The sequence below is a fragment of the Lissotriton vulgaris genome, chromosome 2_1 (assembly GCF_964263255.1).
Source record: "Lissotriton vulgaris chromosome 2_1, aLisVul1.2, whole genome shotgun sequence".
Taxonomy (NCBI): Eukaryota; Metazoa; Chordata; class Amphibia; order Caudata; family Salamandridae; genus Lissotriton; species Lissotriton vulgaris.
Window position 1 is genome coordinate 1,242,626,966 of NC_141687.1, and position 144,179 is coordinate 1,242,771,144.

Sequence of the window (144,179 nt, forward strand, 5' to 3'; positions counted from 1 at the left end):
TTAGGGAATCCGGGACTAGAGCTGGTTTGTTGAGTAGAGTCTGCTAGATCCTGATCTAGATCTTGATCTATTATAGTCATCACGGAGCAGATGCCAGAGAAACACTGAATGCTGTCACTATTTTCGAGTGTGGTCCTAGCCAGGAAACAACACAGGAACAATTGAGTTGAAAATACTGCTCTGGGCAAGAATGCTATCTAAACCCAAGTAAGATTGTTCTTTAATCTCGAAGCAGAACTAAAGCAGAACTAAATTTAGGAGAGAAAAGGCTGTTATGTTATCTCCTCTTCTATAAAAAACGGACTTTGAAGGGTTTAAAAGGATTTAAGAGGCTTTCAAGCTTAAAGAGACTTTATAAACGGCATAATCGGCAGAGCCTACTATCTGAAAGGCGATCTTTTACGATTACTTATATAAACTGTATACTATAAGGAATCTTTTGCAATATGGTCCCAAAAACTGCGCGTGGTGGTAAAACTAGACCTAGCTGTGATAATCAGATTGGAACTCGAGCTGCACTTGCAGCTCTGATAATGGCCAACTGGGCACTCCAAAAATTCCACAAATGTTTAACTCCAAAGTAAAAGCAACAACAATAACAATCACCAAGCCTCAGAATGATGGAGGTGGAACTGAAAAGGTTACGGCTAATAATGACTTGGGCGGTTTACCTCTGGACAACGATCAAGATGAGACTGGTAGTGGCACTCTTCAACTACTCCATCCACATCTGCCTCTCCATTTGATCCCCTCGCACTGCCTGAAACACAAAATGCTGCTGCTCTCAATTTCAACGATGAGAGGGAGGATGAAGGTGATGCTGAACTGGATCCATCCCGAGCTGAAGGGGTAGAATGTGATGGTGACCCCATTGGTAGCAAAGATAGTGAATTTTATTCACTCTCAGAACACTCCGAGGGGTCTGACTTGGAAGAGGATTTAGAGGAGGGGCTTGAAAATACGAGTAAGGAAAATACAAGCAAGGAAACACTTGTCAGTGCTACAGGCGATCTGCGGGCAACTAGATCCTAGAGCGAGGAAACTTCAGAAGGTGACCCAACTATGATAGATCAAGATCTAGATCAGGATCTAGCAGACTCTACTCTACCAATTACATTCAAAAACATTATTCACAACGTTAGCATAATTAATTACCAATTAAATAATTTATATTAATTAACAATTGAAATTTGTTATCACACAATTAACAAAATGTATTAAATTATTAATTAAATCCAAAATATTTATAAAAATTAAACATTTATTTAATATAAATAAATTACTTCCCACACTGTATCCCTATAAACCCACAACCCCCTACGGTATCAAAAATAATAAAAGTACTTCATTAAATTTAATAACTACTAACATTTTTACAAATGCATTAAAAAACATAAAAAATATTTAAACATAAAAACTACATCATACATATAAAATATATAACAAAATAAATAACAAAAAATAAAAATCAATATTACTTACCTTAAAAAATTGATATTCTTGACAACGGCAGTCTCACACTCAATATTTCCTTTCCACAACATTTTTCATTTGATAATAATGAAGTGCATACTGAAGGTTTCTGGTGGGCTAGTTGGCCCCCATGGACCCCCAGTATGCAAGGGGACTTAATCCCCCAACTTAGAACGCCATACAGGGCGTGTTTGCACTGTGGTGAAGGTAGGGGGCAGGGCTAGAGGTGATATGTGTGCAAACATGCCCTGTGGCGCGTTTTAAGTTTGGGAATTAATTCTTCAATCCAGAGGTCCCCTAGGGGCTAACTAGTCCATCAGGTAACTCCTGTAAGCACCATGGTCCTGCGTTACAGAGTGTTGTAAAAAGGGGCGTGCACTCTGAACACCTGTCTGCAATGCAGCTCCCTGGCGCATACTGGAGGTACCTGGTGCGCTAGTTGGCTCACAGGGGACCTCAGGATTGAAGAGGAATTAATTCCGCAACCTAAAACGCGCCACAGGGCGTGTTTGCACACATCAGGCCCTTTCTTCACTATTGAGCAAAATATTCCTGTAAAATCAGCCGAACTACCAATTCCGATTTACTCACCTGTTATCACAAGAGATGTCAGTGCTGCATCTTTGAGCGCACTACTGATCCTGAAAAGTAATTCTAACCGTACTTACAGTAACTTGAATTTCCTTCCATAAGCTAATATTGACTGGTTTCACGTGGAAATTTTTCAAAGTGTGGAGTTTTGGAACTTTAAAAAATTCCTCTAAAATCAGCCGAACTACGAATTCCAATTTACTCACCTGTTATCAGGAGAGACCTCAGTGCTGCATCTTTCAGCCCACTATTGTTCCTGAAAAGTAATTCTAATTGTAGTTACAGTAACTTGAATTTCCTTCCATAGGCTAACATTGACATGTTTTACTTGAAAATTCTTTTAAGTGTGGAGTTTTGGAACTTTAAAAAATTCCTCAAAAATCAGTCGAACTACGAATTCTGATTTACTCACCTGTTATCAGGAGAGACCTTAGTGCTGCATCTTTCAGCCCACTACTGATCCAGAAAAGTAATTCTAACCGTAGTTACAGTAACTTGAATTTCCTTCCATAGGCTAACATTGACTGGTTTCACTTGGAAATTCTTTTAAGTGTGGAATTTTGGAAGTTTAAAACATTTCTCAAAAATCAGCCAAACAACGAATTCCGATTTACTCACCTGTTATCAGGAGAGACCTCAGTGCTGCATCTTTCAGCCTACTACTGATCCTGATTTTTCTAAGTGTGGAGTTTTGGAACTTTTTCTCTAAAATCAGCCAAACTACCAATTCCGATTTACTCACCTGTTATCAGGAGAGACCTCAGTGCTGCATCTTTCAACACACTACTCCACTACGATCCTGAGAAGTAATTCTAGGCATACTAACAGTAACTTGAATTTCCTTCCTTAGGCTAACATTGACTGGTTTCACTTGAAATTTTTCAGTGTGGAGTTTTGGAACTTAAAAAAATTCCTCAAAAATCAGCCGAACTACGAATTCCGATTTACTCGCCTGTTATCAGGAGAGACCGCAGTGCTGCATCTTTCAGCCCACTACTGATCCTGAAAAGTAATTCTAACCATACTTACAGTAACTTGAATTTCCTTCCATAGGATATCATTGCCTGCTATATAAAATATATATAAATTAAAAAAATATTTTAAAAAATATTACAATTTCAATATTTTTAAAACTTTTATTTTTCAATTTATATAAAAAAATATGTAATGTAATTTAAAAAATAAAATATATAAAGATAAATAATTTAAAATAATGTAGTAAATAAGTATAAAAAAATAACAATTAATACATTTAAAAATTATCATTTACAAAACCTTTGAAATTCACTGAAAAAACCATAGGTTTCAGCCACGTTATAGTTAGGAATTAGCATTTAAAAAACCTTGGAAATTCACTGAAAAAACCATAGGTTTCAGCCACGTTATAGTTAGGAATTAGCATTTAAAAAAACCTTAGAAAGTCACTAAAAAACCATTGGTTGTACACATGTTATAGTGAGCTGGACATTTCACGCATACAAAACCATTGAAATTCCCCCGTTATAGTTAGTTCAGCTAACTATAACTTGCGGGCCCGCAATGCACTGCTGATGACGTCACATATTACATCACTCAAGACATGGTCAGTGACATCACTCATGACATCACTGATGACATATCAAATGACATCACTGATGACATCATCCTTGTGAAAGAGTGGCAGACCTCCTCTCAGCGTAATACAATCCTTGATACACACATTCAAAAATAGAAACTACAATTTTCAAAAAAATGGAGATACCAATATCAGTTAGAACAACCTACTCAGTAATTCCAAAATCTACATACACATCCACTCATTCACCAACAGTTCTATATAGTCACTCTTACATGTACTCACTTATCCTATGTACTCATACAACTATACATCCTGTTACAGACACTCACCCATAGAGTTACTCACACACATACTCACATATGCAAATAAACAAACATCCATTTATTTGCATATACGGCTATACACACACCACTACACTTACTTTTACAGAAATGTACACATACTTATTCTCTTAAACAACCACTTATAGAAACACATACTTATGTATACAGGAACTCGTCCAATCTCTCACTCTCACACATAAACACTTATATACATCAATACTCACATATACTAGATTAAAACATCTGTAGTTACTCATAAAGATACTATTGAGACAGTCATTCACTCACTAACACACCCATACACACACTCATCCACCCATACAGTCCTGCACACATGCTGTCTTCAAAACACATACAAACAGTGAGTCACTCATTCATGCATCAATACGCTAAGTAATATCCCCCACCGAACCATACCGACACTCATACTGATACTCAAAAAACAAACTAATAACCCATATACACACTCATTTAGCTACTCACCAACCCATGCAGATACTTATAGACAAAGTGAGACACTGATACAGATATTTACATATTTAAACATTACTCGCTAATACATGTATTCACTAGGATACACTTAATAAGTCAGTCATAGAATCAATTTTACAAAAAAATACCCATTTAGACACTTATTTACCCATTTATTCTTCCATCGACCTTTAGATATACATATAAAAAATATTTATTTTTCAGAAAGACACACATTCACTGGATGATGTCATCGGTGATGTCATTTGATATTTCATCAGTAATGTCATGAGTGATGTCACTGACCATGTCTTGAGTGATGTACTATGTGATGTCATCAGCAGTGCATTATGGGCATGCGAGTTATAGCTAGCTGAACTAACTATAACGGGGAATTTCAATGGTTTTGTATGAGTGAAATATCGAGTGATGTGCTAGTATTGTTAAGAAATAATTTAAACAGTACGTGTAACAAACAGCCAAACTTTAAAATCTACAAGCATTCATGCCTGTTTAGTATTTCTTTCATGTTTATTGGTGACGGAGCTTGGTACGCTAACGGTATGGGAGTGCAGTTTTCTAAAAAAAAATGATACATATTTTTGGGAGAAGATAGAAAGCATTACATAATTTTTAAAGTTAAAAAAAAGAAGTATAATAGAGTTCCAAAATATTTGAAATATAATAGAAAAAATATAGGTTTTATAAAGATTAAAATATGAAATAAACATTTACAATACCTTTGAAGTTCACTGAAAAAAAACATTGGTTTTACAGATGTTATAGTTAGGAATTAGCATTTAAAAAACCTTAGAAATTCACAAAAAAAACATAGATTTCAGGGACATTATAGTTAGTTGAAAATTTGACTTATATAAAACCAGAGAAATTCGCCTGTTATAGTTGGTTGAGCTAACTATAACTCGCGCACCCGCAATGCACTGCTGATGACATCACATATTACATCACTCATGACATGGTCAGTGACATCACTGATGACATCACTGATGACATCTCAAATGACATGACTGATGACATCACTCATGACATCATCCATGTGAAAATCTGATGCATATACTGATGCCCTAATATAAAGTTTGATACACGCACTCTAAAATACAGCAATGCCAGCTAGTACAAACCAACCGCTATTTCCTAGGTCTACACCAGGGGTCTCCAACCGGTCGATCGCGAGCTACCGGTAGCTCGCTGGTGCCCTGTCAGTAGCTCACGGCCTGACATCCACTTTAGTAGCCTATCATTGTCGTTTTTTGTTTTTTAGGCCTTTTGCAGTTGCTGGACTCCCGCCGTAGGAAGCAGCTCTATTTGAGACTATCTGGGACGGGGTGAAGTGGTTGATGTTGGCCAGCGCATGGGCCGTGTTTGGTGGCCTCTGAGAACCACTATGCGCACCTTTTGCTGCATGTCTCCATTCTATGATCCTGTGCATTTTTGCGGCCGGAGCGGCAGCCTTGAAGGATCTCCATGCTGAAATGCAGGATATGTAGTATCAGCCAATTTAAGCCAGACAGACACGAGGTATGAGGCAAGAGCAGCTTTTTTAAATAGATGCCTGTGCTTTCCGTTATTTGAGGCTTCTAAATCAAACATGAGCAGTCCTTCAAACAAGTTGGACCAAATTCCTTCCGAATGGCTTTGGATGTTAAAATTATGTAGCTCTTGGCGAACAAATTTTTTTTTTCATTTTTAGCTCTGCTTTGCCGCCTTATTGTTCGGGTGATAAATAGAGGTTATTAGTTGTGCATTGTTGCGTTTGGTTTTTGTTGCATGAAAACAGATTGTGCTGTTATATTTTGAGTGAGACAACGGCAGGCTGCCACCTCGTCATTTATGCCTTGCATTATTGTGCTCGTGTTGCGGCGTTGTCACGGTTTTCTTTTAACATTGTGTAGTTTTCAGTGCATTCCAACACATCACAATTCATTGCAGGGCCGAGGTCACTCACTGTGGGGTAATGCACCCTCCGTGATCTGCGTTTGACCCAGTCACGGTTTTCAAACCTGTCTCGTTCACTCAGCTATAACCCCACCCGATTCCTCAAGGTCTATAAAATAAGTACCATGGGTTTGTAAGAAAACAATCTGTTCATTACCAAGATATCCATGGGTGAAGCTGTGTTTTACAGATGCACGTTATAGGACATGTCTTTTCTAACATTTTAATGAAATAATGGGGGAAATGTAATGTAAAATTAAGTTACTGGCTCTGGTTTGTGGACAGGGAGAACACCTCAGAGGTGCTTTTAAAAAAAACAAAATACATGTTAAATTATGCTTTTAATTTCATTATATTATAATTATAATTATATCACGTGAGAAGTGTTGATTTTAAGCACGAGGAAAATAAGGCTTCACATTTCACTTCAAATGTATCCCGTTTAAAAAAGTTCCTCACCCTTGCAGTGGCCATATGTTTCTGTTGTTAACGAGGCTAATAAAGCAACAAGGAGAGCTCTGCAAGGGCCAAGCTAAGGTCTGTAGCCCCTTCTTTGCGTGAGCAAAGAGTTGAAAATAATGCAATCAGTGGCACAAAAGTAATTCAAAAATATGATAGAATGTTAGAAAATAATATTTATTTTTCCTACATGCCTAAGCATTTCTTATGAACAGCATATTAGTACTGGAGATTAAGAGGCATTTTTAGAAGTAATAGCTCTTAATCATGAAATAATCATGGACTCCCACCATCCTTGATGACAATTCTATGATAATGAACTAAGTGGCAAGTCATGTGAATCATACTTGTGGAATAGGTTATTATTACATGTAATACATTTATGGTCTGTTAGGAGATAATTTGTACAGTGCAAATCCTGAACTCAGGCATTTCAAGGTCTAGTCATGTGATAATGTAGAAAAAGGAGGTATGATGTAGTAAAATAATTGTATTGCAGCATTTGTTTATACTGCTTACTACCCTACCAGCTAATCCATGTAGTAGGGGTTGTGGTGGGAAAGGTGTTGTCTTTATTTTGTGAGCCTATGTGGGAAGTATTGCATGCTGTGCATGATGAGCACCGGGGTTCGGGTAAGGAACGTACTAGTTTGGTGGATGAAAAGGTGTGGGAGACAGATGTGCAGGATATGGTTTTTGGTATGAATGCAGCTTTGAACAGCACTGCACGTCCTAATGATTTCATATGGTTGTAGTCTTCTTAGCTGGTTATAGCAGAGGGTAGGAGTATGCAGTTTGTTGAAGTGGAGAGCCATTACTTATACCAGGCTCTCTGGTTTCATATTGTGCATTGGAGACATTAAATGGGTATCTGTTTATCCGTCGTCAATGAAGCTGCGTTGTGGAAGGACTTTGGGAAGGATTCAAAAGTTGCTTGGCCTTTAGTAGCTCACAATCATTTTCAAGGATCAGAAGTAGCTTTCACTGCCGAAAAGGTTGGAGACCCCTGGTCTACACACACATCCAGTCACTTATACATGCAGCTACTCATCAATACAGTACTATAATATGCATTCATACACCTATACATACAGTAACACTCGGCTACTCATCAATAGAGTTACTCATAAACCTAGTTAGTCATGCAAAGAATAAATCACATATCAATTTACTCATGTATATAGTTATACACACCAACTCCGTTATTTATACACACACTACATCACTTATTTATGCAGATACTAACACATACTTACTGTCTTATACAATCACTGATAGAAGCAGGCACTCATTTATACACACACACTTCAAATAACTTACTCTCACGTATAGTCATTTATATATTCCAACACTCACATATTCTGCCTTAAAACATATGTAGTTACCCACACATACACCACTGAGACATTCATTCACTCACCAACACACCCATACACACACTAGCTCACCCATACAGCCCTTCCCAGATGCACTTTTGAATCCATACAGCCAGTGAATCACCCACACAGATATCTATGCACAGAGTCACACACCCTCCCACTTACCCACACAGACACTCAGGCACCCATACAGATACTCATAGAACAAATCAATAACCCATATAGACATACATGTAGCTACTCACCAACCCATGCAGCTGCTTACACACCAACTGAGAGTCTAATACAGACTTTCACACAGTTTAGTCACTAACCCATGCATTCAGTAAGACACGTTCACTCACTTATACAGTTAGTCATGCACCTACTAAATAATCTATTCAGGCACTTGTAAATCCACTCATTCTTCAATACACCTTGGCATAGATATATATGCAAAATATTTAAACTTTACATAAATACACATTTACTGGACAATGTCATAAGTGATGTCATTTGAGATGCCAGTAAATCAAATGCGCAAAAGACAATAAGGGGGCAGGGTAGAAATACCCTGACCCCCTAGGCCTGCTAAGTGGGTCCCATAAGGACCCACAGGGCCCCCAATTATTATAATTTTTTTCAAATCGGCAAAATCCGCACAGGGTGCACATATCCTGCCGACAAAACAAAAAATTGAAGAGCGGGCTCGTGTGCTTTGTTAATATTCATCCCCCGGGTGGGCCAAATCCCTGGGGCAATGTAAGACATAGAGGCCCCCAGTCCCTGGGACCGCCACCCCTGGGGCTTTATAAAGAAATGTGCGGGGACTCCTAGCCACCCCAGCCCCGGGGACCACCGCCCCCCGGGGCTTTGAAAATAACAGATTGGTGGGCTCAAAGGCCCCCAAGCTCCAGGGACCACCGCCCCCCGGGGCTTTGAAAATAACAGATCGGTGGGCTCAAAGGCCCCCCCCGCAGCCCCGGGGACTGCCACCCCCAGGGTTGGTATTTTGTGCAATTTAAAAACAAACATGTGTGGGGGGCTCAAGCCCCCCCCACACACCCCGGGGACTGCCACCTCCCCAGCGCTCTAGATATTAAAAATAAGGGGGTCCGTGACAGAACCCCCAGCCCCGGGGACCACCACCTCCGCAGGGCTTTGGAAATGGTGGGAAGGGGGTCTCGTGGCACCCCTCCTGGACCCTTTGATGGCCGTGGGGACCGCCACCCCCCAGGGCCAGCTCCTGCAGTGTTCCGGGGTGCCCACCCCCGGGACACTGTAGTTTGCTATGGCTATAGCAAACTATCAGGTTTGTCCGTATCTAGTAAAAGAAAGATGTCAATTTGGTGCTTAACCAGTGAACGGGTGTTAAGGTAGAAAATGACTAGTGGGGGGACGCTAGATTGAGCCTGCCTTTGGAGGGGCTGTGTGGCTAAGTTAGGTTGTTTTCGTATTTCCAGGAAGGAGCTACATTCTGAGTAAATTTCCATCTTAGTGTTCAGGCTACCTATTTCACAGGGGAGGCTAAGGTGGGGCATCTTAAGGGACTCAGGGGAATAGGTGAGGGGACAGACATAATGGCTGACCCCTGGTCCCAGAGGGGCGCGGACGGGCGCAGATGGCCTTGCCTTTGGTGAGCCTTTGGCGCGCCCGCTGCGCCTCCGCACTGAGTGCTGCATAAATCTCCTGGCCCCACCACAAGTTCCGCCCCTAACCAGCGTGATTGGCTCTGACGCGGGGGCTGAGGGGGATCAGCTGGGGTGTAGAGTAGCCACCCTGTGCGCTTTGTGCAATTTTTTAAAAAGATAGGTAAATTCATAATCAATTCACACACAATTTTAAAAGTTCACCAGGTTTCAATTTTTGCGGAGAGCGTGCCTAATCGCCATTCTACCAGTTACGAGAAATGCTTAGGGAAAGATTCCCGCGCTGCAGTAGCTTAAGTCTCCTGTCTCCGCCCCAAGTTACGCCCCTAACCAGCGTGAGTGGCTCTGATGCGGGGGTGAGGGGATCAGCTGGGGTGTCGGAGTAGCCGCCCTGTGCGCTACGTGCAATTTTTTTAAAAGACAGGTAAATTCTTAATCAATTCACACACTATTTTAAAAGTTCACCAGGTTTCAATTTTTGCGGCGAGAGCGCCTAATCGCCGTTCTACCAGTTAAGAGAAATGCTTAGGGTGAACCTAAGCGGGTCGGTATCAAAAGGAGCATCAGACTTGCATTTCCATTTCTTCCTGACAATGACTTGGGGCCCGATTACGATCGGGAATTAGGACCGACCGAAATGCTGTTGGCGGTCTTGCAGTAGGCATTTTGAGGCGGCTGCCACCACGGCAGTCGCAATGCCTATATTTTGCATTGTGGAGGGTGCTGCTGGCTGCAGCACCCGCTGCAATGCAAAAAAGGGACACTGCACATATCCCTCCGCTAGGTGGCAGGCACCATGTGGTGTATGGATATGTAGGGTCCCATATCTGGGGGCCAGGGGTAAGGGGGGCTCTCTAGGGGTGCTGAATGTCTTTTTCCGCCAGCCTTTTTATGGCGGGTTCATCGCCATGAAAGGACTGGTGGAAAGGAACATCGATATGCCTATGGCAGTGCCTGGTAGACACGGCCACCCTTGTAGGTATTACTCCGCCTCTGATGGATCGACAGCCTGCTTGAACCTGTCGGATCCGTGGCGGTCAGTCTTTCCGCCATGGGCTTGCCGCCTGCTATCCAAATGTGGCCGGCGATAAACTTGGTTACGATGGTGGGGAGATGGCCACCAACAGCCTGTTGTGTCATTCTCCCCTCCATCATAATCAGGCCCATAGTATCCTCTTTTAACCCCTTCCTTGCTCCCATCAGCCGTTGGCTGACGGGAGCACTCCCTCCCCAGTGCTGCCGTTGGCCAATGGCTGACACAGCCCCACCCACCCTTTAGAACGCCCGCCCCGCTGCGGAAAAACCGCTGCGGTTAAGGTGTTAAACACAGTGCTCTGAGCACAGTGTTTTCCAGCCTCATAGGTCTTCATTTTGCATTTGTGAGACGAATCTGTAGTGTAAAGTGTATGAATGTCAATTGAACTCTTAATGGTCCATTGTGGCAATTTGGTTCCTATGGATCTCCCAAACATTAAGGTAGCAGGGCTTTCACAAGTGGTAGAATGGGAAGTTGACATGTATGCACGAAGCCTAGACTGAAAAACTGATTTGAGTTCAAGCTTTTCCAGCACAGCAGCTGAATCGTTTTCTTGCGGGTGCTCATAAATCTCTTGCCCACACCATTTGCCTGTGGCCAGAGAGGTATTTTCCTGATGTTTGACATTTAGATGAGTGAAAAAATATTTGAATCTTCAATTTTTGAAAGGCAGGCCATTGTCAGATTTCAAAATCGAAGAAACACCCCAATCTCTCAATGGCTCTGTCATGAGAAGTTGACAACAGATCTTGCACAAGGGGAAAATAGGAAAATATTCATCAACAATTTCAGCTAGGTGATGCAAATTGTCAAGGGGTCCAAAGAAATCAATGGCAGCCTTCTCCCATGCATGCTTTGGAAGATCAGACATGTTTACTGGATGCAGGTTTGTCTTGGATGATAAGCAGTTGCACAAATGCATGCCTTTAACTCTTTTTCAACTCTTCCATCAAGACGAGTGAAGCACACTCCGTGTGGAAGTTTGGCTATTTTTGGTGACCACTTATTCAGGTCATCCACGGTATCGGTGAGATGAAAAAGGGAGGGGCGCTATTTATTTAATGCTGGTCCCATTGTGACTTTATCAACTATGTTAGCGACACAAGTATTTTGCATGATTGGGCAAAAGGTGTCTCTCCCATATAGGTCTCAAGCCAGGGCATGATATGGTCACTGTGTAACATTTATGGACGGGATAAATATAACCCCATGATATGGTGATTGCCTTATGATGGTACAACAACTAATACTCTAAAGTACTGTGAACACAATATACCATACTTTAAGATTAGATCCGTTAGCAAATTACAACATATATGAGAAATGGAGTGGCTGTATTGCTACACTGGTGGTCTGGAGTTCATTTAATGATGGACAATCAGTAGAGTCGAATTATCCTTCCTAACACGCAATATGAAACCTAATGCACCACATAGATCTGTTTGTGTAACCAGAGAGCCACAGAACAGAATCTTGGTTGGACCACGGGGTGACGCGACGTGAGTGTTGACGGCGGAGGCGTGGTCAGCTGCAGGCGAGCGAGCTGAGCGAGCGGACGGGCGAGGAGTGAGACGCGGAGGCTCAGCCTTGCGTCCAGGCTTTAGAGCCTCAGACCAGGGCGGTGTGGACTAGGCGACTGGTGACCGGAGGGGTCCACGGGCGAGGCCATGGCAAACGAGGCAGCAGTAGCAGCGGCGGCAAGTAAGTTGAGGGGGGGAGAGGCGGGAGCGGGAGTGTTGGCATTTACAGCTCACAGTGGTCGCCATTCAGCCGTGGGTAGGTAGTCACAAGCCCCAGCCGAGCACTCTCCGACTGCGCCCCGCGCTCCTCCCTGGTCCGCATGGTGCGTCTCCTTGCTCAGCTTAGCTGCTATAAACACTGCCAAATATCGCCAATTGCCAACTCGGCCCGTGCCCTCCCCCGAGAGTCACTGACGCCGGGGTGTCCCCCAAAGCAGCTCACAAGACCGGGGTGGACCAAAAGGCGGCAGTTCCACCCCCAGCCTTGTCAAGCTCGGTCGGGCTCGCTCCGCTTGCAGAGGGCTACCCCCTGCCAGGTGAACCACTCTGGGCACCACCCCACGCTCTCCCTGCACCCTATTTCACTGACCCCCTTTTCCTGTGTTGCCTGTAGACACTCGGTGGGCGCCCTCCCTTCACCGGAGACCGGACCAAGAGAGGGGCACACACACCCCCTCCCTTCGCGTGGCTGGAGACTTGCATCGGGGGAGGGTGTGCCTCTGTGCCCACCACGGCTCCTGGCCCCTGGTGTGGTTGGTCTTGCTACCGGGTGGTCTCAGGCTGCAGCAGGGGGGGTGGGGGGGAGTAGGGTGAGCAGGGGGAAGCCATACGCACGTCTCCCACAACAACAGGAGCAAAAGCAGATACGTGGGCACCTTGGCACCTGGCAACCTGACCTCCTTGACACGAGACAGACAAGCAATACCTTGAAAAAACCTGCCAGAGAGGAAAAAGGGGACCCAGCATCCCAACACTCCCCACGTCCTTACGCTCAACCTAGGTGCCAGCAGCCAACAGCCAGCAGCCAGCAGTACCCCCAGGGGAAGATTGGAGGCTCCGGAAGAAGTTCCGGAAGAAGTCCCTACCCTATCGTTCTCATCACCACCGGTCCCGTGCGGTCCCTTGCGCTCTGGCCCCCAACAGAAGCAATGAGATCGGGGAGAGTAAGAACAACCACTACTACCGCAACAAAAAGGAAAAGGGCTAAACCGGAGGTAGTCCAAGAAGACCCCCTCCAGACCACTCTTACGAGTACCCAGGATTCACCGAAGCACCAAAATTTGCCCGCACTTGGGAAGCAACACCCCAGTAAGAAAAGTAAGCACTCTGCCAAGGCACTACCCACGAGCGGGCTAAAACCCCGATCTCTACTGGACTATTTTAAAAAAGCGCCGGTCTCACCAATGGCCACTTCTCACCCTCAACCCGCGGAGGCAGCGAACCCTCGCACTATAGGTCACATAGGTCAACCGGTAAATCCAGTAAAGTTAAACACGCATTCACCGCAAATGCTGTTTTTAACAACCACCAAAAGGTCGGCCTCCGGCACAGAAGTCTTCATCTTCGGGTCTGCATCTAATGATCAGAGACCAGCCCTAGAGGGTTGCGGGAGGACGGCGGAAGATTCGTTATCAAGCAATTAGCCTCCACAGAGACAGCTTCTCCGATCACTTGCCTCCAACAAACAAGAAGCAGACTGCACCCAACCTCCCTCTGAGTTGCCAATAAGGGACGCACCCCCCCCAGCAAGTCAGTTAGTCTCCTCACCTCCTCTGTCATTTCAATATTCTAATACCCCAAAGGAGGTCATTCCAGCATCCCACCGTCAACTAATCTTCCCACAAATTCACAAGCAACCCAACCAGGTCTCTAATAACAACATAGTCCACTCCCCTCAACTGGATCCCAATAGTCCTCCAAAGGGAAGCCCGGTCCTGCTTAATCAACAACAATGCCTGCTCTCACCACTAACAGCAATAACAACCTCATCTAAATCATTCTATAACTCTGACTCAAACGATCACCTCCTAGCAAACCTGTCTCTTTTTTTTAAAAATCCACAAATTTCCCCTAACCCAACCCCGAAAGTTACCAATCAGCAAGAAGCTTCTACAACACAGAGCCTTTGGCCTCAACTGCTTCAAACATTCCAACAGATAGTCACAGCATTAAACTACCAATCAGATTAATTGGACATGCAGGTTGACTTACTGAACACGCTAGCAGTATGTACAGCAGGGATCGACAATAAACTAGATAAACTAAGTAACTTAATCATAAATGCACAATCCAGCCACAAAACTAGTACAGTCGGTTTGCTGCTGCTCACCCATTATTGACTCACTCTCTTCTCTGCCAGCTGTTCTTTCCTCCGTTATAGACGAGGTTAAGCAGCTCAAGGAAGGCGGCCCACAAAAAAACCCACACAAAAAACCGCAAACCTTCACAAACCTGTGCTCAGAATCTGATAGTTTCCAGACATCCCCTGTATATGCGCCCCAGTCAAGTGGGGATCAAGATCCCCAAATATGCCACAGCAACACCCAAACAAAACCTCCCCAATATCGAACGCCCTCAAGGACGCCACCCCCGGTCCCAAATGGGCAAGCAAACCACACCAGTCCTAATGTGGGAGATCAGCACGTAAGCCTGGCGGATTCTGAACCTCCCAGCTCAGAAATGCAGTCTGCCCCTATGCCACCCCTTTCTAAGAGAGAGCGCAAACGCCAGCGCAAACAAAGAAATAAACTTAAAGCCAAACAAACATCTGCCCCCCAGAAGTTATTTCCTCTCTTCTTAACAAAAGCAAAAAAGGCAGGTGCAAGCATCCCATCACCACCCTCAACCCATAGAAATGTCATTCATAGTGACTCAAAAGGGGGCTTACTCAAAAGTCCCTTTCAAAAACCCTCCACATTCGGCTGGGACCCAAGTATCCCATCCGGTCTAGCAGGGCATGTGCCCAAACAGCGGGACCAGAGCCGCAGCCTGATACAGAAAATCCACGGCCCCCACTCAATGATCCCCCCACCCTGAGGTTCATAGGCACGGAATCACATTCTCATTCAGCACTTTAACCCCCCCTGGCAGAGCAGGAAAAACCCAACACTGATACTATTCCATCAAAAACAATCTTCATTCACAAACCAACATTTCCACTAAGCAGGCAGGCCATGAGGTCAGGATCCCAACACCAGGCCCCCCCATCGAGGAGTAGACCTAGGGGCCCCATCCGACAAAGCCCCCGCGCAATCCAAACCCATTGCCCCTCAGGGATTAAAAGTGATTTAAAATATTCTTCTATCCTATTAGTCCCTGATTACAAATCAAGGGGGAGGCACAACACCCTGAATAGATCAAATATATTAAAACTTGTAAATGACATCCCGGGGTTTGAAGCATTACTATCGGATGACATAGATTTGAATGTCATTTAGATCGCCAGCTTGGGCACGAGTGTTCATGGACCACAAAGGTACCTTTCGGGACTGGGGTATTAGAATCCATCCCCACTCCACCCCAGGCTACCCTACAGTGTTACTAAACCAGCCAGGAGTAGGAACAAAAGCAGATAGTCTCCCAGCCGACAGCAAATCTAAAGCCCTATTCAATCCTAAAAAACGCGCTAGGGACCACAGAAACACAGACACCCTTCTTAACTGGGGAACACGCCCCTGATAACACCCAAGGATGGCGATGGCTTTCGGCGGTCTTGTCATGCGGGAAAACAGTCTGACCACAGGACGTTCTCTCAGTGGACCAAAACCACAAAGCACTGGCACAACCACACCTCCAAAAAACTAGTCCCCCAACCGTGATAAGGTCAAAGACAAACCCCATTTTCTTATTGTGTTCATGTTACATCAGTGGCCTCCAACACAAAATAACCAATCCAGAGACACACTCCTTCATATACGGGCATGCACTAATAGCCCTGCAAGAAACGTGGGCCACCGAAAACTCCCCTGTCACAGGGTTTATTGAAATATGGAAACCCGGAATTAGAGACTTCCGCTTCGGCCACCCAAAAGGGGGATTGTCAATCTATGTTTCAAATAATTTAAAGGGCCCGATTGTTCCGCTAAACTTTGAGGAAGACTGGCTACTTGGGGTTAAAATTAAATCATGGTCCAAGCAACGCTCGCTCCTTCTCCTCAATGTATACATCAACCCAAGCACACTGACAAAAAAGGGTCCTCTGGCACGCCTATCCACAATCATGAGCGATCTGGCCGGGGGCCCACCCCGAGTCGGACTGCATAGTGACGGGGGACTTCAACACCAATCTCTTCCAGGGCATACCTGCAGACTACGACGGACTTTCGTCATTAACATCATTGGAGGTGCCAGACCAATGTAAGCCCCCAAATCAAGCACACTCGGCCCTGGGTGAGCTCTGTGTGTTATAATTCTATAGCGCCGGGTACCTGGTAATGAACGGAAGGACACCAGATGACACCCCCCCAAATGGACCTGGACACACGGCCATAAGAAAACTTTTCTGGACTTCACCATCTGCAATGCAGACCTGTTCTATCATCTGGCCAGCTTCAGCATCCAACCACAACGGGAAAGTGATCACCGTCCACAGGTCATCACCCTCAACATTAACCCAGAGTAACATACCCCTGCTTCAACCACTTGCACCGGGATCCACACTGAGAATTTGAAACGCCTAAGATGGAGCGATGTTATAAGCCCCAACATCATGAAGGCAAGCTTGGCTCTTATCAATAGGGATACATATCGGATGGCTACCCCGATTGCTGTATGGACGACTTTTTGTTCCCAACTGGTCACGCTTTTTCCTGATAAACAACATCAACACAGTGCTAGCTCCATCCGGCAGTTCTCACTCTCAATTCAATCGAGGGCGTTGAAGAAATCCAGGAACAACGCCTTGCGGGCACTTAAAAAATCCCCAGGAAATAATGATCTCAGACACGTGTACAAATCAGCGCAAAAATCATTCAGGATGGGCTCAAACAGACAAACGGCTACACCAAAATCAATTATGCGCCAAGCTTCTCTGGGAAAGCAAAAACCGCAATGCGAGAAAATTTTGGGCCTTGATCAACCGTTCCAACTCGGGCCATCAAAAGTTGGGTCAGCAAACATACAGGAATCAGACTGGGCCGCCTTTCTGACTGACCACTTTAGGTCCCCGGAGAGCACGGCGCCAACAGGAAGCAGCCCTTCCAAAGAGGCAGAAGCGCCACCAAGCATCTTTAGGCGCAAGAGCACAATCTGTGCAGACTATCGCTCAGACGATATCAAGATCATTGAAGAAATGGTTGCTAACGCTGTGTCAAAAGCAAGATCGGACGGGGCCCCAGGCCCAAATGGCTTACCCCAGAGACTGTTTAAATCCAACATAGCCCTTTGGTCGGGACACATTACCAACTTGTTCAAATTTGTGCTTAGAACTTCAACTGTTCCGGACTCCTGGTGTGGAGCAATAATCCATCCAATCCACAAATCAGGCTCCCGTGCATCCCAAGCAATTACAGACTAATTGCCCTCCTGGACATCGAGGCAAAGCACTACGCAGGCATACTTCTGAAGGAGCTAAAGGCATGGGCAGAACGGTGTGAACTGCTACCAATGAACCAAACAGGCTTTACTGCCAATTCAGGGACCACAACCGATTTGTTTACACTATCTATAATCATCGACAAAACGCTTTTAACATCTAGGTCAGTGCACTGCTGTTAGGTTGATTTCAAAGCGGCGTTTGATCGGGTCCCAAGGGCAGCTCTATGGGGTAAACTGAAAAAATGGGGGATTCCTGAAAAACTTCAGAATGCAATAATCCAACTATATTCACACACTTGGGTCCAGGTGAAGCTGGGTTCCGGCACGCACCTCTCACGGACAATTATGACAACCAGAGGAGTCAAACAGGGGTGCGTGCTGGCCCCCCTCCTTTTTAACCTGTTCATAGCAGATTTGTCGGTCTTACTCGACGAGGTAAATAGTCACCCCCTAGGGTCGGAGGCATAGCAATAAGCAATCTTCTTTACGCCGACGATCTGGTTCTTTTCAGTCTCACGCGGGTCGGGCTTCAAAGGCTTTTGGATAGGTTACACAGCTACACAATTAAGAACCAACTCGAGGTAAACTTAAAGAAAACTCAAGTTGTGTTCTTTGGAAGGAAACGTAATGGCTGTGGTGTGTGGTCATATAATAATAAAAATCTAACAACTGGACGCACATACAAATACCTAGGGGTCCACTTTGATGCTAGGGGTAACTTCTCTAAACAACACGATGAAATCGTAGTAAAAGCCACAACTCCACAAGTTACTTTATCTAAGCTCGCTAAAGAGCTGTCCGGTCCAACACTCTCATTCCTATTGGAAATTCTGAGAGCTAAAAGTGGACCCACCCTAACGTATGGAATCGAAATATTCAGGGGTAAACTAAATACAACCCTGAATCAACTTGTGACCAAGATATATAAAAAAGTTCTCCATCTCCCCAAATCTGCCTCGGCTGCCCAGATCAGGCTAGAACTAGGCTTATTAAATTATGAGGCTTCTAACCCTGGCACCTATCTAAACTTCTGTCATAAACTCAGAAAAGCAGCTACAGGCACTTTAGAGTCTTTAGTTTGGTTGGAGATCAGTCAGAAAAACCCTGGGGGTTTGTATGGCCGCCTCTTTACTGACTCTATTCGCGAAATGGCGGCGGGGGACCTATGGGCCCTTAACCCTAGCATGACCGCATTGAAAACTTGCATTAAAAAAAGCGTCAGAATGTGCTCACTCATCATGGATAAAGGGCATCTCTGTAAACGCAGCCACGCATGGGCAGTCATAAATTCCTATGGGCGCTGTAAAGAGCGGAGGAAGCAGTAAAGTTTAAAAGTTGATTTATTTTAAGTTTAGTAAAAGGACCTACTGGTGCACAAACCAAAGCATCTAGATCAGACCAGCTCCAACCGCTTCTCTGATCTAGAACACACGTTCACAACCACATTCTACATTACATGTGTAACATTCCACTTTGCATATACAATGTTCTGCATGACATCAACTACCACATGTATCTTTTCCAAAATGAAACAAAAATAAAAATAAGAATAACAAACAAAACAAAGATTAATCTAAAATATAATCATCAAACCTCTTTGTTAACCTGACACATCTTTTATGAGAGTCATGAGAACCAGAAACAGATGAACTGGTACCAACATCACCATCAGAAACAGAAGAATCCAGAGCAGGATTAGTCTCTGAAAGAAGGGTAGTACCAAGACCATCCCTAGAACCAGCAAGCTGCTCCTTCTGTAATGAGCCAGATGAGGAATCATCAAGCCAAACATCAGCATTCTCCATTTTACCAAAAAATAATTCTTGGCCAGGTTTAAGTACAACCACTGAACTTTTGCTCCACCACCCTTTTCCCTTGAGCAACACAGTAGAACCTGTAACTTTTTCAACCTCAAATGGCAGACTGAACTTAGATATGCCTTTAGGTGTATGAGAAGGATTTACAACTCTTACCCAATCTCCAACTTTCACATTTTTACTCTTACAATGATGAAAATCATCATGATAAAACTTCCCAGACATACGTGTAGAAGCTATATTGTCTCTAGCTTTTGCAACCGAAGTTTCAAAACTTTCAGTAAAATTGTTCTTCTTTTTTAATTGAGGCATAAACAAAGCTCTCGCCTGTCTGCCTCTCATCAGACTGTAAGGAGAAACTCCAGTAGAAGAATTAGGAGTTAGATGATAACTCCAAATCTTCTCCTTTAATAAAATAAAAACGTCACAACTACTTTCCAAAGCAGCTTGAATACCTTCTTTAAAAAATTTGTTAGCCCTTTCAATCTGACCATTCGAACGAGGACTATAAAGGGGAGCCCTTTTTCAGACACCCAAACTTTTTTAAAAACATTTGCATTTTACTTGAAATGAACTGAACACCATTGTCAGACTTGATGGAAATGGGTACCCCCTCAACCCTGAAAATGTCGTCCAGAAAACTTATAACAATATCAGTAGTAAGATGCTCCACAAATGAATAATATAACCATTTCGAAATATCATCAATGAGGACAATTAGAAACCTCTTCTCTCTTCCAAGACATTCATAAGGCCCCGAAAAATCAATAGACAGTCTTTCCCACGGGCCTGTAGGACCTTCTCCAATGGACAACGGTTCAGTGGACACCTTCCAATGCTTGTCCGACTTAACACACACCGAACAGTTATCAATGAACCTTTCAACAGAGGCATCTAAACCAGGCCACCAATAGTGACACTTAAGTAACTTCTTCGTACCAGAAACACCAGGATGCCCTGAATGCGCTAACCTGATCATTTTTTCTCTAAGACTCCCTGGTGGGATCAAACAAATCATTTCCTAATAAGATTCCATTTTCAATAGACAATTAATTTGCAACCTGTGCAAAACTCCTCAATGGCAATTCAAGATTTTTGACAGAGGGCCATCCATTAATAACATTAGATTTGACTTTGATCAACTAACTGTCTTTACTAACATGATCATTCCACTCTTTCTCATCAATTCCAAGATTGCTAGACTCTACAGCATCTACAGTCGCTACAACACACTTATGTTGATCCAAAACCTCATCACCAGAATCAATAAGTGGAGGTAACCTAGATAAGCAGTCTGCAGTAAAATTCTTACCACCAGGAATATGCTGAATCTCAAAGTTAAACTCCTGCAGTCTTGCTATTAACCAAACCAATCTAGATGACGCCTTTCCACTTCTCACACCATCCATCATATAAACCAGAGGTTTATGGTCCGTTACCAAAACAAAAGGTCTACCCCACAAAAAATTCTTCAACTTTTCCACAGCCCACATGCAGGCTAAGGCCTCCTTCTCAATGGTACTATAATGAACTTCAGCTCCTCTAATTCCTCTCGAGATAAATGAAATAACCCTTTCCTTGCCATCAACAATTTATGTGAATACAGCCCCTAGTCCAACGGTGCTGGCATCCACAGTTACAAAAGATCTCCCTTCTGGATCAAAAGTTTTAAGACAAGGAGCTCTAGCAATAAGTTTGATCATATCCTGAAAGGCTAAATCATGAACATCTGTCCAAACAAATCTTGAACCTTTTCTAAGTAGTTGTCTGAGTGGCTCAAAAACCAACGCATAGCCCCTCACAAACTTTTCATAGTATTCACTTAACCCAAGAAATGAGCGTAAAGCATCTTTATCTTGTGCTTTGCTAGCGTTTTCAAGATTGCTAATGATGTCTTGTTTTGGAAAAATCCCTTCAGGTGTTATTTTGTGGCCTAAATAGTCAATCTCGTTGACTAAGAATTCACACTTTCCTTGGCTCACAGTCATGCCTTTGTTGCTTAGAATGTTCAAAACTCTTGCCAAAGTAAAATTATGTTCATCACTGGTTTTGGCATAGATCAAAATGCTGTCCTGAAAAGACTGGACTCCTTTAACACCCTTAAATAAATTTTCAATCAACTTCTGAAAAATACTGGCAGCCGATGCCAAGCCAAAAGGCATCCTCAAAAATCTAAACAAACCAAACGGAGTTATAAATGCCGTAAGATCTTTTGAGTCCTCATCTAAAGTGGCCTGATGGTATGCCGCTTTCAAATCAATAATGGAAAAAAATGTTGCTCCATTGACAGCTGCTAACATTTCTTGTATTCTAGGCAACGGATAAGTTTCCACTACAATGTTCTTATTGAGAGATCGAAGATCTACACACAATCTGATCTCTTGATTCTTTTTAAGGGCAATAACAATAGCCGAATCCCATTCAGAGCTATCAGTCGGTTCTTTGATTCCTTGAGAACACAGATCATCCAAATGTGACTTGAGTTTGTCCCTCACCCCCAAAGGTACCATGCAAACTTTATGTTGTACAGGTAAAGCCTCTTTTTTTAATTTGATTCTATGTGAAAATCCTTTGACTTCCCCCACAACATCTTTAAAAACATTTTTATATTTCATAAGAATGGAAGACAAAGGACTCTCCAAAGAAACATTGTTAACAGGCATTTCTCTCAACTGAATGGGACGATCTGATCCTGGACAAAGATTAATACCAAGTCTCCCTAGATCGTACCGTCCTACAATATTTTTTTCTTCAATCGCAACATAAATTGTAGTAAATATCTCACGAGTTTCAAATTTCAATGAATCTTTAAAAAAAACTAACATTTTAATGTCAAAATTGCCAAAAGCTTTGGGATTGATATCCGTTTTAGCAAGTTTGACATCTTTACAGTTTTCATAAAAGAAAATGTCAGATAAAATAGTCACTGGCGAACCAGAGTCAGCCATAGCCTCAAAGGCAACCTTACCAACATGAACAATCCCTAAAGGAGCTTTAAAAGGAAGAGAAACACTATTTATATAACTATCAAATGAGTCATCATAAATAGTGATGATTAAGTTTTCCAAATCATCATTAACATAAGAAACACTACTTACAGTGGGTTTAGTCTTACCACCTTTCTTTTGAATTCTACACGAAGATGTAAGATGACCAATTCTACCACAATTAGTACACTTTTTTTTAAATGCAGGACATTCAGGATAGTTCGCTAAATGTGTTTTTGACCCACATCTAAAACAACTTAACTCTCTACTAGTTTGAAAATTACCCCTATTAAGCATTTGAACAGCACAAACAGATGTATTACTAGCATTTCTGTTTTCATTAGCAGCAATGACTTTAGATGACTCAATCGATCTCTCAATCCCTATGGCTAAATCAATTAATTCTGCCAAAGTAGGATTACGACAAGCTAAGAGTCGTTCTTGCACCTTTTTTTGCTGCCAAATTAAAAACGAATTGGTCCCTAATAGCTGTATCAACATAGGCACCAAAGTCACAGTTTGCAGCTAAGACTCTTAAAGCTGCCACATAATCCTCGACAGATTCATCAATGGACTGTTTCCTTTTATGAAAGGCATGCCTTTTAATCATGACATTAGGTTCCTCTTCAAACTGTTTTTCAAGTCTTGCTACAGCTTCAATAAAAACATTCCAACCATCACCACCTTCAATTGGTGGCGCAATAGGAATAAGATTTTTATAAATTTCTATCGCAGCAGTGCCTAAATAACTGAAAAGAATAGCTTTTTTCCTTGCTGCAGAAAACTCAGTACCATCAATGGCAACAATATAGTTTTCAAATGTCTCAAACCATTTTTTCCACCTCAGTTTTAGTTTACCTGGAATTTCCAAAAATATAGCGGCCTGGTTACAAATTTGTGAAGTAGCCATTTAAACAAAAAGCTTCCAATAAAGTAATATATATTGTGTTTGCAAATCACACTAGAGAAAAACTGTCATATGCACTTCAAAAACAAATAAGTGTGCACATCACAGTAGACTGAACAAATAAAGACTTCCAGTTTCAAACCTCAACAGGTGCCGATATCCTTATCTTGAAAACAAGTGTGCGAATCACTGACTTTGCGGCAAAGAAATGACGATTAAATCAGTCAATCTCTTGAAATCGCTTCACAATTGCTTCACACGGCTGAGTAACCTCCAATACACACTTCTTAGAAGAGAATACACACTCGTAAAATGGCCGCGACGCTACACTGTGAAGGCGTCGCGTTTCAAACCAATGTTGCGTTTCAGCGCTGTTTCCAATTAAATCTTTTCAAAATGGCAACAACGTTGCACGCTGTAAAACGCTGCGTTTCAACGATGCGTTCCAAGCCGCAGCTGACGTCAATGGTAGAGCAAGTGCACGAGCAAGTAAACTGCCGTTGAGACGCTCTCTTCCTTTGCGGTCTGAAATCCTCAAAAATAATAAATTAACAGTACCTTGGATTTCACCGGAAGATAGATTGAACATCTGTGATCACTTCCAAGATAAAAGATCACGCAGTAAGTTCGATTATCCTTTTAAATTCCAAAGTCAAGTAAAATTTTTAAAGACGCTCAGCAACACAGTGGGTCCAAAAATGTTTAAATAATCCTCGTCGCCAATGCAAAGAGCGGAGGAAGCAGTAAAGTTTAAAAGTTGATTTATTTTAAGTTTAGTAAAAGGACCCACTGGTGCACAAACCAAAGCGTCTAGATCAGACCAGCTCTAACAGCTTCTCTGATCTAGAACACGGGTTCACAGCCACATTCTACATTACATGTGTAACATTCCACATTGCATATACAATGTTCTGCATGACATCAACTACCACAGGCGCATATCCCCCGCTACTTACCTCTCCTGTATCTACTCACTGCACTTAAAGTGAAGTTTTCTGGCAATTAGACTGGGGGTTTGGCGATTTTTAAAAGATCTGCCCTCATGGCTGTGATCCACGGAAGATCTAACATGCAGAGGGTGCGGGAAGACAACCAAACGCTAGAGCACGTGGTCTGCTTATGTCCTGCACTTATTCCCCAACGCAGACGAAAACTCAAAGCAGAGTGGAACAGGTTGGGAGTGTGGACCTGTAGACAGGCAATAATCACCTCTCTGTGCCCAGAAAACACAGCTCTAAATATAGCCTTTACAACATATATTAGGGATGCATACCGCATCTTTACAGTAAAGGCGGCAGGAGCAGTAACCCCCCGCTCTCTCTCCTGTCCAATGGTCTAACTCAAGCTGCATTTTAGCCCTAAGTTTTAAGATAAAAAAACAAAAAGTCGCATTTTAATATATCAGTGTCACCGAGCAGCGATCAATCTTCATGGACTGCGCTTTGGCTCTAGTGGCCAATTTCTTAAAATTGTTGGGTATTATAAGTTTTAGTTGTTAAATGTTAGTATATCAAACCCCCTGGCTCCTTTATCAAGTGTTATGGTTGTCTATTACATAAATGTTTTAATTTTTAAGGTGCAATATAAATCGAGAATAGGTGTCGGTTGATTTTTCCAATTAACTGTGGTAAAATAAGTTTTTAAATTTTTTAACCTTAATGTACAGATTTGAGGATTTACTGTGAAATGCTTTTAAGGATATTCTTCTTTTATCCAAATAAAGATTTTCTTTTCTTTAAAAAAAAAACATGCACATAGTCTAATTAGTTTCCTTTTGTGTTCTCCCTTCTTTATGATTTGACTGCTGACCCATTTAAATTTACGTTCTCACAGTACATTCACGTGAGGTGGGGTAAGATGATGTATATACTTGTATATAATTAATTTTTTTACGTAGGTGTGTGTTAGGTATGAGTTTTTACAATGTTGGGGTCTTTATGGGATTAGTGATGACCTTTAATATATGTACATGTGGGCTGCTGAGTGGTAAACTACTTCTAGTTTGACCTTTGTGTGGTGTGTTACGTGCCTAAAACGTGTACGTGGACAGCCGCTGGAAACACACACCGGGAACCCCAAGCAACACATGTATAGAAAGGAATGGATGGAGAAAAGACCCCTCTGACCCGGAGACACACATCCGGTGTGTGGATCCGGCCGATGTGGCATGCAGCCAGCAGTGTGGCGGTGGGCCGAACGTTGGCCGAGGATGACGAACATTAAGATATTCAGTGGCAGTTCTCACCAGGACCCGCGACACCAGGTCAGACACCGGCTTCTGGTAGGTGGTGGGAACGCAGCACCGCTCACCAGATCTTAAGGAGGCGCTGACATCGCGCCGAGAGCTCCGCGGGGGGGCCAAGTGATTTGCGTTCTGTCTGTGTGTGGTGCCCCTCGGCGGTTCGGGGGAAGCGTGGTCGTTGCGCTGTGGTCCCCGTGAGGATCGAGGGACTGGGGGCCTGCCTGTGAGCGAAGGCTCAGAGGAACAAGATGCTGCCCAGCCCCGCCTGCGACATTGTTTTCGTTTGTCTTTACCGATTGCACAGCGATTTGACCCCCTCTGGGAATCCCTTTTGAAGTGGTTGTTTAGGCTTTCCTCCACAGCTCCAATGGAGCCATCGATCATTTCAGGGAGGTCCTGATGTTCTCTGCATCTCTACTAAGACATTGTACAACGCCCATATCGGCGACTTCGAGAAAACCCTATTGCCTCTCTTTGTAATTTTTCTTTTTATTTTCTGATCTTTATTTTTAGCTTTTATTTGTATTTATTTTACTGGGCTAGCTTGCTGGGTTCTTCGAGCTTATATTTAGTATATCAAGAGTTTCTAGTTCTGTGTTGCCAAATGTGGAAGGTTTCCCATTGCACAGATTGAAGTGGACGGCCATCTTAACTTTTATGGCCCATCCATCTAGAAGGCACTGCAGTGCAGAGTGGAGGCTTTCCTCACATGCCCTAATCGCAGAAAGGGAAAGAGGACTGAACTTTTGCCTTCACCAAAACAGAAAGAGGACTGAGCCAGAAGCTCACCACATGCAAAGAAAGAAGTTTTCTATAGCGGCCATCTTGGGTTGGGAATAGAGTTTATAGCCATCTCAATCTATTCCACTACAGATTCCTAGTAAAACTCCCACCCTGGATATTGGCATTTGTTAAACAACCCTTGCTTGTGTTCCCGCTGTCTTAAGACTTGCCGCACAGCGCAGGCCGTCAGGCTGGCCGTGAAGGAGGACTACAAGGCCATCAGGAGGATGCTGTTGACTCATCTACAGCTGTGCAGCAAGTAGTGCCAGCTGCACCGTTTAGGCCTTTTACAGCTGCGCAGCAAGTAGTGCCATTTGCACCGTTTAGGCCTTTCTACAGCTGCGCAGCAAGTAGTGCCAGCTACACCGTGTAGGTCATCAACAGCTGTGCAGCAAGTAGTGCCAGCTGCATTGTTTAAGCCTTTTACAGCTGCGCAGCAAGTAGTGCCAGCTGCACCGTTTAGGCCTTTTACAGCTGCGCAGCAAGTAGTGCCAGCTGCACCGTTCAGACCTTTAACAGCTGTGCAGCAAGTAGTGCCAGCTGCATCGTTTAGACCACTTTATCAGTGGAGTCAGTTCTGATTGAGTTAGGACTCCCGTTGCCTTTGCAGCAGCCTTGACATTATGGATTCAGGGCATCTGTGCCCCCTGCTGAGATAGCCAGTTGGCCTGGGAGACTGCGAGGTATGTATGGCGCCAGGCCCTTATACAGACACGTGGTGCTTGGAAATGTTCTCCTTGTAGTATGAGTTACGCACCCTGTTCTGAGTTCCGCTAAAGGTGGTCTTATGATGACGAGGTTGTCGTGCATATTTAGACCTTGTTAGTCAGATTTTGCATATTTAGACCTTGTTAGTCAGATTTTGTTCCACCCCATGCTCTTTGCCCCTAATGTTAGTTATTCTCAGGAGATTAGGGTGTAATAGTAGTCTGTTGGGATTATGGACGTACAACACGTTTGGTGCCGAATGGGATTCTGTCACAGGCTGATGCTAAGTTCAGTGATCACCAGTGGTCACTGGGTGTTCGTTTATAATCTGTTCTACTTTGACCAAATTTGCTTTGTGATGGTTCTGAAAGTGGTCCAGTTGGTCCTGTCATATGTAAACTATTCCTTTGTTTATCTAGTGCCAGGTGACATCATGCATACCTAGATGAAGGGCCCATCAAATGCCCACCCCACTTTTCAGACGGCACATTAGTTCTGATTTCTTCACCCAACATTTGGAATGTGTGCCCCCTTCTTGTCCTTTAACTTCTCATCACCACCGCTTTCCTAGTAACAACCTTCTCATATCCTCCCATCCTCCCCGTCTCATTTTCCCAACATGGCCACCACTCGAGTTAAGGCTGGAATTATTTGGTACAAAATCATGTATCCTCCCAACCAGATGCAAGCTTCAGTAAAACGATTGAAGCATAACACTATTGAACGCTTTCCCTGATTCCCTTTTTGTTGATAAATTTTACAATGGTCGATTTGGGAGGCTCAAAAATGATTACATCTTCTTCACTCACGACACCCCCTCTTGGTTCACCAGCTTATGAAATTCCCTTAACGTCACCTCCTCCTCCTCTATCCCTCATGGCAAACAACCAAAAATTTCCCCCTCTGCACGTTTCAACGGCTACCTCACTATCTCACTCTATAGCAATGGTACTGTCATGATCCAAGGCAAAGACACCTGTCTCTCGCTCTTTGACCACCTCTTCCCCTCCCTACTCCCCTCCTCTGCGACTGGGTTATCCCCTGACTCTTCATCTAGCTCCACCCACTACTCACTTTCTCCTCCCCTGACCCCCCCTACATACCATCAGGGTGCACCCTCAAGAAACACAGGTAGCCCCTCTTCCCTCCCCCTCCCCTGTGCCCTCCTCACCTATGCCTCCCCCCTCTCAGTTTGCCCCCATTCATCACTTCAGCCTTACCTCTAACTAATACGCTCCTCGTCCAATCTGCACCATCACGGTTCCCCAATCTCTTCACCTCACCCATACTCCTACTTGCCACACCCCTTTTCAGTCCACCTCTCCTCCAACCCTCTCCCCGGTTAACCTTCCCTACGCTCCCCTTATTCCTCCTTTCTACCTCTCCTCTACCCCCTCCTCCCTTCGTTATCACCCCGATTTCTCCACAAACCCATTGCATATCTCTCCTTTCCCCCACTCCTCCAGCTGTGCTGTGCTACCCCCTTTCCCCCATGGTAACCCTTTCCATTTCCCTCCCTCGGGCACAGCAGAACCACTTCCTTTCTTCAGCTTCCCATTCTCCCAACCCCCCTCACTCTGCCAGATGCCCGTTTCCTCACAGCCACCCCTTCTCCATGACAGGACCTCTTCAACCACCTCCCCTCTTTTCCACCCTAACCCCCTACATTCCCATGACGCCACACAGGCCTCCCCTCTCCTTCTACCATACCACCCTGATCCGCACCCATCTCCCCCTAAATTTGTCCTTAATTCCTTTCCTTCTTGCAACTCCAACAAAGACAACTCTCCCTTCGCCTCTGACTCACCAACTCCCGCTCTCAACCTCCTCCTTTCCCCACTTTTGAACGCTATACCCCAACTCCCCTCCTGTACCTCCACCTCTCCCTGCCTTCCACCACCGTTTCCACCCCCTCCTGTTTCCATCCAGCCACCCAACCATCCGTGCACTGCCTTACTCTGTCTGGAAAATAAGCTAGACTCTCTGATCACCTCCATCTCCCAGCTTGTAACTGCCATTTCATTTTTAAGCTCCAAGATTTCCACCTTTCCATATACCTCTACTCCTTTGGAAAACCCCCACCATCCCACGAGATGCACCTCGCCCCCTCACCCCACTATAGCCAAGCTGAACCTCTCATCTACAAACTTCGTCAACTCACACAAGCCTTTGAATGCCTCCCTTCTACAACCTGCACCTCCCAGTAACCCTACTATCTACTCAGAACCAGGCATCCACCTAAACCCTCCCGAGCACCCTCGTATAAACACAATACCCCGATCACCCTTCAGAGCCCAAGTGCCCCCGTCACCAAAACAGTCTTGACAGAGTTGCGCTGTCTGCTCCACAACTGCAGATCTGCAGTAAAACACAATCTTGAAATCTCCAATACCATCACCTTTCACAATATATACATGCGCTTTCTCACAGAGACCTCGTTCAACGATACCTCTCACTATATCTTTGATCTCCTATTACCCACAGGCTATTCTTTACTTAGGAATGACAGAACTGACAGCGTTGGGGAAGGTGTTGCAGTCATCTTTTGGAACTCCCTTCAACTGAAGGCTTCTCCTTTCAGCTCCTTCCGCACTTTTGAATGCCTTTCTCTTGAGCTACAATTGCACCACCGCTCTTTCATCAGATTCCATGTCATTTACCGCCCGCCGGGTAGCGGCCCTTCGTTTATGAAGGAACTCACTGACTTTCATCAGCGACCAATACTCGCAAAGTGACAATCAGACCTTTGTGGGTGACTTCAATCTCCACTGGGGCTCACCGCAAGACTCTTCTGCAAACTCGCTGGCCACCTTCCTCTCTGCTAACGATCTTATCCAACACTGCACAGAGTCAACACAGGCTAAGGGCTCAATCCTGGGCCTTGTCATTTCTAAAGCAGACATGCTTTCTATCACTACCCCTATGCATGTAGACTGGTCTGACCACCTCCTCATCCCATTCTCTCTTCACCTATCACTCTCTATAACTCTTGGCCAACCTAAGAGGGCTACCTCCTGGTTCCGTGATGCTAAAAATATTGGCGTTGTTTCCCTCTGTGAATCAGCTTTGTTATCACTTCCAAGGCTAGACCGGAACCTAGATGTTGACGAACTCACCTCCCAATGCCTCACAGTCGTTGCAGTCGAAATCAATAACGCTGCTCCTCTCCAAAGTAAAAAGATAAGGCCCACTCCCTCAGCACCCTGGTTCAACAAATCCCTCTATGAAGAAAGGAAGCAACTAAGATTCCTGGAGAAACAATGGAGGCAAGCGCACTCCATTGATAATCTGGCCACGCTTCGTTCAGCAAGATCCAAGAACCCCAAGAAAATATTCCTTGAGAAAGCGTTGCACTTCAGAACCCTCCTTGACTCTGCCAAAAATAGACCCAAAAAACTATTCGATCTCATCAAGGTTCCTAACCGCTCTCCCCCAACCTCCAAGCTGGAGGATTCTACAAAGAAAGCAGCGGATTTTGGTATATTCTTTGACGAAAAAGTGAAATCCCTTGTGGCTCAGGTCGCTCATCCTACCCCTCCAGAGGAGCTCAAATCCTTAGCTATTTGACAGGACTTTGACCCCATCTCTGAAGATGCCCTCCTCAAGTGCATCCTCGAAACAAAGCCCTCCAACCATTCTCTTGACCCCATCCCCAGTGCCATTGCCATTGACTTCTATTCCCATTCTCTTTCCTATTGGACCACTCTGGTCAACCTCTTCCTCTGTCAAGGCTCCCTTCCTGTCTCCTTCAAAACTGGACAGGTCACCCCTCTGCTTAAAAAACCCACTGCTGATGCGAATGACCTCAAGAACTTCCGCCCCATCACTAACCTACCCTTTCTTGCGAAGATCACAGAAAGATGTGTAGTGAAACAACTCTCTTCTCATATTAAGGACAATGATCTTCTTGACAATTGTCAGACCGGCTTCATCCAAAACTGCAGCACTGAAACAGCCCTATTGCAAGTGGTTGATGACTCGCTGAGGATACTCGACTCGGGGGGGGGGGGGGTCCTGTCTTCTAATTCTCCTTGACCTTTCTGCAGCCTTTGACACTGTCAATTACGACACTCTCCTCAACACTCTGCAACAGAGAATGGGCATGGAGGGCACTGTGCTTAAAAGGTTTGCTTCCTTCCTCTCTGATAGATCCCAAATGATCAAAATAGTGAACAGTCTTTCATCTCCTTTGGCGGTAGGTCAAGGTGTTCCTCAAGGCTCTATACTTGCACACACATTGTTCAATCTCTACCTAGAACCTCTGGGAAATCTCCTAAGCAAATCTGGGATCCACTATCATCTCTACACAGATGACACTCAAATGTACCTCAAGGTTGCCTCCACTCATGATCTCGCCTTCCTAAGCTCGACTCTCGACTCTATTCAAAACTGGATGTCAACTCATCAACTGATTCTGAATCCCTCCAAAACTGAATTCCTCCTCCTCTCTTCCTCACTTTCTCCTCCCCCGGTTCAATCATGGATGGATCAGATGAATCTGCTTAACAATAAACCCATCATTGTCGACAGCGCAAAATCCCTTGGTGTCATACTCGACAACAAACTCAATCTAATCCCCCACATCAACTCCATTGTAAAATCTGCACGATACCAACTGCGCCTTCTTTGGGGAATTTGTCGCTTTTTCCCTGAACAAGACCTTAAAACACTGGTGCAATTGCTGGTCCTCTCCAGACTGGACTACTGCAATTCTATTCTTACTGGCCTCCCTAAATCCCACCTGTCCCCCCTTAAATCTGTTCTCCACTCAGCAGCGCGTTTCATTTGTGGGGCAAAAAGAAGCGACCACATCACACAATTGTTATCCACCCTTCGCTGGCTTCTAATCGAGGCTAGAGCTATCTACAAGACTGCCTGTATCACCCACAAAGCCTTGCACTCCTTCTCTCCTCTCTACCTGTTGAATAAACTGAAACTGTCTGGAGGCTCTAGACCATCTCGTAATGCGGAAAATCTACTGCTTGAACCCCCCACTTTCAAGAAGGAAAGATCGATGGCCCAATCCTTTTCAGGCAGCGCAGTGAGAATCTGGAACTCACTTCTGCCTCAGCTCCGGAACACCTCCTCCTCCCAGGCCTTCAAAATGGACCTCAAATTTCTCCTCCTCCAAAGACACCTCCAAATCTAATTCACACCCTCTCTATCATCTGAAGGAAGACCTCCCATTATTGAAAATTCTATTGTCCTTGACTATTGAAGTGCCTTCCCAGTGTGTTCTGGCAGTTTGAGTATTTACCATTTATTGCAATATTATCCCTGTACCTGTGTATGGTACCCTTTTGTAACTTGCACACGTCACTTTTCTCTTGTATCACACTGTATGCTACCTCTCAATTTTTGTTTGCTTTAGATACTTGCACAAGTGCCACCATTGCCTATGTAACGTTTGTTCTTGTGCTGGAGGGTCTGCCATTTATTGTAGTATTATACCTCTACTTGTACTTTGTACGCTTTTGTAACCTGCACACATATCACTTTTTCCTCCAGTAATGTACCGATTGCTACCTCATGTATTGGTTGCTCACTATTGTTACTTTTGATTCATGTAACTTAACGTTTGCTTTTGTAATTTGTTCACTTGTAATTTTCTGCTCATGTATCATTGCTGTTCCTATTGTAAAGCGCTCTGACACCTTCGGGTAAAGTCTGTGCTATATAAAATCGCATAAATAAATGAGATTCATAAAGATCAAAATGTGTTGTGTGTCTTTACATAACTAAGTATTTAATGTAATTTTACATGTTTTGTATGTGGTGATTTATATTGTCTTTTATGTGATTGTTTCAGCCCTGAGGAAGTTCCTAGTGTAACAGGAACAATTTATGTTGCCTTTTATGTGATTGTTTCAGCCCTGAGGAAGTTCCTAGTGTAACAGGAATGAAACATGTTGGCTGATTTTTTAAATGTGTGCAACACTATGGAATAATAAATGAAGATGATGGACTTAAACTTGCAACATTGAACTTTTTTCTTGGTACACCTTCCTTTTGAAGAATTTCCTGTTTTCTGGTCTCCAGTGGCACCGAATGGCGGCAAGTGCCGGAGGCATATGCACAGGACACTAAAATGTATTTGACTGGATTGAGGTGCAATAACTGTGGTCCACCGCTGTTAGCCTTGTGTGTATAAATGGTGGTGACAAACTTATAGAGAAAGAATTTGATGACTGTTAGGTTTGAAATTCCCATTTCTGCAATGCACCCGTTTCATGCTATATTAGGTTAGCAGTGTGTGGCTAAATAGATACCATTTGTATTCACGTTATGCAACCCGCTGAGTTATCCCCGTAATGTGCAGGCTTCAGTTAGAAAGTGTGACTCTATTTTGTATTTCGTAATCCCTATTAGGCTGCTTAGACTGTGCCTGAACTAGGCTTCTTTGCTCGTATTGCTTGGCTCAGCAGAAACTGTATTTCATTATTATTTTCTCTTTTGTTCAAGGCTGTTTCTTGACTTACTAGTGTGTAGTTTTGGTCCCACGTTAGAAGTAGGGCTGGGCGTAGTTTGCGTAGCGCCACTACGCAAACTACGCAGAATTTTGGGAAAAAAAGTGGAAAACTGTGGCACGTCCAGAGGGTCCGTGTGCCCGGGACAGGGGTCCCTCGTACCTGGGCAGACTCCCTGATGTCTCGCCTCGGCAATGTGGTCGGGCCCAATGCTTTCCTATGGGGTGACCAGATGGACGGGCTTCCCTGGAAGTCCCGATGAGGTGTCATTCGCCTCCCGGATCCCAGGCAGGGCTCCAGGAGGTTGGGCACATTCGCGCCCTGGGTCCCCTCTGTCACCTTGAGTGCATGGATTACAAGAAGGGTGTAATTTTCATCCGGATTACTAGGGGCAAGGGTATGCCCGGACACCCTCCCGGGCGGGCGGTTCCCTGCCGGGGACCAGATGGGCTGTGTTCCCGGGCAACACCTGCCAGGCATCCGGGGCTCCCTCCTCTGGCCCGCGGCATGGCAAAGTACCCGGGACGGGCTCCATGGGTACCGGGCCCTGCAACCCCGGAGCCCCACAGCCCTGCATCCCCGGAGCCCTGCAGTCTCCGAGCCCTGCCACCCCCAGAGCCCTGCAGTCCCCGAGCTCTGGAGCCCCGGAGACCTGCAGTCCCCGAGCCCTGCAGCCCGGGAGCCCTGGAGCCCTGCAGCCCCCGGAGCCCCCGGAGCCCTGCAGTCCCCGAGCTCTGGAGCCCTGGAGTACCGGAGCCCTGCAGCCCCGGAGCCCTGCAGCCCTGGAGCCCTGGAGCCCCGGAGCCCTGGAGTCCCGGAGCCCTGCAGTCCCCGAGCCCGGAGCCCTGGAGCCCTGCAGCCCCGGAGCCCTGCAGCCCTGGAGCCCCGTAGCCCCGGAGCCCTCCAATTATGCACATGTACTACGGGCATCGGTATAAGTGCTGATCCTGGAATATTTATTTGTGCTCATGCTGGATCAGCAGCAGAGGGAAGATTCCACAGAGGAAACTGAGTTGGTAGAATGTTGGTCACTCTGTGTGTTGAAGGATTGCTCATAGTCGTAGATTTCTGATGTTGTGGCCCGAGCTGCCAGGTATCAGAGGGGCACCCTAGCAAGAGGTCAGTCAGAGAGACCAAAATAAGCTAGCAAAATGATTACTGTTTAAACCATTTTAGAAAAGTCAGTCATGACTCATAATCCCCATCTTTAGGTGGACAAGCGTGAGGCACTTCCTTACATTCTGACCACTGCTCATGTATTCTGAAGTGGATCTTGGGGTCACCAGCAGAGACACAGGAGTTTCTGGAATGGTTTTGAAGGGTGGACGGCAGGGGTCATGTGTATGTCGAAGAGAGCAAGTCCTGATGCTGACACATGATGGCACATGGCACACCACTTGCTTCCCTTTGTTTAATCATAAAATTAAGTGAAATAATGGGCCTGCCTTACCGGCTGGTGGTGAACTGCTCGAGTTTACATAACACCGTCCACACTCCGTCTTGACGTGCACAGTACAAGTCCCACTCCCGACAGCAACCTGCTGTGCCCATGGATTAGATGCTGCAACCTCCCAGCAGTAATTCGTACTGCTGCCTCAACCGACAAACATGCAGCCAATCACGGTGCGCAGCAGTATTTAAGAAATGGCATTCCGTGCTGTCCACAATGACCAGAATTAGCTGACGTGCAGGAAGCAGCCTCACTCACTAAAGGCCGATTCTGCGCAGACTCGATCCTTGGTTTCCTGACTGCCACACCCTTTTTAAAAAAAAACCTTTTTATTATTTTCAGCCATAGTAAAAGTACAACACCATCATCAAAAGCTGTGGTACAGTTAAATGGTACAGTGGTGAGTCAATTACTCTCTGGGTACATGGTGTTAGATTCCTTCTCATGTCATGTCAACACAAGCACTGAATACATGAGGCTATATCGGCCATCTAAGCACCCCGCAACAAATCCTGAAATAGGCATATAATGAAGTTACAGTGACAACCCCATTTTCCCGAACAAAGTATCCTCCACTGCTCTCTGCAACAAATTGATCTCAGTGCCTGCAGTTATAGATAAGGCAGTGCACTCTCAATCCATCCCCCCATCGCATACAGTTGCAGCTCTACCTTTCAACACCGCAGTCTACTGCTTCTCATCTGTATTGGTATAGTCAAGGTTGTTTATATGAGGTTACGTGAGTGTGCAATCAGGTAGCATGTCAACGGGGCCCATATATCCCTGGCCTGGAGGCGATAGGCAACAATTCAGCATATCTTGTGAGCCGTTCTTGGCAAATCACCAAATCATCAATCCAGTTCTTGAATTTGGGTGCCCGCCCCTCCCCCAGTGGCAGGCCACACTTCTCTTAGCCATAAATTTAGCTACAGATTTACGGTATTCCGCCCGCAAATTTTTAACATAACCTAATAGTGCCATCAATGGAGTTGGGTCGACTTGCATGTTTAACATCACTGTCAGAGCCTCGAAGACCTGTTCCCAGTAATCATACACCCCGGGACATTCCCACGCCAGATGGAGAAAGTCCGCACCCTCGGCCTGGCACCTCTCACATCTGTCCAAGTCCCTTAGACCAAATCCATGCATCCTGGCAGGGGTGTAGTACAATCTGTGTAGGAACTTATAATGAATTATGCGGAGCCTACTGCTGGCTGAGACCTTTTTTGGTCTGTAAACAACAAAATTCCCAATGATCGTCAGTCAGGACAAAACACAGCTCCTCCCCCCATCTTGTGGGGGTCATGGTGGCCGGGACTTCCCTTTGCGTGTCTACTGTACGATATACTAGGGACACTAGACGCCTAGCTGTCGTGCACTGCAGCATCAACTGTAATGGTGTCAATGCTTGTGGTTCGGATGGGAAATCCTGGATCAGTGATCAGTGATCGCATGCCCTGCACAGAAAGGTATCCATTGGGGTCTGCTGTGTGCTCTGGAACATCTGTTCCATAGTTTGGAATTGCCCATTTTGGAATAAGTCCCCCAGGTGCAAATGTGTGTATATTTTTTTAAGTTATGGAAAATGACTTCTTGCAGGAGGGTCATGCTCGGGTGATAAGTAAGTGGCAGCAATCGAGAATAGAGCATGGGTGCGCCCAGCATACGCCCTATGTGCTGCCATGCTGAGATCATGCATGTAAGGGTTGTCGGCATCTTGTCTATGGGGGCCAGGTGTGCCATCCAGTGTTCCTCCGCAACTTATGGCATATATCACGGTTGCGCTACTCAAAACCAGGCATAGTGGGCTTGCGCACTCATGTAGTATAATTCGAAATTTGGTATCCCAAACCCTCCCTGTGAATAGGGCCTGGTCAGCACGCTCCACTGCAGTCTTGGCTGCTTACCGTCCCACACATATCGTATCAGTTTTCAATGTTTTGAAGGAAAAAGCTCAGGGAGAAAATTGAATATTTAGAAAGAGGTAGAGCAATTGGGAAAGTATCACCATTTTAATCAATAAAACCATGCCCACCATAGAGAGTGGCAAAGCTATCCAGCGTGTGACATAGTCCGTTATGCGGGTCATGGCTGTACCATAATTCAGTCTCATTAGTTCCTCCCTGTCCCTAGTAATTCGTATCACCAAATATTTCAGCTCCTCCAGAGGGAAAATATTTGATTTCCCCCAGTTAATCTGGATTCCGGATAGTTTCCCGAACTCTATAAATTCCTTCAGCATATGGTTCAGATTCTGCTGCGGGTCCTGAATGTAAAGGGTAATGTCATCTGCATATAGAGATATAAGTATTTGACGCAAATTACACCTCAGGGCCTTGTCATTATGGTGATGTCGCATCTTTGCAGCCAGCAGCTCCACCGCGATTGCAAAAAGTAACGGTGAAAGTGGGCATCCCTGACGGGTGCCCCTAGTGATCTTAAATTGCGGAGAGGTATGCCCATTTATCAGTACCGTAGCTCCTGGCAGATGATATAGAAGCTGGATCCACAACAGGAAGAAGGGTGGGAAGCTGTTGTATGACTTTATTCGATATAAAATATCATAAAAGTATGAACAACCCAATTTCATCCCTTTAGGACATACCAAAGAAGCTCATTCTGAGCATCACACCAAAAATGTAGTCCCTCTCAATGGAATCGAAGGCCTTTGTGACGTCTAAAAACACAGCAGCCATTGGTAGCTCTCGGGAGACATTATTCAAGATGGTAAAGAGTGCCCTCAGATTATGGCAGGTGGCTCTCCCAGGCACAAACCCTGACTGATAAGGAATGATCAGAGTCTCCATCAGCAGACTCAGCCAGGTCGCGATTATTTTCGCCAATATTTTTGCGTCATAATTAAGGAGGGATAGTGGTCTATAAGAGTCACATTGTTGTGGCGGTTTACCTGGCTTCAACAGTGAAATTATAAGAGCTTCCCTCATGGAGGCAGGGAGGCTACCCACCTCCAGCGATTCCACATACACCTCACAAAGTATGGGGGCCATCAGGTCTATATACGTTTTGTAGAATTCTACTGGAATTCCATCAGTCCCTGTGGCCTTCCTTGATTGCATGCTCATGATAGCTTCCCTAACTTCATCTAACTCAAAAGGGGCACATAAGAATGTTCTTTGTACATCGCTAAGCCTCCCTAGCGTTACGTCCCCCCAAAAGCCAGATCATCCACCCTATTCGTGGTGTAAAGTCGATGATAATGGCCCGTAAAGGCATTAAGAATATTGGTTGTGTCCCTATAGACTTTCCCATCTAGATCCTCAATTTCCAGGACATAATTATCGCAGTGAGGTTTCCTAACTATTTGCGCCAGAGCCCTGCCTGGCCTTTCACCTTCTCCATCACTTCTGGCTACCCAGTATTTGCCCTGAAATCTCACCTTCCTTTGTGCCATATCCATGTACTCTGTGAACGTGTCCCGAAATTTAGCTTGGGCGTCTCCGTTTGGGCCCACCAGAAGTTCCCTTTCCCGGGTTTCGAGCTCCAGTTCCATTTTCCGTATGGAGTTGAGTATGTCTTTAAAGACCCCAGCTCCCTTTGATATGCAGTACCCACGAATCGTAACTTTAAATGCCTCCCAGATTGTCTCAACACAGGTCACCAAGCCTTTATTGCGCGCAAAGAATTCCTGTATTTCTTCTCGCATCTCTTGCTGAAAAACAGTATCTAATAGAATAGGAGCATGGAGCCGCCATCCCTTTCGCGGCGTAGTAAAATCCCGGGATGAGAGCGTGAGCAAAACTGGGGCATGATCCGAAAAAGTTCTGGCTAAATGTCGCACTTGTATTACTGCAGGGGCCAGCCCTCTGGATACCAACCAATAATTGAGCTGTGCCCATGTTGCTGCCTCTGCTGTTTAATCTGTGCCCTCTAGTGTGTTAGGGTGGGTGTATCTCCATGTATCAACCAGATGATAGGTGTCTATAGTGTCTATAGTGTCATTCAGCACCGTTCGCGCTTTGGTGTAATGGTGCGGCGCAGGAAGTGATCTGTCCAAGTTAGAGTTAAATATGACATTAAAATCACCCCCCCCCCCCCCAAATAATATGGGTAGAACCCACTTAAAAAATCCTGGCCCACAGCCGAGGTAAAATAACCCAGGTCATCAGTATTCGGCCCTTAAGAGCAGGCCAGTGTAATGGATTCAGACCCCAGTCTCCCCCACATTAGACAATAGCGGCCCTGCGGATCCACTACAGTGCCCGCCAGTTAGAATGGCACCCCCTTCTTTATGAGGATTGCTGTATCACGCTCGTAAGAGGAGTAAGAGGAGAAGAGTCTATGTTCCGCCCATTTACTTGCGAAGTTGTTCAATCTCTGTGGTGCAAAATGCGTTTCTTGTATCAGAGCTATGTGCACTCGGTGTCTGTCTAAATAAGCCAGTATATGCCTTTTCTTCCTTGGGTCACCCAGGCCTCTAATGTTCCACGTAATAATATTCAGTGCTTCAGAATCTACATTAGTCACACTCCCAGACATCTCGCCTTGTTTGGCACAGTATACATTGAATGCCACTCACTCCACTTGTACCAACATAGAACATACCTTCAATACTCTCTTGACTACTATGAAACATCTCAGCTGTGAACTTCGCATCTCTCTCAAGAGCAACAGTCTGACTTCGACATGCTATACAACAATCCAACCAAGCAACCTCCCTAACTCGCCCCCTTTCTCAATTCCAACCTTAACCCCCTACACCACCCACCTCCCACTGAAGCAACCCCAACTTGCCAGCATTCTTCCCCCACCCACCCCCCGTCCCCAACTCAGTCTGTACCAAAACCTGCTCTACAAGCTCCCCTCGTGTCCTGCAACAGTCATATCTTGGGTTGGGGGTCATTTCACGGTGGCCACACGGTAACCCCTCTCCCATCGAGCCCACCGTGGACAGTACACTCGGGCCCCATGGAAGTCTGGGGTGCCCAGTGTGCAGTAATGGTAACTTATTGAACCCAATATCTCATTCCTCATACAGTCCTACTCCTGAACATTTGTACCACCAAAGCAATATTATAAACGTGTCTTGGCAGTGAAATCGTGTCTCACTGCGAGTCATCTTCCGCTCCCGTTGATACAGATTGCTGTGACGCAGCTTCAGCACCATCAGTCCGGTTTGTGCGCTTCACATGTTTGAGGAATTCCTCCACTTGCTGAGGCTTTGTAAAGAATCTTTGTTTGCCTTGATGTGTGATCCTGAGTCGTGCTGGGTACAACAGCGTGTAATCTATCTGTGCCTTCCTCAGCTTGTTTTTAACATCCAGAACTTTCGCCGCTCCTCTTGCACCATGGGCGTAAAGTCCGGGTAACTGGAGAACGTGTTCCCTTCGTATGACAGAGTCTGCTTACTCCGTGCCGCCCACAGCACCACATTGCAATCCCTATAATTCAAAAGTCTCGCTATTATGGGCCGTGCGGTGGCACCCGGTGGCGGGCGCTGTCCCAGTGATCTATGGACACGTTCTACAATAAATTGACTCGAGAAGGACTCAGCTCCTATCGCCGTCAGCAGCATTTTTTCCACGTACTCCATCCTCCCCGTGCTCGTGGATTCCAGGATTACAATCACGCGGATGTTATTGCGCCTACTGCGCACTTCCAAGTTTGGCCGTAATCACTCACATTAGTTGATCCATGCGGGCCAACTGCGTGATATGACCAGACGCCCCATCCTCTGAGTCTGAAATGCGCAGCTTCGTTTCTTTTATCCGTTCTTCATGCCCTTGCAGCTTGTGCACTATGGCGTCTATACGTGACGACATATGATCAACTTTGTCTACGATAGTGCCAAAACCTTGCCTGACCTCCTGTAAGATGCTCTGAACATCCGCTGTTTGTGTCGTGGTGCCACTCTGAGCTTCTTCGCCTCCATCCCGTTCCTGATCGTTCTGCAGGGTGCGGCCAGACCATTTTGCAGCGTCAAAATTCAATTTCGGTTGCCGTGTGTCCGGCTTACCCATATTGGCACCTGGGTGGACGATACTTTCTTAACCTAAGATCCACACTCGCCAAAAAGTGCACAAATAACTGACTTGGGTGTCTGAGTTTAATTTATACTGACATCATTTGGTATTAACATTATTTTGTGGACCAGGCTTTGACACGGAAAGTTGTGAGACCGTGAATATAGAATTAAAATGTGAACACATTTATCCTATTACTTTGAATTCTTTTCTTTTCCCTTATTCACCGTACACTCTTTTGATCACTTCCTTGTGCACGCCTTTTCGGGCAACCTTCTTATTTTAAAAAACCCAAAAATATTTTTGTATATTACCATCCACTTGTGTAGAGACAATAAATTAATATTGTACTCTGAATTGCTGTTGTAGTGGCATATATATAGTTGTTTGACTATGTGAAATAATTGATTTGGAGCGGATCCTGTTGGAACGCCCAGGAACATTCCCATTGTATGAATATACACTGATTGAATCAGGCTGAAAAGAATTAGGTCTTGGACCATTGTTTTTTCTTACTGTACTATACCCAGGTCCATACCGTTTTGGGTTGCCCCATTTTTATTAATGGGCACCTGGGTGGAGACATCCTCCAAGCAGTCCCTGTCCCTCCCTCTTCCCAGAGCTGGGTTGACTCGAACAGCCTGATCCCTGCCATTCAAATCTCCGTAGCAATGACCTGGCAGGGTCAGCCCAGACCAACAGTTGACCGTGCACTGATATATCGACTGCTTGTGGCCTCTCCGTCCGCTCTAAGCCCTTGCAAATAACAGTGTGAGAGAGCGGTACTCCCAGGCCAGGGTCACTCTAATGCAGCCTTGTCCTTTTGCTGACAGAACTTCAACACTGACAGAACAGGTACTGGATTCATGGAGTTCTCGCGCTGACCACTGTGACCAGGAGGAGGAGGCTCTATTACTGGGGATCCACACACTTCAGTAGGGCATTTTGCAAATATGTTGCCACTGGTAGGTGAACACACTCCTTGTGACCAGTATTTTTTTACTTCTCTAGGCCGCTCGGCTGTCTTCCCGCCATTCTCTCCCCCAAGATGGCATCCCCAGTAACTGCAGCTGAGAAATAGTGCCAGCGAGGCTCGCTTATAGCCTCTAATTGATCAGTAGAGCGGGGGCACACATCACAGCATATGCATTCCCTCTTCCCCCTTGGCACAGCTATTTCTACCTGTCACCTCTCACCGCCGCAATCCAGACCGCATGCGGGTCGTAGTGGGGGGGTGGCGGCTGCAGCGCTCTGAGCTGCGTTGGTTTCACGAGCCCCCGAGCAGATCTCAATGCCGCATTTGCATGTTAGCAGCTCCCCGCTTCATGTGGCCGCTCCGCGCTGAACAGGAGACACCGCTCTCTCTCTCACCTCCTTGCAGGCCGCCGTTTCTCTTGCGGCACTGCCCGTGGCTCTTCAACTCTCGCGCTGCCTCCACTCTTCTCTGGTGCTGCTTGCCTTAACTCACCGCACACTCCTGTCATCCCCCATTCCCCGTCAGCAAATGTTCTTCGCTCTGTCTCAGGTATCAGGGGCGTCGCTACTGCTCCTCCCACGCTTCTCTTGTGGGCAGACCTGAACGCCTCCAACTCATCCATGGTCTCTGTTAGCCCGCACGTCCCCGCCTGCTCCCACGAGCCTTCGGTGCCTTCTCTCGGTCCAGACTTTAACTCGCCATATCTTGAGCGGAATAAGCTCAATCCTCTGAATGCTTGCACCGAGTCTGCCTGGGTTTTGTTCTTCCAGTAGGCTGCGGTTTTAGCAGGTTTATGGGTCAATAAGCAGGATAATTAACAGGATTATGACACTGGGCTGCGGGGCTGCGGGAACCTCACATCAGTGCGACCATCTCGCTAGTGCGTCAGCTAGCGCCCCGAGTGTCACACCCTTTCCCAAACTATCACAGGGGGGGTCCCACCCATGCCTGGTAATGAGTTGGAAAAGGGTGGGGTGACAAGGCTCCTCACTCTGTGACTGACGTGGAGTTTTGTTTTATCCCAGATTTGCATTTAAAATGCCCGGGGGCAAGCTTTACCTCTGAGCCATCAGGGGGTGGAGGAAGCTGATGACCTCACAGGCTTCAAGGCTGTGAGGTTGTCAACTAAGACTTAGACTTCTTTTAGCCCGCCCGGGGAGAAAATAAACAATCACGTGATGACTGTGTCCAAAATGCTAATTGGATAACGCCGGTGTCGGTGGTGAGTAGTGCAGACAGTGTCTGCATGACAGTGCTCCGTGTTCAACATAAAATTACAAACAGGGGGCCTTTTTTAAAAATGAAAACAAAATGAGCATTCAGCATTATTATTGCTGTATGAAACGCGGCGGAACCCTGGCACCCGTAAAGAGAAACCGCAAATGCTCTGCAGAGTATTGCTAATAAAACGTATGTTTCTATTTTCTACTGTCTGACCAACTCTTCATTCTTGGGAAGGCATAGCAGGTGGTTGTAAGTAACCCAAGTGGCCCCTAAGGGCCATTTACTTCAGTTGGTGCCCGAACGGGAACCCCGCAAGGTGACCCCACTCACCTGAAAACGTGTTGCAGGGTCGGGGTTGCGTCCGGTCTATCGGGCGGATCTGGGTACCCCACGCGATCGAGCTTGGTTCTTACAGCTGCCCCGCCAGTCTGATCGGGCGACTCCTCGTCTAATGGTCACCGGCTGGGGTCCTGAGAAGGCGAAACATTGGAGTTGACTGTTTGGTCCGAAGAGTCGGCAGTGGAGAATAATTTGACTCGACCTGAGTGCACCAGGTGAGTGATTTGATTCTTGGAAAAATGGCACCATTCTTGAATGACATGAGTCTGCGGGCTGTGTCTTGATCCAGTCACCTGACTGGCGTGGTGCAGTTTTCAGACTGCCTTGCTTGAACGGCAAAAGACGACGGGCTGTGTCTTAGTATGGTCTTTTGGGCAGTTTTGGTTTGTACTTGATTGGTTTGCAGACCCTTTTAAAAGACACAGAGTGTTTGCGAACCCTCTGCCAGGCCAACTGGTAATTATGTCTTCTCTCAAAAAGGTCTGGGGCAAGAGCCTGTTTTCTTGAACTCGGTGCAGTCTCCGGACTTCAGTGGGTGGTTTATGGACCGTTTTGGTTTGGTTCATGAACAATTATTCTCTTGTTTCTTTTTCTATTGTCATTTTCGTTGATGTTATACTTATCCCTTGGGGACAGCGTATGTGTCTTATATTAGGATGCCTTGTTTAAGAAAGATTAAATGTTTTGGATGTTCATGTTGTTCCACTGATGCTCGATTGGAAGAAAGCCAGACTGCGCTTCCCGAAGGTTCCCCAAATTTCGATGTATAGGTGAAATGAAATGAAATTAAATAAAACGTACATTTGTAATGCGCAGTTGCTGCCCTGGGGCATCCAAGAGCTGATAGATAAATGTGGCAGCTTGTCTGAGGTATTAACTGGGGGACGTTTATTGATGCACATTAAAAAGAAATGTCTTTAGTTGCTTCCGGAATGAGGACAGGTTGGGGTTGGACCTGAGCTGAAAGGGGAGGGAATTCCACAACTTGGCGGCATTTTGAGAGGACATTCTGCCACCAGCTCTTGCTCTTTTTATTCTAGGAACTGAAGCCAGGAAAGCCTGGCTAGAGCGAAGGTTTTTACTGGGATGGTATTGTGAAATTAATTCACGGCTGATTACTGGACCTTTATGCTAAAAGGCCTGATGAGATATGCACATTGCCTTAAAGGCGATTCTTTGCCATACTGGCAGCAAGTGCAGGCTGCGCAGCCCCGGTTTAGCTGACAGTCTGCAGGGCAGCTGGAGCAATGTGCGGGCCGCGCAGTTTTGAACTATCTGCAGCTTGTGCAGAGTATAGTCCGGGGCGCCGAGGTACAGGTCATTGCTGAAATCCAGTCGAGACTGGATCAGGCCCTGAATGGCCACTTGCTTGGCTTCCATAGGTAAGAGTGGAAGAATTTTTTTTAGCATCCTAAGGAGGCCAAAACAGGTTGCAGAAAGTTTAGTGACCTGGGTGCTAAAGGACAGAGCTTTGTCCAACCATACCCCCAAGCTTTTTATATTGTCCTTAGGTACTGGGGGTGCCCAGGCTTGAGGGCTAAAGGGAGTCAAACTGTAGGGGTGTTATGGGGCCCAGGAGCATCAGCTCAGTTTTGTCCCTGTTAAGTTTGAGGGAGAATGTCGTCATCCAACCCTTTACTTCCTCGAGGCATTTCATTAGCCCTGACGGTGTTGACTGGCCGTCCTCCTGCATCAGAGAGACCACTAGCTGCGTGTCGTCTGCATAGGAAATGATTTTAATGCCAAACGGACGGACAACCTCAGCCAGTGGTCTCATGTAGATGTTAAATAGCGCAGGGCTTAAAGAGGAGCCCTGTGGAATCCCCCAGCTCAATGGTCTGCTGGCGGAGACCGTATCTCCCTCGAAGATCTGGAACGACCTATTGCTCAGAAATGACTTAAGCCAAGACAGAGCGCTGCCTGATACTCCAACATCCGAGAGACGGTTCAGCAAGGTGTTGTGGCTGACCGTATCGAATGCTGCGCTCAGATCAAGGAGGACCACTGCCACTGATCCCCCCTGGTCTAAGATCTTTCTGGTTTCCTCAGTGACAGCTAGCAGTGCGGTCTCCGTCCCGTGTCTTGGTCGAAAGCCCATCTGGGTGGCATCCAACAGCTGGTTGGTCTCGAGAAAGTCCATCAGATGGATTTTGATGTGCTTTTCGTGAATTTTGCTCACCTAGGGGAGCAGGGAGATCGGGCGATAACTGCTGAAATCACCAGGGTCTAAATTCGGCTTTTTAAGCAGGGCCCGGACCATAGCCTGCTTCCAAGCTGGCGGGACAATACAGGAGGTGATGGAGGCATTCAGGAGGTTCATGATGGTAGGCAGAACGACCTGAAGTACTGACAACATTGCCTCTGGTGGAGCTGGTTCACAAGGTGAGCCTGATTTTACTTGGTGGGCTAAAGATTCAGTGGACTTGAGCTCTAGCAGTGGAAAGAGTTCCAGAATTGCCCGGGGTTGAGATAAGGCTTCTATTGAGTCAGCCGGTCCCTGAAACATGGGAGCTGATTCTATGGTAGGAAAGGAGGAGTAAATATGGTGGACTTTCTGATGGAAGAATTCCACCAGGTCATCACAGAGGGCTATGGTATTACCAGGCTGCATAACAGAAGGGGGGGGGGTTTAGTCAGGCTTTTTACTATCTGAAAAATTTCCTTTAGTTTGGATTTGGCTCGCATTATTTTTCCAGAAAAATAAACTGATTGGGCAGTTTTTACCTCATCCTTGTAAGCTCTAATTGCCTTTCTATATTGGGACTTCTCATTCAGGGTGTAGTCCAGGCGCCACCGTCTCTCCAATTTCCTACAGTGGCGTTTCTTTTCCCTAAGGGCCTCAGAGAACCAATGAGCAGTTTTTCGTGCTCGTTTCAGCGTGACTTTACGAAGGGGAAGAGTGGCCTCAAGGGATTTCGTGATCCAATCTTCAAATTCTTGGTTGGCTGCACGCGGGTCCTCATTTGGGTGGGGGCAGGAGGTTGCGAGATGGGTCGACCAAGAATCTACTGGCAGTCTGGCCCAGTTTCTGGAGTTCCTTACAATAGGGTTAGGAAAGGGTGCCTTGCGAGTGGTCCAAGTCAGGGGAACAAGCGAGTGTTCGGTCCAAGGAAGATAGATTGGGCGCCCGACCATAAGCTTGGTGCAGTTACTGGACACCGGGTCCAGGAGGTGACCTTTAATGTGGGTGGCTGAATCGACCCGTTGGTCTAACTGTAGGGCCGCTAAATCGTCCCTCAGTTCCGTAGCAATGTGACCGAGAATGGCATCAAAATGAAGATTAAGGTCACCTAATAGTGTGAAGTTGGAGGCAGTTGTAACCTGTACGGCCAAAATGGCTGGGAGGGACTTGTGAAACTGCTTTGGGGGGCACGGCGGTCGATATACAAGAGTGCCTGAGAAACAATTATTGGAAGAGAATTCGATGCTAAATGTGAGGCTCTCGCACTCTGGGATGGAGCCAGGAGTGGCTTGGCACCGATATTGCTCTTTATATATAATTGCCAGGCCACCTCCTCTCCCCACGGGCCGGTCCTTTCGTATGAATTGGAAGCCTGGGGGCAGGGCTGCCACTATAACCGGATCAGAGTCTGGAGTCAGCCAAGTTTCTGTTAAAAAGACTATGTCAGGCATGCACTCTTCCAGCATAAGGGCAACTTCTGTGCTGTGTTTTACTAAAGATCTATAGTTTAAAAGAAACATGTAGTAGTCTTGTTTCGCATCATGAGGCTGACTAATATTTAGGTTCTGTTTGCACACTGGGCAGACCGCAGGAAGATCCATGGCTCCAAATGAGTGCAAACAGCCTGTTCCCCCTGTAATCCTCATGCTGAGGAGGGAGTCCGAACTGTAATACCTTGTCTGTGCCAGTGGACGGGCAGGGGTTGTGGCCCCTGGTCCCAACCTGTCGCAGACGGGCACAGACGGGCTTAACTTAGGCGCAACTTCGGCGCGCCCGCTGCCCCCACCCGCTTCGCCGTCTAGGCTGGGTGTCCATTTTATGGCGAGGGAGTAGGGGCGGGAGTGGCGAACAGCTAGTGCGCTGCCCAGGAGTCCACCCAAGATGGTGGGACCCTCTCAAAGAGCGTGTCAGGGCAGCCGATTTAGCCAAGTGAGGAGCGGGTGCCTGCGTGCTAACAAAGCAGAGTGCTATACAATTCAAGGACACTAAGGGAAGGGTCCAAAAGGTACAAACAAACAATTTAATAAGTGACAGTTATTTTTTTTTTAAATGAGCGAGTAGCTGCCTAGAACCCCCGGCTCACGCCTCAGGGGAAAATTCAATACACACTATCTGAACGCGCGTGGCTGTGCGCGATTTTAAATACTCCAGGGGGCAGGAGTGGCGAACAACTAGTGCACTGCCCAGGAGTCCACCCAAGATGGCGGGACCCTCTCAAAGAGCGTGTTAGCGCCGCCGATTTATCCAAGTGGGGAGCGGGTGTCTGCGTGCAAACAAAGCAGAGTGCTATACAATTCAAGGACACTAAGGGAAGGGTCCAAAAGGTAAAAACAAACAATTTAATAAGGGACAGTTAATTTTTTTTTTTAAATGAGCGAGTAGCTGGCTAGAACCCCCGGCTCACGCCTCAGGGGAAATTCAATACACACTATCTGAACGCGCGAGGCTGCGCGCGATTTTAAATACTCCAGGGGGCGGGAGTGGCGAACAACTAGTGCGCTGCCCAGGAGTCCACCCAAGATGACGGACCCTCTCAAAGAGCGTGTCAGCGACGCCGATTTAGCCAAGTGGGGAGCGGGTGTCTGCGTGCAAACAAAGCAGAGTGCTATACAATTCAAGGACACTGAGGGAAGGGTCCAAAAGGTACAAACAAACAATTTAATAAGTGACAGTTAAAATGTTTTTTAAAATGAGTGAGTAGCTGCCTAGAACCCCCTGCTCACGCCTCAGGGGAAAATTCAATACACACTATCTGGTCAAGCAAGGTATTGGCCCTATTATGTTAAGCATGCTGTGGCATAAATGTTCGAGGGACAATACTGAGCTACAATGGCCACTTACTGGTTCATATGTCAGAAAGAAGCAAAACAACAGAATATAAGAGCAGAAAAAGAGGCGCAGAAAAGGCAGACACAAACTATAACACAGAAAGCAGTGGCCTATGAAAGGGAGAAGATAGAGAAGGGCATAGAATGTGCATATAGAAAGTTCTGATTACAGACTGATAAATGTTATGTTACTAGGGAGGAAGGTGATGATTTTGTTGAAGAGCTATTGGATTCTCGCCCCCCACCTCCCTATGCCCCTGAACAGATATACCCAACAGTTCCGACGTCCCAGTCTTCGGCCCCTAGTGCCGCCCACTCTAGTGTTTCTGTTTCCGACCCTACTGCCTCAGTCCTGGCCCCACTTGCTTCTCCTCTACCTGCGCAAGTCACAGGGGCGGGAGCGATTAGCTCTCGTGTCCTGTCTATTGGTTCGGTTTCTACTGCTTCGCCCCCTTTCACCCCTACAACACTGTCTCCCTATATGATGGTACCTGTCTCTGCATCTGCTCTTTCTCTCTTGAGTGTGATACCCAAACACTGTCAAATGTTAAAACCCCTGTGTGTGGGATGCATGAAGTGAACTGGGCAGCCGAGAGAGACCGCATTGAGCAAGTGTTGGTGCATTCTGCTGTGGGTGATGAGGAGAAGCACATGGTGGCGAACCAAGCAACTCAGTGGGCCCGGAATGTGATTTATAGTGTGGAAGATGTGTGGAGAGTGATGAAAGATTATGAGTCCTTCATACAGCACCATGCTCTAAAGCACATGTCGGCCACGTTAATAGGACTGTGGGAACAGTATTGTCTGGGTGTTGCACCGCAGATTATCTATGACATACGGGACAAGGTATATACTACAGGTATGGCTTCTAATTATGTTTTTACTACTGTAATGACATTAGGGGGCTACCAAGGCAGATAGCTCCAGAAGGTTCCGAAAATAGGGACGCAGCACCCCATGAGGGGATCCATCCCATTTACCATCCTGAAATACCAGAACTGCATGACCGCAGACAATGTAATTAGACCATGAGGTGATGCTCTGTTTCAGGAACAGTGGATCTATATTCTTTGGAAGAGGAGTGAGGTCCTATCCCTAGAGAGCCAGCTGCCGAACCCCTGGAAAAACTCCACTGCATATTATAAAGAATTGACGGAGGCGGCCTCCTCCACAGTGATGACATTAGCTGATAATGAGTTGTTCTTTGGTCTGCTGATACCGGTCAATATATGAAGGCAGGTCCTTACGCAGGATCATGCACTGGAGTGTAGTGTAGTTCCTATATTCCCAATAGGCTCTGCACATTGGAATAACATAAACAATAGTTTAGACGTAGGACTGAGGTTGACTAGGTCTCTATTGACTATGTTAGACTTAATTGTGTGTGCCAGCTAGTTCAGAGGTCACTAGAAACTTTCTCGAATAAACAAGAAGGGATTAGCTTCAGACAACCATATAACATGAAAACTTTGTTCCCCAAGAATAAGGAATATATCTCCAGAGTTGCGGAAACAATAGATGGCTATTTCACTCAGTCAATCATGCATGCTTTGTTTCACCAGAAGTGCAGAGAAATAGAGAGACTGGCGTTTTCAATAAAAAGGTTATTTATTGAGCAGTCTGCTTTCTCATACAAGAGAAGTGAATTGCTACAATCGTAATACTTGCTATGAAGTAAAGTGCGTACAGTAAAAGGAGTATTATCAAATAATAATGTAAAAGCATTTATATGGTTTCTAAGCCATAAGATACTTAAAATAGATAAAATACATACAATGATAAATAATGACTAAAAGTACTCAACTGGTGCATCTAAAATATGCCTACCCCAGTGTACCTAACCTAAGTCTAGTACAAGGGAAGAAGTAAGTGAGGTGTTGCTTGAGTTAAATAGTTTCTGCCAAGATTCTATCCAAGAATTCTCTAAGGGTCTAATCAGCTCCGTACCTTGAATATAGAATGAAGGAGGTCTTGTATTTCTCTCTCAGGACTCGATCTCCCAATAGCCCGCAAGGGTAGTAGGGAAACACTGGAGCTGGATTTCTCAGCAGGAGAAAAGACAGCGTCTTTCTCAGTGTGTCAGCAGGGAGGGTCGGTTTCCTTCGGCACTCGCATACAGCAGGGCGTCGGGCAAGTAGTTAGTCGATCTGCTCCAAAACCACAGTGTGTTTGTTAGGGCAGATGTGGGAACATTCTATACCTGGAAGGGGCCGAGTTTGATGTAAGGGTGGACATAATAACGTAACTAAGAACTCACAGTTCTTTACACAATCCAGGAGTTCTGGGACAAATCAATACTGAAGCAGGGGGATTTCCCGTGCTGCTGAAGGCTGGTTGTATTTAAGAACTCCTGGTACTCTGGGATCTTAGTGGAAGTAGCCATGCTGTATTTGGAATGCATTGGCTGTGTCTAAATATGGTTATGATTCAAATGCCTATATAAGGATATGATAAGTTATATCTATATAAGGCATGAATCGGGAAATTTACACTAGAGCCCTAGATACGTTACAACACCCACTCCACGTAGAATGTCCATCTTTACTAAATACTAAGCAGTTATAGCATTTCTAAGCATGTGTTTACAATCCCACCCCAAAAATACATAAAATGCATTTGAAATGGTTTGTACACGAAAAATTAGTATTGTACTGTACGTTTTCAGAGCAGTGGTATCATTCAAATAATGCATATAGTTTTTACATGTGAAATGCATACTGTACATAGGCTAGAGGCTATGTTCAAAATATTGTCTCTAGGTATTAAAAAATAGAAATCGTGTTCTCTAAGAATAGTTCTACATTAAGCAGATTACTCTGTGCCAAAAAAGGGGAAAATATTTTGGTATTGGAAAAAAAAAATTGTTGTAGTAAAAAATAGTTCCAGATTTTAAGAAGTTCTGTTTATCAAAATTGAAGGCCGAAATCAAAGTTCAGGGAACGCTGTGTGCTCGTTTCTCAAGAGTTATTCTCATTGGTAGGAGAAAAAATTAACTCAGAAAGGCTGGCAAAGAATTCGCCTACCACAGTAGGTGAAAGTTGGGCCATTTCCGAAAAAGTGGAAATAGTGCATATGTGAGATGCATTACTGTCAACGTTATCTGGATCAGCAATGTTCACAGAAGGTTGTACCTGTGTGCCGCTTTCATCTCGTACTTCACCGCCACCTAATCATAATGGTGAGGTCTCAACAAATCCCGTCATCAGAATTGGTAGCCGTGGGGACAACGCATTGCATGAGCCGTTACTGAACCAAGCAAAGTATCGACAACCATAGGTACTGCTGATGGAAGTGAGAGACAGATGTCTAACACGCATTCTTCTCCGCAGAGCAGGCATCGTAGAACAGGTAAGATGCAATCTTGCGAGATTGGTCTGAATGATAAAAACCATGTGGTATTCAGATCTATTAGACAAGCCAAGCCGAGAACCTGTGTTATCCGATTTTGGTACCGCAGTGCCTGGATCGCTTCTTCCATGGTAACCTGGGTATCGCTGGTGACTGACTTGCCATATCGGAGCAGAAGGAACAAAAATAGAATTCCTGCTACGAGTCCCAAAAAGAGAGGCAGGCCGTCGAACACAGAGTGCACGAAATTCTGGAAAATGCTCAATACTGCTTCAAAGGGTGCTAACAGTCCCGAAAAAAGTGTCTTAAATACATGTGCGATGCCACTGGTATCTGACATGTTTAAAATTTGACCTAACATTTCTACGAAATGTACAGGGCAATTTGTTGATAATAATGTATTTATCTCTGCCGAGGTCCTTGCAACTTGCAGATCATACGTTTCTTTAGAAGAGGTCAAAGGCACAGTTTTTTGTAAAAGAATGGCTTTCATTTTGCTTAATGTATAAATTTGAATAGAAGAGATATTTAAAGAAGGCCAAATTGTTGCCTCCTTGTCTGGCTTGCTGTTTGGATACAATACTTGCATACAACAAGTGACCCTAGATGTAACACTGACGAGATAGGGCGTTCCTGGCAACATGCCACAACAGCTGTGGTCACTTAATATAACGTAGCTGTCATTGGAAAGTTTTCGGAAAACAGGTTCTATTTGTGTTGCTGGAGTGCCGTGCAAGTGGCAAGAAAGATAATTAGATGAACCCTCACAGGCTCCATGTAAATTAATTTATTGACACAGAAGTGTACCACTTGGTGATTTTTCACAATTTTTTCCACTAAGAAATACCTCTTTTTTACCCCCACTCCAACATCTATGTGTGTAAGGTAAAGTCCAGGTCGACTTAATGTATCCTTTACCCAACCTTTCATACAGGTCCGCTGGTATATGCTGTAGGCAGTATTGAAACTGCAATGTCGTTATTGGTATTGTTATTGTACCATGTATTATCCATTCAATGACAGGTTTTTCAGAAACTGTTAATGGTAATCTTTCTAGTTTTTCAATGCTCAGCACTGTATAGACTGCTCCTTTTGTGCCAAAGAGATTTGTTTATCAGTAAGGTTAAAGATAGAAAATAATAACGTTGTGTTGATAGGTTAAAGATAGAAAATAATAACGTTGTGTTGATTAGACGCCAAGGCACATAGCCCAAATGCAGATTTTGTAACGTCCAGCCTAACTGTACAATATAACGTAATTGGGACTGGCCATGTTGTAACATTAGCATATCCTGTTCTATTACATCAATAGCAGATGATACAATGCTGTCCAAAGAATAAATTCTCGAGGACAGAGTCGTTAACCCATTGTCCTCTACAGACAGTGATTTTTCCAAACTAATACGATCAATTTCTCGTATTTTTTCTGCATTTTCAATTTGCGGCATTTTCCACGCTTCGTTGTAAGCAGCATATATACCGGCGTATATGAAACATTTTTGACGCTGTTTGCAAGTTCCCAATAGGAAATCTCGCAAGTCAGCACCTTCTTTAAGTAAAGTCAAGTGTTGCTTAATTTCAGGTAGTGTGGATTTCTGTAACCATTTGAGGCAAAGTTTTCCTACAGTGTATGTTGTTATTATCCCTGGATGTTGTCTCTGGGAATATCTTGGGTCTGGCCACTTCTGTTTGAATGCCTGTGTTTTGTCCAGGAATCTATCTTGACAATTATTAGTGTCTGTAGGCCAGATCAACCATTTTTTCCAATCAGGATTAGTTCTGTTTTGGTGTAAAATATGGGACACGTCTAACCTCTCATCTGTAGTGCTATTTCTATCAGCATAGGCTTTGGTATAGACGGGTTGTTTAAATCTTTTATCTTAGCTAGGCCAAGACAGGTTGTTTGTTGAATGGTGTCATTCAGGAACATTATTTGTTCTGGGATCATGCAGGCTCTGAATAATGATTCTAATCCCTGTACTTGCCAATCTTTTTAACCCCAGATTGTTTTTGTTTCAATGTTGTCTTTCCAGAATTCAAAACCAAATGTAGACAATTTTTCATAAAATTTTGCAGAGTAAATCAGTTTTGTATTGGTTAACATATTTTTCGTTCCTGTCTTATTCACATTTTTAAAATAAAACTTTTCTGGATCTGTGACAATATACCCTGAGAAGTATGAACATTTCTCATAAAATGTTTTCGAGCTGCCTTTTGGCGGTGTTGGACAATGTTCCCATTGATTATAATTTAAAACATTTCTAGGTTTTGCAGATTTATGCAAATAGTGGTGCCCAAAATGATTAAAGCAATACATTTCTTCATAATCAGATGAACCTTCTAAATAATCATGATTTGTAAATTTTGCTGACATTTCTAAATCAGACATCATATTATTAAAAGTCTCAAAGTCCTAATCATCAGAGAAACTGCTCGGTGAGACAAAGTCACTTAATGAAACCTTGAACTGATGTGGATACTACAAGAGTTCAACCGGGCCATAGATGTCGTAATCAGTAGCGTCCCATGCTACACCACCAGGTATAGGAATGGCTGTGATGTTTACTGATGACAGGTCTCTTTTTTCAACATGAGATGACTTGTGAGGTTTTAGGACCAAGTTGATGTTCTGACTTGCTGTGTCCATTGTACTATATTTTCCATCAATCATTCTTCCCAAGCTTAAAATTCAAATGAGCCAGAGCAGGAGGAAAAGTACACCTAATACAATCCACAATTCAATCCATGGTGAAATCAGATATATTTCTCCAAGCTGATGAAAGAGTTTTGTTATTTTTTCTTTCAGTGTCTTGTTTGCTGGCTTTTCTTCATGTTCACTAGGATCTTCAGAAAAGTCATCGAAATTGATGAAATAGCCAGAGGCAGTTCTGTCAATTGTTCGAATCGCATCAGGATTGTTATTAATCTTTGTAGTTGCTTCTTCCTTTGTCAAATTAGTATAGTCCAAGGCTACATCATTGTAGACAGGCGTTTCTTGACGAACTGTTGCAATTTGGGTTTCAAGAGGCACAAGTTCCATGGCTTTGTTGCATAGTCCTTTATTCATTGCAGGTTTATCAAATGTGATTAGTCTCTCAGTTTCAACCTCTTGAATTGTAGCAAGGTTTGGTTTTCTGCTACATCTTGGGAGTCCACTGGGCCTACTACTTATTATTGGCTACATGGTTGTGGTTTCACCAGGTCGATTGATACAACTCTCTTCTCCTTTTTACCAGCAAGGGGCGGTAGTACTACTGATCTTGTTCCGTTGATTGCCAAGACAGGTACTGCTTTTCTGTAAGAAGGCCCAAATTCCTTCTTCACCGCAATCTTCTCTCTGACCAGATCCCCAATCTTTGGAATCCAGACAGGTCTTGCTGGGACAGGTGGTTTTTCTTCAGTGGCCGTTGGCTTTTGCTTTATGTTACTCAGACTTCTTCTTGTTTCATTTAAGTCCTGTAAAACAGCTAAACGATCTTTGATATCAAAGGTTTTTTGTTCCACCACTGAAGTTTGACGATTGAGGTCTTCAATTATCATTCTAGTACCAAACAAAAGTTCATACGGAGTCTGACTTAGTGTATGAATCACGTGAGTCTTTTGTAGTTCTTTCTGTAAAATAACTACTTGTTCCCAAAGCTTTTTATGCTTGATTGTGCCCCCTTTTGCATCTTTGAAACCGTTTTGAACCCAGCTCTGCAAGTATTCATTGTAAGACTCGACGCAGTAATACGAAACGCACACTATTAGTGTGGGGAATTCGCGATCGGTATTCTCAAGCGCCATCTTGAAAGCCTGTAGTTCAGCTCGCTGAGCTGTACAGTCTCCGAGTGATTGAGTTTTTGTGACAATAGGTCGGAATTTACCTTCGCGCCAGCGACCTTTTACAATCGCACATGCCGCATTGTATACTTGTTTTTCCACAATCCAATGTTGCGCAGATCCGTCTGTGTATATTACACAGACGTACTGTTCGAGAGGCAGAATTTCGGTTGGCAGAGGAAATTTGTGTTCATATTCTAGATATTCTAGTTTTTTCATATTGACATCAAAAGCGTGTTCAACGTCTGTTGCAGCAAGAGAATTAACCCATTGTATCCATCTTGGATGTAAAGGTTTAGCATTTGGAATGCTCACTCTTGTTACTGCCTCTAAGGCAGGTACTGGTGTAACGACTGATATGCGTTTTCCCTATGCTAGGGATATAGTCGTTTGAACCGCTGTCAGAATTTTCTCAGTTGAAGTGAATTTTACTTCAGCTTGTGTGTACAAGTGTGATTTGTAAGCTATTGATACAGTTTCACCTTCGTTAAAGGTCAGGTACCTGAATCCGCTTCTTCCTGGGATGACTCGGATTACAAGGTTTCGTTCGTTTGCGCGTATTTGCAGCTTCTTTTTAGCTAACATGTCTGTTTGTATTGAACGTAAAATTTCTGTGTGGTTATGAGTCCAATTAGTTTGTTGGAAATCATGTTTTAATAATTCACAGAGAGGTTTAACCCTCTCTGCGTAAATCAGAATGTACATTCTTCCAAAATTCAGGAAACCTAGAATTGATTGTAAGATTTTCCGCGTTTTTGGTGATTGGAGCAGCGCACATTTCTCTAAGAAATTGGCTGCTAGGCTTTTCCCTTCACTTGATAACTCATATCCTAGAAATAGGACAGTGAGGTTGGCAATCCATGATTTTTTAAAGTTGAATTTGTACCCTTCAGATGCGAACCCAAGTATAATGGTGTTCACTCTTTTCAAGTGCCTGTCCAAATCATCGCCTGTTAGATAGAGGTCATCGGCATAAGATAATGCCTCATCATCATACATTTGTAGTAACTCTGTTACTCTGGCTGAAAATAATCCTAGGCTATTCTTGAATCCCTGGGGGAGACGGCAAGATTGCCTCTGGGCCCCCATACTTGAGAAAGCGGTCAAATACTTGCTTTCTGGTTCAATGTTTTGACAGAAGAAACCATTTGAAATATCTAATGTTGTTTTATATTTTTTGCACACAATGTTATTCATCAGTGCTGCACTGTGTGAATTTTGTACTGCAAATGTTTTGCAACAAGAGTTTAGATGTCTGTAGTCCAATACTAGACGATATGAATTGTCTGGTTTGGAGACAGGAAACAAAGCATTGTTCATTTGTGAGGTGCATGTTTCAATCACCCCCTGGTACTCAAGTTGATCTAAGATCTCCCTGACTTGTTTTTTTTTAGCTTCTTGCTTAACAGGATACTGCCTTTGTGCAGTAGGTTGATTTTTTAACTGGATTTTATGGTGAGGGGGGTTCCTCATCCTATCCTACATGATTTTTATATAATGCAGGGGCTTGGGCCACTGCCCATTTTCTTGCATATGTGTATTTTTTATGAATTGGAATATGATTTGAGAAGGCAGGCATAATCATTTCTTTGCCATGTGGGCACTCCCTAACAAATTCTGGTGGCTAGTCTTTCTCAGATAGAAGAATATCCTAGCCTTTAGATAGTTTCTCCCAAAAGAGAGTTCTTATTTTCCTAGTTATGTCCCCTTCTATACGCAATGTTATGTCATATGATTTGTGGGGTACACTGACCCTGGTGTTTGCAGTTTCCACTTGAATGTATTAATTCGTGTCCACTGTCTCCAGAAGATTCATCAGGATCTTGCGAGCTATGTTTACTTCTGCTGGGCTGTCTAGCACTGTTTGGGCCCACTCCCCGTTCTTGAGTTGTGTCCTCAGGATCCTTGGCATGTTTTATCTTTATGCTGGCTACCTTCTTTTTGGGAAATTGAGATTTTTTACTTTGGTGAGCGGGTTCCTTGTCTTTGGACTTGACGCGCTCTTCTTTATGTTCTGACCGTCCTCTTCTTTCTGATTTCTGTGAGGAAGTCTGAAAAGATCGAGAGGGACGTGTATCAATATCTTGATATCTGTCAGGTTTTTTCAAAGTATCCCTATTTCTGAGGTTATATCTTTTCTCCGAGGGCTCCTGTTGTGGAGACCAACCCCCCGTTCGGAAAGAGTTTTTCTTTTAATTTTTGGCGGCAGGTTGTACCGTCAATTGAACTAATTGTCTATGTTAATTGTTTTAGTTGAACTAATAGTTCTCTGTCTGACATTTCGTCAATGTCAGGATGTGGTTTATAGCTGGCTAGAACCGGCCATGTGGCTCCTGGTCTACCTAGTGGACCGAGCCTGGTAATGTAATTTTGATGTTTTAGGGCGCCATTAAACCAGAGCTGATGCTCCTGGTAAGTTAGTGGAATTTCAACGTACTCAAAAGGAACGTAATCCGCTGGAGTTTCCTCTGCGTTAGAAGTGGAACTCATGTGTTACAGCATTTACTGTTGGAAAAATTATCCATGAATAGAATACCTCTGTCTGCCGAAATTCGTGTGCCTCTACCACAAATATGACTGTACCACCTCTTGATGGTACACCACTATTTATTAGTTTGTAAGTTACACTCTTTCTTACATTTATCGGGATGATTATTGCATCCGGGTTGTTTTGCAGAAGACTTGTGTCTTCCTCTAATGGTTGAGTTGCTATTCTAGCTCTCTCCCTTTTGTCATCACTCTCTGTCATTTTGCTGACAGAAAGTTTGCAGAGCAAGTTTCAAGGAAACAAAGATTAGGTGCACAATATTTTGGAACACTGTATCCTTCAACGTTAAATAAACCAAAAAACAAATACATAGGATTCTCGTCCTACTTAGTTCTGACGGATACTAACCTTTTACCCACTCCAGACATCAATTGGAGTTTTTACGGAAAAAGGGGTCTGTGTCAAAAGCACGACTGAGTTACTCTAGTATCTAGCGTTAAATTATCGCCTTACCAAATGTTGGGCGCCATGTAGTGTAGTTCCTATATTCCCAATAGGCTCTGCGCATTGGAATAACATAAACAATAGTTAAGATGTAGGACTGAGGTCGACTAGGTCTCTATTGACTATGTTAGACTTAATTATGTGTGCCAGCTAGCTCAGAGGTCACTAGAAACTTTCTCGAATACACAAGAAGGGATTAGCTTCTGACAACCATATAACATGACAACTTTGTTCCCCAAGAATAAGGAATACATCTCCAGAGTCGCTGAAATAATAGATGGCTATTTCACTCAGTCAATCTTGCATGCTTCGTTTCACCAGAAGTGCAGAGAAATAGAGAGACGGGCGTTTTCAATAAAAAGGTTATTTATTGAGCAGTCAGTTTTCTCATGCAAGAGAAGTGAATTGCCACAATCGTAATACTTGCTATGAAGTAAAGTGCGTACAGTAAAAGCAGTATTATGAAATAATACTGTAAAGGCATTTATATGGTTTCTAAGCTATAAGATACTTAAAATAGATAAAATACATACAATGATAAATAATGACTAAAAGTACTCAACTGGTGCATCTAAAATACGCCTACCCCGGTGTACCTAACCTAAGTCTAGTACAAGGGAAGAAGTAAGTGAGGTGTAGCTTGAGTTAAATAGTTTCTGCCAAGAATCTATCCAAGAATTCTCTAAGGGTCTAATCAGCTCCGTACCTTGGTTATAGAATGAAGGAGGTCTTGTATCTCTCTCTCTGGACTCGATCTCCCAGTAACCCACAAGTGTAGAAGGGAAGCACTGGAGCTGGATTTCACTGCAGGAAAAAAGACAGCGTCTTTCTCAGTGCATCAGCAGGGAGGGTCGGCTTCCTTCGGCACTCGCCTACAGCAGGGCGTCGGGCAAGTAGTTAGTCGATCTGCTCCAAAATCACTGTGTGTTTGTTAGGGCAGATGTGGGAATATTTATACCTGGAAGGTGCCGAGTTTGACGTAAGGGTGGACATAATACCGTTACTAAGAACTCGAAGTTCTTTACACACTCCAGGAGTTCTGGGACAAATCAATCCTGAAGCAGGGGGATTTCCCGGGCTGCTGAAGGCTGCTTGTCTTTAAGAACTTGTTGTACTCTGGGAGCTTAGTGGAAGTAGCCATGCCGTATTTGGACTGCATTGGCTGTGTCTAAATACGGTTATGATTCGTATGCCTATATAAGGCTATGATAAGTTATATCTATATGAGGGCATGAATCGGAAAATTTACACTAGAGCCCTATATGCGTTACAACAGGAGTTGGGTGGGACATGGGATGAGATCAAGGCATGGGATAAGGAACGTAAGCCTTGCGACATGACAAAAGTGGAGCTCCTAGCTTTGCCTGGCGTATTATCACCTACATGCACTCCCTAATCCCGCCAAAGAGAGTGGATTGGGATAAGTTTACCTCGTGTTGTCAGAAGAAGGATGAAAGGGTGTCTGATTTCTTTACTAGATTTTGAAGGGGTGTTTTTAGACTTTAGTGGTCAGGACCTGTCGCAGGAGGGTAATGTTTGTTTTTTAACAGATTTGTCACTAACTTGCGTCCCGAGATAGAAACTAGGTTGCAGGCTTCGGAAAGTACTTCAGTGATTTTAAGTATGGTACAGTACTATGAGCATAGAGAGAATGAGGACAAAGAAAAGGTGGAGAAAAAGTTGAAGAGTTTGAAAACGAGAGTGATGATGCAGCAAGCTTTGAGGGGAAGAGGCAGAGGTTTGGGTTTGGCCCGGCGTTTCCCCAGGTCTAATAAGGATGGTGCTTCGAGTGCGCCCCTTGGACTTAACCAATATGCGTATTGTAAGCAGGAGGGACATTGGCGGAATGAGTGTCCAGAGGTGTTGCAGAAAAGTGAGGCCCGAAAGGTTGACGTTTTAGAGGATGCAGAAGAGGAGGATGGGCTGAGGGGAGATGCAGTCAGAGAATACATCACACAATCGACAGAGCTGGAACTATTTTGATGACCCCCGAGGCGGACAGTACTATCACGATGACTATGACATGGATAAGGTGACAGAGTTGTCCCATAGCTAGGACAGCCAGGGACAGTGTGTGGGACCAGTTCTGGTGCCTGTAGATCAGCGTGGACCCTATGCTACAACGGATTTGCAGGGTACCACCAAGAAATTTTTAGTTGATACAGGGGCTATGAATAGCTTTGTTTCCCATTCACTGGGCCAGGGGGCAGCTCTGTCTGGACAAAATAATGTGTTGGTAGGCTTTTCAGGCATGCCAGTTGTTAGCCCCATTTCCAAACCTCTTGCTTTGACTGTAGGCCCCTTCATGGTTGATTCACCATTTTTATTGCTGTCAAATGGTGGGGAGAATTTGTTGGGATTGGATTTGTTAAAAAGGTTACATGCGACAATATTTTGTTCTCCTGATGGTGTATACATGACTATTGGACCACAGGTGGCCCATGCAAAGTAATGCTTTGCAAAAGATGCTCCTCTCTGCAGAGTTCAAGAACGTGCCACAAACATTGTGGACTGGAGGGGACATGGATGTGGGGTTGCTCCAGTTCCCACTGGTCTCCATCCAGATCAAGTACAATGCCAAATTGCCACACATTCCCCAGTACAAGATCTTGCAGGCAGGAGAAAAGGCTTTGTTACAAATAATTCAGGATTTGACTAAGTCTAGTGTAGTTGGAGAGACAGTGGCGAATGTATGTAATAGCCCTATTCTTCCTATTCTTAGAAAAACACCCTTTGACTCTTCTGATGCCCACCTGATGTTTACCGGTTTGTCATTGACCTTAGAGAGGTAAACAAAATAGTGGTTCCACAGTACCCAGTGGTCCCAGACATTACCACGATTTTGACAATGATTCCCCCGACAGCAAAATTCTGTTCTGTGATCGATTTAAAGAATGCTTTCTTCAGCATACCAATCCATACGGATAGTAGATATCTTTTCGGATTTGCAATAGCCAGTCGGAGCTTTAGAGTCTGCTGTGCTCCACAAGGCTATACAGAAAGTCCTAGTCCTAGTATTCATAGCCAAGCTTTAAAAGCTCAATTATATTCTTTGGAGCTTCCCCCAGGTAATGTGCTGTTGCAGTTCCTTGATGACCTCCTTGTGGCTTCGGACACTGAGGATGGTTGCAAAGAAGCCACAGTTAAATTACTGTTACATTTGACACACCATGGACACAAGGTGTCACTTTCCAAATTCCAATATTGTCGACAGGAGGTTACCTATTTAGGTCACCTACTGTCAAAGGAGGGTCCCAGACTAACACCTGAACGTATAGCCGCTATTACTAACATGCCCAACGCAGGGTATGCACGTTCATTGGGATAACTTTGTATTGTTGTCACTGGATCCCTAATTATTCCCTACTAACGAAACCCCTTCTTTACCTGACCACCAAAGATGTGCATGAACCCCTGCCTTGGACATCGGCAAACCAGTAAGCTTTTGAGCAATTAAAAGTTGTGCTTTTCTCTGCTCCTGTGCTTTGTACTGCTGATGACCAGAAGCCTTTTGTGCTCTACCTACATGAGGTGTATGGTTACGCGCTTTCTGTTCTAACACAGGGTTTCCGTGGTAAGCAGACACCCTGTGCTTATTTATCTGATATACTTGATAATGTTGCCAGAGCTCTCCCAAGAGCCGGAGAGCTGCCTTGGCAGTGGCATTTTCTATGAGAATATCGGCAAGGCTCATCCTTGACACTGATCTCACAGTAATGGTACCTCATGCTGTAGATACATTATTGAATAAGACAAAGACACAGCACATTACTAGTGCACGTCTGACTGGATATGAATTGATGTTGTTTGCTCCGCACATTACCATCAAATGATGTGCCACTTTGAAACAAACTACGTTACTCCCCCTCCCTTCAGAAGAAATGGACAATGATGTTCATGATTGTTTATTTCGGACTGAGGAAGAAACAAAAGGACAGGTAGACCTGACTGATGTTCCCTTATCCGACCTTTTATGCCAGGGTTAAGTTGCATCTTATCCATTTCCCCCTTGCATTTATTCCCATATGTCATGGACTTTTGAATAGCAGCTGTTATTTTATTTTAACAAATGTTTCTTGCTGTGAGTTGGAACCTGGTCAGCCGTACATAATAACGGTTTCAGAAACAATACAGAGTTGTGGAAAGACCTGGAATCCTCCACTTACAAATGTTATTAGGAACATCCCTTGGCCTAGTAGAAGCATTAAATCTGTGTTTTGGTGACTTGAACAAACTGTTGTCTGTTCCCTTACCAAAAGAAGTACCTTTGACTTCAGCGGTTGAAGTTTAGAATCTGCAGACAGATTGGACTGTTTTAGAAATTCAGAGGCTATTACACACAACTGATGCATTTTAGTGGATATCATGCAAACAATATTTAAGTAATCAGTAACAACTGGCGTTGTGCATCTATTTAGATCTGGTCAAGTCATAGGATTTAAGCAGTATTTTTGACTGATTCTCACATTTCTTCCTTCTCTGCTCTCCAACCTCTTTGGGGCTATCCGATCATAATACTGCTAATTGGCTCTGTTATTGTCATCTTTCTCGTGTTCTACCAATGAAATCAACAAAATAGAGTACCCTTATCCAATTGAACAAAGTTGCAGAGAGGTTCTAGCAAGCTAAAAGGGACATGTTTGGCTATCTGAACCCAGTGAGCACTGGATGCTCATATTTTGCAAAGTGGATGCTACATAAGTAGAACCTGTGTTATGGTGCATAAACTGTCCAATTGACATCAACTAGGACTTACATCTTAAGCAGTCCCCAGTGGCTTTGTCTTGGTATGGGAATGGTCCTGCAACCTCTACATGAGCAGCAGAAACAAAGTCGAGCAATGCACCTGTCCATTAAGCATGAGCAGATTTCGCGGATTCACGAGCCGCGAATTTGCCGATTTGCATATTCGCGGATCCACAAAATCCGCGAATTAGCGGATTCGTGGATTTTGAGGATTTTTTTTAAAAGGGGGGTCTTCTGTGTGAGTTCAAGTGCCTCTTGTGTGTATAAATGGTCAGAGACCGATCAGAGCAGCAGATGAAGAGAAAGAAGCTCCTGGTGTCAGGAACAGCACGAGGATTGCGCTCGTGAAAGTCAAGGATACAAAGGCCTCTATCCAGCATCACAGCTGATTTTCGACGGTAGATTTGGGAAGAAGGCACACCTGCCCAGCCTCGACGACGCTCACGATTGTTTTTGGGCTGATGAATGAGTCACTGAATTTGAGCTTCAACTAGTTCCAGCGGCCATGTGTGTGTTACTATGCAATTGCACCGATGTGCGCAGGGGTCCCTTGAGTGAGCTGTCCATCCATCATCCTGTAACTATTTTAGGATGGCGCTGGCAAGCTGCCAGCGCCATCCTAAAATAGTTACTAAATTAGCTTTATCAGGAAGCACTAATAGATCAAATAAAGCAGGTGCTCGAGCACCTGCTTTATTTTATCTATTAGTGCTTCCTGTTGAAGCTATCTGAAGCTAACTTAGTAACTATTTTAGGATGGCGCTGGCAGCTTGCCGGCGCCAACCTAAAATAGTTACAACTTCAAGCTTGAAGGCTTGAACTTTTGCCCCCCGGATCCGCCGCTTGCGGATTCGCGGATTTTCGGTAAATTTGCGGGAGTTAGCGGATTGACTGAAAATCTGCGAAATCCGCGAGCGGAACGGATTTTGCACTCACGCTTACTGTCCGTTCACATTCATTGCTGGTGCATTGAACCAAGTTCATTCATATCAACCATGGGTGAGAACACACACCTTGCAGAGTTACACCAAATTTGTAACTTATGGGCTTAATGATCATCTAGCCACTGATAAACTCATGTCTCACAATGAGAAAAATGCACAGGAGATGATATCAAAGAGTTGACTATGTACATGTGCAAGGTTAAACTGTAAAGGAATTATGGTTCGAGTGGTGGTGTGAATGTGATTGACAAAGGATATTAATGAGAATTGCATTAAGGATGATGGTTTGTAAGAAGAATCTGTAATACAATTAGGCAGGGTTTAAAAAGTACATGATGCTCCATTTTCAATTTAAATCAAAAATTTGTGAGTGGCATGGTGAATATGACTGCTAGATACACCTCCATATGTGAAAATATGACGCAGACATATCAGTATGGGGATTTAAAGCAGTCAGGCATCAAGTTGATGGCTTTATGTGTGGAAAAGGATTAAAGAAATAGGTTGTTATGAGGCCAAAATAGTTTACGGGAAGGCATATACAATCTAAGATGTCTGTGGTCAAAGATAGGGCATGTTTTCTTAGGTGACCTCAGCAGTGTGATTCGGGGATAACTCTAGAACCTAATCATCCTGATCAAGTGTTGTGTTTAAATAATGATTGTGTAAATGGTGTAAATGATCAATGAAAGAAGAGGTAGCTGGAGGTATTCAATGAAATAATAAGTTACTTCACCAACTGTCTCAGGAGAGAGTACAAGAAAACATTGGGAGGGCATACGATTTGAACAGCAATAGCTGCACAATACATTATGAAGAGTGCTTAATTGCCTGCAGGATCTCTGCATGAGCTAATGCCTAAGGAAGTGGACAGCTCTATCAAACGGGGCCATACCACTCATATAAATGTTGCCGTGGAAGTGACAACATACATGCCATCCAGCTTGATACAGAGGGCCCATGCAGATTTCATGCATTTAACTCTATGAATTTTCAAAAGCAGAAGGAGCCATTGCAGTAGTGCAGAATTATATATTTTACAGAGCAAAAGTAAATGGGTTACGTTGTCTAATCCTCCCAAACTACAGTCACAATGGTGAGAACTAGCAGTGAGCCTGCGAATATGAATTAAGTAATCCCTTGTTGGCGGAATATCCCGCCTGTATTTTACATACTGTGTTTGCTTGAGTTCCAGGTATATAACATCCAAATACCAGGTACAGGGGAAACCATAGGGGAGGTACAGGGGAAACCATAGGGTTTGCTGAAATAATTACAAATAAAAGAGCCTGGTCTCAGTGCCTATAGCTTCCTTGTCTGCACCTCTTCGGAGTACTGGTCTTTGATCCGCCCTCTAACTCTGCTGGGATTTGCCCACAGAGGGATCCACAGAATGATGTTGGTGCCATTAGTTTTGAGAGCTGAGCTGATGGCAGAATTGGCCAAATTATGTAAAGAGGGCACAAATGAAAGCCTAGAGGTATTAAAGCGGTTGGATCCGATTGTGTTCAATAAGAAGGTGGGAGCAATTTAAGGATGTGTTTGCACTTGAAAGACCTAAACCAGTGAATCTAGGAAGATCGACAATCCATTTCTAAAACTAAGATGCTAGGGTCTCTGAAGGGCACAACAATGTGCTCCATTTTAGAGATCTTGTCTGCATATAATCGATTTGCCTTGGGGACAGTTCAAGGCAACTGACATCATTTGTCACACCTGAAGGAGCATTCCGATTTTTTTGTATGCCTTTTGGCCTAGAATCTGCATCAGCAGTGTTCTAGAAAATATTTAAGAATGCAGGAAACATAATGCCAAGGTGATATATTGGTGTGAGGAAGAAGTTGGGAGGAACATGATGTAGCTATGAAGAAAGTTCTAGCATTTTGAAGAAAAGTGTCATAGTAATAAATTGGTAGAAAACAAAGGTAGTTGTTCATGGTGTGGATGTTTTAGGCTCCCATATAAAGAGGTATGGAAGAAATGAAGGAGCGCTTGATGAAAGCTGTGAAAGATTAACCTAGTCGTGTCAACAAAGAATAACTGCATTACATTCTGAGGTTGGTAGAATAATATTTGTAATTTGTACTGAATGTCACTGATGATACCTATGCTGTGATGGAGCGTTTGAGGAGTGAATAATGATTTAAATGGGGTCAGGGTTTTGAGGATGAATTCATCAAGTTAAAGAAAAAAATAAGTGATGCACCATATCTGAATCTGTTTGACACTCATTACCAAACTGTTGTATTCATCGACATGAGTGAATATCATCTACGTTCTATACTCATTCAGAATAGAGTCAGAATGGGTGTTATGGTGGAATATGTCTCAAGTGTATTGAAGAGTGCTAAATGTAAGTACTCTGTAGTGGAAACTAAAGCTCTGGCTGGATGGTAGGTGTCAGCCATTTAGGTAGTATGTTTGTTGTGCAAATTGTGTCTGAAAAGCAGATCACCAGTGACTTGTATATCTCTTTACCAATAAGGGGGTAGGAAAATTACATGAAACGTGTGGTGAGACAGTATATGGCATGTGCTTGATTAAAAAAATACCAAAAGAAAGTGGTGTCTCCCACAATAAGATGCCCGAGTGGAGAAGCCATGGGAGAAATCGGTTTGGACGCATCTGGGCCATGCCACACATTATCCTACGGACTGATTTATTCTCTTGTTGGGTAGGACTACTATCCCCAATATCTAACGCCTGGACGTTGTCACACTTACCAGCCTATCAATCCTGGGTGACCGCAATGTAACTCTCACCCCCGGTTCCCTGCCGCTCTCGCTGCCTCGCCACCACCAGCGCGGGATGGACGAGAGACTCCAAGCACCTGCATCCTTTGTGTGGTGCCTGTAATCTACTCCATCACCAAGCACCAGGAGGTGCTTGATAAACCGGAGTGGGGGCTGGAGCTCTCTGGGCATCTCTAAAGCCTGGACGCTGATGCACTTACAAGCCTTCTTGGTCCTGGGTGACCGGAACGTAACTCTCTCCCCTGGTTCCCAGCCGCTCCCGCTGCCTCGCCACCACCAGCGCGGGATGGACCGGGGACTGCAAGTACCGGCATCCTTTGTGTGGTGGCGCCTGTAATCTAAGCCATCACCAAGCACCAAGAGGCGCTCAATAAAGTGGAGTGGGGGCTAGAGCTCTCTGGGCATCTCTAACGCCTGGACGCTGTTGCACTTACCAGCCTATCGGTCCTGGGTGACCGCAACATAACTCTCACCCCCGGTTCCCTGCTGCTCCCGCTGCCTTGCCACCACCAGCGGGGACGGACGAGGGACACCAAGTACCGGCATCCTTTGTGTGGCGCCTGTAATCTACACCATCACCAAACGCTGGGAGGTGCTTGATTAAGCAGACGGGGGGCTGGAGCTCTCTGGACATCTCTGACACCTGGACGTTGTTGCACTTACCAGCCTATCAGTCCTGGGTGACAGCAAAGTAACTCTCACCCTCGGTTCCCTGCCGCACCCGCTGCCTCGCCACCACCAGCACGGGACGGACAAGGGACTCCAAGTACCAGTGGAGAAGTGCGGCTCACTGGTTAGAGCAGGCAGACCCTGAAGCAGAGGTCAGACCCGGGACCAGCGTTCAATTCCTAACGCGGCAGGGTCTTGAGCTCAAATGTCCATGGACTCGATAATTCTCGTTTCGGTGCCTGACCTAATCATGGGTTCACACTCTGCAACTCTGGGCATTAAGCTTGCTTAATCTCCACAACGGCCCCCCCGCGGCGGGATGCCTGGCTTTCACCTTGGGGATGCCCTGTAGGGGCTATCTCACAGGGAAAAGCCAGGACGGGTTCCCAAGGCAAGCGCGGAGAAACCCCTTCGGGGGTCGATTCAGGCGCTATATAAGAAACATAATAATAATAATAATCCTTTGTGTGGCGACTGTAATCTACGCCATCACCAAGCACCAGGAGGCGCTTGATAAAGCGGAGTGGGGGCTGGAGCTCTCTGGGCATCTCTAACGCCTAGTCGCTGTTGCACTTACCAGCCTATGGGTCCTGTGTGACCGCAACGTAACTCTCACCCCCAGTTCCCTGCCGCTCCCGCTGCCTCACCACCACCAGCGCAGGACGGACGAGGGACTCCAAGTACTGGCATCCTTTGTGTGGCACCTGTAATCTACGCCATCACCAAGCGCCAGGAGGCGCTTGATAAAGCGGAGTCCGGGCTGGAGCTCTCTGGACATCTCTGACGCTTGGACGCTGTCGCGCTTACCAGCCTATCGGTCCTGGGTGACCGCAATGTAACTCTCACCCCCGGTTCCCTGCCGCTCCTGCTGCCTCGCCACCACCAGCGCAGGACCGATGAGGGACTCCAGGTACCAGCATCCTTTGTGTGGCACCTGTAATCTATGCCATCATCAAGCGTAAGGAGGCGCTTGATAAAGAGGAGTGGAGGCTGGAGCTCTCTGGACATCTGTAGCGCCTGGTCGCTGTTGCACTTACCAGCCTATCGGTTCTGGGTGACGCAACGTAACTCTCACCCCCGGTTCCCTGCCGCTCCCGCTGCCTCACCACCACCAGCACAGGACCGACGAGGGACTCCAAGTACTGGCATCCTTTGTGTGGCCACTGTAATCTACGCCTTCACCAAGCGCCAGGAGGCGCTTAATAAAGCGGAGTGGAGGCTGGAGCTCTCTGGGCATCTCTAACGCATGGACGCTGTCGCACTTACCAGCCTACCAGTCCTGGGTGACCGCAATGTAACTCTCACCCCCGGTTCCCTGCCGCTCCCGCTGCCTCGCCACCACCAGCGCGGGACAGACGAGGGACTCCAAGTACCGGCATCCTTTGTGTGGTGCCTGTAATGTACACCATTACCAAGCGCCATGAGGTACTTGATAAAGCGGAGTGGGGGCTGGAGCTCTCTGGGCATCTCTAACCCCAGGACGCTGTCGCACTTACCAGCCTATCGGTCCTGGGTGACCGCAATGTAACTCTCACCCCCGGTTCCCTGCCGCTCCCGCTGCCTCGCCACCACCAGCGCGGGACGGACGAGGGACTCCAAGTACCGGAATCCGTTGTGTGGCACCCGTAATCTACGCCATCACCAAGCGCCAGGAGGCGCTTGATAAAGTCGAGTGGGGCTCTCGCACTGCGAGACGCGCGCGGGCGTGTGCCGGGTGAAATCGGGCCTAGGACGGGCCCGTCTGAGCCCATCCGAGACTGGATGAGACTGGACTGGGCCACCCATCTGATAAGCTGTGTAAAGTGAGTCCTATTTCAGTTGCCTGAGTGTTGTTGTTAAATTGTTGTTGCTTATTACAATCTACCGAGGGGTTTAGTAAGTGCATATGTTAGCGGCCTCGAAAAGCACTATAGGGAGTGTATCCCTCTTATTGTAATCCCCTACTTTACTCATCTTTTGTTGAGAAACCTTTGTTACCGCTTAAGTATGGGAGAGAGTCCACCTACAATCTCAAGGCCTAATCCGCGACATAAAGCCTCTGCGCGCACCCCTACTATCAAACCTACCGCTGTAGACAAAATGTTACGGCAGGTGATAGGAGCGGTCTCTAATGAGATAGAGCGCACTGAAGGTAGGCTCTCCCTTACGCCAATCATTCCATGCCCATATCTGGTCTTGGAAGCGGGAGTCTCTGTTTCAACTCAGATAGTAGACCTATCTGTTAATTCTTACTTAATGCCACTTTTGGAATTGGCTCCTCCTGTCACTACTGCCAAATCTGCCGTGGGGGGCTACTAGGAAAGGTGCCCAGAGGAAACAAAAGGCTAATAAGGGGGGGAAGCAAGCGAACCGCTTCCTGAGAGCAGCGCCAAAGATCCAGATTGTGAGTAACACACTTGGTGGAAGTAGTCAACTAGCACTGGAGCCCCCGCCATGGGCTTTAAATATGTCAAGAGAATCAAAGAGCATTTGGACCTATATTAATAGTGAGATAGGAGTTCTTAGACAGCATCTAGAGAAGCTTACCTCAATGGTTGATTCATAGGGGAGTAATATTGATGCCCCTCCAATACTTTGGGTAACTTGAAAACTTTTGAACAGGCCTCTATTCAACAGAGTAACCAGGTGACCACATACCCCTGTATTCCTAATGGAGAACCTAATAATGTAGTTGAGCCCCTCTCTTTAGTTAACCCCTCCATGGCCTTGGGTGGGTCTTGCCCTGGGGCTACAAAGTTAACAAAGGGGGGGTGAGGACAAGCCCTGATGACAATGGTAACAACAAGGGAAAAGCTAATGGAACATGATTTGCCCAGCATAAATAGAGGAGATTATGGAAACAATGACAACTTCAATAGACTTACATCCAAACCTAATCTACCATGTGTAGACCTGCCTCCTGCCTCGACTCCTTATACTGTTATCCTAACCGGAGTGCCTGAATTGGAAACAACAGAGTAGACTTATAACCTGAGCTAAAAAATAAAGTCATCATCTGGCTAAACAAAAATAGAACATTGCCCCCTTTAATCCAGAGTGAAATTCTTTTTGCTAGGAGGAATATCTTAAATTGGGATCATGCAAGGGAGACTAGTGGTATAAGGACCCTTCCCCTTGGCTTTTCTATCCTCCCACCCCCTTGATAAAAAGAATGGGAGGTGTATATAAAAAATGGGAAAAGAGAGCCCAGACTGACCTCCCATTGAATATGAGACCGGGCCACGAAACACTCCCGTCTTTTAATATCCCAGTTAGTAATAGATTCAGCAGCCTAGATCTAGTTGGCTGACTGGATCCCCCAGTCGAAGCTGTTGAAGGTATAACCACCCAAAAAAGTGAAAAGATTGAGCAAGGGGTTTGGTACCCTGGGGATTCAATCGAGGCTATAGAAGATCCGGACAGATTGGGAGTTCCATTGAGTATAACAGGGGATTTATCTGGAACTTCACAAGATTATGAGGGGACATCCTGTCCAATAACTCAGCAGGAGGAGGAATCTCCTGACCTCCTGACTGAAAATTCATTAGATCTATGTAACTTAAAGGTCCTCTCATGGAATATAGCAGGTCTTCCCTCGAAGTTGGATCACCCTGATTGGGGAGCTTATATTGACAAGCATGCTGCACTGTTTGTTATGTGCCCGCAAGGATCGTAGGACTGCTGACTACAGGGCCCAGGGGGCCTCAGGAGAGGACACACCTGCACTGCATTGCCTGCACGTAATCTGCAGCACCGTAAATACAGCTTGTCGCTAGCGCTTCACGGGAGCTGCTGCGCTGTTTGTTCTGTACCCGCAAGGATCAGAGGACTGCTGACTACAGGGCCCAGGGGGCCTCAAGAGAGGACACACCTGCACTGCATTGCCCGCACATAATCTGCAGCAGCGTAAATACAGCTTCTCGCTCCCACTTCGCGGGAGCCGCTGCGCTGTTTGTTCTGTGCCCGCAAGGATCGGAGGTCTGCTGACTGCAGGGCCCAGGGGGCCTCAGGAGAGCACACACCTGCATTGCATTGCCCGCACGTAATCTGCAGCAGCGTAAATCAAGCTTGCCGCTCCCGCTTTGCGGGAGCCGCCGCGCTTTTTGTTCTGTGCCCGCAAGGATCGAAGGACTGCTGACTACAGGGCTCAGGGGGCCTCAGGAGAGGACACACCTGCGCTGCATTGCCCGTGGCCCATTAAAGAATATCGTCACTACCGCTGCGCGGAACGGGCACGAGCGCGTGCCGGGCCCTTCTGAGCCCATCGGAGACTGAAGCAGGCTGGGCTGGGCCACCCCTCGAACATTGGTGTATTAGTAAGACTGTTAACTTATTGATTTATTGTATCCTTGATACTGTACTTTTGACATTTGTTAGAACATCATTGTCTGGGTAAAGGTATATTCTACTGTTTCTGAGAATAATGGCGCAATGTGTAGGGAAAGGGAGGAAAGTAGCATCGGGTTCAATATGCAGGAGTGTCACTGGTACACTGGTACACTGGACCAATTTATAATCAGGGCCACATCTGTTCTGGAGCGTGAAATTGCGCTGACAGAACAACGCCTATCGTTAGAACCCTTGTACAATAAAAGATTGTCACCTGGTGCAATTATGCTGGCAACTACACCAGAACAACGGGGAGTAGAAGTAAATAATTGTGATATTATTGCGGGAAATAGCAATGACCATCACCCGCAGGTACTGATAAACTTATCGCCGACAATTGAGGCCAGTATTATTAAAGCAAACCGATGACTCCCTTCTTGATAATACTTCCAAGGAAACTATCCCGAGCTTTCCCATAAGGTACATAGCCAAGAATACTCGCCAGGATAAAACACAATCCTTAGGATTGGGAACAACCGGTAAGAGGAAATGAAGTGGGGGTTCCCAGAAAGGAAGGTGCCCAAAAATAATTAAAATGTCCAATAAAACGTCTTAAAAAGCTGGGAATTCGGAAATGGTGATGCATCCACTGCTAATTAGTACACCCCAACATTAATCCTCCCCCAAAGGCTCTGCCTCCTCAGTTGTCCAAGCCTCTGATGCCTTCGCCCCAAATTCATGATGGCTTGATAGAGAAAGTAGAGCATTTAATGAATTTTACCATTGTTTGAGAGGATCAAATTGATAAGTGATAGACTAGGGATGGTTGAAAATGCAATTACAGCCAGTACTGATGTTTTAAAAAAACTTGCTGTTAGTACAAATAATCAAGGTGCAGTAGGAGATAATGCACCAAGGGATCCTAGATGTATTATTACCCCATCGCCAAGCCTGATAACATCCAAAATACCTTCCTTGCTATCTAAAGGAACTAGGCAAAATGAGAACAGTACGGGAACAATGAGATCAATTCCAGAAGGGGAGGGACGTAATGATAGAGGGGGAGACGTTGTAAAGGTCCCTGAGGATGTAGTACAGGAAAAAAAGGCTATATATATGGCTAAGGAAAGCACAAGTGTCTCAAAACAAAAGAGTATCCACCCACATATTGATTTACCGCAAGATTCTTACCCATATACTGTGGTGCTGTCTGGGGTACCTGAGATTAGTAATGACAAAACTGAAACTTACCCCGAGCTAAAAAATAAGGTTACCTTCTGGTTAAACAAGAATAGGCCCCTCCCGGCTAACATACATGGTGAAATTCTGTATGTCCGAAGAGTACGCTGGGTGGGACATAGATCAAAGGACTTAGTTGGTGACTGCATCATTGATCATTTTAGAGATAGACAGGTGGTTAATCATATTTGCGACTGATATTATCGAAAAGGAGATGGTGGTATACAAACTCTTGAATTAAGCTGTTTTTATACTTTTTCATCTTTTGTTCCACTAAATGTCCGTCAGGCACGGTGTGGAGGTTTTATGGCTGAACATAGAAATTATTTCAATATTCCAACATTTAATAGATATGATATGCTCAGTGGGCTAGAGGGGGTAGATTGACTTGGACATGGTCACCCCATTACTAAACCTGTAAATGAAAAAAACCCTACTGTGAATGTCCTTGAAGCAGTAGATTGCTCTCTGGCAGATTCCAGGGCGAGATCAGGGCCCATTAACCTCGAAGAGAATGGCGCGTTGAAGAAAAGGGGCGTAGTTGTGAACAATTTGCCAGGAAATAACAACGATATTCCTGGCCCTAGAGGTAGTCTGAATATCTTGGATAATATGGGCAGGTGGTCGATAATGTTTTGGAATGTTGCAGGTCTAAAAACAAAATTGTCCTATCAAACGTGGGTTAACCTTGTGAACAAGTATAATATTGTGAGTTTGCAAGAAACTTGGATTACAGAGGCTCTCCATTTGTGTGGTTTTAAAACTTTGTTTTCACCAGCAATAAGTTCAGTACACGGCAGGGCCAAAGGGGGGTTGTGTACTTATGTATCTAACCAGTTTAATTGTAAGAAAATTGAGATAGCTTGCAATAAGATTTATTACCACATGGTTAAGATACATATTGATAATGCTTTCTGCTTGATTATGAAATGTTTGCTGGGGGGAAGATCCAAAGAAGCCTGCGTTATTTGGGGAGGGATTTTAATTGTTCTCTATGTAAATCAGGAGAAAAAGGGACATGTGGTATAATGCTGAATAATGATACCAGTGTAAGTCATTTTGAACATACTACATGTGGGGACCTCCTGAACGAAATTATGTTTCTTGCGCTATGGGTTTCGCAAATAGAATTTGTAAAGAAGATGTCCCTTTTTGCCCCTCCTTTAATGGTAGAGGAGTCTTCTCAACAATTGATTTTATATTGATATTGGCTAGGTATGGAGGACAGATTCAAACCTTTAACACCTTAGACTCTCCACTGAGTGACCATTTTCCACTAAGAATGGAAGTTTTAAATCTATAAAATAATCATGTTAAAATTAATACTTCAAGGCAACATTTAGACAATATTGCCTTGAACAGACAAAATGGATACTCCCTAAAGTGGACCAAAGTGGTTCCTGAGGATTTTCTTTATGATTTAATTAAGAAATGCAAATCCAATATTGATCTTTGCCTGGATGAAAACTCGGATGATTTTGCAATCATTAATAATTTTATGATTATTGCCTCAAACATTAAAAAATAGCCTTTGGGTGAATATGAAAAATATTAAAGAGAAATCAGTGGGCTGGTTTGATACAGCTTGTACTAAGGCTCATTCTAATCTCAAGCATGCCATAAACGCCCCCGTTAAAGATCGGACTTTAATTAGGGAGTTGCGCAAGGCCTATAAGAAGACCTTGAAAAAGAGAAAGGATAACCTTAATAAGGAAGCCTGGGATTTTTTGTGCGAGGCATCGTTGAACAGAGACACTACAGCTTTTTGGCTAGCAGTTGATGCCCCTTTTGTAACTGATAAAAATAAGGGAGGGTTGAAATAGCCTTTACTGAGAATGAATGGGTAAAGCATTACGCAGACTTATACAGTGGCCGAGACCCTTGATGCCAATATTACCTCAGAACCATGTGACTGATGAGAACACACATACCAACATTAAACTGGATCTGGGTATTACCCTGAACAAAGTAATTGTAAGCATTAAAACTAGTTCCGGAGGAAAGGCCCCGGGCCCGACGGGGTCCCGGTTGTCCTGTTTAAAAGAAATATGGCCATATGGGGTCCAATTCTTACACAGTTGTTTAATGCATCCTGCTCCAATGGTTTGCTACCAACATGGTATGAGTCTATTATTGTCCCTATTTTTAAAAAGGGAGAAAGGGCAAGTTGTTTATGCTACCATCCTATATCACTTTTGGACTCATCCACTTAGATTTTCGGCCGTGTTATTTTAAATAGATTAAAAACTTGGGCTGAGGAACACTCAATAATTAGCGATCTTCGATATGGGTTCAGGAATGGCCTTGGTACTATTGACCAGAGTCTTAATTTGCACATTCTTTTAGAAAAATACACCAAAGCTAAGAGAAGTTGCATTTTTTTAACATTTGTTGACTTGACGTCAGCCTTTGACAGCGTCACTCACAGTAAACTTTGGCTGAATTTGGAGAAACTTGGGGTGGAGAACAATATCATCAATTTTCTTAGGGAGCTCTATTTGGGGGCCTCAGCCAGAGTTAGGTATGGTAGAAAAGGGATCACTAAAACAATATCGATTTAAAAAATATTGACTTACAAAAATATCGAGGTAAAAACTATGGAATACCAAAATATCGACCTCCTATCTCCAAACAGGTAAGTACAAAAATATCGAATCAATAATATCGATGAAAAAAAATTTTGTTAGTCAAAATATCGAATTTTTTAAAATGCTTTAAATTAAATAAAAAATTATTAAATAATAAATATAATTAACTTAAACATACTTAAACTATTTAAATAACCTTAAAATTAATAATTAATTAATATAATTAAAAAAATGTTAATACATATATATATATATATATATATATATATATATATATATATATATATGTATATATATATATATACATAATAATAATAAAATATTTACAATATTTTTACAGTAGGATAGCTGAAAGTGTAAAATTTACTATAACCACTCCATTAAATGCAACAATAGAGAAAGGGTTAGATAGCGTAGGGGTTAAAATTACTATTCACACTCCAGAGAGCGCAACAGTAGGGAAAGCGTTGGGTAGCGGAGGGGTAAAAATTACTATTCCCACTCAACAGAGTGCAACAGTAGGGAAAGCGTTGGATAGCGTAGGGGTAAAAATTACTATTCCCACTCCAAAGAGTACAACAGTAGGGAAAGCATTGGATAGCGTAGCAGTAAAAATTACTATTCCCACTCCAGAAAGTGCAACAATAGGGAAAGCGTTGGATAGCGGAAGGGTTAAAATTACTATTCCCACTCCAGAGAGTGCAACAGTAGAGAAAGCGTTGGATAGCGTAGGGGTAAAAATTACTATTCCCACTCCAGAGAGTGCAACAGTATAGAAAGCGTTAGATAGCTCAGGGGTAAAAATTACTATTCCCACTCCAGAGAGTGCAACAGTAGGGAAAGTGTTGGTTAGCGTAGAGGTAAAAATTACTATTCTCACTCCAGAGAGTGCAACAGTAGGGAAAGCGTTGGATAGAGGAAGGGGTAAAAATTGCTATTGAATGGGAGGTGTATATAAAAAATGGGAAAAGAGAGCCCAGACTGACCTCCCATTGAATATGAGACCGGGCCACGAAACACTCCAGTCTTTTAATATCCCAGTTAGTAATAGATTCAGCAGCCTAGATCTAGTTGGCTGACTGGATCCCCCAGTCGAAGCTGTTGAAGGTATAACCACCCAGCCACCATTGTTACAAAAAAGTGAAAAGATTGAGCAAGGGGTTTGGTACCCTGGGGATTCACTCAAGGCTATAGAAGATCCGGACAGATTGGGAGTTCCATTGAGTATAACAGGGGATTTATCTGGAACTTCACAAGATTATGAGAGGACATCCTGTCCAATAACTCAGCAGGAGGAGGAATCTCCTGACCTCCTGACTGAAAATTCATTAGATCTATGTAACTTAAAGGTCCTCTCATGGAATATAGCAGGTCTTCCCTCGAAGTTGGATCACCCTGATTGGGGAGCTTATATTGACAAGCATGCTGCGCTGTTTGTTATGTGCCCGCAAGGATCGGAGGACTGCTGACTACAGGGCCCAGGGGGCCTCAGGAGAGGACACACCTGCACTGCATTGCCTGCACGTAATCTGCAGCACCGTAAATACAGCTTGTCGCTCGCGCTTCACGGGAGCTGCTGCGCTGTTTGTTCTGTACCCGCAAGGATCAGAGGACTGCTGACTACAGGGCCCAGGGGGCCTCAAGAGAGGACACACCTGCACTGCATTGCCCGCACATAATCTGCAGCAGCGTAAATACAGCTTCTCGCTCCCACTTCGCGGGAGCCGCTGCGCTGTTTGTTCTGTGCCCGCAAGGATCGGAGGACTGCTGACTACAGGGCCCAGGGGGCCTCAGGAGAGGACACACCTGCACTGCATTGCCTGCACGTAATCTGCAGCACCGTAAATACAGCTTGTCGCTCGCGCTTCATGGGAGCTGCTGTGCTGTTTGTTCTGTACCCGCAAGGATCAGAGGACTGCTGACTACAGGGCCCAGGGGGCCTCAAGAGAGGACACACCTGCACTGCATTGCCCGCACATAATCTGCAGCAGCGTAAATACAGCTTCTCGCTCCCACTTCGCGGGAGCCGCCGCGCTTTTTGTTCTGTGCCCGCAAGGATCGGAGGACTGCTGACTACAGGGCTCAGGGGGCCTCAGGAGAGGACACACCTGCGCTGCATTACCCGTGGCCTATTAAAGAATATCGTCACTACCGCTGCACGGAACGGGCACGGGCGCGTGCCGGGCGAAGCCCGGGCCAAGGGCGGGCCCTTCTGAGCCCATCGGAGACTGAAGCAGGCTGGGCTGGGCCACCCCTCGACCATTGGTGTATTAGTAAGACTGTTAACTTATTGGTTTATTGTATCCTTGATACTGTACTTTTGACATTTGTTAGAACATCATTGTCTAGGTAAAGGTATATTCTACTGTTTCTGAGAATAATGGCGCAATGTGTAGGGAAAGGGAGGAAAGTAGCATCGGGTTCAATATGCGGGAGTGTCACTGGTACACTGGACCAATTTATAATCAGGGCCACATCTGTTCTGGAGCGTGAAATTGCACTGACAGAACAACGCCTATCGTTAGAACCCTTGTACAATAAAAGATTGTCACCTGGTGCAATTATGCTGGCAACTACACCAGAACAACCGGGAGTAGAAGTAAATAATTGTGATATTATTGCGGGAAATAGCAATGACCATCACCCGCAGGTACTGATAAACTTATCGCCGACAATTGAAGCCAGTATTATTATTGCAACCGATGACTTCCTTCTTGATACTACTTCCAAGGAAACTATCCCGAGCTCTCCCATAAGGTACATAGCCAAGAATACTCGCCAGGATAAAACACAATCCATAGGATTGGGAACAACCGGTAAGAGGAAATGAGGTGGGGGTTCCCAGAAAGGAAGGTGCCCAAAAATAATTAAAATGTCCAATAAAACGTCTTAAAAAGCTGGGAATTTGGAAATGGTGATGCATCCACTGCTAATTAGTACACCCCGACATTAATCCTCCCCCCAAAGGCTCTGCCTCCTCAGTTGTCCAAGCCTCTGATGCCTTCGCCCCAAATTCATGATGGCTTGATAGAGAAAGTAGAGCATTTAATGAAGTCTTTGATGTTACCATTGTTTGAGAGGATCAAATTGATAAGTGATAGACTAGGGATGGTTGAAAATGCAATTACAGCCAGTACTGATGTTTTAAAAAAACTTGCTGTTAGTACAAATAATCAAGGTGCAGTAGGAGATAACGCACCAAGGGATCCTAGATGTATTATTACCCCATCGCCAAGCCTGATAACATCCAAAATACCTTCCTTGCTATCTAAAGGAACTAGGCAAAATGAGAAAAGTACGGGAACAATGAGATCAATTCCAGAAGGGGAGGGACGTAATGATAGAGGGGGAGACGTTGTAAAGGTCCCTGAGGATGTAGTACAGGAAAAAAAGGCTATATATATGGCTAAGGAAAGCACAAGTGTCTCAAAACAAAAGAGTATCCACCCACATATTGATTTACCGCAAGATTCTTACCCATATACTGTGGTGCTGTCTGGGGTACCTGAGATTAGTAATGACAAAACTGAAACTTACCCCGAGCTAAAAAATAAGGTTACCTTCTGGTTAAACAAGAATAGGCCCCTCCCGGCTAACATACATGGTGAAATTCTGTATGTCTGAAGAGTACGCTGGGTGAGACATAGATCAAAGGACTTAGTTGGTGACTGCATCATTGATCATTTTAGAGATAGACGGGTGGTTAATCATATTTGCGACTGATATTATCGAAAAGGAGATGATGGTATACAAACTCTTGAACTAAGCTGTTTTTATACTTTTTCATCTTTTGTTCCACTAAATGTCCGTCAGGCAAGGTGTGGAGGTTTTATGGCTGAACATAGAAATTATTTCAATATTCCAACATTTAATAGATATGATATGCTCAGTGGGCTAGAGGGGGTAGATTGACTTGGACATGGTCACCCCATTACTAAACCTGTAAATGAAAAAACCCCTACTGTGAATGTCCTTGAAGCAGTAGATTGCTCTCTGGCAGATTCCAGGGCGAGATCACGGCCCATTAACCTCGAAGAGAATGGCGCGTTGAAGAAAAGGGCCGTAGTTCTGAACAATTTGCCAGGAAATAACAACGATATTCCTGGCCCTAGAGGTAGTCTGAATATCTTGGATAATATGGGCAGGTGGTCGATAATGTTTTGGAATGTTGCAGGTCTAAAAACAAAATTGTCCTATCAAACGTAGGTTAACCTTGTGAACAAGTATAATATTGTGAGTTTGCAAGAAACTAGGATTACAGAGGCTCTCCATTTGTGTGGTTTTTAAACTTTGTTTTCACCAGCAATAAGTTCAGTACACGGCAGGGCCAAATGGGGGTTGTGTACTTATGTATCTAACCAGTTTAATTGTAAGAAAATTGAGATAGCTTGCAATAAGATTTATTACCACATGGTTAAGATACATATTGATAATGCTTTCTGCTTGATTATGAAATGTTTGCTGGGGGGAAGATCCAAAGAAGCCTGCGTTATTTGGGGAGGGATTTTAATTGTTCTCTATGTAAATCAGGAGAAAAAGGGACATGTGGTATAATGCTGAATAATGATACCAGTGTAAGTCATTTTGAACATACTACATGTGGGGACCTCCTGAACGAAATTATGTTTCTTGCGCTATGGGTTTCGCAAATAGAATTTGTAAAGAAGATGTCCCTTTTTGCCCCACCTTTAATGGTAGAGGAGTCTTCTCAACAATTGATTTTATATTGATATTGGCTAGGTATGGAGGACAGATTCAAACCTTTAACACCTTAGACTCTCCACTGAGTGACCATTTTCCACTAAGAATGGAAGTTTTAAATCTATAAAATAATCATGTTAAAATTAATACTTCAAGGCAACATATAGACAATATTGCCTTGAACAGACAAAATGGATACTCCCTAAAGTGGACCAAAGTGGTTCCTGAGGATTTTCTTTATGATTTAATTAAGAAATGCAAATCCAATATTGATCTTTGCCTGGATGAAAACTCGGATGATTTTGCAATCATTAATAATTTTATGATTATTGCCTCAAACATTAAAAAATAGCCTTTGGGTGAATATGAAAAATATTAAAGAGAAATCAGTGGGCTGGTTTGATACAGCTTGTACTAAGGCTCATTCTAATCTCAAGCATGCCATAAATGCCCCCGTTAAAGATCGGACTTTAATTAGGGAGTTGCGCAAGGCCTATAAGAAGACCTTGAAAAAGAGAAAGGATAACCTTAATAAGGAAGCCTGGGATTTTTTGTGCGAGGCATCGTCGAACAGAGACACTACAGCTTTTTGGCTAGCAGTTGATGCCCCTTTTGTAACTGATAAAAATAAGGCAGGGTTGAAATAGCCTTTACTGAGAATGAATGGGTAAAGCATTACGCAGACTTATACTGTGGCCGAGACCCTTGACGCCAATATTACCTCAGAACCATGTGACTGATGAGAACACACATACCAACATTAAACTGGATCTGGGTATTACCCTGAACAAAGTAATTGTAAGCATTAAAACTAGTTCCGGAGGAAAGGCCCCGGGCCCGACGGGGTCCCGGTTGTCCTGTTTAAAAGAAATATGGACATATGGGGTCCAATTCTTACACAGTTGTTTAATGCATCCAGCTCTAATGGTTTGCTACCAACATGGTATGAGTCTATTATTGTCCCTATTTTTAAAAAGGGAGAAAGGGCAAGTTGTTTATGCTACCATCCTATATCACTTTTGGACTCATCCACTTAGATTTTCGGCCGTGTTATTTTAAATAGATTAAAAACTTGGGCTGAGGAACACTCAATAATTAGCGATCTTCGATATGGGTTCAGGAATGGCCTTGGTAATATTGACCAGAGTCTTAATTTGCACATTCTTTTAGAAAAAAACACGAAAGCTAAGAGAAGTTGCATTTTTTTAACATTTGTTGACTTGACGTCAGCCTTTGACAGCGTCACTCACAGTAAACTTTGGCTGAATTTGGAGAAACTTGGGGTGGAGAACAATATCATCAATTTTCTTAGGGAGCTCTATTTGGGGGCCTCAGCCATTGTTAGGTATGGTAGAAAAGGGATCACTGAAACAATATCGATTTAAAAAATATCGACTTACAAAAATATCTAGGTAAAAACTATAGAATACCAAAATATCGACCTCCTATCTCCAAACAGGTGAGTACAAAAATAAGGAATCAATAATATCGATGTAAAAAAATTTAGTTAGTCAAAATATCGAATTTTTTAAAATGCTTTAAATTAAATAAAAAATTATTAAATAATAAATATAATTAACTTAAACATACTTAAACTATTTAAATAACCTTAAAATAATAATTAATTAATATAATTTAAAAAAATTGTTAATACATATATATATATATATAAACATAATATTAATAAAATATTTACAATATTTTTACAGTAGGATAGCTGAAAGTGTAAAATTTACTATAACCACTCCATTAAATGCAACAATAGAGAAAGGGTTAGATAGCGTAGGGGTTAAAATTACTATTCACACTCCAGAGAGTGCAACAGTAGGGAAAGCGTTGGATAGCGGAGGGGTAAAAATTACTATTCCCACTCAACAGAGTGCAACAGTAGGGAAAGCGTTGAATAGCGTAGGGGTTAAAATTACTATTCCCACTCCAAAGAGTACAACAGTAGGGAAAGCATTGGATAGCGTAGCAGTAAAAATTACTATTCCCACTCCAGAAAGTGCAACAATAGGGAAAGCGTTGGATAGCGGATGGTTAAAATTACTATTCCCACTCCATAGAGTGCAACAGTAGAGAAAGCGTTGGATAGCATAGTGGTAAAAATTACTATTCCCACTCCAGAGAGTGCAACAGTATAGAAAGCGTTAGATAGCTCAGGGGTAAAAATTACTATTCCCACTCCAGAGAGTGCAACAGTAGGGAAAGTGTTGGTTAGCGTAGAGGTAAAAATTACTATTCTCACTCCAGAGAGTGCAACAGTAGGGAAAGCGTTGGATAGAGGAAGGGGTAAAAATTGCTATTCCCACTCAACAGAGTGTAACAGTGGAGAAAACGTTGGATAACGTAGGGGTAACAATTACTATTCCCACTCCAGAGAATGCAACAGTATAGAAAGCGTTGGATAGCGTAGGGGTAAAAATTACTATTCCCACTCCAGAGAGTGCAACAGTAGGGAAAGTGTTGGTTAGCGTAGAGGTAAAAATGACTATTCCCACTCCACAGAGTGCAACAGTAGGGAAAGTGTTGGATAGCGGAGGGGTAAAAATTACTATTCCCACTCCAAAGAGTGCAACAGTAGGGAAAGTTTTGGATAGCGAGAGTGTTAAAATTAGTATTCCCACTCCAGAGAGTGCATTAGTAGGGAAAGCATTGGATAGCGTAGGGGTAAAATTACTATTCCTACTCCAGAGATTGCTACAGTATAGAAAGTGTTGGATAGCGTAGGGGTAAAATTAACTATTCCCACTCCAGAGAGTACAACAGTAGGGAAAGCGTTGGGTAGAGGAGAGGTAAAAATTACTATTCCCACTCTAAAGAGTACAACAGTAGGGAAAGCATTGGATAGCGTAGGGGTAAAAATTACTATTCGTACTCCAGAAAGTGCCACAGTAGGGAAAGCGTTGGATAGCGGGAGGGTTAAAATTACTATTCCCACTCCAGAGAGTGCAACAGTAGGGAAAGCGTTGGATAGCATAGGGGTAAAAAAATTACTATTTCCACTCCAGTGAATGCAACAGTAGGGAAAGTGTTGGATAGCGTAGAAGTAAAAATTACTATTCCCACTCCAGTGAGTGCAACTTTAGGGAAAGCGTTGGATAGCGTAGAGGTAAACATTACTATTCCTACTCCAGAAAGTCCAACAGTAGGGAAAGCGTTGGATAGCGGGAGGGTTAAAATTACTATTCCCACTCCAGAGAGTGCAACAGTAGGGAAAGCGTTGGATAGTGTAGGGGTAAAAAATTACTGTTCCCACTCCAGTGAATGCAACAGTAGGGAAAGTGTTGGATAGCGTAGGGGTAAAAATTACTATTCCCACTCCAAAGAGTGCAACAGTAGGGAAAGTTTTGGACAGCGTACGGGTTAAAAATACTATTACCCCTCCAGAAAGTGCAACAGTAGGGAAAGCGCTGGATAGCGGGAGGGTTAAAATTACTATTCCCACTCCAGAGAGTGCAACAGTAGGGAAAGTGTTGGATAGCGTAGGAGTAAAAATTACTATTCCCACTCCAGTGAGTGCAACCTTAGGGAACGTGTTGGATAGTGTAGGGGTAAAAATTACTATTCCCAATCCAAAGAGTGCAACAGTAGGGAAAGTTTTGGATAGCGTAGAGGTAAAAATTACAATTCCCACTCCAGAAAGTGCAACAGTAGGGAAAGCATTGGATAGCTGGAGGGTTAAAATTACTATTCCCACTCCTGAGAGTGCAACAGTAGGGAAAGTTTTGGATAGCGTAGGAGTAAAAATTACTATTCCGACTCCAGTGAGTGCAACTTTAGGGAAAACCTTGGATAGCGTAGGGGTAAAAAATTACTATTCCCACTCCAAAGAGTGCAACAGTAGGGAAAGCGTTGGATAGCATAGGGGTAAAAATTACTATTCCCACTCCAATAAGTGCAACAGTAGGGAAAGCATTGGATAGCGTAGGGGTAAGAATTACTATTCACACTCCAAAGAGTGCAACAGTAGAGAAAGTAAATACTTCATATATGAATAAAAATAAATTAATTATTAGTAGCAAATTCAAATAAATTAACAATAATGAACAATTTTATATAATATAATATTTAATCAATTAAAAATACCAAAAAAACAATTATTACAAATAATTACCTATTAATAAAAATTATTCACCAATTAACAATTAATTAATTACCAATTAAAAATGTATTAATAATTCCAACAAAACAAAACCAAAAAATAAATAACAATATTTATTTATTCACAATTAAACTACTTCACATCCTATTCCCCTATAAACCCACAACCCACTACAGAAAATAAATTATTAAAATTAATATAATTAAAAATTAAACTAACAATTAAAATTAATTATCAATTATATTTTAATTAATCACCAATTAAAAATGTATATATCAATTAATTCCAAATACATACCAAAAAATAAATTTTAAAATTTAATTAATTATAATTAATTTACTTCCCACCCTATTCCCCTATAAACCCACAACCCGCTACAGAATATACATTAATACAATTTACATAATTATCAATTAATCAATTAATTAAAATGAATTACCAATTATATTTTAATTAATTACCAATTAATTATCAATTAACTATTAATTCTAAATAAATACCAATAAATAAATTAACATATTCACTTAATTATAATTAAATTACTTCCCACCATATTCCCCTATAAACCCACAACCCGCTACAGAAAATACATTATTAAAATTAACATAATTATCAAATAATCAATTAATTAAAATAATTAACAGTTATATTTTAATTAATTAGCAATTAACTATCAATTAACTATTAATTCTAAATAAATACAGATAAATAAATTAACATATTTAATTAATTATAATTAAATTACTTCCCACCCTATTCCCCTATAAACCCACAACCCGCTACAGAAAATACATTAATAAAATTAACATAATTATCAATTATTCAATTAATTAAAATAATTAACAATTATATTTTAATTATTTACCAACTAATTATCAATTAACTATTATTTCTAAATAAATACCAATAAATAAATTAATATATTTATTTAATTATAATTAAATTATTTCCCACCCTATTCCCCTATAAACCCATAACCCGTTACAGAATTATATTACGCAACAATTAAATACCATAAAATTAATTATTTATAATAATTTATAAAACAAATATACACTTTTCACACATATACTAAAATAAAAAATACTTTAAAAAATTATTATTAACTTACTTACCTCAAATTCGACATTTTTGTTGTCTATATTCTGTCATTCTATACTTTTTATTGTCTATATTCTGTCATTCTATATTTTTGTTTTCTATATTCTGTCATTCTATTTTTTTGTTATCTATATTCTCTCATTCTATATTTTTGCTGTCTATATTCTGTCCATTCGATATTTTGTCCATTCTATATTTTTTGGTTAGATATTTATGCTATTCTATTCGATGTTTTTGTACTCTATATTCCGTCCATTCGATAGTGTGTCCATTCTATATTTTATACTCGATATTATTGTCAATGGATATTAAAAACTCGATATTTTGACTGTATACCGTAGAAAAGGAGAGTGTACCAAGACTTTCGCCATAGCAAGAGGAGTGCGGCAGGGCTGCGTCCTTGCCCCTTTTCTATTCACAATCTATATCAACGATTTGGAAAAAACATTGTTACGGGAGTGCAGGGACATGCCGATGATAGCTCATAGATCTGTCCCTGCACTGCTATATGCTGATGACATGGTCTTGATGGGCAGGATGCCCTTGGCCATGCAAAGGATGGTCACTTCTTTTTCACAATTCATGACCAACTTAGACAAGAGAAATAACTGTTCTAAGATGTTTTGCATGAACTGTGGACCTGAGGACAGATAAGAAGACAAAAACAATGTACATTAGCTCAAAACCTCTGGATTTTACCCCAACTTTCCCATACTTAGGTTTATTGTTTGATCAATCTGGCCTATGGACTAGTGCAATAAAGACAAGGAGGCTGTTATTCTGTAAATCTATAATGGCCCTGAAAAACTTTAGTAAAAGGATTGACAAAAAAACAATTAATGAACTTTTAATTATTTATAGAGCAACTTGTGTAGCAATTGCTACATATGGGGCAGGAATATGGGGTTAAGCTAATGTTAAATCGTTGCAGGTGGTGGAAAACACTTTCATGAAATACCTCCTAGCAGTCCCTGATAGTGTTTCAATGTACATTTGTCACGCTGAACTAGGTCAACCATATATTGAAGATATCATTAAGGTGGCTCCGGTTCTTCTGTGACATAGGGTTTGGACCATGAGGAGTGTGCTTTTAATCGCTCTATTGTGAGTGACGTGATGAGCCTTGATAATGGCACTAAGTTGGGATGGTTAAGCTATGTAAAGATGTTTTTTTTATAAATATAGGCCACCACGATTATTATGAGAATCCTGTATCGCTGTGCTAGGTATCTAGAAAAGATCTTAGGAATAGATGCATGGAGTATTTAGGTGGGCGCAGAACCAATGCTGAAATGACAAAATAGACTGTGGTTGCGCACCAACTAATTATGACCTCGAATAACATGCAATCATATGTTAAGCTACACATGAGTGAGTTCGAACGTTTTTTATGAATACGTTTTAGGGTAAACCTTGTATTTAGAGTTTTAAGTTTTCCAAATAGGAATAGTTGGTCGAAGCAACTTAGTAAGTGCCCATGTGATTATTTGTCTGAGCAATCAGACATCCATATCTTGTTTTTCTGTAAATTTTATACAGTTCCTAGGAAAAGATGGATTGTTCCCATCTTGAAGATCATGGAAGTAAATCAGTGTCATCCTTTTTTTTAGCTATCCAAAGATTAGATAATATTTTAACTGTTGCATCTGTCTCTGTGTTTCTTAAAAATGTTTTTAGACTTCGGAAATCTATTTATTAATGAAAGTAACAGGTTTACTTTTGTTATGTATTTTAATTGTGATATTAATTGTACTTTTATGGTTTTATTTTGTATTATAACTGAATAAAGTAAATAATGAATAAATGAATGACAAGCATGAGATATGTCTCTTCCAAGAGACATGGTCTGCCACCCCACAACATAGGTTAGGATCTGCTACTTATTCAATTCCAGCACTACAGGGCCAAAGGGGGAGACCCTCTGGGGGCCTTTGTATCTGGATTGCTACCCACTTGGGGTGTTCCATTAATGTCCTCGACACTGGTTTCCTGGACATAATCTGTATTCTGCTCTCGCTTAATGATCAGTCCAAATTGGCTATTATAAATGTATATTCACGCCCAGTGAAGTTGGGGCAAATCTCGCAGACTTTAGACTCTTTGTCTTCCTTTCTCTTGACCCCTCCGGAGTCTGTCCACTTAGTTGTTAGGGAGATTTTAATTGCCATTTTGACCATCTCAATTGCATTAGTCCCAGCATTACAAGTGAAGAAGATTCTGTCTGGTCAATCCATATCCAACAAGGGGGTGGTCCACCCTTCTTCTTCAGCTGACTTCACTTACACTCACCCACTCGCTTAGGGCCTGTAATGGTCGATTCCCATCAGATAATCTGGGAAACCCAACTTTTAATAAAATAGGACAGGCCTCCATTATTGATTAAATCATGGTTGATTCTGAGAATTGGCCATAAATTCTGGATTTTTCTGTCCAACCAAGATGTGAAAGTGATCACAATCCATTAATACTTGACTTTTGCATTCCACATCTTAGGAAAGCTCAAGGCTATCTCACCCAAGCTCCTCCAAACCTAATCGTAAGAGAAGGTGGTAGAAAAGTTCGCTGCGGCACACTAGCTGCATCAGATGAGAAAATGGCCTCCTTGTATATTACCCCTTTCTTAGAGTTTGCCTTTTCTATGATCAAAAACCACCAAGACCAAAAATATATGATGATGAAAACCAACCACCATGAGATGTTTTTAAAATTGGCAGCTTTTTTTTACAAACATGAAATTAATAATAATCCCGATCCCAAACCGAAACACCCATGGTTTAATAAGGCATGCAGAGAAGCTAAAACTGCACTGGTACAAGAAGTTAAGAATAAGGATGTCCTAGGTACCAGACTAGCCAGGTCTCATTTTAAAAATACCCTGGCTGAGGCCAAAGCAGCATGGGAGAACGAAAAATGGGAAGCGATCAGGAAAGCTTTGGACTCGAGAGACATGCGTTGCTTTTGGAATTTAGTAAAGACTGGCCATACCGACGGCAACCTGGCCATTGCTCCAAATCTAGCTGAAGAAGCTTGGAGATTGCATTTTAAAATTTTATATTCTAGGCCCCTGAACGATCCTGTAACGCAATAGTTAGTGGATGTTTCTCATATTCCACTAAATATGACACCACCTTCCTGCACACTGTTGGAAGTTACTTTGGCACTGGGCAAGATACTCCGTAACAAGGATCCAGGCCTGGACAGAATCCCCGGTGACCTGTTTAGAACAGAACAGATTGTTTGGGCTCCCTACCTGCAGTTTTTATTTAATTCTATTATTCAAGGTATGGAGATCCCGGCGACCTGGGTTGGCGCAGAGATTATTCCAATCTTTAAAAAAGGTTCCCCATTAGATCCGGCAAATTATCTTCCAATTAGCCTCATTAATGTCACCCAAAAGATATTTGTCTGTGTCCTTTTGGCGCGATTGCAAGCATGGATGGATGAGTCAGACATTTTAACCCCCTTACAAGCAGGATTTAGGTCCAGAAATCGACCATAGATCAAATCTTTAGACTACAACTAATCTATTGGAAGACGGTAACCTTGAAAGAAGGTAGTCTCTATTTGACTTTTGTGGACCTCAAGTCCGCTTTTGACTTGGTCCATCGGGAGCAGCTATGGGGCCTTTTGTTTGATCTGGGGGTGCTGGTTTACCTCTGCCAGCTTTTAAAGTGTCTCCATGAAGGCACCTATGCCAGGGTTAGGTTTGGTAAGAATGGAGAACTGACTGCGCCTTTTCCTGTGGAGAAAGGCATGAGGCAGGGATGCGTGCTAGCCCCAACCCGTTTCTCTCTTTTTCTGAACAGCTTAATTGATACACTCTTGGCCGTGAAGGACATAGACTCACCAAGACTAGCAAATAGGAAAATTCCAGCTCTAATGTTTGCTGACGAAACGCTACTCCTATCTAAATCACCTATGGGGATGCAGCGTGTTTTGGATGAGTTTTGTTCATTTTGTAGGAAAAGGAATCTGGTGATAAATATAAAAAAAATATATATATATGTGGTTTTCCATGCTAAAACAACCAACTGTCCACATCCCCAAATGGATGGCAGACCCCTAAAGAGAGTCCCCATCTTCGATTATTTGGGCATCTCACTGAATGACAAAATGGATCAACGGACACAAATAATGAAGGCCAATTTGAAACTCACACAGTCATCGGGAGGAATTCTTAAAGTTCATAAAAACTGCTCCCAAAGGGTGATTGGTCCCCCGGCTGAAATCTATAAAATACAAGCAAGGGGAGCATCACTTTATGGTGCGGAACTCTGGGGACACTGTTCATCCCATCCTCTACAGGTGACTGAGAACACATTAGTGCTGTGTCTCCCGAAAAGCACGCCCCTAACTCCACTTAGTATTGGCCCCACATCAGATCTAATTGCCTCTCGTCCTCTCCTTTTCTGGCCTCGTATTTGGAGCACACCGGAGTTAATCAATTATAGGGAGGAACTGAGGGATGTTATGTGTAAACTGAGGGCCAAAAATTTACTATGGCTGTCCTATATTAGGAACGTGTGTCTTTCACTGGCCCGTGGCAATCTAAGGATAAACCCGGAGGAGACCTGTTCCAGTACCTCTAAAAAAACTCTAGTTTTAGCCTTGAAGGAATTTAAACTTGCCCAATTAACTCGAAGCACAAACTCATGGTCTTTGACATCAAGGTTTCTTGATGCCAAACAGCAGTACAAACTGGAAGACCCTGGATAGCATCCAACCATTTATGGCGAAAAAACTGTTTATACAATTTAGGCATGGAACCCTTCCGCTAGGTGCATTTACAAATAAATGGAAAGGTACAGCCAAATCAGCTTGCCCTGGTTGTTCTGCCTCTGAAGAGACAGAACTCCATGTAATGCTTTTTTGCCTTGCATACCATAGGTCTAGATCGAAGTGGGTTCTCCAGTTATGCAGAAATGTAGGGCTACAAAACCACATTGAGGTTTTTAGGCTACTTAAATATGAAACCTTACCATTATTTGAAGCCGCTACCTCGAAATTCCTCTTTGCAATGTGGTGTATCCGTAGAGGAATTTTAAAGGGGAAAGAGTTGGACAACAGTTGATGTTGCCCTTCATATTATCTCTCCATAGCCCTTTGCTGCTGTATAGTATTGTTTAGAGAATGTGATGATAATTATTGCTTTCATCTTGTTTGTATAGGAATGTATATTTTTAACTTTATTCCTTCTAACTTATTTTTTTATCAAGTAGTTCAATTAAACTGACACTGTTTCTTAAAAGTATTAAAAAAAATTGTAACTATGAGATCAGGGCTTTCTCGACTGCCTGCTCGTCACTAATATGAGGAACGGGTAGTCATCTATTGTTTGCTATGGCTGTGGTATTGATGTAATATATCTCTGCCTACTATCGACTGGCAGTTTTTGATCATTTATCTTTAATTGTCCTCTTTTGTGTATATTTTGATGTATTGTATAAATGTAAATTGTATTGTGCTTTTATGGCTGTACAGCTGAAATAAAGTAGTTTGACTGACTGACTGACTGACCATCCCTAATAGGCACGTTTGTAAAGACAAATGTTGTGTTTGAACTTCTGGAAGAATTCTTTATGAAAGAAGGTGGTTCTGTGGATTAGTTACTGAAAATTAATTTCAAAGAGTGTCTGAGGAAATTAATATATTCTTGATCAAGTTGGGTGTGCACCATATAAGAAAGTCGGTGCACTATCTCCAAAGTAAAGGCTTGGTGATAAGGTACAACATGATATTGAAGGAAGGTGTGGAGTTGGCTTTGCGTGAAGAAGAAAACTCGAAAGAAGTCATAAGGAAGTTAGTGTGGGCATATTGTAGCATGCCCAATCTAGCAATGGGTGTTTCTCCCTTCAAACGAATGAGGGGCACAGAGTTTTGGGAAACCTTAAATTGGATGATTACTGGTTGACTGGAAAGGAGTCAGTCAGGAGCTATTGTGCAAGGTGGAAATAATGATTTCAAGATTGGTGATTGGGTCAGAGTTAAACTCGGCTATAAGGTAAGAAAAGAAATGTCCATATGTTCAAAACCTCAGACTGCATTGGGAGCGGGAAGAGCAATTTTGGAGTAGTAAAATGGTAATGCCTGTAATTCGAGGAAGATAGTACATGTACGTGAATACATGTTGGAGGATGATGATGAGGGTTTTGCACAGGGAAAGGCATCTAATGGTAAAAATGGATATAAATCTGAATTTCTCGATTAATAACTCCAGCAAGGAGAATAAAAAACAACTTTTTAGTTCAATTATTACGTTTTATTGTAGAAGGTTTCTTTAAACAGAAGTGTTATTTTTGTTAAGAACTAGTTGGGAATGTTTCTATTACATGCAATTCATTTTTAATGATTACGGTTCTACTGTTCAAGCTTTTCTTGATACTATACTTACATTTACACTTACAATGAGTGGTTCTTTATGAATTACTTCTAATGCATACATATAAAAGAAAAAACGATATTTTTCTATGGAGGGAAATGTGTGGCATTTCTTAGCCCTTCAAGCGTGCTGAAGAACCTAGTGGCTTCTCATGGTGGGATGACCATCATCTGATGAAGGTTGTTACCCAGAAACCAGTCACAGGATGCTTGCTTCCGGAAAGACCTGGCTAAGGCACAGTGTCAAGACTGATTTGCGTATAGCTGGGTCTGAACTGAGGTGGCGAAGTGAGCTAAAGAATGATGATGGATTTAACCCAGATCTGTGACTGTGGGTGAGTGTCTGAAAAGTTTAAGCGCTCTTTCCATCATCTCCTTGTGTTTGCTTTGTTCACCCTATGTTGGCAGGGTATGCCTAGACGTGGGTCCCTTGCTCACTTTGCCACTGGATTCAAGCTAGCCTGGCTGATGAAGGGTATTACCCAGAAACCGGTCCCAGGATGCTTTTTTCCGGTTCAGGAAAGACCTGGCTTGGCAGTTCAGACTGGATTGTTCCCATGAGGCACAGTGTCAAGACTGATTTGCATATAGCTGGGTCTGAACTGAGTTGGCAAAATGAGCTAAAAAATGATGATGGATTCAACCCATATCTGTGACTGGGGGTGAGTGTCTGAAAAGTTTCAGCGCTCCGTCCATCATCTCCTTGTGTTTTTTAAGTTATATAGAAAAACATTATTCTTATTACTGGTTTCCCCTTTCTGTTTTAATTTATTCCTGATAATGTTCTATTATGCTCACCTTAAACCAAAGGAGCAATACATAGATGGTAGATACCCTATTATAATACAGTTTACAGTCTCTTTTGTAAAAAAAAAATTTATGAATTATCTTGTTTTGCAATATTTTCAATGTTGTATACACAATCATGTTTTCAATAAAGGACGAGATATGTGTTTTCTAAAAACAAGGCTTATGATCTAAAGGTACTGAGTGTGGGCGTGTAATTTATACATGTGAGAGGCAGAGAAATAATAACACAGGGAACATACTTGTTGTTGTTGGTTACTATAAACCAGTTCCCTTTGTGTTTAAAAGGGTTGCTCTCAAACTTGTGATTTGATAATCATTACCAGCCATAACCTCTGATCTCATCTAACTGAGAGCTGTAACAAGTAATCCTTCCAATACCAGTACTAAGTCCATTCATAAGTGATATCAGCAATTAGAGAGCTTACGTTTTTGAACTCCCTAATAACAGTGCCATAACTGTTAATCCCATTAACACCAGCAACCTAACTAGTTATCCTACCAAAGCCAAAAACATAATTTATGATTTTACCCACATTAAACCTGTAATCAGCGAGCCCATTAATATCATACTCATGAGCAACTTATGTCAGTATTAGTGGTCCACCCCTACAGAACCCACAGCTATATAGCTATAAACTGCACTGATCACAGTGCCAGACTAAGCTGTGCACAAATAGCTGAACCAGAATATAAAATAACTATTATCAGTGATACAGGGAATACTACGTATCCGCATAACAGGATGGTCTACCAAAACCCTTGCCTGGACAAGATATGCTACCATTACCAAACCCATATCTCGGGCCCGCACCAAAACCATAAATAATACCTTGTCCATAATTAGTGATCCAACAACTGCTAAATTAACAAAATAAATAGCTCAAGTAATGGATTTATAACAGAATCCAACAGCCCCAATGGCTTCCATCCAAGAGATTTAACTCAAGAGAGTCTTACCAGAGATTCACACACTAATCAAGACTGGGTCTCACTTTCTCTATAGAGAAAACCATGCAAATTCCAACCGCTCCCCCAAAATCACAAGTATTGGCACAGCCAATAGGTTGGCAATGCCAAGGCTATTGACCTTGTCAATGTGAATGTTTTTTAACCATGTTGTCTAGCAGCACATCTCCTGCTCAGCATGGCTGAAAGTCACTAAAAGCCCAGAATCACAGGATATTGTCGCTGAGTCTCTTGGTTTCCCCACCCATGTTGAGTTTAGTGTCCTGCCCTTCCTAACACAAAAAAAGCACCATGACGTGGCCGGAGCTGACCGCATCATAGCACTTTTTTCAGTTACTTTCAGGCATGTTAAACAGCAGATGTGCTGCCAAAACAAAATGGCAAAAAGATATTCACATTGACATGGTCAATAGCTTGGCCACTGTTGAGAACTTTCGGCTTTGCCAATGCTTGTTCGATGTTGATGGGGTCTTGCTGAACAATTGTGGAAGTGATAGTGAGAAACAGTTGAATAGTTTTGAAGTGAAGCTAGGATATGGCATAACGGACAGAGGTGCCAACAGGATAACTGGGGAACCAGATTTGAATCTCGGGGTCGGCTGAACAGTTTTGCCCTGCATACAACAATGAATGTATCATTGTGTAATGTAATTGGTGAGCACTTAAAGTGCTCCAATACCATTGGCTGATGTTAGCACTATGGCAAGATTGAGGATGGAACAAGTACTTCAATAACATTGGATTGTGCAAAAAAATATCGAAATAAATCAGCATGGAGCCAGAGGAAGAGGACCCATCCATCATGGATATCCAGACCATAGAGGTTAGAGAGACACCCTAATTGTAACAGTGACCGGGAACATGAGTGGTGGACCTACGCATTCATTGCACATTGGGACCATGCGTCAGTGGGTTGACAGAAATTAAATTCTTAATAACTAGTAAATGCCACTTGTATAAATGGAAGCTATGGGAAAAGGGGGGTAGTGATGGAGGATGTTTTATATGCTATATTTGAGGTTAAATAGATTTTATTTCATTGTAGATTTACGATTGCCATGAACAAATATAGTTTATTTGAAGTACTGCCTGGCCAAACATCCCTGTCATTCGGACCGTTATGGCCTATCACTATACTGTATATATTCAGAATACCTGTTTCTACTACCCACTATAATGGTGTGGCCAATGGCTGTTTAGTTTTGTTCGATTATTATACTGTGAACCATAATACATTGCCACTTGAAATCTCAATAAAGAAATATTTATAAAAATAAAATAGAAACAGAAGCAACGAGGGAGGTAGTGAGGGGAAGGGTCAATTAGTGAAGCAGGAGGGGTTGGGGAATGGGCAAGCAGTGATGCGAGAGGGTGGAAGGAAGCAACAATGAAGGTGGATAAAATATCTTAATTGAAGCAGTATCACTGACGAAAATGAATTTATCATTCTTAAATATAACTGGTGAGCACTTAAAGCTCCAATATCATTGGCTCGTGTTCACTCTAGGGCAAGATGGAGGACTGAGCGAGCGCTCCAATACCATTGGATCGTGCCCAAATTAATAAACAAGTAAACAAGTGTTGTTCATGTTTTAACAACTTTTTAAGAAATTCATTTGTTTATGTAAATATGTATGCATTTTAGTTGTATGTGTGTATGTGTACAAGGAAGACTATGGCAAGATGGAGGGCAGAACGAGTGCTCCAATACCATTGGATCGTACAAAAAACATAAAAGCAGCAGCGATGAGGTAGATACTGGGGGGAGGGGCCAAGCAGGAAGCAGGAGGGGATGGGAGATCGGCAAGCAACGAGGGGACAGGGCAGGAGGAAGCAACAATGAAGGAGCAATAAAAAGACCTTAATTGAAGCAGTATCAGCAACAAAAATGAATGTGTCATTGTGTAATGTAAGTGGTGAGCACTTAAAGCGCTCCAGTACCATTGGTTCTTGTTCGCGCTATGGCAAGACGTAGGACAGAGCAAGCACTCCCATATGATCAGATCATGCAAAAAAAAAATAAGCAAGTGCTGTTCATGTTTTAAAAACTTTTTGAGAATGCATTTGTTTATGTACACATGCATACATCTTGGTGGTATGTGTGTATGTGTACAAGGGAAACGACCTGAAAACACAAGGACTCCTATGGAGTGCTTGAAAACTGTGAAAAAATGGCTCTGCAAAAAAGGGAGCAGTGTAAGGAGACCTGTACTTGATCCATACGCTATGGGATGCCCAAACACAAGAAGAGGCATGACGCCTGCATGCCATGACAAAAAGCATCACAGAAAATGAGAGAGACGCTGACGTTTGACAATGATAGGTGGTGGGCAGCCGGTAAGCCTACGGATAGAACACAGCATGTCTCTTCGAGACAACGAATGTGTAGTCTAGCTGAGCAGTGCATGCTCTGTCTAGCCGAGCAGTGTATGCGTTGTCTAGCCGAGAACTAAAAACAATAGATTATGCACAGGAGAACCTTACTGGCTTTGCCAATGCTTGTTGTGTTTAGAAACGGGGAGATTAAGTGATGTATCCATACTCAAATATTTTGGAACTGAGGCCGAGGCTAGGGAGATCATATGGCTTCCTTTCGGGAGAAGGTGTGGCATAAGGGCCAGAGCGTCCAACTCTGGAGGTGGTAAACTTGGTTTGAGTTTCGGCATCTGCATCAGCTTAACATCCTTGATTCTGGGTACATCACGTAATCTCCTGTGCCTAAAAAAATGAATGTGTCATTGGGTAAAGGAACTAGTGCTAATGTAAAGCGCTCTAATACCTTTGGGTGGTGTTGGTACTATATAAATTTACACAAAAAAGTAACAGGTGCTAATGTAAAACACCACACTACCTTTGGGTGGTGTTGGCGCTTTATAAAACTGCACAAGAAAATCAGACAGAATCACAGTGTTACGCTGGTTTATAGTAGTGCACATGAGGAAATACATTGCATTGGCAACCACATAAAAATAACTGATTTTGCCATGGAGACTGAGGGGAAGGCAGACCTTAATGACATCAAGACTCAGCCTGGCTCCTTTGAAGAGAATTTAAGTTCAGCAACTACGGCACACGGAAATACTTCACAGGTGAATGTGGAAATAGTAAGAAAGTGTCTCAACGGGAGAAATTTGAAGAAATAGAGTACAATCCTATCAAATGAGAAGCAACAGGGGGTGACTTGAACAGTTCAATCATTTTGCACAGGAGAAACATGGCTATGCAATTATAGCAGAAGACACAGGTACTTTAGAAGCTCTGACATGCCCTGTGATAAGGTATACCTGATTCTCTTGAGGTCTGATTTTCCACCTATAAAGACCATTACCAAACGATCACACATGGTGTAAAAATCCACACACATCTAGTACCTACATGCTCTGAAAATAAACTACATGTGTGCCAAGTAATAGCAACTGTGCACAGAATACTCCAATCAGCATTTCAGCTTTACACTAACAGGACAATAAAAGGCAGAAAACCACCACTCACTAGAACAAAACAGACTAAGATGGGGATTTAAAACAGTGACGGGGTTGGGGGTGATTTGTGGACGGGAAACGCACCAGGAGGTGCGAGGGAGGAAAGAGACATGGGAGGGAGGAGGTGGGGGAAACAGAAAGCTGCAACAAAGGGAAAAGCAGTGACCGGGAGGGGGTGATCTGGGGTTGGGGCAAGCACTAGGAGGAGCAAGGGAGCAAGCATATATGGGAGGGAGGAGGTGGGGGAAATAGAAAGCAGAAAACATGAAGAGAAAAGCAGTCTCAGGGAGGGTGAACTGTGGACAGGGCATGAGGGTGTATGGGAGGAGATGGTGGTAGGGGAAATGAAAATCAGCAACAATGAGAAAAGCAGTGGTGGGGGAGAGGGTGCGTGAATGGGGCTAGCACCCTGAAGTGGGACTGAGCAAAAAGAGACAGGAGGGAGGAGGTGGGGGAAATGAAAAGCAGCAACGATGGGGAAAGCAGTGACGGGGTGATCTGTGGTTGCGGAAATCACCGGTAGGCACGAGGGAGCAAGCATAGACGGGAGGCTGGAGGTGTGGGAAAAAGAAAGTTGTAATGAAGACAAACGAAGTGACGGGAGGTTGATCTGTGGACAGGGCATGAGGGCATGTGGGAGGAGACGGAGCTGGTAAAATACGAGCACTATGTGGAGGGCTGAAAAAGTACATGGTCCATGCCCTGGGGAGAGGGCTAAACATCAGAAGACACATGACCATGCATGCCAGGGACTAATGGTGACAAAGAATATGAGACAGACATGGAGCAAGCAAATGGGAAGCCTGTGAGTGGCTGAAGCCCAAAGATTAAACACAACATGTCTCTTTGATACAACGCCTGTGCTGTCTAGCCGAGATCTAAAAAACAATTAAATAGCAAAACAATAATGAATGCTCAGTTAAAGACCAATCAGAGCACCCATAATAATCACAGTATCAGTCAACTGTAGCTAATTACTTGTAAAAGAGCTGGCCTGTGCAAAGTTTGCAAAAGTAGACTTCAACAACTTGTTAAAGTTGTATATTTAATTTTGCAGCGTTCAAGCTTTTGACTAAGTTCAACAACTAATTCTAACTGAACAATCTCACAAACAGCAGACAGGTTTGATTGTGCAAAAAGCAAATAAACCCTTACATTTTGTGCAGGGCAATTCTTCTGCCTACAAGTACCTTTTGCAGAAAATCTGACCATGTTTTCTCCTTTATGACGGTAACAAGGGTCATCTTTTCATGTAAGTGCAATTGGTCACCTTCACAAAATTTCACCAACAGATTTATAATTTTTCACCCCTCTAAAAAAAGGATGGGAGCACAATCTGATAAGCTGACAAGGGAAACAAACAATTAAGAAGCACTTGCACACAGTTAGAACATGTTCAGAAAGTAGTTGTACAAATTATACCAATAATGAAGATGATCATTATTTTTGGTATTCTATACCAGTTGAAATGCTGCTGTGTCCTGTACATCTTAATTAGATAATGTATTAAACATAAAACAGACAAATATAACACCAAGAATCTCTCTTCACAGCCAATCAGTGATCGTTTTAAACTGTTGAAGGTACTAAACTTTACACAGAAGTGTCACGTATCGTATTTTGTAGGTCTAGTTCAGCAGTTTAGGTGGTATTGCACCGTTACAACGCAACTTTTACAACGCACTACCATTACATCGCAACTTTTACAACGCAAATACCATTACAATGCATGCCATTACAACGCATGTCATTACATAGCAGATACTATTACAACGCATGCCATTACATCGTAAGTATATTATTTTTATTTTATTTTATTTTACATTATTTTATTATTTTAATTAATATTAAAAATAAAATAAAATATTAATATATAAATGTAAGTAATTTTGGGGTATTTTTAGGTTTTAGGGCTGGGTTTGGTTTTTGGGGTACAGGGTTATTTTTAGGTTTTAGGGCAGGGTTTGGTTTTTGGGGTACAGGGGTATTTTTAGGTTTTAGGGCTGGGTTTGGTTTTTGGGGTACAGGGGTATTTTTAGGTTTTAGGGCTGGGTTTGGTTTTTGGGGTACAGGGGTATTTTTAGGTTTTAGGGCTGGGTTTGGTTTTTGGGGTACAGGGGTATTTTTAGGTCTTAGGGCTTGGTTTGGTTTTTGGGGTACAGGGGTATTTTTAGGTTTTAGGGCTGGGTTTGGTTTTTGGGGTACAGGGGTATTTTTAGGTTTTAGGGCTTGGTTTGGTTTTTGGGGTACAGGGGTATTTTTAGGTTTTAGGGCTTGGTTTGGTTTTTGGGGTACAGGGGTATTTTTAGGTTTTAGGGCTAGGTTTAGTTTTTGGGGTACAGGGGTAATTTTAGGTTTTAGGGGTGGGTTTGGTTTTTGGGGTACAGGGGTATTTTTAGGTTTTAGGGCTGGGTTTGGTTTTTGGGGTACAGGGGTATTTTTAGGTTTTAGGGCTGGGTTTGGTTTTTGGGGTACAAGGGTATTTTTAGATTTTAGGGCTGGGTTTGGTTTTTGGGGTACAGGGGTATTACGACTTTAAATAAATTAAATTTATTTAATTAATTTATTAAAATTTAATTAAATTAATTACAATATTTACAATTAAAAAATGTATTGAATTACATTACTTTAATTAAATGTATTACTTTTTTTATTTATTTAATTTATTATATTTAATTATTATTATTAACAATTTTTAAATTAATTACATTTCTTTTATTATATTAAATGTATTTAAATTAAGTATTATTTTAATTTAATTTAATTTATATTTATTGTGATAAATTACATTATATTATTTACTATTTTTAATTTTATTATATTTCATTAATTATATTATATTAAATATATTAAATTAATTAGAATTTTATTATTAATTAAATTAACTTAAATTAAATTAATTACTGTTTTAACAATTTTTTAATTATATTTATTAATTAAAATTAATTACATTAACTTTATTACATTTAAAAAAAAAAGATATACTTACCAATACTTACGATGTAATGGCATGCGTTGTAATAGTATCTGCTATGTAATGACATGCGTTGTAATGGCATGCATTGTAATGGTACCTGCGTTGTAAAAACTGCGTTGTAACGGTCTGCGATGTAAAATAACGCGTTGTAAAGACATAGATCCGTTTAGGTAGATGTTCATGTAAAGTAAGATGATGATCAGACGTGGACAAAATGTACATTTTCATTTCCAGGTATTTGCCTTGATTAAAGGGACTTTTGGTCTAAAACACTGCGGGTGATGTTTAATGAGGTTGGTATTATCGGGGACAACCTCAGAATGATAGGGAGGTTCACTTGATAAGGTAGTGATTGTTCAATTTTTCAACTTTAAAAAATGCTTTTAATATTATAATATATAACAAATATTGGCATACAGCAATAAAAACAAAAGTACAGTATCAGTACAAGCGATATATTAAAGTTTAATATATACTAAATGTGAGTTTACAAAAGGACACCTGAATGGGCAACATACTTTATATTGAATGAATGAATAAACAGAGGAAAGAAACAAAAAATCTAAGAAAAAGAGAGGAAAGAGAAACATTGGAGTCATTGAAAGTGCATCATGCACTTGTATAACATTAAAAAAATCCATTTGAATAGCAATATAAAACAAAACGTTTTGGAATGTATTATGTCAAATTTAGATAAACAGGGGGTTGAAAAACTCCTCTTCATGAGGAGGCTCATTAAACATAATAGACATATCTTCAAATAAGCAAACTACAAACGGAAAGTATAAATGTTCTACTCTTTCCTAAATATGTAATATGTTATATTGTATTAAATGAATAAGGCAGACATAATTCCACCATGCCATAAAATATAGCTTGGAGCTGTCCTTAGAAGTAGAAGCAATTCTTCCATGTTTTGTTGGATAACAATGTAGTATAGTGATTGTATCCAAGTAAGTTATATTTCACTAATACGTTTTGGGTCGCCCTTGGTTATATTTTTTTTATTCATAATATACCAGGTTCCATCCATGCTCTAAGGTATTCTTCATTATCTCTCAATCTTACGGCATGGGGTGTTACTTATACAATAAATATATTACCCCTAGATTAGGGAATGGTCCTGAAGATATTACAAGTCATCTTTCTGTTATGGGTTGCTACATCTTACATGATTGGTTATCCCTAGGATGTGTTGTATTATTTGCTATGGGTTAGGGCACCCTTTGGTGGTGTCATGATTTATGTAATATCCTATATCACATGAAGTGGGGGCAGTCGATCCTTAATTGCATGCTGCTACCTGCAAATGGACTGATAATCCCTGGTTTATGTGAAGGTTGTCATTATATGACTATTTGCTTATGGATTGCATAGTCTTACCTGTAGTTTCTCTGGTAGCCTCTTTGTTGCGTACAATGTATCTTTATATAACAAGTATTCATAATATATGCATTTTTACTAGTAAAGAGCTGTGTTGTATATAAATTATGCAGTATTTCTTGTAATGGAGATAATTCCCCCGAAACCATGCACAGTCCCTCGTTGTTTTGCTGGTTACTCATAGATTATGGAATGTATTTGTCATATAGGCTAAAATCCCTTATTAATTAAGCACTTTGTATTATATGGCCATGCTACTGGAAAGAAAGTCGTTTCCACTAGGACAGGTGAAGATTCTCTTTATAAGGCAGGTCGATTTTAAGATAGGAGGTGCGACCAGTTGTGCCTAGGGTGCGGGATGTTTCTCATTATTTAACTGAGAACCCAGAGATGATGGTGTGTCCTCATTAGTAAGGGACAAATAAAGGCTAGAAATCCATTGATGACATTTAGGAGTCACACGATCCCCTGGCTACCTCGATGTGACCCCTGCCAGTGTGTTTCTGATCCCTGGCCTGAAAGGTGCTAAAATCACTGTCAGGAACATAGGGGCAGCACGCTTTTACTGCCCATTTAAAAAATACATTATTAGTGGGTCTGGTCCATTATTCACTAATTGGCGTAATAAACAAATGGGGCACAAGAAGCAAAAACAAGACCTTAATTTGCAGCTGAGCAAAATTATGTGTTTAGGTGCATGTTGTGGGTGGGCCTGTGAGTGAGTGTGCGTTTGAATGAAAAAGCCAGTGTGCATATGTGGGAGTGTTTATATGTGCATGTGAGCATGCGTGTGAGAGTGAAACTGAGTGCGAGTCAACGGCTGGTGAGAGAGAATATGCGAGACTGAGTGTCACTAAACGAGTATGAATGGGTCAGAGTGCGTAAGAATGAATGCAAGTAAGAGTGGGTAAGCGAGAATGAATGAGTATGAACAACTGTAGGGGAGTGTTAGTGAAATTCATTGTAGCTGGGAATGAGTGAGAGTGGATGACGGTGAGTGAAGTAATTGGAAGTGAGAGAGTTAATCAGAGTGAGTGAAAATCAGTGAGAATCAGAGAGTGTAAGAATGCAATTAAGTGTGATTGAGGGAGAACGTTTAAGTAAGAGCTGGTGTGAATGTGAGTGAAAGTGAGCGAGTGTGAAAGAATGAGTGGGAATGGGTGAATCCGAATGAGAGAGTATGAGAAAGTTAGAGAAACAGTGAGTGCATGAGAGTGAGTCAGAATGAATGAGTGCAAGTGAGTGTGAAGTAATAAATGAGAGGGAGTGTAAATGAGAATGAGTGTGAGAATGAATGTGCGTGAGGTAATGTAAGTGAGAGTAAGTAAAGATTTGATGTTACGCTTGCCCGTCTGCCACTGCCCTTGGCATACTGAAGTTATTGCTTGGTTTTTAGAGACACACATGCCAAAATACATACTGGCACTGGCATGCTGGAAGCCATTTTTAGCGTGACAGACACCTGTGACACAATCCTTGCACTGCCATGCTGGAGGCAATTCTTGACAATATGGACACCGATGTTAAGACACTGGTACTGCTATCCCAGAGGTATTTCTTGGCATATGAGGCACAGGTGGAAAAATGCAGCTGCTGGCATACTTAAGGAAATGCTGGGCATATTGGGTACTGATGGCAAAATGTTGATTGCATATTGGATGCAATTCTTGTCTTGAGGGAGGACAGCCATGGGAGGTGGCAAACCTGAAAAATTGTGGCCTTGATATACTAAAGGTTATTTTTTACCAAGGGTCACCCCCGATATATGGACTGAGTTAGTGGCAAAATTCAGGCTTATTGTGTGTCATTTTTGGCTCTAGTGGCATCCACGGCATATGAAGGGAACCCATGACAAAAAGCTGTGTCTGGCTCAATAAAGGTAGTTTTGCCATATGGGGGCACCCATAGCATATTTTGGAAAAATGAAGACAACTCCTAGGGAGCATCAGGTTTCATTGCCTTGGTGCAGAATGAAAGGGCTTAAATATTTAATGAATACCCTTTCAGACCCTACGCCTTTTTAACATATGTATATTAACATTTGTTCTTTAAAATTCAGTATTTGACCCATTGAAAAAAACGTTCTTGGTGGGAGAGCATATTCCCATCGAACTCCCTTAGAAAAGAACTGCCTCACTCGCTTCGCTTGTTTGCTACAATTCATGGTAAGTTTCACACCTTACCACTTTCAACGTTTATAGCAACACCTTAATATCAGTGGAATCTGAAGCAGACATGTGTTGTTTTGTTAATAATCATGCAGTTATTTTAGAACTTTAGCAGCGTCAATTATTAGTAATGTCATTCAGGATTGACATCGTATGACATCACTTCCTGTGACGATTTGGACTCATACGTTATATGAAATTACTTCATGTGATGTCATTAAGGTCAAAGATGTGTGATGTGAATTTGGATACCCCTAGCAATTAGGTAAATCAGCGTCCATGTGTGGTCCCTGCTCATTAAGGTGCTCTCATTATATAGCCGATTTCTCTGAGATTATGGGTAAACACTGTAACGTGACTAATTGCTCCTAGGTTATAGAGTCCTTTTTGATACAAGACATAGCTACCCCAGGCTCGCACTGTTTCTCATTAGGAGGGCACGTGCTCTGAGGTCATGATGCCCTTTTCCTGTTTGGCCAGTTGACCCTAGATTATGACACAATACTCGTTTTATGGCAGGTTGCCTCTAAATTATTGAGTGTTTCTTATTTTATGGCATATTGTCCAGCATGACGCATTATGTGGCTGCTTGACCTAGTTTATGAGATGTTTGTTATTCTGTCCATTTGCCACGTTGTGGGGAGATTCTTTTTATGAGTGCGGATACCCCTAACTAATAAAGGGCTTCTCGTTATGTGACAGGCGATCCTAGTTTATAGCTTTCTTCTCAGTATACAGCATGCTTCCTCCGCGTCATATAGAGTGTTTCTCCAGATATGACGGGTTATTCTAAGCTACCAGCTGTTTCTCGTTATCCAGCTGGTTACCTCTACGCTATGTGGTGCTTTTCTCATTACACAGCAGATTTCCCCTAGGTAATTGGGCACTGCTCACGACGTCCGGTTGCCGCCAGATTATGTAGACTACTCGTGTTTGTTGAGCCAGTGTTACCTAGTGTTTCTCGCTGTGTAGAGTGTCCCACTTTATGGAGTTATTTAGCGAAATTCTCATTGTATGGCAAGATGCCTCGAGGTTGCGGGGTGCTTACCGATGTGTGGCTGAATGTTCCTCTATTATGGCGCGTACCCGTACTTTACGATCCCCCCACCTTACTCGCTCTCCCTGGCTCGCTGGCGCTCGCAGAGCGGGGCCGGTCCCAGATCAGGGTCACCGGTACCGGGGCTTTACCTGGCGGGTCCGATACACGTGATCCGGGGCTTCAGCCGGGCAGGTGGCGCAGGGCGGGCTTCGCGGGGATTCAGCGTGGGGCGGCTTCCGATCCTGAGGGTGCGTGAGGCTCTCCGAGGATGGCGGGGAGGAGGCTGTGGGGGCGACGGTGTCTTCGCATCCACATCAGGCGGGATGAGAGGGTGGGCACGTGTCTGAGAACGGGGGTCGAAGAGGGAGGGGCGAAGGCGAGCTGAGACCCCCGGGGCAGCGGGCTCCAGCTCAGGCAGACGTAACAGAGAAGATGGGAGAACCGAAGAGGGAGCTCGGCGGAGCTGCTGGTGCCCGTCTTGTGCCCCCACTCTCCTGGGAGTCTCCGTGCCGCACCTGAACTAGGACAGATGCGCTTTCCGTGCCCTATCCCTCCTTTCTAGCCCCCATCACCAACCCCTTCATTGACCATTCCCTTCACCTTACCCTGAGCCGCTACTTCCTCCCCATATTTACCCCCACACACTGCTGCACCCCAGCATTGCCATGCTCGTGTTAGTTCAGAACAGGGAACTGTAGGGTTAATATTTCTAGAAGTGCTGTCCAAGGTACCCCTGCTGTGGAATTCACATTGGAGTTCCAATGTCATGCCCAAAAGAAAACGTGGCCCAGAAAATCACAAAGACCCCAGCTGTGGCACCTGTCCCGGATCCGACTGGTCACCCGGGTGCATCAGACGGAAGTCTGGTCCGGTTTGGGGATGAGACTTGTTAGGAAGATCACACGATGTGTGGAAAAATTAACCTCAGTCTATCTATCCTCATCTTTGACGCAATTCAGGAAAGCTCTCAAGACCTAGTTCTTCGAATGAACTGCAGCCCAGTGAGACCTCAACCCCCCTCGACCAACGCCTAGAGACCCTCAAGTGAGTAGCCAAGGTTAACAAGTACTGATTAATTGAACATTTTGACTAGAAGTATTAACGTGAACAGGCCCAGTAAGGAATTATCTTCCAAACAGTGCAAGAAAATAAGAAGCAGCCACGTGGAGTTTTGGCATTGTTCAGCTTTATTTCACTCAGTGCAGGGCTTGCTATGTTTCCGTTTCACTTACTGCCTGACTAAGATGGATTCCATGTGCAAGGGTACACTGGTACTTGGTGATGCCATGGCAATAGCTGGGAAAGGTACTGTATTGGGATGCATTTACCAGCTATGATGCAGAGACGCTTAAATTATGGAATTCTACAGCCTTGGCGTTTTGCATATAATTATGGATTTGCAGCACTTGCCACATCAATCAATCAAGCAATCAACAGTGGTTTGTAAAGTGTGATACTAACCTGTGAGGGTCTCAAGGCACATAACCCATCTCATGCTATATAATTTACAGATTTTAAGAAATAAAAAATTTATTTCTTGCAGAAACAGATCAAAAGTTACTAAAACAATGCAGCATATTGCCTCATTGTAGCAGAAAATGTGCAAAGGTTAACAGGTAATTTTTCAGTCAATGATTACTGTATCTATCGAGGTGTTAAACTTACACTATGAGGTAAAGCACTTTTCCTTTATATACATTTATTTTTATTTTTATTTTGATCAGCCATTTCAAATAAATCATTACAGAATACACACAATTTGAAAACAAGTACATGCCATATAATCAAACACAAAATATATATATCCACTTTTTTCCTTTTCTCCCCCCACAACAAATTAAATTTAGTTTATAACCAGAACTATCCTTTAACTAATACCTTTTAGTCTAACCGATTCTGGTGCTTACCAGTTCTTCCTATCGTATAGGACCGCTTAGCCAGTCCGCAAGCTTAAAACATAGATTCATTAATCCATGAGCTGATTGAAGCCCAAATATCAGCCCCTTTTTTTCTAGCTCTTAAGCCTCTACGCTTGTATATTTCTTTCTCCCAGCGATATGTAGCTAGCAGTTTTCCCAGCCAGCAGTGAACCGAAGGGGGCTCTTTATCAAGCCACACTGTCGCTATGGTAAGCCTAAACACCGCCATCATAATAAAAAGCAGTGTCTTCTTGGGTGTTGGCAGGTCCTGGTTGCTTACGCCCAAGAGGATAACTTGTGGTGACAGCTCAATATCACTATCCAATATTTGTTTAACGTAATAGCCCATTTTTCCAATTAAACTCATTAAGCAGGGGCATGTAGCAAATATATGCACACTATCGACGGCAAGCTGTCCACAGCAGGAGCAATAAATACCTTAGGTAGCTCCCCACTCAAAAATCCGCGCTGGAGTAATATACAAGTTTAGCTACGTTTTATAGCATTAAACCTGAATATTTGCTGAGATAGCTGCAGTAGACCTTAACATTAAAGAGTCCTCGCAGACCCCCGGGTCAGCTTGGACCTTTTCATGCCACCGGTCCTTGTGCTTGACAAGATCATCCTCCATTATATCATTAAGTAGTGTGTACAGCTTAGAAATTGATGCCCCTTGAGTTCCTAGGGCTGCCTCCATTAGTGGGATTTTATGGCCCTGGATCATCTTTTTAAAAAGGAAGTCCCTGATATGTAAATATTTAAAAAAGTGATTATTTTCCACACCAAAATTTTCTTAAATTAAAGCAAACAACAGAATTGTGTTACCCCTTATCAAGTCCCCAATGTGTCTCATCCCTTTCTCCCTCCACGATTTCATATAGCCATTGTGAAAAATTTCCGGTAAAAGTTGGTTGTTTTGTAAAGGCGTATACCTATGTATCCTATTTAATTTCAATTTTTTCCTGATTGAGGTCCATATTTTAAAAGCACCCAGCAATACCTTGAATTTTAATCTTTTAAAGTAGGCGAAATCGATGTGCCGCACCAAACACCAGTGGGCCTCTTCCCCAAGCAATAATTTGTATATGGTGGGGTAAGATCCGTCTTGGGTGTTAGAATATCCTTTACCCAACAGCTCGGACATCTGTTGGAAAGTTGCAGCCCAATAAAAAATCTGAATATCTGGGCCAGACCACCCACCCCGGTCCTTGGATAGAGTCATATACTTCAAAGCTCTCCGTGGGTGCTTCCCAGCCTATAAGAACTTAGAGCTGGCATGGTTAAAGACAGACAGCCAGGTTTTGTTTACTTCCAGTGGGATGGATCTAAAAAAATATAAAATTCTGGGCAAAAACAGCATCTTGATAGCATTGCACCTTCCCAGTAGTGTCAGGTGAATGTTGTTCATTCTATTGAAGTCTGATTAGGTCTTGAGTAGCAAGGGCGCCAGGTTACATTGCACTACATCGTTCACATTTGCTGTGATTTCAACCCCTAGATATCTAGCCTTCTCTGTGACCCTGCTATCAACCAAATCTGCCTGGGAATTTTTAACGATCATGGGGGCATATTATCAAGGGGGTTTATCTCTGCTTTTTTGGCTTTAAAAACCAAGAAAGCGGAGATAAAATTATCTCCCTATTACCTAGCTGTCGCTAACACCAGTTAGCGACAGCTAGTAGGAGATAGCGACCATCTTGGGCCCCACTTTGCATGTCAATGATCTTTATCACTAATGACATGCAAAGTGGGCGTGCCAAGATGTTAGCGACTGGAAACAGTCGCTAACATCGCTATCTCCTATTACCAACTTTTGGAGATATTTGCGCTAAGCGCGAATATCTCCAAAAGCTAACACCTGCCCTGAGCAGTTCTTAGCCATGTTATCCAATGGGAGGTGGATAACATGGCTAAGAGCATTAGCTCGGTAATGCATGAATATCGCGGACTTTTCAGCGATATTCATGCATTGCGGCCGATTTTTATCGCATTTGCGATAAACCTTGGTAATACCAAGGTTTATTTGCGATAAAAATCGCCGCAGCTCAGCGGTAAATTTTTGTCTCTAACCAAGCAACAGCGATAATTATCGCTATTGCTTGGTAATATGCCCCTTGGTTTTCTCCCTGTTCAGAAAGTAACCTGGAACTTCCCCGAATTTTTTGGCCTCTTTTTCTACCTCCCTAACTGCGTCCGCAGGATTAGATGTTGTTATAGCAAGACCGTCTGCGTATGCTAAGATCTTTAATTCTCCCCACAAGGTTTGAACTGCCCAGATGTCGTTGTTCTCCACTATTATCCTAATAAAAAGGTCTATATGTAATGCAAATAATAGTGGAGAACAAGGACACCCTTGACGAGAGCCGCGTGTGATTTTAATTGGATCCGATGAGGCGCCATTACATTTATCCTGGCCTCAGGGTTTTGATACATGCAGCTTATTGCATTAATATAGTTTCTGCTCAGTCCCTGTTTTTCCATGGTGGCCCACAGAAAGGGCCAGGAGACCCTATCGAAGGCCTTCTCAGCGTCCAGAAGTATGGCCGCCATAGGGTCCCCTGACACTCTAGCAAGATCAAACAGCGTAATTATCCTTCTTATGTGATCTGTAGTTCCCCTGCCTGGTACAAATCCGTGCTGGAACGGAGAGACTAGTTGGGGCATATTATCAAGGGGGTTTATCTCCGCTTTTTTGGATTTAAAAGCCAAGAAAGCGGAGATAAAATTATCTCCCTATTACCTAGCTGTCGCTAACACCAGTTAGCGACAGCTAGTTTGAGATAGCGACCATCTTGGGCCCAACTTTGCATGTCAGTGATATTTATCACTAATGACATGCAAAGTGGGCGTGCCAAGATGTTAGCGACTGAAAACAGTTGCTAACATCGCTATCTCCTATTACCAACTTTTGGAGATATTCGCGCTAAGCGCGAATATCTCCAAAAGCTAATACCTGCCCTGAGCAGTTCTTAGCCATGTTATCCAATGGGAGGTGGATAACATGGCTAAGAGCATTAGCTCGGTAATGCATGAATATCGCTGACTTTTCAGCGATATTCATGATTTGCGGCGATTTTTATCGCATTTGCGATAAACCTTGGTAATACCAAGGTTTATTTGCGGTAAAAATCGCCGCAGCTCAGCGGTAAATTTTTGTCTCTAACCAAGCAATAGCGATAATTATCGCTATTGCTTGGTAATATGCCCCTAGTTTTCCTATAACTGCTGAAAGCCTATTTGCCAACATTTTGGAGCATATCTTTAAATCACTATTCAGCAGGGTTATTGTCCTGTAGTTTTCAAGTTCCTCAGTTGGCTTGCCTTTTTTCGGGAATACTATGATATACGCCCCTTTCCACGAGTCTGGCGTGATCTGGTCCCATTGTGCCCTTTGGAAGACTTCCAACATCGATTCCATAATGTGTGTTTTAATTTTTTTATAAAATTCACCTGGGATTAAGTCTGGGCCTGTGGCTTTGCCTATTGGGGTCAGATCTATTGCTATTGACAGTTCTTCCCAGGTGATTGGCCCCTCTAGACGATTTCTTTCTTCTACCGAGAGTTGACCCAAAACCACCCCTGATAAATAATCCTGAATTTCCTGGTTCCCACCCCTTGTATCTTCGGTGTACAGATTTTGGTAAAATTTCTGAAAAGCCGTGATAATTGCCTTTGTCCCGGTCCCCAACCCTACGTCCGGATCCCTGATCTCTCTTATCCTGGCGTGCATTGTTTTCTCCTTAGTGCGTGTTGCAAGTAGGTGCCCAATTCTTTCACTACTCTCGTAAGCCCGTGTTTTCCATGCCAGATATTTACCAGCTGCCTTTTTCACTGAGATTTGTGTGATTGCAGATCTTGCAGTGGTAACTTTTATCTCCATAGCCTCTGAGTCTGTTCCAGCAGAGAGCGCCTCTATCAGCTGAGCCTCCGATGCTCATAGATCTTGATATATAACTTGTAACAGGTTTTTCTCTTCCCTCTGAGATTCCCACCCAAACCTGCTTGTTTCTCCCCTTACCCGTGCTTTCAGCGTGTCCCACACATTGCTTAGGTTGGTACTTCCATAGTTATCTTCAATAAACCTGGGGATCCACTTGCCCAACTGCCGGATATATTCTGTATCGCTTAGATAAGCCCTGTTGAAAGACCACTGTGTCTGCCTAAGAGGAAGCTCAATACCTAACTCGATCACCAAGGGGTTATGATCTGACATAACCTTTGGGAATAGGTCAATTGTGCTTTTTGAGGCTAATTTTTGTGAAACTAGAAAATAATCCAACCTAGCAAAAACCTTGTGAGGAGCGGAGAAGTATGTGTATCCTAGATCTGCCCCCCTATTCAAGGCCCATACATCTTCTAACCCGTGTAGTGCCTGCAGCTGGGATAATGAGTTAAACACTTTGGGCTTTCTGCCCTGATAGGGGATCTTCCTAGAGGCAAATTGGCAATTCAAATTAATATTTAGGTCTCCACAAAAAATCAAAGGTAACCTTCCAGCCTACTAATTCCGTTCTAAGCCAATCCAGCGGAGCTGGGTCATCCAATACTGAACCGTATACTGAACATAGGGTAAATATTTTATTTTCTATAATAATAATAATAATCCACATTTGTAAAGCGCACAATCACCCGTCAGGGTCTCTAGGCGCTGGGGGCCGTCGGGAAGATTAAGCAAGCTATTGCCCAGAGTCACATGGTGCTGGGCTGAGCTGCCGCCGGAGCCTGGGATCGAACCGTGACCCCCAGATTCCGGAGTCAGTCGCCCTGGCCGCGGCGCCACCACCCTTGTATGATCACCCACCTGCCCAAGCTGTCAGCCTGATGCAAAAACAACAGTTGATGGACAGAATGCAGAACAATGTCATACATTAACCCCAGTACAGAGATCTGAGCCTAAATCCATCGTTTTTTTGCACTCCACACTACCACAGTTCAGACATGGCCATATGCAAATTAGACTTGACCCTGTGCCTCATGGGAGCAGTCCAGCCCGAACTGCCAAGCCATGTCTTTCCTGGACCGGAACCAAGCTTCCTAGGACCGGTTTCTGGCTATCAGCCGTCTTCAGCCAGGATAGCTTGACTCCAGTGGTGTGGAGAGCATGGGACTCACGTCTGAGCATACCCATCCCACTTGGGGTGACAAATGCAAAAACAACAGTTGATGGACAGAATGCAGAACAATATCATACATTCACCCCAGTACAGAGATCTAGGCCTAAATCCATCGTTTTTTTGCACTCCACACTACCCCAGTTCAGACATGGCCATATGCAAATCAGCCTTGATGTTTCATTTGTCACCCTGAGTAAAATACATACAATGATAAATAATGACTAAAAGTACTCAACTGGTGCATCTAAAATACGCCTACCCCGGTGTACCTAACCTAAGCTTAGTACAAGGGAAGAAGTAAGTGAGGTGTAGCTTGAGTTAAATAGTTTCTGCCAAGAATCTATCCAAGAATTCTCGAAGGGTCTAATCAGCTCCGTACCTTGGTTATAGAATGAAGGAGGTCTTGTATCTCTCTCTCAGGACTCGATCTCCCAGTAACAAGGGTAGCAGGGAAACACTGGAGCTGGATTTCTCGCCAGGAGAAAAGACAGCGTCTCTCTCAGTGCGTCAGCGGGAGGGTCGGCTTCCTTCGGCACTCGCATACAGCAGGACGTTGGGCAAGTAGTTAGTCGATCTGCTCCAAAACCAGTGTGTGTTTGTTAGGGCAGATGTGGGCATATTTATACCGGATACCGGATGTGGGCATATTTATACTTGGATACTGGATCCAAGCCTTAGAAGTAGGCCTCTCGGAACAACCAAGTTTTTAGATCCTTACGAAATAAAACCAGAGATAGTTGTCCCACCAGATCGGGCGGAAGGGAGTTCCACAGCCTAGGAACCAGAGAGGAGAAAGCCTTCCCTCCCCATCTGGCCTTGGCAAATCTAGGCACTCGGAGGAGATTTTTTGTGGAGGACTGAAGAGCTCTAGTGGGGAGGTAGGGGACAAGAAGGGACCTGATACCCTCTGACCCAGAGCCATAAATGGCCCCATGGGCTAGGCAGAGAAGCTTGAACGAGATCCTGGCCTGAATGGGCAGCCAGTGAAGGTCTTTTCTGGCCAGGGAAGCTGAGGAAAGCCTGGGAAGATTAGGCACCAACCTGGCTGCCGCATTCTGGATCATCTGTAGTCGATGGACAGAGCTCTTGTTCATGCCCACGTACAACACGTTACAGTAGTCCAATCTCGATGATACTAATGCTACCGTCACCCTCTTCCTCGCATCGAAGGAGAGATAGGAACCTATCTTTCTCAGGATCCTAATGATTCCGCAGCATGTAGACACGGTCCTACTGACCTGGAGGTCAAATGAAAGGGAGGTGTCGATCAGGACCCCAAGGTTCCTTGTCGAATGGGATGGACGGGGGCAATCCCCAAGGGAGTCCGGCCACCAATCTTTAGACCAAATATCATGGCCACCCCCAAAAATCAAAACTTCGGTCTTTTCTCCGTTAAGTTTCAAGAAGTTTGCACCATTCAGCGGGAGACTGCCTTCATGCAGGTTTTGAAATTGAGGGCAGAATCTTTCACCGACTGGGTAAGGGAGACCATGATTTGGGTGTCATCAGCATAGGATAACACCTCGCATCCCATAGGATCTCACCGCCCTGGCAAGTGGGGCCACATAGATGTTGAAAAGGGTGGGGCTTAAGGAAGATCCATGAGGGACCCCACATTGCACAGGAGTGGAAGGTGACAGAAAATCACCCAGTTTAACTCTCTGCTCCCTTTGATGGAAAAAGGAAGCTAGGAGTCTGAGGGCAGGGCCCGCAACACCCATCTTCCCGAGCCTGGAAACCAGGATGAAGGGGGAATGGGTATCGAAGGCCGCCGTCAGATCAAGTAATACCAGCAGGGTGATCTGGCCCCTGTCAACCTTCCAACGGATGCTGTTAATCCCCACAGTCAACGCTGATTCAGTCCTGTGGGCTCTCCGAAAACCGTGCTGTGAGATATCCAATAGATTCGAGTCATCCAGAAAGGTGGTAAGATGTTGGTTGAGGTGGACTTCCAGTATTTTAGCAGGGGCAGGAAGCAAGGAAATGGGTCAGAAGTTTTTTAAAACCCCAGGGTCCAGTGAGGCTTTCTTCAAAAGAGGCTTGACCACCGCCAATTTCCAAGGAAGGAGAAAAATCCCCTCCATGATGGCAAGGTTAAGCCCCTCTAGAAGAGGGGCAGGATCGCCTTCCTACAGCTCTTCAAGATTTTCAAAGGACAAGGGTCCAAAGGAGAACCCGATTTGATCTTGTCAAGAAGACGATTTGATTCTTCAAGGGTAAGGAGAGGAAAAGTGAGAAGGTTGGGCCTAGGTTCAGCAGAGGTGGACGCTGCAATAGTCGGTGAAGGGGAGAGAAAGAGATCTGACCCCTGGTTGAGTCCCTGATTCAGGATATCCAAGGAGCTGTGTATGTCAGCAATTTTCATATAGAAAAAATTTGAAATCTTGTTACAAAGCTCTTGGGATTCCACTATGGAGTCCACCTTCTGAGGGGCCGAAAGGGAGTCAATGATCTTAAAAACCTCCCTAGAGGAACTCAAAGAGGTGGTCAAATTAAGGAAATAGGACTTTTTTTCCTCAATGATAGCCGATTTATAGTCTTTCAGAAGATGTTTATGTTGTTTTTTGTTCTCAGTGGAGTCCAGATTAGTGCGCCAGAGCCTTCCTTGCTTTCTGCAACCCTGTCTCAATCCTTTAAGTTTATCAGAGAACCAGGGTGCAGAAGGACTCTTCCTGGCCGAATAGTGAGGCTTAGCGGGGGCTAAGATGTCTACCGCCCTAGCAATGATGTTAGAGAGATCTGCTGCAGCAGAGTCAGTATCCCTGTTAACGAGGGGACTGCAGCTGTTCAGGAACGGTGCAATCGCTTCATTGTTGATATGTCTGAAACTCCTTCTGAGTTGCTATTTCTTGGAGTCAAGAGCAAGAGGGGAGTTATTAAAAGCTTTAAGCTCAAAAGGAAGTCTATGATCATTAGAGAAAACCCCGTCCAGTGTATGACCGGCCAGGTGAGTGGGATCCTCCACAAGTTGGAGCAGACCACAAGCCTGCAGGGATTCAATCAGCGACAGAGTGTCCCTCGATGTCTGATCCTCTAAATGAAAATTTAAATCACCCAAAAGAGTGAGATTAGGTCTATCAATAATGCTTCTTTCTGGGGTTTCAGTAGTCGACTCAGATCCCATTGGAATTCTATATATTGGACATTGATTCATCATTAAATCAACAGGTGGGGTCTTTCTAATTGTACTTTCATTTCATTAAGGTCAAGAGAATTTATTTCTCGTACTTTTTGCATACTGGAGTTTAAAGGTATAGTTAACGAATATTCATCTATTTTCTGTTTCTCAAGTACTGGTATTACAGGACCTATAGTTTTGGGTACAGTTACAGCTTCTACATTTCTCAGTAATTCTAATATTTTCTCAGCTAATTAATTTGTTGATTTTTCTAATTCAGAAGTATTAGGTTTTATGGCTTGTGTTATCCCTTGTTCAAATTGTTCCTCCAATTCAGTATATCTGTTTGGGGTTTTATTCATTTCAGTCTCCATTGGCGGTGCATTGGGTGTCACCACTGCAGAAGAATGTTGATATAGAGAGGGGTCTCTTATTTAAGACATCCTCCAACACTTCATCCTCTGTATCACTGATTCCACATCCTCTCTGTTCTTGTATTCCATGCTTTCTCTTTTATGTGCATTTTCTTCCTACTATCTCATCCACTGTTCTGACAGGATACATACCATCCCACATATCAGCACACCTCCAACTTTTCTTTCAGCTCACATGAGTCAATCCCCATAACCCTCTTCGGTTATATCTGTTATCTCAGGAATCTTGAAATCTTTCTCTCTCTCTCTCATACATCTCATCATCCCATTCCATTAAAGCCTCAAATTGTGTTGGCCTTGGTCTTAGTTTAAGTTTCATCATTTTGTCTCTTAAAATTTCAATTCACCGCTGCGCTAAATGAGCCTATTTCTGGGAATGCCAACACTCCATCGTCTTTAGTATATTTCACCCAATTTCTAACCAAATGCAAGTATGATAGCCATATTTTATCATCATATATGATGCAGGCGTTTTTAGCGGAGGAAGCGCTTTTCCCTCTCTAGTCAATCAATCAATCAATCAATCAGCAAATTTGTATAGCGCGCTACTCACCCGCTAGGGTCTCAAGGTGCTGGGGGGAGGGGGAGTCGCTATTGCTCGAACAGCCAGGTCTTGAGTTGTTTCCTGAAGGAGAGATGGTCCTGGGTCAGCCGTAAGTGGGTGGGGAGGGAGTTCCATGTCTTGGCCGCCAGGTAGGAGAAGGTTCTTCCTCCGGCGGTGGTTCTGCGAATCCGTGGGATGGTGGCGAGGGCGAGCCTTGCGGATCGGAGCTGGCGGGTGGGTGTGTAGAATGCGAGGCGGCTGTTGAGGTATTTGGGGCCCATGTCGTGGAGAGCCTTGTGTGCGTAGGTGAGGAGTCTGAAAGTGATCCTCTTGCTGACGGGGAGCCAGTGCAGGTCTCTCAGGTGGGCAGAGATATGGCCGTGAAGGGGGATGTCCAGGATGAGTCGTGCAGAAGCGTTCTGCATGCGCTGGAGTCTTTTCTGGAGTTTGGCTGTGGTTCCAGCATAGAGGGTGTTCCCGTAGTCCAGTCGGCTAGTGACCAGGGCCTGGTTGACCGTCTTCCTGGTTTCGGTGGGGATCCTCCGGAAGATCTTTCGGAGCATGCGCAGGGTGTTGAAACAGGATGACGAGGTGGCGTTGACTTGCTTGGTCATCGTGAAGGAGGAGTCCAGGATGAAGCCCAGGTTGCGTGCATGGTCCGTTGGCTTGGGGGCGGTGCCCAGGGCAGGGGGCCACCAGGAGTCGTCCCAGGCAGAGGGGGATGGTCCCAGGATGAGGACTTCCATCTTGTCTGAGTTCAGTTTCAGACGGCTGAGCTTCATCCATTCCGCGACGTCTTTCATTCCTTCCTGGAGGCTGGCTCTGGCGGTGGTGGTGGCGGGGTCGTTGGAGAGGGAGAATATCAGCTGGGTGTTGTCAGCGTAGGAGATGATGTTTAGATTGTGTTGGCGTGCGATGGCTGCAAGGGGTCTCATGTAGACGTTGAAGAGGGGTTGTGACTGAGCGAGGATCCTTGCGGAACCTCAGATGACTTCGGTGGCCATGGATCGGAACGGGGGAGGCGGAATCTCTGGGTTCTTCCGGCGAGAAACGAGATGATCCACTCCAAGGCCGTTCCTTGGATTCCGGTGTTGCTGAGGCGCTGTATCAGGGTGCGGTGGAATACTGTGTCGAAGGCTGCTGAGAGGTCCAGGAGGATGAGGGCAGCTGTTTCCCTGTTGTCGAGCAGCGACCTGATTTCATCGGTAGCTGCGATGAGGGCGGTCTCGGTGCTGTGGTTTGCTCAGAAACCGGACTCTGAGGGGTCGAGGGATCTGTTTGTCTCGAGGAAGGCGGAGAGTTGTTTGTTGACGGTCTTCTCGATGACTTTGGCAGGAAAAGGGAGGAGCGAGATGGGGCAGAAGTTCTTGAGGTCCGTGGGGTCCGCGGTGGGTTTCTTCAGGAGGGCGCTGAGCTCGGCATGTTCCAGCTCTCTGGGAAGGTGGCGGATGCGAAGGAGCTGTTAATGATGTCCCGGAGTTGAGGTGCGATGATGGAGTCGGCTTTGTTGAAGATGTGGTGTGGAAAGAGGTCGGTTGGGGAGCCGGAGTGGATGGTGTTCGTCGTGCGGGTGGTGTCTTCGGTGCTGACCGGGGTCCAGGTTCAGAGGGTGGTGGTGGGGGGTGCTGGTTTGGTGGTTGGGTGCGTGGTCTGTGAGCTGAAGCTGTTGTGTATGTCGGCGATCTTGCGGTGAAAGAACGAGGTGAGTGAGTCGCAGAGGTCTTGCCAGGGTGTGATGTCGTTGTTGCAGGCTCTTTAACAATGCTGAAGAGTTCCTTGCTGTTGTGGGTGTTGTTGTCCAGATGTTCTTTGAATGTTGTCCTTTTGGTGGTGCGGATTAGCTGGTGGTGTTTGCGGGTGTCATGTTCTCTGTTTTCTGGTCGTGGCGCCAGGCTTTCTCGAGGGTGCGGCAGATTTTCTTGGAGTTTTTGAGGTCATTGGTGAACCACGAGGCTTTCTTGCTATTGGGTCTGCTGGGAGGGTTCTTCAGTGGCGCGAGGTCATCGGTGCAGTTGGTGAGCCACTGTGTGAGGTTGCGGGCTGCTTCGTTGGGGTCCCTCGTGTTGGTGGGAGGGTTCTGGCTGAGGGAGGTGGTGAGTTGGTTGGCGGTGATCTTGCTCCAGCTTCTGCAGGGAACCTGTTGCGGGTGGTGGTGGGTCATGGTTCTCCTGAAGTTGAAGTGGACGCAGCTGTGATCTGTCCAGTGTAGTCTGGTGGAGTGGCTGAAGGAGATGTGCTTGCTGGAGGAGAAGATAGTGTCTAGCGTGTGGCCGGCGTAGTGGGTGGGGGTTTTCACCAGTTGCTTGAGCCCGAGGTTGGCGAGGTTGTCCAGCAGGGCGGTGGTGTTGCTATCATTGTTCTCCAGGTGGAAGTTGAGATCCCCTAGCAGGATGTAGTCTGAGGAGGTTAGGGCGTGCTGGCTGATGGAGTCTGCGATGGCTTCGCTGAATTGTGTGTGCGTGGTCCCGGGGATCTGTAGATGAGAGTGCCTCTGAGGGTGGTCTTGGGGTCAGTGTGTATCTGAAAGTGAAGGTGCTCGGCGGCGGTGAGGGTGTCGTCGGAGTTGGTCGTGATTCGGATGGTGTTTCTGTGGACGATGTCGAAGCCTCCTCTGGATTGGTTGATGCGGTCCCTCCGGGTGATCTTGTAGCCATCCGGGATGGCTATGGCGATGTTGGGGGCTCAAAGTGACTATTTCTTCGTCCTTCTTAAAAAGATTCTTGATTTTCTTAAACCTTGAAGGTTTCCCTTTTTCTTGTTCATACTAATAATCAATTTTCCTCAGAATTTTTCTCTCCAAAATCAAATCACACACTTTCCAACCTATTCAGATATTTCGTCCAATCCTAGCTAGAAGCACACTAACGCACCAATCAGAATAGCTCGCGTCACACTCTCACGGACCTATCCCAGCGCGACACACACTAACGCACCAATTAGAATAGCTTGCGTCACACTCTCACGGACCTATCCCAGCGCGGCTCTTGCTGATGTCAGTTACACTCCTGCTTCTTGTAACCCCTCCTTTATGAAAATTATTGGCACTGTATTTACAACCTTTTTGACAAAAACTCGATTAGTTACAACACAAAAACATTTCCATTGTCTTTTTCTCTAAACCAAAGAGATAGTTTGTTCAGGCATACAAGAATTCTGTATTTCCAGTAGCAACGCTTACCTCTATCCTTCCACAGAATTTCGTTTCACCGATAAAGTAGCACTCCCCTCTACCGTACCCTTCTAACAAGCAAAAGGCAAACCTGTTTCTCTGGGGACAAAACACATGTGGAGACTATACTGTTCATGAGAATTAAGGCCAGAGTTTCACAAGAGTACCTATCGCTATTTCACTCAACTCAATACATACAAGAATTCCCTATCATAACACCTTCCTGTGTTATCACAATATTGAAATCAGACAATGCACAGTTCCATGGCACCTCTCTTGTCACATTCATCCACTTCCTACTTCCCGGAAGCTTTAAATATTCTGTCTACATATAACGTTATACAAACTCAACATGTAGTGTTAAACATAAAAAAATCAATATTCAATAATCCCCAAACTGACCGTATCTCTGCTGCCAAGAAAACTGTTACAGCGGTTCTACCCTTAAACTCTCCACTTACTTCACAAATTCAGGAACATCTTATTCTTACTAGTCTATGGGGCCCATAACACGGCGAGTTACACAAACACGAACATATCCACATACACCTTTCAGGTTACCTCTGTCCCTGAATCAGTGATAAGTAGACAAGGCTGCAAGACATACGGTGTACCTTATTATTCTATACAGTGACTTTATACATTATATACATTAGAGTTTCTAAAACTTTCTAAAGTCATAGAGAATAGCATCAAGGTGCTCCGCTATTTGGTTAATTGACCAACTAGTAGGAATCAGTTGATGGCGATTAAGTCCATTACAATCACATTATTCTCATAACTTTAACATTTAATCAACATCATTTTAATTTCAATAATCACAGACTCGAGTTTATATTTTATATGATTTTATCTAAATCATTAAGAGAAATTCTATTTTTGAAAGTGTTATTATACAAGTACATTCTAGGCATTTAGTAAAACATTTTCACCAAAGGAAAATAAAACCCATTACCCCTTGGCAATGGAGTGATGATAGAAAAGAAGAACATAGAACAGGTTCCCAAGCTGTCTGTGTCTTTTCTAACCTCCTCGATGTCTCCCTCCCAACTGAGGTAATTGGAATTTTTATGGTCAGATATGTCCCCTAACGAGTACCCCATCGTCTCCATGTACGAGTTAAAGTGCATGTAACTTCCCTCCGCAACCGAATTTGAAGACGCAAATACATTTGCGTCCAACGTTAACATGTCCTCTATCAGATCCACCATGAATGGATTGATAACTCAGTTCCTAAGTATGCCGTGCCACCGTCTTTACATGGTGCACTTTCACGCTTTCCTGGCTCTGCCGAGTTAGGCCCTGATTCCTGCCATTGAACCACTTTTCCTGTCTCTGTCTCCGAAAGCTGCAACTTGGAGATGACATGCATCCCTGACCTCTGCCTTACTTCCTGCCAAGCGAGCGGTGCCCGGCTCGGCCTGCTCTGCCTGCCAAAAAACAGTATTTTGCCTTCAAGTTATCAGCGTAGCCAGCTCAGCCTCCTCGAAAACACATTCCTGTCTAGTAAAATAAGTAAACAGCTCTCCGGCTGCAGAGTAAAGGGTAAAGCCTTCCTGTCCTCCTCACGAAATTCATTGCTCCCGTTACCATGGTAGGCCCTGGCTCCGCGCATCTGCACCTAGACACGCATACATTCAGTGTAGCATAGCCTCTGCCCGAAAGACCTTTTCCTCCAGTATAAACATCCTCCAAACACAAGATATCAGATATGTTTTAGGAACAGGTCGATCTGACATGTCAGACTTATGTCTCTTCTACTAGTGTTAAAAGTCAGACTCTTAGCTTCCTCCAGACGCACGTCAATCACACGTCATAGTAGCTGCGCGCGCATTCAGGCCACAGGTTTCAGCTGACTCTGCAAGAATTCTCTAAGCATACACCCACTTATGACACTTTTTTGTGACGTTTCTAGTTCACGCCTCTGTGCACACCCATGTTCACGCCTTTTTGCTACGCACATGTGTTCTTATCATATACATTTCACTTGACACGCCTACTGTATGCATTGCTATTGCCTCGTTATACTATATATGTCATGTACTGTAATTAAATCGTTGACATCTTTCCTGACATCTTCCCTTGCATGCCCGAACCCTTGTATTGATGGAATAGATCTCCATTGACTCGAGTCATTTCTGAATTAAAGCCCTTTAAGACTCAGACACCCCGGACTCTGCCTTTCATTTTATTGAGCTATTCTTGAACTTGTAATTATATGGAAAAATGATACGGTAAAATATTTACCACATAATTTGGCACCCGAATAGGGACCCCTCCCCCACCCCACGCGCCGGAGATGCGTCGCAGGCCTGGCCCCCTGCCACGGCCGTGACGGACCCCATGCGCATCTGCAGGATTTCCTGTATCTCCCTCAGGCCCACGGAGGTGACGGAGACTGCGATCGACATCCAGACGAGGCGGTGAGGAGTGCGGAGGATCCCGACCAGAGCCCAGCCGAGAGAGCAGCGTCCGAGGTGTCGAGAGGCCCACCTGTAGTGCCGAGGCGCATGCGTAGTGCGCAGCCGAAGCAGTGACGTCAGTCCAGTCCAGTCGAGTTTCCGAGGCCTTCCGTTCCGTGCTTCCCGGTGAGTACCGTTGCTGGGGACGCATCAAGACGGGTGCATTGATTTGTATCCGGTCAAGACGGGTTTGGGTACACAGACCCGGTCTGCACTGTTTTAGCAGTGTATCTGTACTGTTTAGCAGTATATCAAGTAATTCTTGTATTCAACGGTTCAATTTTGCTCTCGTTATTGAATTAGTGGGTAGTCAATATATGTTCGAAATGTTTCAATGTGTTTAATGTCGTGGTATGAGTGACTGTTTGCATATTATATTGTGTTCATTGTTTTCGTGTCCAATTTAGAGGCAGCAATGCCTTTGTTCTCGAAGTTACGACAGATAGGGACTAGGAAAGGGATTCTTGAAGAAGCAGTTCCCATCCCACCCAGGGACACTCCTGGGCATTTTATGTACCACAAGCACGGCTTAGATGCCATATTATATCTAGATTTGTGGGTGGATTACACGAAGGACTTGTCAGTGAATCAGAGATGGCCTGTTACAGGGACATGGGATGCCGATTGCATCATGAGAGTAGAAGAAGCGTTATGGAAAAAGAAAGCTAGACAATCACAGAAAGATGCCATTGAAATGTGGCGTAAAGAATCACATAGACGGACAGAGAAAGCGTTCAGAAAAGCAGAGAAAAGTAGAGAAGATTCCGAAAAAGCCAAAGAAAAAGAACTAATAGAAGAAGGAGAACGAGTTAAAATGGAACAACACGACAGACAGAGTAATGCCATTATGACAGGACTGTATCCAGTTCTGGCCGAGGGCCTGCCTAAGGCGACCCCGGAAATACCGAAAGATCTGCCCCCTCCATTGGTTCCGACTAAACCACGTCATAAGACCGCAGCGGACATTTTCCTTTCTTCCTATTTAGACGATATAGCTCCCGCATATACTAATGCACCTGCTCATGTACCCGTACCGCCTGCTGACGTTAACCTACCCCACGATCATCTACCCCCAGGTCCGCAACAGCAAACTCCACCCGCACCACATCCTGCTCCGCATCCTCCACCTGTCCCCGCACCACTTCCGGCACCTGTTGTCACTTCCCCGGTAGTTCTCCCTGGTGGTATTCATCCACTTAATCCTTTTGTTCAGGGTCCAGTCCCGTTACAAATACCGACCCTACAGTCAGGTTATGCTCAAGCCTCCGCCTCAGGAGGTGCTAGAGGAGGTTTTCGTACCCCGCCACAGTTACAACGTATGACAATGAGAGATTTCGCAATGTCACGAACACCTAAAGGGGCTCCAGCCGAAAAACTTCAAGAACAGCTTACTGATTGCAGATATGATACAGTGCCAGGACGAACAGGACCCATGTTATTAGCATCCCTACATTTAAGACGTGTTACCGATTATTTAGTTTTACTGCCAGAAATGCCAGATCATCTAGACAAATTGTATCATTTTATTAGAACGGGAGAAAGACCGGAGTGTGTTGGTGAAGCCATGTCACGTCAGAAAGTTGAGAACAAAGGTTTAATCATGCGTTTTTTGGTTAATTGTTTAATAAGGGAACAAGATCAGGTAGGTTTTCCACAAGACGAGATGGATAGATTGAACAAATGGAGCCAGAATATTGCTGAGGGTAAACATGATAAAGAAATATGTGTACATGCTATGGTTAGAAAGATCCGTAAAGAAATAATAGCAATACATGCCCGTCGAGAATCTGAAGAGCCACTTGAATCAGACGATCAGGACTCCTCGCAGGAGGAAGAATCAGAGAATCCAGCAGAAACCTCGCAACAGGCAGGTAGAAAAATGATGGCATATGTAGGTAGAGAGAAACTCCCTAGACCGTATCCTTTTGATAGGCCCTTCGATAGACCCATTCGTAAACAAGAAACGTTTGAAAACAAGAAACGTTACCTTTGTCCGATACCAGAGCGATGTACCCTTGAACATGTATTCCAGATGACTGACAAATTACTAAAAGAAAGGATAGGTTATCAAGAACTCAATACCCTACGTGATCAGGAGCTAGCCCGGTCCGCAGTACAGTGGGCCGGGGATGACAGTATACATAAAGACGATTCAGTAGTGCAAACGTTTTTAAGTCTTACTCCAGAAGAACAGCGACTAGCTGGTATATACATGACACAACACTTTATTATACAGTATGAAAATCAAGCATCTGATCCAGGTCCGTTATACAGTTTATTGCAAGACTTACTCCTGAGAAGATGGAGAGGCCTAGGTACCGATTTAATTGAAACAATTTTAGAACAACGTCACAAATATAGAACTTTCTTGACTCCACATCTTGTTTCCGTCCCACCCCCAGTCAGGCAGCCATATCACTTAGACAAACAGAATCCTTTACGTGAAGTACATCCAGTCAGGAAAGACGATAATACCCTTGAACGTGTGTTCGTTTACACGCCCATAACTAAAATGGAATTATTGGAAATGAAGAAAATAGTGCCCAGTCACGATAAAGACCCTGCAGGTTTCCACCGTGAAATCAAAGAGATGTTACTCATGGGTGACTACACCTATCCCGACATTATGAAAATATTGAAAGTGTTACTGCCTGCCGGTATTTACGAGAAACTCAAAGAAAAAGAATGGGAGGTGGGAGACAAAAAGATTGATTGGGCTGCATTAGAAACCGAAGAAACTGGTCGAACCCCAGGTGTAGGTCTTGGGGAGAAAACTAAAGCATTACCAGGATTGTTAGTACAGGTTTTGCCAAGATTGTTAGCAACTAAAAAGGAGGATTGGGATGCAATCTCAGCCTGTAAACAGAAACCCGACGAAGACACTAGTGATTTTTATTCCAGATTCGAGAAATGCTTTACTATTAACAGTGGCCTGAAAACAAGTAGTGAGTCATACCCACATCTTTTTGTGTCAAAATTAGTCAAGAATTCCCTGCCCCAGGTTAAGAACCGTGTACTAAAAGTCGAGAGTACATGGCAAGCAAATACGCCTTCCCAAATGTTACAAATGTTACAATATCACCAGAACAGAATTAGAGAGGAACATGATCACGAACAGAGACGTATGAAAGACACGAAAATGAAAATGTTAGTTGCTCAGTCAGTTCCAGCAGATGGTCAGAAGAAAGGCGCTACACATTCAAGTAATTCAGCGGCTCCCGTTAAAGGGACATGCAACTATTGTAAACAGCCAGGTCACTATGTAAACGATTGCGCAGTTTTGAAACATAATATCGCCACAGGCAAAACCAAAGAGAGACCACGTCCGCCCAGACAGGATCAGGTCCAACAACATGTTCCACAAAACGTACAGCCTATGCATGTTCCACAACAGACTGTAGCGGTACCACAGCCCCAACCCATTGCCGCGACTCAGCATGTCACACAGCAGATGTACCAGTATGCCCAATCTGATTACCCCGACTATCAGCAATACACATGAAACAGCCTAGAGAGGGAGGGTGGCTTGCCTCTTATTGAGGTTCCTGTAGATCAAGAGGGTCCTTATGTACATAGTCAGGTATTAGGGAAAGATAGAAAGTTTTTGATTGACACAGGGGCAAGCAGAACAACCATCAGTCATGAAGAGGTTCCAGGGGCGCCCCTCTCAGGCTCGCAGAATGTTTCCCTTGGATTTTCAGGAAAGCCTATTGTTAATGAAGTATCGAAACCAGTACCCCTTGCAGTTGGTCCGTTGTCCCCTACTACTGATTTATTGCTCACGAAATCATGTCCAGAAAACTTGCTTGGTATAAAAACTCTGAAAGCTCTAGGAGCTGTAATTTGTTGTTCTCCGGAAGGAGTCAGGCTGTTCCTTCGTGACTTCAAGGACCATTATGTGTTGAGAGATTTTGATCCCAGGTTACAGAACGTTCCTGCACATTTATGGGCGAAAGGCCCCACTGATGTAGGTTGTATGCACATTACACCGTACCGTGTTACACTCAAGCCAGGAGTCATACTACCACGTATCCGACAATACAAGTTACCACCAGATGCTGTAGTGGCTTTACTGAAAATCATTGACGAGCTCATTGCACAAGGAGTGGTTGTAGAAACCGACTCCAATGTTTGTAATTCTCCTATCATTCCGATTCTTAAACGTACTGATCCAAATGCACCTCCAGTTTATCGACTGATTATTGATTTACGCGAATTGAATAAATGTGTGGTACCACAGTACCCTGTGGTCCCGGATATCTCTTCCTTATTGACAGCTATTGATTCAGAGGCGACGTTCTTTACTGTAATCGATCTGAAGAACGCCTTCTTTAGTGTTCCTATTGATCCGGAAAGCCAGTATCTTTTCGGATTCTGTTTAAATGGCCGAAGCTTCAAATTTGCACGCGCACCTCAAGGATTCACAGAAAGCCCCAGCATCTACAGCCAAGCACTGAAACGACAACTCGATGATATTCACATGCCTCCCACTACTGCCCTATTACAGTACGTCGATGATCTCTTGATCACCGCCCGAAGTGAATCAGAATGTGAACAAGCCTCACTGACAGTTTTGTTTTTCTTGGCGGACAAGGGACACAAGGTGTCTCCTTCGAAGCTGCAATTCTGTGCCCAGCAAGTTGTGTACCTTGGGCACTTGCTGTCCAAAGAGGGGAGACAGCTGACACCAGATCGTATACAGTTAATTGCACATCTTCCACAACCCAAGACACAGAAAGAAGTACGAGCCTTTATTGGACTCACTTCCTATTGCAGACAATGGATTCCCCAATATGCATTTCTAGCTAAACCACTCATACAGTTGACAACACAGGAGGCAGCGTCTTCGGCTGTCCTCCCATGGACTCAGGAACATACACAAGCTTTTGATGAATTGAAGAAAGCCTTATGTCAAGCACCAGTGTTAGCGACACCATGTTACAGCAAACCTTTTACACTTTTTGTCACAGAACGCGATGGCACAGCGTTGTCGGTCCTCACTCAGCTTCAAGCAGACAAACACAGACCGTGTGCTTATTTTTCGAGCACATTAGACCCAGTAGCCCAGGCCTTGCCTGCGTGCTTGAAATCAGTTGCAGCAACAGCTCTAGCGATCAGACAAAGTGATTCCATTGTATTGGGACACCAGATGACAGTAAAGGTTCCACATTCTGTCGAGGTTCTCCTAAACAGAACACAGACCCAACACTTGACTATAGCACGACTGACAGGTTATGAACTGACGTTATTCCAGCCACACATAGAAATCAGACGTTGCAATACACTGAATCCTGCTACACTTCTACCATCAAGCACAACAGATCCTACTCCACATGACTGCGTAGATGTAGTTGACACAGTTACGAAACCCAGACAAGACTTGACAGATGTCGCATTACCCGACCCAGACCTGACACTTTATGTGGATGGTTCATGCATGAGAACAAGTACAGGAGAGCTAGTGGCCGCATATGCAGTGACCACTGAAACTGAAGTCATAGAAACACATCGTATTGACACTCTGTCAGCCCAAGCAGCAGAGCTCATCGCTCTGACCCAAGCCTGCATACTAGCCAAAAACAAGAAAGTAAACATATACACTGATTCACGTTATGCATTCGGAGTCGTTCACGACTTCGGTGTCCTCTGGCAAGAGAGAGGTTTTCTGGCCTCTCACGGAGCCAAAATCCAGCATGGTCCCCTCATTCAAGCACTGTTAGAAGCAATACATTTGCCTACAGCCATAGCCATCATGAAGTGCAAGGCACATACGAAAGTAACAGACAAGATTTCCCAGGGTAACGACTTGGCAGACCAGACAGCGAAATATACAGCACAGACTCATACACAGACGACTGATATGACAAAGACTGATGTATCATCACTGACACACAGCATGACAGTCAGGGACCCCACACTAGATGTCATTGACATACAGACACATGCTACTCCAGACGAAATCAAGAAATGGGCTGAACAAGGAGGGGTCCAGACAGATCAAGGTTGGATGACGAGGGGAAAAACCACATGGTTCCTCCCCGACTCTATGGTTCAAGTTATCGTCAACACTGCACACAGCCCAGCACATTTAGGTGAAAAAGCCATGTTAGACAGTTTACAGAATCTCTGGTTCAACAAGCATTTACGAGCAGCAGCTAAACAGAAAGTACATACCTGCATGATCTGTTGTCAGTTCAATCCAGGAAAAGGGATTCCCGTAGAGCAAGGTGGATTTCATCCTCCTGACTATCCTTTTGAAGTTCTCCAGATGGATTACATCCAGATGGACAGATGCCGAGGATTCAAGTATGTCCTCGTAGTTGTATGTGCCCTATCCCGATGGACAGAAGCATATCCTGTTCCAGATTACACCGCCCCGACCACTGCCAGGCAGCTGGTTCGTGAATTTTTCCCTCAATACGGTTTGCCCCGTGTTGTGTATTCAGACAACGGTCAGCCATTCTCGTCTGAACTTATGAAGCAGGTCTCGCTTCTATTGGGGTACCAGTGGAAGTTTCACTGTGTCCGGCATCCAGAGGCAGCAGGTCTCGTGGAGCGCCACAATCAGACTCTGAAAATTCGCCTTGCAAAAGTGTGTAAAGAGAAAGGCGTAGATTGGATAGTAGCATTACCAGTTGCACTGTTTTATATGAGGATGGTAGCCCGTTCTAGGACAGGGCTATCTCCGTATGAGGTGGTCTTCGGTAGACCTCCTAATATGTGGGGGACGCCTCTGCCGAGAAAGATCACCGATGTCGAAAGTACTATGCTGACAGATTACCTTGCTTCCTTGATGTCTGCACTACAATCTTGTCATTCACAGGTTGCTGCAGCCTTCCCAGACAACACCGAGGTGAAGCCACATGCACTGGTCCCGGGGGATACTGTTGTTGTTCGGAACTTCGATAGAACGAGTCCTTTGGAGCCCCGCTGGAAGGAGCCGAAGATTGTTTTGTTAACAACCAGGACTGCAGTAAAGCTAGAGGGGAGGAAGGGCTGGGTGCATTCCAGTCACGTGAAGAAATTTCATGGACTTCCGCCAAACCCTGATTCAAAGAACTCTCACGTACCAGAGACAGATACTAAACTCCCTTTTCGAGAGAAAACTCCCCAAGAGGAGTACAGACAAAAACTGAGGTCTAGTAAGTCAGACAGTTTAATTGTTTAAGTCCCCTCCTGGGTGAAGCGGTTAGGCAGTTTCTGACAATGTACAAGCTAGATCCAAATAGAGAGAGAGATAGACAGGTGATCATGAAAAGAAATCATTACTGTAAAAATCTCCGTAATAGGTGCATCTGCACCCTGATTATTATGTTTTCTCTGAGTCTTACGTTAATTGGCATCAGCTTGATGTTGTACCTGTATTTTCCGATTGCACATTCTTTTTCCAATGACACTGCAGAACACACGTTTAGTGAACTACCTCCACACGAAATGTCTTATCGACTTGCGCTGCGCAACAATACATTCATTCGTATGTTACACCATTCTCACCAGATCAACAATGCTACTAACTGTTGGATATGTGGCCGACTCCCACCCTATCAGAACTACAAGGGAGCTCTGCCCCTCTTTCCTTACCCATTTACACACAATGGTTCCTGTGGTGCATGGTTTAGTTTAATTAATTCTGTAGATGCTGATTCCATAGTTTTCCAGGGCAATTGGGTATGGGGAAATCTGAACACAGTTATGAATAAGGCATGTTTCCCAGACAAGGAGGGTCTTCCCCAAAGGACAGGGACCGATCTAGAAAATGAAGTGTATGAATTAAGCAATTTTACACTTGACCTCATGATTTTAAATGTTCAGTCAGAAACTAGTCCAGACTTGCCATCTATGTCAGTTCTACCAGCTAAAGGTGTATTATGTGTCAGAAAGAATGGTTCAGTACATCTAGGCCATAGTGATTGCACTACTGTGGTCGAATTCAGTGATGAAGGCAAGTCTACATTCAAAGCTTCCCGACATTCCTATTTCATTTGTGGTCATACAGCTTATATACGTCTACCTCTAGACTGGGATGGTACGTGTTACATTGCATTCTTATTGCCACCTGTTTTTCTAGCCCCATCTGATTATCACAGAAATTCCCGCCTCAATCTAGTTAGGCACAAAAGAGATCTTCCATTAGTTGATTTTACTGAAACCGCATGGGAACAATATACTGATTTCAATAAAGGATTCTTTCCCTATTTAGGCACAGTGTCCAATAGTAAACTGATACGCAAATTAACCAGAATTCTCGAAGCAGTAGTGAATGAGACTACTTCAGCTTTGGGCAACTTAACAGAGGAGCAGTCCGCTATGAGACTTGTTGTTCTTCAGAACCGCCTTGTCCTTGACGTCATCCTGGCCAATAGGGGCGGGGCTTGTAGAGTCATCGGATCCAGTTGTTGCGTGTTTATTCCTAATAACGCGCCTTCGGTCTATAAGGCCATTACCAGACTTCACAAAATTGCCCATCAGATACACCAGAACCCAGGCTCCTGGACTTGGTCCGGTTGGCTCTGGAGTGTAGTAACAACCTGGGGATGGAAGTTATTGTCATTCCTAGCCTCCTAGGGATTATATTGGCCATTGTGTTCAGTTGTTGTTTATGTCTTCAATGTGGGCCAGCGATTTGCGGCTTGTGCGCCACAGCTTGTGTTCCCCGCTCAAGTGCACGTTCCCATGCCAGATTAAAGAAAGAAGAACAAATGATGTTATACGAACAAATAGATGGTCTCATGAAAATAGATATATCCTAATGGGTCCGTAGGGGACAAGGAGGGAATGAGGTAATTGGAATTTTTATGGTCAGATATGTCCCCTAACGAGTACCCCATCGTCTCCATGTACGAGTTAAAGTGCATGTAACTTCCCTCCGCAACCGAATTTGAAGACGCAAATACATTTGCGTCCAACGTTAACATGTCCTCTATCAGATCCACCATGAATGGATTGATAACTCAGTTCCTAAGTATGCCGTGCCACCGTCTTTACATGGTGCACTTTCACGTTTTCCTGGCTCTGCCGAGTTAGGCCCTGATTCCTGCCATTGAACCACTTTTCCTGTCTCTGTCTCCGAAAGCTGCAACGTGGAGATGACATGCATCCCTGACCTCTGCCTTACTTCCTGCCAAGCGAGCGGTGCCCGGCTCGGCCTGCTCTGCCTGCCAAAAAACAGTATTTTGCCTTCAAGTTATCAGCGTAGCCAGCTCAGCCTCCTCGAAAACACATTCCTGTCTAGTAAAATAAGTAAACAGATCCCCGGCTGCAGAGTAAAGGGTAAAGCCTTCCTGTCCTCCTCACGAAATTCATTGCTCCCGTTACCATGGTAGGCCCTGGCTCCGCGCATCTGCACCTAGACACGCATACATTCAGTGTAGCATAGCCTCTGCCCGAAAGACCTTTTCCTCCAGTATAAACATCCTCCAAACACAAGATATCAGATATGTTTTAGGAACAGGTCGATCTGACATGTCAGACTTATGTCTCTTCTACTAGTGTTAAAAGTCAGACTCTTAGCTTCCTCCAGACGCGCGTCAATCACACGTCATAGTAGCTGCGCGCGCATTCAGGCCACAGGTTTCAGCTGACTCTGCAAGAATTCTCTAAGCATACACCCACTTATGACACTTTTTTGTGACGTTTCTAGTTCACGCCTTTGTGCACACCCATGTTCACGCCTTTTTGCTACGCACATGTGTTCTTATCATATACATTTCACTTGACACGCCTACTGTATGCATTGCTATTGCCTCGTTATACTATATATGTCATGTACTGTAATTAAATCGTTGACATCTTTCCTGACATCTTCCCTTGCATGCCCGAACCCTTGTATTGATGGAATAGATCTCCATTGACTCGAGTCATTTCTGAATTAAAGCCCTTTAAGACTCAGACACCCCGGACTCTGCCTTTCATTTTATTGAGCTATTCTTGAACTTGTAATTATATGGAAAAATGATACGGTAAAATATTTACCACACAACTCAGAATCTCTCCTCAAATCTCGTTTCTCTTCCCCATCAAAAGTTAAAGTCCAGAAATGTTTTAAAGTATCTTGCACCAAAGAAAAATCGTTGCACCCGACAGCACGTCGTGGTACAACTGAAAAAGCCACACCAAGATAATTTTCACAAGACTTTTTCTTCCCTTTCACTAGCTAACTAATTTCAAAATTGAAACTTTTAGGGGCTTTCCTTGTCTCTCATTGGTCCATGGGGGGGGGGGGGGGCGTGGGGGCCATGTACACCTCATGTCCTCCTTGTTCAAACTAGTTCATGATTTTGCAGAGTCATATCAACATTTTCACATGACTTAATGTTCACATTTGTACTTGTCTGTCATTTCTTGTATCCATTTCAAACATTCAAGTTTCAAAACTTCTTTCTTTCCCAGACTTTTAAATGCAGGCAACTTTGGCACAACTTCGTTTCATAGGCCAGGCTGGCCTTAACATCTCTTGCCCCGGACAAAGGCCATACACTTGTGACTTGTCATTTCATCAGCGCATGTGTGGGAGCCATCTTTGAATTTCATATCCACCATCGCTTTTAAACAGCTACTTTCAGACTAGGTCGTGCAGGCCAAAATGGGAACTAATATGAAAACAAACACAACAGAAATTAGATATAGAAAATAAGCCCTTCTGTTTACCTCCCACCTTCTAATTTCTTTCCTTGCTAGGTGTTACCTAGCAAAGCCACATATACGCGTTTTTACTTACCATTTATATTCTTTTGCATACAATAAAATTTCTACCACAGCACAAACACATGCGTTTTATTCTCATCATTATAGCTCCATATCAGTTAGAATAAATGTTATTAGTAAGTAAGGTCTTTTTGCAAGTAGAAAGTAGTTTTCCCATGTATAGTGTCACAAATCAATGTATACTCTGTTGATTAGTTTACATGCTTCACACAATTAGTATTATTATAGTTATGAAGAGATAACTTCATAGGGGGCACACGCATTTTTGTTTCTCCCCTTGTTTCTTCCCTGCTCCATCAACTGCATGATGTCACATGATTCCTTAGAAAAATGTTGGGGGTCGATTGTCTGAGAAATCGCAGTTGTGGTTCATCAGTTGCCAGTTTCAGTCGCTCCTCCTTGTGTATACCAATAAAAATATATCAATAAATGTTACAAATTTCATTATTGATTCTACGTTATTACTACAGAAAGCACAGTAAGGGATCCATGGTGTGTCCCAATGATATGGAGACACATTGATACAGTTCCCACAAGGTACAAGGTAAGCATCCAGCGTCTTAGCCACTATTAGGTTTATGGGTCCCTTGGGACAAATATCTCTCTCCAACTTTTTTTTTGTGTCTTGGCTGGACTCTATTTGTTGGCCTTCTCTGGTGAAGATCAATCCTTGCTATCTGAATTGTACTCAAACCATCCCTTTTATTTTCATATCTCACCCTGCACTCACATTACAGAAATAATTCAAACTGTTGCCCAATATCCTGTCAGGTGCATCCACAACAGCCAACTATTACGTCAGTGGCTTGTCTTTAAATGTTCCCAGTACAATCTGAACATCAGTGTAAGACCTCTCAGTACTCAGGAGCGACAAATGTCAATGGATGGTAATGATGTGCAACATGAACTGTTTGGTGATGTAGACAAAAACTTGATTCATGCTATGTATTTTTTAAATTACATTTTTAATTTGGGTATTTACCTTGAAAAAGCAGTTTTTTACAAACAGCTGACGATGAACACTACGATATTTAGAATATTTAAGCTTATCAGAAGAACCCCCTCACTGAGAGGGAGGAGCTATGGGATGTTTTAATTGTTGGTAAGAGGTATGCTAAATACCACAATGATGAGCTGTTAATCAGGTCAGGTGAGAGGTGCGGCAGGAGAAAAGATAATAGTGGAGAGACTAAAACTAGCTACCAGGTACATAATGTTTACTTTATTAAAAACAGAGCACAGGCAGGAGGAAAATTATACCTGCTGTTAGTGACGATAGTGGTCTACGTGTTTCAGCCTTGTGACCCTTATAAAAAGGTGTCTGCTGCTTTCATCAGGACCAACTTATGTTGCTGTAAGTTGTGGTGATTATTGAACATCTAAATGTGTTTTGGTGTAGTGAAAGAAAAAACAATTGCTAATCAGAAGAAGGTTCTGAGCAACTCAAAGAAAAAGAAAGTATGCAAGATACAATACAAAACCAGTGATCCGCAATCCATCTGTAGTATAGTATCCAGGATATTCACTGCTGGCACCTATATAAAGTCATAATCAAAAATATAGTTTAAAGATACCTCAAGTAGGGTTAATCAATGTTGCAGTCTGAAAACTCTCTCTCAGCTCCCGATGACTACTGCTGAACTATTTTGAATCTTCATATAAGTCTGATAAATAAAGAACTTTAAAAAAATGTATTATCAATTCTTGGACTTCGTTAATCCTACACACGCCCTTCATCTATCTAGTTATAAATATAATTTCACATAAAATTTAGTAAAATAAATTAGATAGAGTGCAAAAAGAAATGGCTTTCTCAATGCTTTTTTCTATATAGATGCGGCTCAAAAATGTGGCTCAAATATTGTTCTCTAGTAGTGTGTCGTCATGGGCACAGATCCCACAGTATGTGTGTCGCACAATGTGCTGTGTGGTACGCTGCACCAAATGTAACAAGTAACATTTCCTCCCTCCTCCCTCCTACAGCCACATCCCCAACTTTTCGTGAAAGAAGTACCCACCTTCTTGCCCCAAAAAACACAGAAAATAAAACCATTGCTGCTGTTGTCTAAACTATGGAGAATATGTCAACTGCTTAGACCCAGGGGGGAAAGAAAGAAAGAAAGGGGGGAGAAGAGGGGGGCTCAGGGTACAGAGGGGGGAGATACTAGAGCCCAAGGCGGGGTCTCAAGGAGGACTCCTGGGGGTGGGAGTAGGGGGTTGAGGTTCGGGGGGAGGGCTAGGGGTAGAGAGAAGGTAGAGGAAGGAACGAGGTTAAGGTTAGCAGAGATGGATAGCAAGGGATAGAAGAAGGGAAAAGGATTTGCGCCGGGGAGATGTTCTCCGGGGACTTGCCAAGGTATGTGGCAGTACTTAGAGAATAATCAAAAGACCACTGCAGTAGTAGTGGGGTTCACCCTAGGGGGTAACGATAGATGGCGTGGAAGCCCGCTACCCCTCTCCCTGTGGACCAGAAGTAGGAGGAGCGGGGTGTCTGGGAGTAAAAGAAAAGGAGCAGTGCTCATCGCTCCCCATCAGGGGGCATGGAGCTATCATGCGGATAAAAATATCCTGTGAAGTGGTGGTATGAGCCACTGTATCTGTATTGTTCAGCCACTGAGTGGCTGAGCAATACAGAAAAGATAACTGTCCCCAATTTTAATAATGGACCTCGTTGTCTGCTTCATCTGTTTCTGAGGCTCAGTCAATCATTGTCTGATAGTTTGGAAGTTGCACGTGCTTCCAGATCATCTGAGCCGCGACTGGACCTCTGTTTCTTTCATTTTCACAGGAAGTCCTTTACTTCGTGGCGAGTGGTGTAAAAATGCTGCTTACCCTGGAGCGTTAGCAGTAAGCCTAGAGACCGGTGCGCTTGTTCCACCTCTAGCTGCACCGAGAGCGCTTCCTGGCCAAATAGATCTCTTAGCATCTTCTCTATGTATTCCTCCATCCTCCCAGTGTTGGTTCTCTCCGGGATTCTCATCATACGGATATTGTTGCAGCGGGAGCGCACCTCGAGATCTTTGTTTTTGGCTGCTATAACTTTTAGTAGTTTGTCCATTTGTGCCAGTTGCTTGTCGTGGGAGGACACTGTGTCTTCCAAGTCCGAGACGCGATTCTCCGCTTCTCGGATATGTGTGTTGTGTTTCTCAAGCTTTTGGGCCATGAAATCTAGGCGGTTGCACATAGTGTCCATTTTAGATTCACAGGCAGTGAGGCTTTTCTTCATAGTGACCAATAGTGTTTAGAGGTCTGCATCTTCAGGGCCCGCATCGCTGTCTTGCTGACTGACAGGTAGTTGTTCAGGGTCATTTTCAGTCCTCGGCATCCTGCGAGCCGCAAAGGGCAGTTTTGACTGCTTAGGATCAGTCTTGCCCATCCTTCCAGGCTTGACGCTGGCAGCACTCACTCAAGATGGCAGGCGCGGGGCCTTGTGTATCTTCAGCAACCTACTTAAGTCCCTCCTCAGTTCACCCGGTCCGGCGCTGTTATGTCCCCAAGTATCTGCGCAGCAGCCACCATACACATCCATGAGCACCAGGCAGGCAAACGGCTACAAGACGTATCTCTTGGCTAGCAAAGAGGCACCCCCGGTCAGCTCTGTGTGTCCCCTGGTTGACGGGGAGAGTCAATATGGCTAGTGTTCGGAAGACAGTCCTTCCTCTGGAACATTGGCTACTGCCAGGGGCTGGGATATGTTTGCTGCACCTGTCTGGTCAGGGGATATTGGACACAGAGGCAAAAGGGCCACCTGGATCCTTGCAGTCCTCTGAGCCCTCTCAGCCTGAGCAGTCTTCAACCCCGGCCGCTTAGTCTGCAGGCCCGGGGGCACAGGCATATATAAAGATGGCCACCATGCCTCTAGAGATAGCCTCGCATAACCCACCTCAATATCAGGCTGTGTCTCACTGTGCGCACAGGGGGGGCCCTCAGGTGCAGTAATTTATGTTGTTGCGCTGTGCTATGCTATCCGGCGGAGTGCATCTAATTAGTGGGTTCCCTCGCAGCTTCAGATAGTAGGGCAGATGAGCCCTGCCGGATTTAAGTGGGCCCCCACCTGCACCGCCGCACCTTTCATTCTGGGCCATTGGGGAGGAAGAGACAGGCTTACCGCATTCACTCTGGTGAGGGTTGCGTCGGCAGCCCAAGCCCGCGGCCAGGTCCAGGCACTGCTCCGGTGAAGCTCGTCTGCCCACTCAGGATCCCAGATGGCAGTCACCACCCTCGTCTGAGTGGCAGAGATCCCCACCTCCACCGCACCTCAGGGAAGGAAGGGTGATTGCCCACGCTCCGAGCGGCAGAGAGGCCCAGCACCGTCACTCCAGCCCCACGCCTGGAGCCGTCAACTCTCGCCTCCGTTCCAGTAATGCCTGACTCAGCTCCACTCCACAGGGGATCACAGTCAGACCCCAGTGTTCGCTCCAGTCGATGCCAGGGATATTCCGATGACTTGAGGACACGTCTGGCTGGCAAATTAGCTCCGGGGAGCGGGCTAAGGCAGGATTGTATCTCCTGGATCGCAGGAGCCTCACATAAGCGCAGCCATCTTGGTCATGCGCCCTCTAGCGCCCCTTTCGGCTTTCTCAATGCTTGTCCAAGGTTTCTTTTGATACGGTTTGGTTGGTGGACACCGGACAACTTTAGCATTTGGTTATTTTTTTAACATGTAAGTCAATATTGGGCTTGAATTAGGTGAAATACTGCGATAAAGTTATAGTTCCGAACAGTGATGCAAAAAAACCCTACAAACATAAATTCAAAGGGGACAGTGTTGGGGGAAATAGCTTACAGTTAATTTGGAGAAAGGAGATGAAGCTGGAAGGGTAGCTAAGGAAAATTCAAGCGACGATAAACAGAACAGAATATACTGTAGTAAAACAGCTCAGTGGGTTAATATTCTCCTGCAGGGGTGCGAGTCAGTGGATTTGTTTGTAGGGTACTGATGATGGATGCTAAGCCCTGTGAGATAGCCTGGTGTTGTACGCAAACTACCAGTGAGGCCTGTGCCACCAAAGTCCCCTGATGTTCCTTGTAAAACTGGAGCAGTTGGTCCAGTCCTAGTTGAGTCTTCGTCATTTTATACATTTTTTGTAATTTTCATTATAAATACAGGACTTCAAGTTCTGGAATGCAACTGCAAACAATACTGGATGGGTTATTCACGCATAACATGGGATCAGTTAAGATGGTGTTTGCATGGTTGCAACTTTAAAGGCATTACCAGTATCAGCGATACATACCAAATTGGTTACTGCTCATGAATGAGCAGTGGAAGCATGACAAATATGTGAAGGTTTAGAGCAGCTTCCATTTTGATCACTTGTACCCTCACTCAAATTGAAAAACTGAGATGAAGTCATTCCTTGTCTTGGATATCAACGGGTATAGCTCATGTGTCACCCATAGCTCACTTGATCCAATGCCATTTGCAGAGACTCAGTGGGCTAAGCTAAGCTGAGATATATCAGTGAGGTGATGAGTTGCTGTTAGTGAAGGTTTTTTGTTTGGGTTGTAACGCCAGGTGTCGAGATATGTGTAGGACCTACAGGACACAGATTATTATCCCAGTAATATTGCTCAGTTGCTTTATACACCCACATCACATATCTGTATGCAGCTCTTGTGTCTTAACTCCAATTCAGATAACCCTTTATCAGGGAAAATGCAGAGATACTCTTCTGGGTGTGATTTGTTTGCACTATATTGAGTACGATTAGCATAACATAACTACAAACAGTCAGTGTAATATCTTTGTCAAGATAGAAGATTGGAATACCAATTACCTGAGCAATATAACACATATTTTAAGAGTCCAGGTACTATTTATTTGTATAACAAATTTAGAAGCTAAAAAACAAGCCTTCAAAAAGTTGCAGAATGTGTTTATTCCTCTGAGCAATTTAATGGGTCCTTTTACTTGCTTTTTTATTTCTAGGTCTTCCTTAGAGAAAGCTTCAGCTGTATCACCAACATATTTTTTTCCCAAAAACATAAAATAAAAATACAGATATACATTCAGGAGCTTTAATCTCTACATTGATTCATTGGTTCTGATCAAGTGTCATTAAAACTATGCTTACCCTGGTCACACTTAATGTAGCATGTTGGAAAGACCAGCCCCCGAGGTTATGAAGTTATCTACTGTAGTTGATAGGCTATCTACTGCTGCTGGAGCTCTATTGCTTAAAAATGAAATGGTTTATATATTAGGCCATTGGTTTTGCAGAATCTGCTTTTTCTAGATAGAAAATTTCTCGGGCTTAAATCTAAATCTGTTTGTGGCAATGGGCTATAAAAAACTGTTGGAGTTTCACAAACACTATAAGGCATTCAATCCCTAGAAAACCGCCTCCCTAGTCATTTGAAAAAAAATGAACGCCTATCAAAAATGATGTGTGAAAAAATATTTTTCCAAGTGTAAAAACAAGTTTTGTGCATTGCACATGTGACTTTACAAAGACCATTCAGATGTGCAGAATGAATTTACATACGTAGTGGAATTCATGATGGGGCATGGCCAAGATGGAAACTGCATCGGATGCTTCTGAAAGAGTTCCGAGGCTCATTATCCTTACTTAATCCTCCCCATCCAGTCATAGTATCTGTTAAATATCAGCCTGGCATCTCCTGACATTTCTTTTGGGAAATGTGCCCTCACTTCTGCGCCAACCAGGGTAGAAGGCGTTGCCGCAGGTGAGGCGCACAACATGGCAGAGCTCTACTGACCAGGGCCGGTTCTAGGATTTGCGAGGCCATGGGCCAAAAGGGAATGTGCAAGGCCCCGCTAATTTACATAAGTGACCCCTTGCAAAGAGACAATTCAGAGACACTGTGGGAGGCCCATAGTCCAGCATTTTAGCGCTCCCACAGTTGTAACTTTCAAGACACAAGCAATTCTCACACCTACAACCAAATCTATGCGAAAATGGCTTGTGGGCTAAAAGTTAAAACTGTGGGGACACTAAAATGCTGGACAATGGGCGGCCTGCAGTGTCTCTGAATGGTCTCCTTGCAATCGGGACGTGAGAAAGCGTCTCCCTTCCCTCGGCCTCCAGACACCATCCCTGAGAGGCCCAGGAAGGGGCTCCTCCCATGGACCCTAATTGCAAGGAGACATGTTTCTTTTAGTGTTTCGACAGGGAAACAAAAGGGCATGAGATCGGTGTGGGGCCCCATGCTGGTGGGCTGAATGCGAGGCCCTGGGCAGCTGCCCATGCTGCCCATGCCTAGCGCCGGCCCTGCTACTGACTTGGGCCTGAGCTGCTAAAAAATTGAAACACAGATCAAATTGACCTGGGGTGCAATTAATGGCTAGCCCTCAATACATCACACGTCGTGGGGTGTTTAAGTGGGCCCAAGCACGGGTGACTCAGATATATGCAAAAAATGTCTAGCTTGTCATAATATTTAGATTTATTTTACAAATGAGTGGTCCCCAATAATGCCAGTTTATTACTTGTTGAGGCTTAATTGAATTCTCTTCTTGTTTATTTTCATTCGTCAAATCAAATATACATTCGGTCATGCATGACTGCAGGCCATTTCTGTGGTGCCCTTAAAAGGGGTTAGGCTTATTTTATTAGTGAATTTGTGCTTGATTTGGAGTTTGGCATATAGGTTACTCCATCATAAATGTGATGGATACCCCCCTCTGCCTTATTACGAGTACATTATATCCAATGGCACTGGTAGTAAGGTGGGCTGGAAATTCGTCATGTGTGACAAGTAACCCCTATCCCAAGCTGGAAATCAGGCCTTTGTCATTATGGGATAGCCCTCACCCCAGGCAAAATTTAAAACAGCGCTCATGTTATTTGTCATCTCTAAATTTTGCAATCACAAAAGTTTGCTGTTAAGAGCATGAAGTCTAGAACACCAAAGTGTGTGGTATAATTGTGCATTTTTATTTCCAAAAAAAAGGAAACACTCCTACAAATGGCTCACTGACATTAACCGCCCAATCCATTTTCAGCTTTTTCCAACAAGCAAACACCTATCCATACAGTAACAGCTCTGTAAATTTCGCAAGTCACACAGTTTCGTGGCACTTTAAGGTATTTTTAAAAAATTTCAAATATTTCCAACAGCTAAGCTTCCAGTGCCTCACACCACATTTTTAATTTGTTGCTCGATAAATTAAAATGCCAATAGCAGTTCATGTTTATGTGACAAGATTAGTTGCAGCATGCTAATATTTGTTTGGTTATTGTTTTAGATAGGTATAGTCTGTCACTGATGACCAATCACATTACGAAAGAATTTGAGACCTGTGGAGTCGACAGACTGTTATTAGGCCATTTCAGTTTTCAGAAGTCAGCCTCTCGCCCTTTCATGAGCTGTAAAGTGAAATGTGTAGTGAGTGACAGGCTAAAGTGCCTCTTCCCTACTAAAGCCCTGATTCTAAATTTGTCAGAATGCAGGTACTATTTATCTGTACCAATACATATTGATACCCTGGGACATATGTTTACTGGGTGTGATAAATAGGACCTATTATAAGTTTTTGGTGAATAATTTGCAGATTTTGGCACTTATTGCACCACTATCAGTAGTGTATATGTTATACCTTCCAGAAGGTTTAACCTGCCGAAATTTAACAAAGTATGAGATGTTTAACGGAAATATTTAACTTACCTGGTAATTACCGGATTTCATAAATATCACCCAACTTGGAATCTGAATACTTCGCAAATAGGGTTTACCCAGGGCTCAGAAAATTTCGAGCAACTCATCATCAGGTCCTAAGTGCAGTGTATGCGCACACTTAGCCACTGTTATCTAGGCGGCATGTCACCACCTACTGTAATTTAACAAGAGGTGAGATATTTAACTGAAATATTAACAGATCTGGTTATTGCCAGATTCAGAAAGTACCACCCAACTTGGAATCCTGAACACTTAGCAAACAGGGGTTTAGGCAGGGTTCAGAAAATTCTGACCAACTCCTAATCAGGCCCTAAGGAGCCCACTGACAAGCTGGTCTGTGCGGCTCTTTCACCACACTATGTGGTGCAAGAGCGACGCAAACCTTAAGTCAGATTTATGAAGCAGCGCAAGGCCACTTTGCGCGGCCCAGAGTGGCTCCATAAATCTGACATAAGACAATGCAGCACACATCACTGGGTTGACTTACTCCGCCCTTGGAAGGTGTTCCATGTGCATTGCTTGGGTGTTCCCACAAAAACTCCCATTGTTGTTGATGCATGCACAGATTTACCAGAACTGGTAAACCTGGGAATGCACCAAAAAGATATGCCTTCTCGGGACAGGCATAACGAGGAGTGAAATGTTTATATCTCCACATTACTTCCTCATTCTGGGGGTGCTGCAGAATAGCACACATAGAAAGAAGAATATGCCTCTCTCAGGAATGTTTTTGTGTAGGCACCCTTGGACCATGGTTTAAGGGTGCCAGCATTGGCGCTAGTCTGCTAAAAGGGCGCCAGTTCAGTGGAAAAGGCAGAAATGTGCCGTATTGCCTGAAATATAGAGCATTCCTGCCCTTTCCCTGTCACGCAGTGCAGTGCATCAAGGTGACTTGTTGTACTGTGTGACAAGTTCGTAATTAGGCCCCTAAGTGAGGTGTATATGCACACTTCAACAGGGTTATCTATGCAGGGTGGGACCTACTGCTGGGGGGCACATACATATAGACTGGCAAACCAGAGGCTCCCATACATAAAAGTGTGCGCAACCAGATGACATCAGTTGACGTTCAATACACATGGCTTGGACAGGAGACGGGTGAGGTGCCCACATATGCTCAGCGAGCTCATCAAATGTGTGAGGAAGTGACTGAAACACAGGCCGGTAAATATATCCAATAGGAAGAGGGAGCAAGAAGGTCTAACACTTATTGCCCTCTCATGTGCCTTCTCCATTTTTAATCCACCTCCACACTATTTTGTTTCTCTTCATTGTTTCCAGTACCCCTCTTTTAATTCTTGAATGCCATCTTCTTCCCTTCCCCTTCTGTCATAGCCCTTGTTGTGTTATGACACCCCAACATGCCCCTTTTTTCTCTGTGACTCATCTTTCATCCCTGTAGATGCGATCCATAAAACACCAAAGATAAATGAACTGGGGGCAATTCCAACCTGTTCTGCACATGCAAAAACTGTCAACAAGGACACACGCACCTTTCCTCACTTGTAAATTCAAGACAAGTCAATGTGAGGCACATTCGGATCCAGTGTTATGCAGAAGAATGAATGTAAAGTATATGGAAGGCTACTTTCCAGTTCAGTGCATTATTGACGAGCAGAATTTTTTTTTACAGCTCATCAAAGTGAATTCTCGCACTAATAAATCTGCAACCAAAAAGGAATACGAAGTTAGTGCAACAATTGTTAAAGATCTTTGTAAATTCAATAATAAAAAAAAATTGCAAGTATTGTATCGAAAAGTCTACTCGAGAGAATCTAGTTCAGAGATTTATAGCGCACTACAGTCACCCAAAACAATTTTCTGTCACTGTAGATCACAGACATGACTTGAGTAGGGTCCTCTAAGGGATCGCATCGAAACGACAGGTCCTAAGAGCTTGCCAACATTTAGATGTGAATCAACCGAAGCCGACAGGGTACTGCGTTCCAGTGTTTGACAGCATGCAGTGAGAAGGCACGACCCCTTGACCAAGTCACGAAATGACGAGTCAGTCCACTAAATACCACGCCATCTCAATCGACTTATGGAAAATAAACACGCAATGCATATTAGAAACTTCTTGAATTAAATAAAAAGTCATAGGCCTTAAGTTCAGAGCTATTTTATGGTCATAAAGGCTCCGATTCACTAAATGGTAGCCTTTGCGACCACAAAATAGCTTTTGGGTATGTTCGAAACACAAATTGCGATTTGGTTACCGATTCGCAAAATAGGTTTGCAACTGAATACCAAATTGCAAAATGAAAGAGGCATGTTTAGGGCATCCCTTCCAATTTGCAGTTTATTATAGCATGTATAAATAGTTTGCAGTCGCAATTGCAGTCACTAAGGGCCTGATGTATGAAACATCCGATTTGCAATGACCAAATAGTGATTTTTAGCAAATGGCAATTTGGTAATTGCAAATCCTCATGTACAGACACTGTTGGTGAAAAAATTGCGACTTGCAAACTACATTAAATATTAAATCCAAAATGTAAGGGTCCACTCACCGCCTAAAAGGTTTGAAGAGAGGTAAGAGAGCAGCCGGTTCCCAACACACATACTGAGGCTATACTTTTGGGCATAGAGGCATCAAGGTAAAATCCGCTTGCAAAGGGGCAGATTCTCAGAATCTGCCCCTTTGCGATCGGTATTTTTGCATTTGGGATGCATCATCCCAAATGCAAAAAACGCAAATTAAGAAATCGCAAAATTGTGATTACTTGCATA